The sequence below is a fragment of the Tinamus guttatus genome, unplaced genomic scaffold (assembly GCF_059628265.1).
Source record: "Tinamus guttatus ecotype Peru unplaced genomic scaffold, ASM5962826v1 Tinamus_guttatus_pri_ptg000439l, whole genome shotgun sequence".
Lineage (NCBI taxonomy): Eukaryota > Metazoa > Chordata > Aves > Tinamiformes > Tinamidae > Tinamus > Tinamus guttatus.
This window is the reverse complement of record NW_028288973.1, coordinates 1,218,620-1,326,324: the sequence shown is the minus strand read 5'-3', so window position 1 is coordinate 1,326,324 and position 107,705 is coordinate 1,218,620. Positions and strand designations below refer to the sequence as shown.

General features: G+C 46.1%; 4 protein-coding genes across 5 annotated transcripts; 1 reads left to right on the top strand and 3 right to left on the bottom strand.

The window, feature by feature from the left end:
- Positions 1-15,453: 15,453 nt before the first annotated feature.
- Positions 15,454-22,342, bottom strand: C1QTNF6 (C1q and TNF related 6). The gene is made up of 3 exons (XM_010224131.2): positions 22,247-22,342; positions 18,158-18,395; positions 15,454-16,522 (listed from the first exon to the last, which is right to left on the bottom strand). The coding sequence occupies exons 2-3, from the start codon at positions 18,387-18,389 to the stop codon at positions 15,975-15,977; spliced, it is 780 nt and encodes a 259-aa protein (XP_010222433.2). The 5' UTR covers positions 18,390-18,395; positions 22,247-22,342; the 3' UTR covers positions 15,454-15,974.
- Positions 22,343-30,474: 8,132 nt separating this feature from the next.
- Positions 30,475-35,277, bottom strand: SSTR3 (somatostatin receptor 3). Its single transcript, XM_088531847.1, has 2 exons — positions 34,819-35,277; positions 30,475-31,873 (listed from the first exon to the last, which is right to left on the bottom strand). Exon 2 carries the CDS (start codon positions 31,817-31,819, stop codon positions 30,614-30,616), a length of 1,206 nt encoding a protein of 401 aa, XP_088387973.1. The 5' UTR covers positions 31,820-31,873; positions 34,819-35,277; the 3' UTR covers positions 30,475-30,613.
- Positions 35,278-38,110: 2,833 nt separating this feature from the next.
- Positions 38,111-48,496, bottom strand: RAC2 (Rac family small GTPase 2). Of its 2 annotated transcripts, none has more exons than XM_010224133.2 (7): positions 48,300-48,496; positions 45,341-45,412; positions 43,517-43,634; positions 42,010-42,072; positions 40,570-40,729; positions 39,166-39,300; positions 38,111-38,375 (listed from the first exon to the last, which is right to left on the bottom strand). In XM_010224133.2, exons 1-6 carry the CDS (start codon positions 48,332-48,334, stop codon positions 39,170-39,172), a joined length of 579 nt encoding a protein of 192 aa, XP_010222435.1. In that variant the 5' UTR covers positions 48,335-48,496; the 3' UTR covers positions 38,111-38,375; positions 39,166-39,169. The 2 variants fall into 2 exon arrangements, with proteins under 2 accessions (XP_010222435.1, XP_088388029.1); XM_088531903.1 differs by lacking the exon at positions 38,111-38,375 and adding an exon at positions 38,384-38,565.
- Positions 48,497-55,089: 6,593 nt separating this feature from the next.
- Positions 55,090-73,045, top strand: CYTH4 (cytohesin 4). Its single transcript, XM_088531902.1, has 13 exons — positions 55,090-55,151; positions 60,922-61,004; positions 63,229-63,293; positions 63,492-63,558; positions 65,934-66,052; positions 66,374-66,454; positions 67,118-67,230; positions 67,803-67,951; positions 69,623-69,734; positions 70,196-70,272; positions 70,607-70,678; positions 71,863-72,017; positions 72,339-73,045. The coding sequence occupies exons 1-13, from the start codon at positions 55,133-55,135 to the stop codon at positions 72,409-72,411; spliced, it is 1,185 nt and encodes a 394-aa protein (XP_088388028.1). The 5' UTR covers positions 55,090-55,132; the 3' UTR covers positions 72,412-73,045.
- The last annotated feature ends 34,660 nt before the right edge of the window (positions 73,046-107,705 follow it).

The window sequence follows — 107,705 nt, the reverse complement described above, 5'->3', positions numbered from 1 at the left end:
AAGGGAAGTTTATCAGGTTCTGGAAAGCAAGTCTTTGCTATACCACAGAACTATACATGTTCATGCACAAGTTATGCACCATTCTTGACTAACAGACCCTGCATTGCCTCAGAAGGAGCCTTGCTTTTAGGTGTAGCAGAAAATTCAGGCTATAGTTAAGTAAGCCTGTAGCACCCCTCATCTGTCCTTGTCAAGCAGACTCCTTGTTCTGCCAAGCCTGTACAGCCCTGGTCCATGTAGGATGGACTGGGGTTTTGGGTTTCTCATCCATAAAAATCCAAGCTCCCCCTCCCACATCCCTCTAGGCATCCATGCCTTTCTTCTCTGCCCAAAGATTAAGAACCATCCTCACCTCTCAGCAAGTCTGCAGCACAGGCAGGGATGAGCGAAGCAAAACAGAGAGCTGCGAAACCCTTTTGGGACTGGCACAGGAGATGGAGTTAATGGTCTGGAATGAAGCATAATATAGATTCCAGTTATGATAAAAGACTGGGTTAAGTAGAAAAACAGGACGACAACACATTCTCAGACAAAAAAAGAGAGAGAAAGAAAGCAGCTGGGGTGGCTGTAAGATGTGGGGTATTATTTGAGAGGGCTGTGGAAAGACAGAGAGATAAATATACACTCAGCCCTCCCCAACGGCAAGAATCGGTTTGTCAGACCGAAACTCCTTCCAAGATGCTTTTCAGATGAGCCACCCACTGTGGGATACAGCTGGTATCACCCCCTTTACCTTCCAGCTCCAGGCACTGGCTGCCAGGTGGTCCGGATGAAGGGGGTCCCTGGGGACTGGGTCGCTGGGTTGGATGAAAGTAGGCGCTGGCTGTAAATCTATGAGGGAAAGTCAGGGAAGAGAGAGGGATGCAGGAAGGATCCTCGCTCAGTGCATGTCCACCTGTCTGCCAGTGCGGCTGGTGTGAGGAACAGGGCTTCCAGCCAAACAGTTCTGCAAGAGCAAAAGTCGGTGGAACGGTTTCTCTAGTTTATGCTCTATCTCTCTGTCTTCTCCCTCTCACCTTTGCACAGGAAGCTGCTGCTTGCTTGCCTTGTCAGACTGAGACGAGGCCCCGAAGTATCGAAAAGGCTAGTGAGGCCGAGAATAAAAAGCCCCAAACCACGTCCTATTTCCTGCTGGTAGAGCAATAGGTGCAGAAACAAGGGTGGAGGGATCAGGTGTTAGTTCGCAGTGCTCGATTATACTGGGGACCAGTATGGAACTGTTGCTGGGGAGCAGAAGAGAAAGAAAAGGAACTGTCCTCTCAGGACACTAACAAGAGCCCGAAACACCTGGACAGACCACCCCTATCATTCTCAAGGGGATGAGTGCTCACTCTGCATGCGCATACAGATCAATTTGAAACTGGATTGGAGTTAACCCCCAGTAGACATGTGGGCTGGTTTGTGAAAAATTATTCTAGTCATCGACCTAAGCAACTCCAGGATCAAACAAGCCTCACAACCATTGTCCCCATTTCACAGGACCCATCCCAGGTCAGATTTGGAGTGGAACAAGGACAGTGGCATGTGTGAGCATGCTTGAGGCATAACCTCATACCTGTGCATAATGTGACACCACAGGAGTCACCATCCTGAAGATTGTTGACCTAGCCAAACACAGCCTCAGACCACAGGAGGTGGAGGAGTCATCCCCTCTGACCTGAGCCTCTCATTCAGTTCAGCTAGGTGAGACTCCTCTGTAGTAGCTGCTGTGCTTGTTTTTACACAGCTTGTCCAACAGGCTAGAAGGTATGCAAAAGATACAGCCACCTTCTTCTGAAACTTCATATTCCTTCACGGCTATAGAGATGTAATCCCTCACAGGCTCTGTGGGAAATGCTGAATTTTAGAATATATTTTCATCACAGGAGGCATTTCCCCGAATAAACATTGTCCTCAACATCCAAGTCCAGACGTGCATACCAGTACAAATCCACAGCCTAATGGCTGCCCAGTTCACAAGTAGGTATGCACGCAACACCTCTCTTTTTCCACACACAGATCAAATTTTCTGAAGTGCAGCGTATCGCATTTCCTGTCTGGTTTGGGCTATATGAAGATAGCCTCTGTTGTGAGGCAAGAAGATGAGAATCTCCTTATATACACACATTGGTCACTGCATTCTGGGTTTCTCATCTCCTAGATCTCTGTCTCTCCTAGAGCTCCTAGAGGCTTAAGCTCAAGTCTAGTACCGGTTTTGCTGACCAAAAGTTGCCAGAGGTTAATCACAATTCTCCAGGCAGTTTCTTTTTGAGGACTTTATGAACTTAGAGGATGAGGCCTTTAACAACAAAAGGATGTTGGTTGGGGTATCAAAAATAGTACAGAAGGATAATGAGGTTTTACTCATAGGCAGTCCAGCCCATAAAGTGAATAGCAGAAGAGATCAGGCCTCAGAAAGAGAGTGTGTTGGATGAGAACAGGTATTCAAAAGCATGTGTGGAGAGACTTTTTAGAGGAGATTGCAGTAGTGTGTCCTTATGCCCAATCTGACAGACCATTGCAGTCCAGCCTTGCAGCACCAAGCGTACTCACTTAGCATTCACTTAAAATGGAAGCAGTCTGAAATGCAGCACCTCTCTCCTTTCCATTCCTCAAACCAGTAGTTTGAGGGATGTCACTTGGGTGGTCTTGCTAGCCAGCTGAAACTTCCTCCTGTAGCTAGTATCTGTGAGTGAAACTGGGGAATCTAGCCAGCCGATCTCTAGTGGAGTAGGGAGGAGGATGGGTCATATAATCTCTTGCTGTTTGCAGCTACCACAGTAGTTTCATTTTGGAAGTTGCCACTATGTTGGAGCTATAATGGCCTGCAAGCTTTGTAAAGGCAAAGGAGTGAGTCTCTTGGAGTCCAGAGCTTTGCTCACCATATATGCACCTGTTGAGGCCCATATGTGGACCTGCCGAGTCCAAAGAAGTGGCCTATAATCCTACATGCTAACTTACTGGCTGCCCACTGACCATCAAGAAATGTCTGGACTAAAAGAGGTTGTTCCTCATCCTCATGTTCCCACTGTTTTCACTGATTTGGGCAATCATACATTATTTTTTTCTAGGAGAAGGAAGGACCAGAAAAAAGAAAATCGAAAGCTTAAGAAGGTATTTAAATGGCTAACTGTAGATCCCCACTCTTCATCCTATGCCTGTCCTGGCAGAAAACATTGTTTTCCCTGAGTGCCTCTGAGGCAAACTGGCCAGAGTGTTGGGGACAGCTGTCAGGCTTTATGGCATGCACATGTGCTTAAAAGGTGGGAGCTGTGTGAAGGAAGTGTGTTGCAGAGGTCTGGGGTGGAGGTGGGAAAGGAAGGAAGTGTCTAAGGATGAGATATGTTCTGCTGATGTAACACCAGGAGCACTGATGGACATATTGTGTTACAGCTGCCTGTGTGGCAGTTGCTCCCACCTTTTTCTGAAACGTATTCCTGGCTTTGAGAGCCTTCCTACACCAAGTCCAGGCACAGAGATTTCCAGTACATATCAACAGGACCCAGCTCACCTTTCCCAGAGACTTTTAAGTCAGCTCAGCTTACTCTGTTGCAAAAGTTCTTGGCTGAAGCTATGAAGTGTTTTGTGAGTAACTTCTTGATATCACCGTCTGCACAGCTGTAATGCAGTGTTCATGTTAAGCATCATCTTCCCTGTTTGCCATTCAGACTAAGGCATCTGCACCTTCCTCCAAGCCAGGGATCACTTTAGGAAGTAAGAGCACAAAGCACCCATTTATTGTTCAGCTTATTGAGACCAGGAAACCCCACCAATTCCCCAATTTCTTTTTTTTTTCCCTTTTTTTCCTTTCTTTTTTATGTGTAAAAAATCATTGAGAATGGTTGTAAACCGAGGCAGTTGAAATACAGCATTAGTAAAACTTAACATGATATTGGTTCTTAGTTAATATGAGTTTCTGCTACAGTTGAAAACAAAGATTTGCCTCGCCTTGCAATTCACTGAAGGTTGGTTTCTTGTAGATATGTGTCTCTGTGATAGATTATGTGTTCTTTTGCCTAGTAAAGACTGATGTCACAGTATAGTCTTTGTAAGTGATGGTCCTAATGGAGAACCAGCTTTCCTTCTTCCACGCATCTTTTTCTAATAGCACTATGGGATGTATGTCTTTGCCAAGTGTAGCTAAGATGGGTCAACTTTTCCGAAACTAAGGGGAGGAGGGGCAACAGTTAGACCGACAGGCAAATACTCGCATGCTAAGACACAGGCTGCCTCACTTTAAGACTAATTTCCGTAGGAAACCAGGTTGAAAATACAACTTCATATCATAAAAAATAGTTTCTTACACATTCACAATACCATAGTTGTGTCCAGCTCCTAAGTGATACAGACCACAAACCACACTAGCTCTGTTTTAAGACATGACCTTTAGATATTGTTGCCCAGAAACTTGTATTGCTGAGAATGTGACACTTTTTAATCTCCTTTGCCTCTGCTTTATTAGGAATGGTGCCATTTGTAACTAACATAGCCAAGTCAAACCACAGTCAGCGATACATGCAAGATATTCTTGTGATTGCCTTCCTGTCCATATAATGGTGACCAAGACACGCAAACTCACTAGTGGGCTTTGTTGTTCAGTGTTCGAACAGCAGGTAGAAGTACGGCATTGGAGATTTGACAGGGATGCTGTTTGGGCTATATCAGCAGGTCAGAGGCCATGTAAATTTTTAAAACCTTCAAGCCTAGAACAGCTACTTCCTCATGGGCTGATCTTTTTTCTCCCTCTGCTTTCATTAGAGAAGACTAGCACTACTGAAACTTCTCATCTACAATTGCATGTCCTCTGAGAGTCTTCTGAATGGCAGAGGTGTAAAGGAGAACAGTTTCGCTAGATATGGAGAGAGTGAAGAAATTTTAAGTGCAAAACTAATGTGTGGTGTCAAAATATCCTGTAATTCATCAGATCATCATCTGTGGTCAGGCTAGACATAGTCCTTTTCTATTTCTCATCAGGGACTGAATCCTAAGATAATTTTGGCACTGTGGTTTACAAACTACCTGACTCATCAGGGATGAGTTAGGTGGGTCTCAGTAGATCCCTCTGGGAGTCTTATTCCCTTTGTGTCTGGAGGAGAGCAGTGGGAAGAGTAAAGAGCTTGCAGAATGTGAGGGAATGCAGGCAGCGCTGGCCCTAATGTCTGCCAAAGTTTGCTTCCTGAAAAGGTACATTCTGAAGATCTCTAGACAATCTTCAGGTTATTTTTGGTACTTTCCAAGTGATATTCTTTTAACTATAACCTTTACTTTGAATTTCCTGCCATTTATACACATGTGCTTCTCAAAGCTACAACGTTCTTCTACATCTGCTGTTATTTTCCCCTTAAATTGTGGTTCTACTCCGAAAAATATCTGGTAGAGCAGCCCTGCAGGCAATCACTGTTCATTGTAGCAGTGAGTGCTTTATTATATTTGTTCGTATTAGCAGTCAAAAGAGACTTTGTTTTGTATTGAACTAGCAAACTTTGCTTGACGTTAGTGAGTCAAGATGCAAGATCTTCCTTCTCTATACTCGCTAGGGATATTGTTGCTATAGACTAAACACTGCCCTCAGGTTAATCTCTGTTACCGGTTGTGTGGAGATGTATTTGAGCAGTGGAGCTTCAGCTCTGGAATCAGGTACCACCACAAGATAACCATACCAGGCAGCAAATGTTAAGACAGCACAGCAGGTGATACGGCAGTGTTTCTTCCCTCCCAAAATCTGTCAGTGAGTCTCCTGACATATCTTCCTGATAAAAGCAGAAAACATCAAATGCGTACAAAGGCACACAAAATGTTCAAAAGTAGGGATTCCCTAGTCCTGAACAAAAAGTAGAGGATAAAAGTAGTAGGCTGCTGAGGCATTTGAAGGTGCTCTCACCTGCAGCAAATCTGAGGCAACAGGTAGGAGGGGATGGAGGACGTGTTCACTGCCACTCCCTGCTGGTGGTGCTCACAGGCCCAGAGAAGTGGGAAACAAAAGTGGAATGGGAAGCATGCTCTGTTCAAGCAGCTTCACTCTTAGCCTGTGAGTGGGCTGACCTATTACTTTGCCACAAACATCATCTGCAATGATACTAGGGCTGCCTGTACCACACCATTTCCTAGAGAAACCCATCAAAGGCATCAAAGACCCCTCACTCTGGGCCCGGTCATCAGTAACCTTGGGCTCAGCAACCTGATGTGAGGCCCAGTACTTCTGTACTTGACTGAACACATGAACTCAGTGTGTGAGTCAGAGTATGTGTATGAGGCAGGGTGATGTGACAAATCATCTCTGTCAGCTGAACTGTGGTATCTATGTATGCAGATGGTCTTCGCCTGGCACACCTGCAATGGAAAACTCATCATGTGAACTGGAAAGAAGGTGATGTACCCGTGGGACTATTAACGTATTTACACAACTCTCACATCCTCTCTTCATTTCAATTCCAATGTCAGAGAAAGGAGTATAAAAGACATCTTCCCAACTTCAGGAAGAGAGTTTCACAGACCAGGGAACAGATCCTGCATCATATATGGATATCCACAGACAGGGGCATTAATAAATTAAGTATTCATATTAAATCACAGAATCATAGAATGCTTAAGGTTGGAAGGGACCTCTAGAGGTCATCTAGTCCAACCCCCCTGCTCAAGCAGGGACACCTAGAGCATGTGGCGCAGGGTGGCATCCAGGCAGGTTTTGAAGATCTCCAGAGAAGGAGACCCCACAGCCTCTCTGGGCAGCCTGTTCCAGTGCTCTGTCCCCCTCATTGTTAAAAAAAAATCCTGAAGTTCCTGTGGAACTTTTGGTGCTTCAGTTTGTGGCTATTACCTCTAGTTCTGTTGGTGGCCACCAGTGAAAAGAGACCAGCACCATCCTCCTCACCCCCTCCCTTGAGGTACTTATAGACACTGATCAGATCCCCTCTCAGCCTTCTCTTCTCCAGGCTGAACAGGCCCAGCTCCCTCAGCCTCTCCTCATAGGGCAGATGTTCCAGGCACCGGATCATCCTTGTGGCCCTGTGCTGGACTCTCTCCAGCAGCTCCACATCCCTCTTGTACTGTGGAGCCCTGAGCTGGACACAATGCTATATTTATAAATTAAATAATGTCCTCCTATCGTAAAAAATTGCCCATTCAAGTCTCTGAGGATTCCTCTGACCTTGAATGATGAGAAAATATGATCAGAATGCTTTGTGAACTTGCTCCCAGACCTGCACTGAAGAGGTGGTATCTGTGCAAGTGATTCAATCTGCAGAAAGGCCAGTATTGGATTCACAGACCAGTATTATTATTATACCAAATATGCATCGCAATAGGGCATTGAGCCAATATGCCTTTGTGGCCAAGAAGGCCAATGGGATCCTGGCCTGCATCAGGAGAAGTGTTGCCAGCAGGTCAAGGGAGGGGATCCTGCCCCTCTACTCAGCTCTGGTGAGGCCGTATCTGGAGTATTGGGTGCAGTTCTGGGCTCCCCAGGACAAGAGGGACGTGCAGCTTCTAGAGAGGGTCCAGCATAGAGCCACAGAGATGATTAAGGGACTGGAGCATCTATCTTATGAGGAAAAACTAAGCAAGCTAGAATTGTTTAGCCTGGAGAAAAGAAGATTGAGAGGAGATCTGATCAAAATGTACAAGTAGCTGAAGGGAAAATGTAGGGAGGATGGGGCCAAACTCTTCTCCGTGGTGGCCAGTAATAGGATAAGGTGTAATGTGTACAAGTTGAAACACAGGCATCTCCGTGTGAGGAAGAACTTCTTTACCATGAGGGTGAAAGAGACCTGGAACAGACTGCCCAGAGACGTGGAGTCTCCTTCTCTGGAAATCTTCAAAACCTGCCTGGATGCCACCCTGTGCCACGTGCTCTAGGTGTCCCTGCTTGAGCAGGGGGGTTGGACTAGATGATCTCTAGAGGTTCCTTCCAACCTCAACCATTCTGTGATTCTGTAATCAGCAAACATTCAAAAGGCTGACTTGCTATTCAGCACTAGTGACTGATCTTGTCCTTGGGGAAGATTATTACCTTGTTACATGGGCAATCTTGGAAATACAAAGCCCAGCCTTGTTTTGCATCTTGCCAGGGCTTGTATGCCTTTCTAACAATAAATAGAGATGCAACAGCCTTATATATAGTAAAAAGTGATTGACAAACCTAATACAAATCAGTGATGGCTTCCGGACCTACTAAATTAAGAAAAAATTTGGAAGTTTACTGTGCATTCAAAATTCTGTGAAGGTAAAGCAGAATTCTGCAAGGCGATTCTTGCGAATAAACCCTCAGATACTGTGATTAACTAGGTGTGTTTCCACGTTAATCACATTTCCTTTCTGGAGCAAAAGATCATTACAACAAACACTGCTCAGAAAACTGCCTTATTCTGCTCAGAAAACTCTGTGCTTCTTCTCTCTTCTCTTCATTTTTGTGTCTCAGCAGTTTTAGGAAGGGAGCTAATTAGATTGGTGATTTTGTTTTAAAATGTTTGATGATGATTTCTTTTGAAATGTTAGAATTCCCCATTGGCTATCAATTCCCTCAAAAAAAAAAAAAAAAAAAAAAAGGCAGGGATGTGGGGAGCAGTTCTCACTCTCCCTGAAACTCAGAAATGCAGTTACAGCCTTCAGTGCCAGCATTGGGCTGCAGGACTGTTTTAGTCAGGGTGCAGTGCCAAACAGTTGGGAACAGGATGTGGAGGAAGTTGGGGGAAACATCCCCTTGCTGCACCTGTCTAGACAGACATAATGGCACAGCTCAGTAGGAAAACACTGAGGTTGATCCACCTCCAGATTTGCTTCACCCCAGTGTTTACCCTGAAAACAGGCTAAGGCTGACACACATCCAGAGGCACCAGGGTCCCTTCCCTTAAGTGTGGTCTGTTTAGTGATAGCTTAATTCTAAGGGAAGCATTGTTGCTTTTAGGCTTTGAGGACAATAGTGTCAATACATTTCCCCAGTGCTGGTCTGATCCCCTTCCTTTCTCCGCCCTCCATCTGCTTTGCAGGCAGCAGGTTCTTTATCATGGGGCACAGCACTCACAGGTAATCTGGCTGAGAAAAGGGCTGCTGTTTTATTTTTTTTTTCCTCTATCCTTGGAAATGATGCTGGCAGTTTCGTGCAGTAACTTTCCCTCCTTCCTTTCCCTCACTCCCCTGCCCCCAGCCTCAGCCTCCATGAGGGCGGAGGAAGAGTGTGGGCGGTAGAAGGAGCCTGTGGTCCCCAGATGTGTGAATTACTGCTAAGAAGAAATAGCATGCCACGGTCAAACAGCAGAGCAGCTCAGCTTAAGAGAGGCATTGCTTTAGGCTTTCGTCACTGACCTTTTCCTCTCGCCCTTCTTAGTCCTCACCTGATTCCTCCCACTGTTTCCCCTGTGCTTGACACTGAGAGACCACTCTGCATAATAATGATTTACAATGGTGATTAGAACTGGCACTGTATTTTAAAGGGAGGAGGGTGGAAAACAAGCCCTACAGAAAATGGAAGGCAATGCTATTAGTTTCCCCAGAAGTCAGGTTGCCACCTTGCAGGACAAAAAAATCATGTGCTGACCCAATAAGCCACTGTCCTTGCCTGCCAATTGCAATGAAGACATAACTGTTCTGCCTTCACAAATGGCATGGTTATTGGCAGGGGAGAAGGAGGAAGTTTCACCTGAGCTCATGGGACTGCCTCAGACTCTGAAATATGGAGAATTCAAATCCTAAAAACATTGTACGACATATACAAGTACCTGAGGGGTGAATGTAGGGAGGAGGGGGCCAAACTCCTCTTGGTGATGGCCAGTGATAGGACAAAGGGTAATGGGTACAAATTGAAACACAGGCAGTTCCATCTCCATATGAGGAAGAACTTCTTTACCATGAGGGTGAAAGAGACTTGGAACAGGCTGCCCAGAGGTTGTGGACTCTCTTTCCCTGGAGATCTTCCAAACCCACCTGGATGCCACCCTGTGCCACGTGCTCTAGGTGTCCCTGCTTGAGCAGGGGGTTTGGACTAGATGATCTCTAGAGGTTCCTTCCAACCTCAACCATTCTGTGAAACTGTGATTCTGCGATTCTGTGATTCTGCGATTCTAAACCCTTACAGGGCCAAGCTTGAAATATGTTACAATAATAACAACAAGTGGAAGTCTTCTGAGAGTCAAACAACGATGCCAAGTACCACATGGAGAGAGAAGTGGGAGTCAGTGTGAAGTGAGGATGTGGGTGATATTCTGGAGTATGCGTGGAATGGCACATCTGTGGGCCCTTGGACCAAAAGATCTACTGAATTGCTGCATAAGGTTACAGGGGACATGGCTTTGTTGCCTGGGAAGTCTTTCTAATATTCTGTTCAATTCTACTTCTTTAGAAGTAGAATAAAGAACAGGTGGAAAAAAAATCAACAAATGAGAAAATGCCATAAGCGTAGAAATGTGAGTGAGGCCAAACAGAAGAATGGAATGAGCACTAGGCACCCGATGAAACATGCACCCATTTTTTTTTTTTCTAAGGAAGTCAAAGGAAGCCTCCTCTGCTGTCACTTTGCTCTCCCATTGCCATGGGGCCTTATGTAAAGGGGAATGGAGAAGGACTGAGCAATAGAAAATTCCTACACTGTTGCTTCTAAGGTAGTTTGCCTTAACCTTGCATGAAGACATTGGTATGGTAAACATCTGGAGTTCAGGCAGGACTTTAAAAATGCGTAGACAGAAAATGAAAAATATGCCTGCAGGATGCGTGTCAGTGAGACAGGCCTATTGCCCACTTCAATCTTGCTGGGGTGTTCCCTTCTTTGAGACATTGCCACTGCCCTCAGGAACAATCAGTGAGGCTTGGGCACGTTTCCCAGCTCAGAGAGACACTATTTGTATTGTCTGGGCTCCCTTACAGTCAAAGGTCCACAGCATTTTTAGGTTGATGCCTTGTTTCCTGAAGGTACAGATGCGAGTGGGTTAAGTACACACACAGCTGCCCCTCAGCCAAAGTTGGATTCCCAGCCTTCCCATGGTATATGAAGAGTCCCCTCCTTGTATTTTCTCTTCCTCCACTCATTTTAGTACTTACAAGAAGAGACTCAGAAGGGTATGAGAGTCTCCAAAAATTTCTTGGCCCTTTGTGAGTTAAGTGACACAGACTCAAGCAATGGTACTGGCCTGTGGGTTGAGAAGGTGTCAGAAGCCTTTAAACTTAATCTTCTGCCCTGCCACTCACTGTGGTATAACCGAGGAGGGAGAGATCGCAGAGGGCTGATGCGGAGCGGGGGTGGGTAAAGCACATCATGGTGCAAAGGAGCTGTATGTGTACAAAGGAGGTCTGCTGTTTCAGCCCCCCTTTACCCACCTCCTGATAACATCTTCAGAGCAAGCCAGGCTTGCAAAGGGCAACTGTTTCCGCTGGGAGGAAGGCGAGAGATGTCCATATGTGGTGGGTATATGTGTTTGCATGCGTGGGTGTGATAGCAGCACAGCTTTGAGCTGGTCTCTGAAACCTGGCACGGCCGAGCAAGTGTTCCTTTTCCCACAGTGGTCAGAGGAGGGCCAAGCAATCTTCACAGCCTGGTAACTGCATTCAGTAATGCATTCGTGCCCTCTTCTTTCAGGCAGCCATGGACAGGGTCTGCAACTAGCCCACTGGACCCAACACTGGCTCTCGCACAGTAGTAACATAGGGAACATCTCTAGAATAGTTACTGTAGTTACTCTAGAATAGCGTAACTAGGGTACCTTTAAGCTACTGATATAGTCTGGCTGCAATATTCTGGCTGGGGCTCTGCTTGCTGTGCTGCGCATTGCTGGCTGAAGTGCTATATCACGCTCCAGCCCTGCCTCTGGGTTATAAGCAAGGCAGACTGTTAAGGGAAGTACACTTCCTGGATTATATGGAAAGGCAGGAGGAAGAGCAAGCTGGAAAAGGAGAACGCACAATATCACAGAAATGAAGCCTCAGGAACAGTTCTCCTAGCAAAATATCCTATGACATGGGGCAGAACCCATATAGTAGCTGGACCTGAGCCCCCTCCCATGCCTGCCGCACATATAAGAAAGTCTGGCCAGGATTGAAGGAAATGAAGAGCCAGCTCCAGCCTCCCTGTGCCCCTGCCCTGCATAGCTCTGCATACTAGCATGCCTGTAGTTGCCTTTTTTGAAGACTGGCGTGACATTGGCCTTCTTCCAGTCCTCTGGCACCTCCCCTGTTCTCCAGGATATTTCAAAGATGATGGAGAGAGACTTAGCTATGGCATCTGCCAGCTCACACAGAACTCTGGGGTGCATCCCATCAGGGCCCATGGATTTGTGGGTATTGAGTTTCCTTAGGTGCTCTCTGACCCAATTTTCCTCTACCCAGGGCAGGTCTTCCTCTCCCCCGGCTTCTTCTCTTGTCCCTAGGACCTGTGACTCTAAAGGGCTGCGCTTGGTAAACACCAAAGCAAAGAAGGCATTCAGCAACTCTGCTTTTTTGTGTTTTTTTGTAACCAGGGTACCCACGCCGTTCACCAGTGGAGAACATTTCTATCTCCTTGCTTAGACAGAATAAAAAGCACGCAGAAGTTGGACTCAAGACCGCTGAGTTATCAGGTATTCTGGAATTTATGTACCCAGATATGTGTAGCCCTAGTTCTGGGCCTGACACAGGATCAAAGAGGGGTTGAGACAATGTGTTGAGACAATGTGTTTTTACTTTCTAACACTTAGAAATAGGTATCTGGTACCCATAAAAGCAAAGAAGAAGATGTTTGAAGATGAGTAAGACTCAGAATATTGACGCCATATACAGATCTGTTCCCTTGTTCTCTCATCAACTCCTCCACTTCAACAGGAGTGTTGGTTCACTGAGTGCAAATTCCAAGGATTTTCTGTGAAACCTAACTTTTTCTTCTTTGTCTTACAAGGAGACCTCCAGTGGGCCTCCTATTTGTCCTCAGGACTTTACCCACTCTCTTATCTTCCAAACAAACCTTGAGGTCTCCACTCCCCACTGACGATCAAGTCTTCCTATACTCCCAAATTTATGTGCATTCATTATTTCGTTTTACATCTGACCCAAACCCTAAGCCATTCCCATCACACAGAACTTTTCTAGGAAGTGTGTCCAGTTTAACTCCCTACTAAGTCTTCCTGGCTTTACCTCTTGATAGAGACGATAGGAATAACACACAGGAAAGACTCTCTTGTTACATTTACTAAGCATCCAATAGAAATATGCCATTTTTTTCACAAGATAAAGCATCTGGCCCCTCTCAAAAGGCGCTCAGTCTCACCCCAGCCTTCCTCAATGAAATTACTTGGAGTGTATTATAGTGTATTCTGTCTCCCTGATTTTTTTCGTAATTTTAAATAAATCTTTCCTCAATTTTCTTAAATCCTTCCCAGAAGGAAGGAGGGAAAAGTGAAAGTCAAAGTGCAAAACAAAGAAGAAAGGTTTAATAACATTGAAAATTACATATATATATATATATACACAAAAGTTTTTGGAGTTTGTTTTTGTCACATTGAAGCACCATTAATTCCACAGTACATTACAACTCAACCTACTACACCTTCCAGAAAGCACCCAAAACTCTTGAAAGCTGATTTAGCACCAAGGGATTGGCATCTTGTTTAGCACCAAGAAGCCTGTTAAAGATACCCTTTGGTCCCCCTGCCATCCTCTCCCATTCACATCAGGCACCATCTGGCTCATGGGAAGCACAAGCCACAGATTTTTCACTGACACTCAAAGAAAACATGGGAAAGGAGGAACAGAGAAGCTCGGGTTGATTATTCAGTGTTAGAAAGGCTTGCTTCTGTTCATGGAGACAAGGGGGCACTGCACACTGTAAATACATAATATCTGGGTTTGTAGCCTGCAGCTCAGGAAGAGATAAAAAATTTGGTCCTGAACACCACCTCCAGCATGTTGCTTCCTCTCTACTGCATGAAAATTGTCTCTGAGCAATTCTACATATGCAGTCTGCCAGTAGAGATGAAGAAACTCAGACCCCCTCTGTTCCTATGATCCTATCACCACATGGTTCACCAGGGAAGACCCCGTTCTGCCTCAGATGCACTTTGTATTTATACCCACAATCCAAATAAGAATGGTGATGAGGATCAGGGACACAAAGATTCTGAAACTCATTCCAGCCTGTACTACTTCCTTCGCAAAGCAGGCAGAATAAGAAATCAGCACAAGAGAGAAAATGACCTGCAATTCTCTCATTTTTAATATTTATCCTATATCCCTGTGCCTTTGCCATCCTGGGCAGAGCATACTTGACCTCATTTTGTAAAATGATTTGATGCATATTTCTGCTGAGAGAGTTCTGATAGTCCCAAGTACTATAGACAGGGACCATGGCTAATCATGAGACCACAGAAACTAGTCAGTCAGAAGACTTCATTATTAGTTATAGGCAGAGGAGAAATACAGTTTCTCCTGCTTGTCCTGTCCTGAGACTCAAAAAAGAGACAACCCTTAGCACTGTTGTTTGCAGCAGTATCAGAACATGTGGAAATAGGTTTTTTCAAAGTGCTGAGTCACTCATCTACTCCCCTCCAAGACTGAAGCAACCCCAAAGGAATATGAGTGAAAGCAGCATGAGAACTTTGCTATCAAATCTTACTACTACTGGCACTCATTCCAGCCAGGTCTCCAACCTGACAAGAACAGCAAGAATTTGTTTTAGCAACACACTTTTCCCAATTATTTTGATGAGGTTGCCAGAAAAGGGCATGGAAGATGTGACAGGGATGTTTATAATACTGGGGCAAGGTGCTGAAGTCTCACCTCTTTTCATGCTACCATTTTGCCCCTACCTGTTCTCCCTCACAGAGGAAAGGCGGTGTCAAACTTGTCCAGGTTTGAAAACTATAGTTAAACTGCAATAGGTCCTGAAACAGATGTCCTTCTATAGTGATGTAGAAGAACCACGTTCAGGAGGATTGATGTGATGGCATATAGGGGCCACAGTCCTGCTCAAATTCTCCCTTCACATCTGCAGGTGTTTGGGATAATTGCTGACATCACTGGAAAAGTATGGTTGCACTTCTGCCAAAGAAGAGAGCAGAATCAGGTGCACCACCTGTACTTAGGAAACGGATATGCTACTCTGCAGTGGGCTGCCTTCCCCAAGCTGGGAAAATGAAATTGAAACGTGCATTGGGAAGGTTTGTAAGGGTTCTCTCTCACTCTTTCATTCTGCACTCATGATCTTTAGAGATGATAAAGTGGCAGATTCTGCTGATTCAGTGGGCAGATGCCTCTGCAGGGTCTGGCTAAGGGTCTTGTCCCTTCTCTCTTCAAAAAGCTAGATCTGACACAGTAGAAGACTATTCTTCCAGGCCTCACAGTAGAAGACTATTCTACCAAGCCTAGACCTTATATCCAATCTAGGCTGGGGAAGGGCCACAAAACCCAGAATTCTGGGCTGTAACCTGGGGGCTCTGTGATGCAGAATGGTGTCTAAGACAAGTCAGTTGCATACTTTGGAAGGTCATCTCTCCTGTTTGGAAAGACGGTATATCTCTCTCACCAGTCCCACATTTTCTTCATGCTACAGGGGGCAACAGACTCCTGTCTGTTTACAGGCAAGAGAACTGACAGTAGAACCATGTTGCAGGCTGCAAAACTGACACATCCACAGGATAGAGAATCCAGGATATACCTAGGCAATGGAAACTTTCTAACCTTTTCTGAAGTAGTTCTCTGTGCATGAAATTCCAAAGAGGGACCATTCCTAGGAACAGCATTTATTTTTCCTCCTGCTCTAGGATCCCACGTGCCCAATAGAGCTTGTTGGCAGTTTATAGAACAAACCAACAAACTAGGTCGGGGTAATGAGGCAAGGGGTAAGGGACAGCAATGCACAGATACAGGCCTGGCTGCAAGAGAGAAGGGAGCATGAGGTGGTAGTCAATGTGGCAAGTCTCATGCTCGATGCCTGAGGCTTGACAGGCCCATTTCCAAGTGATTTGCAGTGACTGTGGGCAGTAAAGAGAGAGTGAGAGGAAGAAGAAAAAGCCCAAAGAGGCCCAGGCGGCAGCAAAGGGGAATTAGTCAAGGCTGGGTTTGATCAGGTACCCGCTGAAGGTGATGTACACATCAACATCATCACTGTAAATGGCGTTTTCCCGCTCCCGCTTGTAGAGCCGCACCCAGACCTCATCGTTTTCCTGCAGCTCCAGCATGAGACTCTGGCTCTGCATGATGCTGCGATCACTGGGCTGGGCATACAAGATGACTGCCTCTTCTTCATTGTGCATGATGTGCATATAGGTCTCCTTGAAGTTCCAGGTGTGGACATTGAGGCTGAAGTAGTAAAATCCTCCTACATAGCAGTAGAACTTGCCATTGAACATGTCAAAGTGGCTGTAGAGGTTGACGAAGACTGTGTCAAAGATCAAGACCTGGTAGCCCTCACTGCTATGCAGCGCTTTCTTGCGACCCACGGAGAATGCAGCATACTGATGCTTGCAGGGGTCCCCTGCTGTTCCCATCTGTCCTTTACTGCCTTTCTGTCCTTGGGCACCCCGCTCACCTCGTGGCCCTTCTTTGCCCCATTTTCCTGGCAGCCCAGGCTCTCCCCGGTCTCCTTTGTCTCCTACAAGAGAAAGCAGAGAACATATTCCCCATATAATATCAGAAGAAGTGGAAGTGGCAGTGAAACAGCACAACAGAGACAGAGAACTGCTCAAGGATGGGTCGATGCTAGAAGAAGGAATGCTTCTAAGAGTCACAATAACATTGGGTCTTATGGGAAGAAAGCCAGCAGAGCTCCGAGTATGATTATGGTCTCTTTTCTTGCTAACTTCCTGCTGAACACGATACGATGTTTTCAGAGGCACAAGGACCTTTCCCTATGTAATTCCACCTCAAAATGGAGCCCAAACTGCAAAACACTTTTGGAGATCCTGGGCTTTTCTCCTCTTCACATTTCCTTATGCCCACCCCAGTTCCTATCCTCCCACACACCTCTCCCATGACACAGTCATCCACTTAGTGGGAACACAGTTCTTGATGTAGGCTGGGGAAGGGGGAAAAGCACTGATGTCTATGGGAGAATACAGTAGAATTAGAGAATGACAGAGTGAGGTCAGAGGGAGAATACCCAAGCTAGACTTGGCAGATGGTGAAGTGCAGGTTAGAAGTTTGGTAGTGTGATAAATCCAGCACCATTTGGTCCCCTTGTATACGTAATGCTGCAAATCCACCTTGGGGTTGGTGCACTGGCTGTTATGTGTCTATACTATGGGCGGGTAGAGAGAGAATGGCAAAATAATGTATTTTGTGTGTGGAAAGCAGACAGGGGTCAGAACAGTCTCCAGCACAAGTGACAGCATCCCTAATTTGTGCTTGATTCCCCTTCTGCCCTCCTTCCCTTGTACAGCTTTGTAAAACTGCTGGTACAAAGCTCCCCCTGCAACACAACACCCTACTCTAGGCCTCCGTCTGCTCCTGTATGCACTTCTGACCTTTGATAAATTGCAGCTATTTCCAGGATGGCGTGAGAAAGGGGGAACATCTGCCCAGCCAGTCCAGAGGAACCACACAATGAGTGGTGTGGGATCCTGCTGGAAACAGACTTTGCCCACAGCAAAGGCAGACAGGATGGGGGAATTCAAAGGAGGAGCAAATCTAAAATAGGGAGCATTTCCCCTTGAGCTAAACCAGACACAGCAGGGTGGAACAAGCTGGGTGTCACTGCCAGTTAGCCTGGTAGTACATCCAAATATCTGCTGTCTCTTCTTGCTCCCTTCCCTGCCACAGCTGCATGTGACCTGTGGAGCCTGAGAAGGCTTCCCCGTAGTCATGCTTGGCACCACTTTCTTCCCTCCAAGCCTGCACACTTTGTATCTCAATACAGGTTACTCCTTCCCTTAGTCATTACAAGACAGACTGGAAGTCTGAGGTAAGGAAAGAGTCATGCCAGCCTGGCAAGAGACCTCCACTGCAACTTCTCTGCTAGCGGGGAGGAAGAACTGGTGGCAAACATCTTCCTGAGACACAGAGGTCACAGCAAAGATATGCACGCTTTTCCTCCTTCAGGCTACACTTGGTCATGGCACAAAATCACTGGGCCCTTGGCAAAGTATGTATTGATATACCCTTCAGGATAGAATCTGGCAGTCTGTCAGGTTAACTAGGATGTCAGTAACCCGGCTATTGCCTCCAGCACAGTGCCACTGATCCCTAAGTTCTGATTCTCTCACGCCCAGGGGCCAAGCTCAGCACTTACCCTTCAGGATGGTGATGTTGATATATGGACGGACTTCTGGCATTGGGTAGGGCAAGTGGTGGTGACTAGGAGAGAGTGGTGGGGCTTCTGCAGGGGATTCCAGTGGATCACAACAGCGCTTGCAAGCACCTGGATTTGGTTCTGTGAGGTTGGGCTCATCAGTGGGTGCCCCAAGCACAATAAGAGGGAGGACAAGGAAGGCCAGGGATATGTGCAGGCAAATTATTTCCATGGTGACCTGGGAAAATAGAAGGAATTACCAGAATGAGACATTACAAGAACAGAGGAGAGACTAACAAGGAAAAACATTTTTTGGCAGATGAAGTCCATGGTGGGATGAAAATGGCATTGGCTTGTGGACAACTCCCTCCCTTGTGGGGGGGAGCTGTGTGCTTCATTTCCCTCGAGTTTCAAAGTTGCACTCTGCTCAGCAACCGCACAGCCCAAGAGGGTGTTCCACACTCTTTAGTCTAGACCAATGGAGACTAAATGTCAACTCTGGAAGAAGGCTTAATCCTCAAAGCCTGCCACCAGGCAGACCACTGGAGCCACCTCGAGATTCAGGCCTCAGACTGGGACAGAAGAAGGAGAGCTGGCAAGCCATACAGCCCCTTTTAACAAAAATATTCCAATAGGTTGTTGAATCTGTGAGGAGGACTGTGAAAAACATATTGGGACCTTCAAACATTTCATATCAGTTCTTCATTGGAGTTAACACAATCCCTCCAAATCCCCTAGGGTCTGACCTCTCTGTAGAGAGCTCCTTTCTGCGGTGGGATAGAAAACTAACTTCAACCCTGTCATTCCCCCACAACCAAATCATTTCTCTCTCTATATTTCAGTCCCCCCACCTAGGGTGAGTTTCCCCTTTTCTTTCTGTCTCAGGAGGAGAAGCAATCTGCAGCACCTTCCTCAAAGGAACTGTCAAACAGTAGGTAATGCTGGGCCTTTGGAGAAAAAAACAGAGGGCAGCCGCTCTGCTGTGGAGGGGGAAGGAAGCTAAGAGCATAGCAGGCAGAACACAGCGAAGTATGTGTAGGAGAGACAGACACGTAAACAAGCCCAGAGCCCACCTCTCCCAGCCCCTACCCCCCGCTTCCCTCTGCCTGCACCCCCGTGCAACGTGGCAGCTCACCCTGGAGGCCGAGGGGCTCCCCTGTGTGCTCCCCAGCCCCTGCTCGCTGGCTCCCCTCCGCCTACAAAGCCGGCCCCCAGGCCCATGGCTTTAAGAGAGAGCTGACTCTTGGCACAGGATCTGCTGAGGGCTGGCTGGGTGCACAAGCTCAGCTTGGACCCGCTCCCTCCCCTCTCCTCTCCCTCCCTTCTCCTCCCTGGCTTTGGGCGCACTCCATTGAAAACGGCTTGGGTTTCAGCGCCTTTTAACTCTTTCCTAGGGAGTTCCCTTTCTTCATATATATTTAATCTTCCCTTTCCCTTCTGAACAGTCCAGCCCTGGGCAGCAAAATGCAGGCCGAACAGACTGCACTCTGTGCAAGAAGCAGGCAGGCAACATGGTTGTGCCTTAGACTGAACATCTCAGGACATGCAAGGTGGGGTGTAGGGGGCAGGAGACAGCATTTCTTTCGGGTGAACTGGGACACTGGCCTCACTGCTAGTTCCCTGTGTTGTGTCCCTTGCCTCTCATTTAGCTTGCTTTGTTCTCTTCCCATCAGTTACAGTCATTATCCCTAGACTTTTTCATCTTTCATTCACTTCTGCATAATTTCTTTTGTGTGTCCCCATGCCTTTTTTTTTTTCCCCCCTCTGGCCATGGTATTTCTAGCAGGCTTTCCCAGCAGATGGGAGACCCACCAGCTTTTCCCTTCTCTGTTTATCTTCCCTTCCTGGGCAGAGCTGCAACGCTTGCACTTTGGCAGGTTTCAAGCCCCGCTTACCTCCCTGGAGGAGTGTGCCTGGCCTGGAACTCAGCCCCGCTGCATGGAGTTGCCTTCCAGCAAAGCTGAGGCTCTAGAGCAAACTATGGCCATGGTCTTCATCCCAGCCTGCTGCCAAGCCAATCTACTTGTGCCATCAGGGTCAGGGATATATGGTGATGCTGGAATGTGAGAATAGATGGCATTTTGTATGGAAGAACAGGGTGGGGGGAACAAGGGGACATTCCTCACGCTGCAGAATCAAGTGGGAAGAGGGTTTGGGGAATATCATGCTGCAGCAAAACCTGACCTTGGGAACTTATACTCCTTGGGGGTGTATTTTTGTCTTCAGGAGGCAGAAGGGAGGCTGGGCTAGCAACAGAAGTGCCAACTCAGCACTATGTCTCCAGTATGTTCAAAAGGAACCTAGAGAAGGCTGTTAGATTCCTGAGGGGAGGAAGCGTTTTGTGTCTGCCTATGTGTGCTTGCATTTTTTTTTCCTTCTCCCTGCTTCCCAGAGTGGTTGGCGCTTGGCAGGACCCCAGCACCACTGGAGAACTGAGCGGAAAAGTCTGGGAAAATATGTGCTGTGAGCACATAGGGGAAGGGAGAAATGGGGGTTGGGAGGCCTGGAGATATTCTCAGGCTGCCTGTCAGCCTGCAGTTCAATGAACATGGAGTGAACATGCCTCCCAGCTGGAGCTCGGAGAGGCCCATGAAATTCACTGCAGCACACATCAGTTCCCAACGGGGCTCCAGCAGTGACACAGAGTGAAGCCCAAAGCAAGTCTCACATATCTGCCCTATACCTCAGTTTCCCTGTTTGGAAAATAAGAAGGAGGAATGGTTAGGGCAACACTTCCTGGTAACCTTTCCAGGTTACAGAAGTAGGTTTTCATGATCGATGTTATTATCTACTTCTGCCTGCTGCTGGTGAGAATTTCATCAGCTGTTAGTGCTATTGCCGCTGCCTACTAAATTACTTGGGGTGCAGAAAACTCAGAAACTCTCATACTGTCAACAGAGCTCATCTCTGCCCTGTAAAAGCTATTGCAGTGCCTCTTGTCTCTGAGACTATGGTTTATCTCCAAGCATCGCATTTCTTTTGTACCCACTTTCCAAAGCTCTGTGATGTATCTCTGGCTGCAACGATCTTTTTCTTTCGAAGGAGAATAGGCAGCAGGGAAGGCAGTTGTCAGCCCTGATCTTGAGGAGATGACAATCAAGCAAAATTTGTCGCCCAGTACTTCAATGGCCTTTGCCTTTTTCCCATCTGACTGTGACCACAAGCCAGAGTCAGGGCAGGACTTTGTACTAAATGCGTCATGCAAGCTGAACAAGGTTCCTCTGGGAACTAGAGTATGAAGACTTGTGCTTCTGGCATTGTCCATCTGGGCAACAGTTTACACCAATAAAGGCACTTTTGCAAGGGGAATATTGCTATGTTCCCTGAAGGGAATGAGCCATATCAGCCATGTTTTGCAGTGTACCACATTTGCAGGGTACTGCATTTGCAGGAGGCTTTGGCTTGTCTGGCCAACTGCTGGGGGACACAGGCTTTGAGTATGCTGTTCGGCTTCCCTGTGACTGCCACACTTCTAAGTATAACCCAAGCCTGGAGGCACCTTGTGTACTCAGCTTTCTCCTCTCTCTCTGATCACACAAACTCTGCCTTGGAGGCAGCCCAAGCAGCCAGGAGCCAGATCAGACTCCTGCAATCCCTGCTCAAAAGCAGCTACTTCCTCCTCCTATATTTCCTCCCCTTTCCTGCACGCCCTCACTCTCCACCCAAACATATGGGCAAAGCAGGGGGATAAAGCCTGGTTCCTCTCAGTGGCTCCTTGAATCCTATTACCCACATCTACCCCACACAGAGAAGGAAGGAAATTCCCTTGCTGTTTCCTCCCCTCCCGTCTGTATGTATACAGCTCCCCTTGCACCCATAGGGCCACCCTGATCTGCTATACATACTCACATACACCCCTAAAACACCCACAAGCTCGCCCTTCACAGCTCCTCCCCTAGCAAAGCCTGGGCACTTCCTCCCAAACAAAGATGTTGTCCACATCGAGAGGCAGGAAAACAGCCTCTTGTTTTTCGTTCCTGGCTGCTTGTCCTCTATTAGAGCTGCTTCTGCTTCCCCCCCTTTCCCACTCCTCTGTTCTGAAGCTCCCAGAGCAGTGCAAGCAGAAAGGAGAAATGGAGGGCCTCTTACCTCCGCACCCCTCCGGAGGGGTCCTGCGCTGAGTTACACGTATCCTCAGCTGCTCCTTGTTAGCACCACGGGGAGGGAGGGCTTGCGGGGCCCAGCTGACTATAGCCAGATGCTCGCCAAGTGCTGTTATGTAATTACTGTCTTTTCCATCCTGCTTTGGAGGCCTTTCTGAGTACCTCCCCCATGCTCTGGCCTGTGTCAGGCTTGGCTCTCACTCCCCTCCCTCCTGCTCCCCCGCATACTGGATCATGATTTGTTCAGCTCAACAGCTGATTCCTTCTGGAAGCAAAGTTCATGCTTTTGGCTACTGCCATTGCTACCCTTGAAAGGAGAGAGTGCACGAGTTGTCAAGTGTTCGGAGCTGGGAACAAACAGGCAGTATTCCTCTGGGCTCTCCTCTTCTCCATTACTGCCTGACCTTGGCTGGGTCCTGTTGACTTGCACTTCCTTAGTGTTCCCATATACAAATAGGAAGGAGAGTTGGAGCTGTTGAAAAATGGAAGTGAATGTTCATGCTTCTATGTTTTGGGATGCTCCAAACTTACCTGGTAAGAGCAGGAGTCCCTCTGCTATAACTGGTTTATATTCTAGCCAAATTGCAGATGGGGGTCGAGGAAAAAAATCTTTTCAAATCTGTTCTCTCCAAGGCCATCCACACATGAGCGTTGTGTCACAGACAATCCTTGCTACCCAGAGTGCCAGCACTATACAAAATTACTGAAGGGGCTGGTTAAGTCTGTGCCGTATACCTCTGAGAAAGCTCAGGCTTGTGCAAAGCCAGTGGAGTGGCTACATTTCACTCATAGCTTCCGCCCATGTGGGGCCTGGATGAACCAGGAACATCCAATTCCTTGGCTCTGTGAAGGCTGCCGCAGAATTTAAGGGTACTTCTGCCAACAGTGTTTTTTTGCTGCAGGCTATTCTGTCAGCCTTGCGGTCTGGAGCTTTTCACACAGAGATCAGGGCCTGGCAAAACTACCACATTTTTTTCTGTGCACTGCATAATGCCACGTGGCGGAGTGGCAGCCGTAAGAGCAGTTTACCCGTGCTCACAGCTAGGTCAAAGCTGTTGCTAGATCTGGTAGTCTCTAGCACTGAGTTAGTCCAAAATCTTACATGTCTGTTAGACACAGATGGGTTGTATTTCAGATGCTTCTGTCAGTTTGTGTGCTGCAGCTAAGGGTGTATTATGCAGACTGGCCCTTTCTCCGTACTTGTCTCCACTGGTGGGTAGCCTTCCTAGCTTCAGTCTTCCACCCACAACCCCTTACTCTTACGTTGTGAACCTGCGTGCGAGACCCCTCCCCATGCACCGAGGAAAGTATCCGCCAAAACTCTGACATGTGACTTCGAGTGCTACCCCTGCTGCAACCAGTGAGACCTAATTACCTTTTGAGCACCTAGGCCTAATATCTGGGTTTGGTAGGAGATATCAGATGATGTTACAGTATGTTTGAACCAGTTCTTAAGAATCACCTCCACCAGCCAATTCTGTTCCCTTCTCCTTCTGTTGCATTTCCTTAAACATCTGCCTTTATCTGAATATGTCTTCCTACTTCCACCCAATCTGATTTAGACCGGTGAGTTTCTATTCCTGTGTTGTCCCCTCCCAAACATCCTCCCATGCCCTGTCCTGGGAGCACATAGCTATTTTCAAGAGTATATCACTATTTGGGACATCTCAACTCTCACAAGGGCTGCTATGAAAGGTGGTCAGTGATTGGAACAAGAGCTTGAGCTTTCTCAGCAAACAAACAAGATCCCTACAGCAGGATAAAGGGAATCAGTATTTAACAGTTCACAGAAGCTCTTGGGCTAGTGATGAATAGGTCTAGCTAATGGATCCATTCTGGCAGCTGTGGGTCAGGGGGAGAGAAGTCCCACCATCGATTGGTAACACCATCCAGGGTCTGGTCCTAAACTCATTCAGCAGAGCACAGGACTGCCATGTTCTCTGTGCATTTGATCCAGCACAATCAAATGGGCATGTTCATCACTCTGGCCTAAGATTACAAAGCACAGGCATTTTTTTGACACTGGTGCAGCAAAGCTTGGTGCTTTCCACAACAGACCTCTTCTGAAAGTGGACCATGTTCATGTGGTAGTGATGATGCCTCTGAAAGCATAATAGTCTGGCTCTGCAGGGATTCTCCAGCTCCATGCATTTGCATGAATACATAGGATTTCAAAGAAGAGATAGCAGAGAGAGGGAAAAAGCTACAAAGGTCTGGCAATATTCCTTGTTCTTGCGGCCAGTAAACAGCCAGGTACTCTAGGTGACCCTGCTTGCGCAGGAGGGGCTGAACTAGATGATCTCTAGAGGTCCCTTCCAACCTCAACCATTATGCGATTCTGTGGGTGGAAGTATTGGGCCCATACATTCATGTACCTTTGATGCCAGACAGAGAAATGCCTCACACCCAGGGAATTCCAGGTGGAAAAACATATGTCTATATGCTCACGGGTTAGCTGCAGTGGGGCCTGCTCAGGATCTCTCCAGCTTTGCAGCTAGAGGTCTGGCAGCCCCCAGCTCCCTTGCATGTGCCTCCGGAGCAGGAGGAGCTTGCTCGCTGCCGGGACTGGCAGGAGGCAGATCCGGGGCTGCTGTCCCCGCGCTGCAGCGGCCACGGTGGGTGCCGAGTCCCCCCTGCAGGAAGATGAGCGCAGTGCACCCGGGCCCCGCGCAGCCTCCCCCGCGCGGGCTGCGGAGCGCGGGGCTGCGCCGGGCCCTGCGCGCGGCGCCGCTTGCAGCCCGGGGGTGCCCGGTGCTTGGGGCTCGCGTTGCAGGAGGCTCCCCGCTCCAGCACCACTGATCCCAGCGGATGGTACCTGTGGCTCGGTACAGGAAGTCAACTGGTTAGGGATAAGTTTTTACATCCCTCTCTGCAGCCCCCAGCCCCCCAGCTTCGCTGAAGCTCTGATTAAAGACCTCTAAAGGAAACGCCGATGGGGCATCATTTGAGATTTCTTTGTATACACTGTATGTGAGTCAAGGCATATAGATTCCCTTCCCACACATCCCTCTTTGTCATGCAAAGAAGGATGTGCTGCAAACGAAGCACATATCTTTAGCTGGCTGCATTGACGTGCTGGGTATGTGTGTGTGTCTGTGCATGACGTGCAAAGTATGAGGTCTGGGTGAGCTGGCTGTGTTCTGCGTGGCGTTTGCATATTTTATGCTTGGGAAGGCAAAGAACAGCAAGTTTCATGAGCAAATATTTGCATATTTTCCACTTGTTCAAGCAGATAAAGCATTTCAGTTCTCTGTTGCATCCTCAGGAGAGCCAGGAACATCTTTGGAAGGGTGTTTCCCTTTCTTGAATCTCCCCATCTCTTTTATTTACTGGCTTCCCTGCTTCAACAGCAGATTAACTGCTTCCTGCCCGCTTCTCGCACCTCCTTCTTCCACACCGCCATACGTAGCTGAAGCAGAATGTGGCCTGGACTATTTTTTGCCTGAAGTGAGCCGCTGTTTCCCTGCAGATTGCAGATACAGTTGCTCACTGATAATAGCTTCAAATGACATCAAATGTGGGCTGTGTTGGTAACAGCCTGAAAACACACTCTCTCCTCTGCCACTGCAGACTCTCCTGTATCACTTTTCCATGCCCTGCCAATTTCTTTCCAGAAGAGCTGAAGTGAAGGGTTAAACTGAATGGATCTGAAGCTGCCTGGTGCCATTGCTAGGCAGGCATGAATGGACGGGGGTGTACATACATGGTGGGTCTGAGCATGGAGAGAGTTGCTTGCAAGGTCACGTTGTTAGTTCCCTGTTTTAGCGCACGCCTTCAGCAGGGGGGAGGAACATGCTGTGTTGTTGCATACGTGCTTGGGCTGAGAGATAGCAGCATGTCTAGGCACACGTGTGTCTTTGTGGGTGGCCACATATGGTCTGATGCACGAGTAAATAAATTTAAATTAGAAGCATTCACGCACATGAAAATATATAGTCACATATACCCATACAAACACACATGCAGTCACATCAACACTCATGTGTAAGCATGGATATATATCACATGCATATGCCTTTCCATATTTGTTTTTATATACTCTGACATGTACATACAAAATATTTCAGCACCTGGCAGAATGGGCTCTCCATGTCTCTAATGACTATGATAAAACATTTGCACAGAGCTGCTGGAATCACTGCAGCCTTTTCTAGTCTTGCAGCTCTAATCTATACGTGACAAGAATAAAACCTTTTGTGCAACACAAGGCTTGATGGAGCCCTTATCTCTGTGTCTCTGCACCCAGGATAGAAAAATCCATTTCCACATGTGACTAGAACAAATCCCCTGAACACAGATAGAATTTCACTGCACATGGCCCCTGTGGCGCCTGGGTTTCCCAGAGTCAGCTACGCCGTTATTAGGAGGGGGAAAGGCGTCACAAAACAGTATTCAGATTAGTGCTATTATCACAGAAAAAAATGAAGAGCCCCAGGATGGAGACGGAGCTGAGGAGAAAGATGGAGGTCAGGGGTCAGTGAGGTAACATTCTTATTTCCAAATGTCTGTTTCTGTGAAAAACAGGTTTTTAATCAATGGTTATACTTTGCAAATTTGGTAGTATTCACTTTTTTCTCATCGTGTATTTCAGATTTTAAAAAAATCCCTTTTTCTTCTTTTTTTTTTTTTTTTTGTTTATCATGGAAAATTAGGCCTTAGAGTGGGGTGAAGAAGACATCAAAAGGTAGAATACTGTGGTAATTGTGACTCTTTTAAAACTGCTGTTTACACTAGACTCCAATTGTCCAAAATGTGTCCCCAGAATATGTTTTGTTTTCCCCATACTACACCCCTGCAGAGCTGCCTTTCTATTGGGCTCAGACTCTGTGTGCCAAAAAGATGTACAGGGTTTTGTCGGAGTACCTGCTCAGTGTTGGAATTCCAGTGCTTGAGCTTTTCAAAGATGCAGAAAAGTATTTTAGGAAGTCAGCCGATCTGTGGAGTTTCTTGGGTGGTGGCTTGCAGCAGATGGAGCTGCAAAGGCATGCGAAATGAAGCCTCAGCTTGATTCAGTGGTGAAGGAGAGCATCTCTGATAAATGTTGTTGGCAGTAGGAACTCCCTCACCTTCTCTGGGCAGCTGTACAGAACACTTAATGGAGATGGAAACCTTTTCTATATTTGCTTCCCACTCATGTGAGCCTCCTGCTGTAAAGTCCTCATCCCTTATCACAAACATTTTTCTGCACCTGGTTAATAGCCATCAATAACACTACATGGTTCTCCAGCTAATACCATCTTTTCTGTCTCCTCCTTTTTTTTTTTTTTTTTCCTCTCTGTGCCAGTGATGCCCAGCACTCACCTCCTTCTGCTACAGACTACAAGAGGAGCAACACAGATGGCCACTTAAACTATTGTGTTATCTTGTTCACTTTTATAACTATCCATTTTTATTCTTTCTATTTTCTTTCTACTTTTCCTTGCCTCATATAGACGCAGAAGTTCTGGCAATTTATTTTCATTCTACTGGGATTTCTTTATCGGTCTTCCTGCTGTTTAATGCTGCAGGAGCTCCCCATGCAATAAAAGAGGCCTTTTTGGTCCAACAGTCTGTCTGTGCCATTTCTATGAATAGTTTGTCTGCTTTCCCAATGGGGCCCACAGTGGGGGGATTTTGTGTGTGGGTGGATGATAGAGGAGACACAAAAAGTTAGGAAAGCGTAGAAACCGATTACCAGGCACTCAAAGTTTTCTTTTCCCCATGAGGTGAGCTTGCACTTTTGGGTATGTGCCTGCCCACAAGCTCAGGAGAGCAAGTGCACTTTACAAGAAGAGGTGAGCAGTGGTTGAGTGGTAGCATTAGTAGCTCAGCATTGACTCCTGAAGCTAAGCCTTTAGGTATGGATGGCTTGACACCATCTCCTAGGCTCAGAAAAGAAAGCAGAGTTTGGAGAAGCCATAGGAAAGTATGCTGTCTGTCAGGGAAGTGGTGGCTGCTCCTATGATTGACAGCATGGCTGAGCTTCTTCAGCTCTGTCATGTTTTTACAGTCCTTTCCTGTCTTCCCTCTGGTCTGTGTTGTGGTCATGTTTCCTAACTGGTGCTCTGCTGAGCTCCTTTCTTGCATTCAGGTCCTTTGGTGCCCCTGCTGCCTGCCAGGCCCTTGTTCCTTCTCGTATATTCTTGGGGTGATCTCAGCTTTTGCTTCTTTGTGAGATGGTTCTGTGCACTTTGTTCTCAACTTCTCTAGCTCATACTGCTTCCTGGCCTATGGCCTTTGTCCCCTGTCCCAGCACACTAGACCCTCATGCTATCCATTCATACTTTATGACTTCTTTGAAATGACCTGTGAGAAACCTTTCTACCACCCAGCCAGCTCTTGTCATTGACTCCCCACTGGCCGTGTCCTCACCTCCTCCATCTCCTCCTCTCAGGGAGGCCTTTTTCCTTCTGATGGGTCCCTCACTCCTCTTTCCCATTTCTCTATATTACTTATATAAAAAAAAAAAGGAAGCGTCCGGATATCACCAAGAGCTCTGGCATGAGAGTCTTCTTTGTGGCTGTAACTTAGCAACAGCGTTTGTGGAGAAGTTAAAGGTATGGGGAGAGACATTTAGCAGATCCTGCAGAAATGTAGCCAAAGTGGATGGACCGACCTTCATCCCACACGTTTGTGCATCATTGCTCCTGTAGCCTGAACACTCTAGCAGGCCCACCCACCACTTGTATCCACCAGCTGATGCACACAGGCAGACACACACACCAACACACATCCTCTCATACTCTTATACAACCAACTACATGCACAACAACCAACTACATGCACACACACTTTCATACATACTTGCATACCTCCACAGACAAATCTACTTTTAAAGATCCTACAATTAGATAAAAACATCATCATTTGTCTTCATATATGCTCATATAAATTCATATATCCCCTTATGTACATTTCTACACATCCCACAGCCACACTCACACTCTCTCATACACACACTAACTTACATACATGAAGATTAATATCAGTGCTCAGTCCACCTCCTACCACCCCCACAGCACTGACTCCTCAATCTCAGAGCCTTTTCAGCCCTTCTCAAGGTCAAATAAATTCCTGGCACCTCAGGAGAAAACACCCCATGTGCCTGCATTTGGGCACATCTAATGCTTGTGCCCATAGAACATGCAATTGTCCTGTACGAGTTCTTTCTCCCTGCTAAGAAACTGACTTTCAAGGTTTACATAGCTAGTCTTGTGCTCTCATGTGGACAGATACACATATATTAGGGATCACAGACTGGAATCCAGGGATTAAATTTTCACTATACAGCCCTCTTTATATACATGCAGATATATCATTTCTTCTCCATCCTGAGCCAAATATGCAACCATTCCCTTCAAGACAAATCAGTTCATAGTATCAACATGATTCCCTCACACATAGTCCTCACACAATGGAGAAAAACAAACCTCCAAGTACTGATACTTGCCTTGATCTCCTGCACTAGCCAAGGAGCCCTCCAGAGATAAATATGTCTCACAGACATTTAGATGCTAGCGTATATTCTCAGGAGACCCAAATCTATAGCATTCTTTCTCCCCTAAACACAGAGTGGTCCTGCCCTGTTGGTCTTTAAGTCCAAGGCTTTTTGTTTATTTAGAGTGAAACTTAAGGAAATAAAAGGGGAAAGAGCATTTCTTGTAGGAAACCCTGCTGCCGACCCATGCCTCATTGGCTTCTTTTCCACCCTGGTGCAGAGGCACCAAGAAAGCTCCGAGAAGTACAGAGTTCAGGAAATAAATGTTCCATTTGCTCCCCCAGATAAGTCTTATCAGTCTGCCCAGGGGTTATAAAAATAATAGAACCAAAAAGGAATCTTTGAGTGGTCAGAGTAGTCTCCAGGCAGGTCTAGTGCTGATGGGAAAGCTGTCCGCAAATCAGAGCTAGAGAAAGGTCAGCCATTCATGCTTCTGTTTGGTATGTCTTAGCTGCAGAGATTTTTCATTCCTGGTCTTCCTTCAGGGAAATAATAGCACTGGGATATCCATTCTAAATCTTCAGTAGATGTGGTTATATGTTTCATATGCCACTTTGAAGACATCCTTGAGATGCCACAGTCAGATGATAGTTGATTCCCTTCACAGTTGGGCAATCCAATGACGGATCATAGTGCTGCCCTTCCTCTTTTTATATTGTCAATGTCCTTAACTTCTCCAGGTGTCACTCAGACCCAGGAGTCCTTTCCAAAGTTAGATGATACAATATTTTGACCTTTCCACAGGCTGCTGGAGTCCTCCTCATCTTCAAGCAGTCTTGGCCTTTAGTGCCTCCCTTGTAGCAACCTCTAGCATCTGCATCAAGTTGGAGCAACACTGGCTAAAAGGGATCCCATGTCCCAGCCTCTTTCTTTTTATCATAAATAACTGACATGCAACCTGCTGCTCTTCTCGCAGCCCACAGGCTCCTCAGGGAGTGGTTTTTGATCATTACTTCCCCCCGCCCCACTGCTGAGAGGGTGTTCCTGCCTGTCATTTCCATTTTGGGTGATCTTGCTGATCTCCCCCTCTTCCTCCTCATCATCAGTCTTCTCTGGGGGCCTTGCTGGCATGTCTTGGCTCTGTACTCGTCGGGATGGCCTGAGGATTGCTCTCCGGAACCCCTGCTTGAAGCGGTAGGAGAGAAAGCCGTAGATGATGGGGTTAGCACAGCTGTTGGCATACGGCAGCACCACCACAAGAAAGTAAACGCCAAAGAGGGATGGCTCTTCTGGCAGTGGGCAGACCACATTGATGATGTTGAGGACGTAGAAGGGGAGCCAGCAGAGGACGAAGACCGCCACAACAGTCACCACCATGCGGGTCACTCTGCGTTCTGAGAGCTTGTGCTTGGAGGATAGAGCCCTCACTCGCCTGCCGGAAGAACGGACCTTCACAACGATGAGCAGGTAACAGAGACAAATCACCAACAGTGGCCCAAAGAAGCCCAGGGTGGCAGTGTAGACAATGAAACCAGCTCTCCATACCGAGGCAGGCTCTGGCCACTGGATGTGGCATGTACTCATACCTAAGGGGACATCTGAGAAGACCACCACAGGCAGCACCACCACAGATGACAGCACCCATACAGTTGCACTCACAACCTTGGCCACCTTTGCTGTCCGCCATTTGGAAGACTTCCCTGGGTGGACTACAGCCAGGTAGCGGTCAACACTCATCACCGTCAGGCAGAAGATGCTGGTGAACTGGTTGATGGCATCCACGGCCATCACTAGGCGACACATGAAGGACCCAAAGGGCCAGTAGGACAGGGCATTTTGTGCAGCCAAGAAGGGTAGGCCCAACATGAAGAGTTCATCAGCTAGGGCCAAGTTCAAGATGTAGACGTTTGTCACCGACTCACTCACAGAGTGCCGCAGGACCACATAAATGACCAGAGAATTCCCAGCCAGCCCCACCACACAGACAATGAGATAAACCAGGGGGATGAGGACACCGCTGACAACCACACCAGGGCTGGCAGTGGTGGAGCTGTTGGTGCTGGCAAAGCCTGCCCAGCTGCCAGAGGCATTCCTCTCTTCTGACGCTGCAGGGGTGGGCAGGCTGAAAGCAGAAGTGTCCATAGCAGAAACAGAGAAGAGGGAGGGGGCAGTCTCTTTGCAGGATCAGTTAGAAGTCTGGAGGTGAGAGGAGAAGAGAGCTAATTATACTGGGGATATAGCAGTTGAACAAACCACAAATAAAATTACAGTGTTAATGGTTAACGATATGGACAGGCATGGGAAGTCAAGGGAGGTTTGTGGGTGTTTTTAGGCACTGGAACATTTTGGGGTAATATTGGTGCTATCCTGTCATAGGAGGCACAATGGACATGGAGGGATAAACAGGGACATGGCTCAATGAACAATCAGCCGATTCTCTCCCCAAAGGAAAGATTCCCTGGGCAAAGAGCCACAGGCTAGTCATAGGAATGGTAAATTTCTTATTTTCTGCTATTGTCTCTAACATGGAGGAAATAGTCCCTATGCACCTGTTTCTAATTTATGAGGGATGGTTGCATCACAAACAAAAAGAGGGAAGAGTATAGAATGACAAAGTATCAATCCAGCTTTTGGTCTCAAATTCACTAACTATCTTCTTGCTTGCTGAAGCTTTGAACTGACTGGGTTACTGTGTGTTTGCTCCTCCACCAGGAAGAATGAAAATACCCCTTTTCTCATTTCGAGCCAGAAGCTAGATTCTGCACCTGAGCTGGAGAGGAGATAGTTTGTGTTGGGCCAATCTGAGACTAAAGGAAGACCCAGATTGTTTTGGATCACCCAAGAGGAACTAGTTCAAATCTCCCTCATTTTGTCTTTCTTTCTTGAATTCCCTCTCTCCTTCTGCACCCTGCAACACACTGCTAATGGAAGAGGCTCTGCCTGCCTCAGCTGTTCACAACATCAAAACACTATCCCAGCCCTCCTAATCTGAGATGCCAGATTGCCCGTCACATCAAGCTTTGGCATGGAAACAGCACACAGATTACTCAGACAGAGCTTTGAACAAACAAGCCCTCCACTCTCCACCAGCTTTTGGCTGACACTAGCTTGGAAGCTGCAGGGAGCAAGAGGACAGATAGGGAGGAAGCACATGCCATTTGTCTTTTGTCATGGCATTGGGCATGTGACTAACACAGCCCCACACATAGTCAAGCCTGGAGACAAGCTGGTATGCTTTATGCAGGGAGATATATGTGATACTATCAGAATTACCAGAAACCTGGTAAAGCTTGCTGGAGGAGTGAACTGGTAAATTATCTTCATGAGAATGGAGGTGACTTGGATGGAGGAGCAGAGGGACCCTGAGCGTCATCTGTACCCATCCGAGAAGAGCTCTGAAGCTTTTTTGGCCCTGAAATAAGAGTTAGGGATCTCAGAGGAAAGGGCTCCCGATATTAACATTTTTCAAGAAGGCAGAAACATTCCAGAAACTTTTCTCCCAGACAGGATTCTCCACAGCGTTCCAACTTCATTCACATAGCTTTTATTCTTTTATGTTGATGCCATTTCAACTTCTGGAAACCTCAGGGGAATCCTGAGTTTTGAATGCATTGCTAGTATATCAGGTAAGTAAAACTGACAGTCTTCACAAAGGTACCAAATCATATGGTGACAAAACCTAATCTGATAGGCTAATGGAACATCTGGACAACCATGTCTGAACTTCATTCTTCCCTCATTCCTATAGACGAGTGCATGAAATACTTAGTACTTTCCTGCTATACTTAAATGATACTTGAAGGAATGGAATTATTTAGGTTCTCTTATTAAGGTTCTCCATGTTTGCATGTGCCACAGGGTCTCAGTGGAGGCCCATCTCTTGCGGTCCTGCAGCACTGGGCTGTTTCACACATTGTCAGTGTGGACAGGATAGAAAGTGGTTTCATCATCTCCATTTCTAACTTTCAGGATATTCCTCCTTATTCTTTTTTCCAATGCTTTTCTAATGACACGTGTGCCTGTTGGCCATTGTTGGAGGAAAGAGAAGGGGCAATGCTGGCCGTGGACAAAGTGTCCTGGGAAGGTTGTCAGAGAAGAGAGCAGTGTATTCACAAGAAGTTGGTCCTCTAAATTATGGGGTTGTAATGAGGGATCCCTGTGGGCATTTCTCCTGTAGGAATTTCCAAAAAGACTTCTAGATACAGAGCTGTACAGACATTAAATATGATGGGGACACTTCTAATGGAGCTGTAGAGTATATTGGGATGTGTCTGGGGTCCGGACTGCAAAGCTGATTGCTTAGGCTGTGGTTTTGAAATACATCTAACTTCATGGTTCATAAAACACTACCAGAAATGCTAAGGCATGCAACATAAAGCACTGATTCATTACAAACAGCTGTGATGGAGAAACTTGTTCCTTAAGAAGGCATAGGCAGTCTGTGCCCTTCTAACTTTTATCAAGTACCCTCTACAGCTTAGATTCCATATCAGACACAGTCTAGATGGACAGAACACCCACTTGACATCAGAGCCTGATCCAGGTCAGGTCTACCTTCCTGGATGCTTTGGCAGTGCCTACATGTGGTGAGAATTGATGGGAAACTTTGGCCTCAAACTGAAAGTGTATCAGCAGCTGTTTGGAGTCAGCCATGACTAATATGGAGAATACCTGGTGGAAGAGGCTTGGGATCCCCAGACAGGTGCTGCCAGAACATAGTTGGTCCATACAACTAGAAGGCAGGGGGTCGGAGAGGGCAGGCAGTGAGTAGATGCTGCCATTCTTCTTAATGAAAATAAAATCTTATTTCTATATTTTTTTCTGCATAGAATGAGAGGAGATGGGGGGGTGGTACAAGCTGAGGCTATATCTGCTTATAAAACAGGAATAGAAGCTGGGAGGGACCACTGAGTTCAGTAACTTGCAACATTTGCCACCCTCCCCTTCCTTTCAACTTGTTCCACAGTCCCATTATAGCTCAGCTCTTTCCCTGCCCCATTGCAGGGCTGAACTCTGTGCTGGCAAAGTGGGAAGGGGGGGATGGCAGTCTTTCTTCTCTGGGACTACAGAGTCAACTTCTGCATGGACTCATGCCCGCGGGAGCCATCTGGGAAGGGTAGGCAGAGCCGCCTGGTACTTACGTGTCGTTGGGATGTACATTTTCCTCTGCTTCACCAGGAGAATCCAAGTCATATTTTTCCCCTTCCCCTTTGTTAAAAGCAATTGAGAAAAGCAATCCCAGGAGGGAGCCAGTCCCAAAATGTACTATATCAGAGATGCAAGTCTTTCTTCCTGGACCTGCCCATTGCCCCTCTTTTACTGATGTGGGACGTCTCCTCCTCAGCCCTGTGCCCCACTGCTGCGCCCGCTGATGGGCAGCCGACTGTGCTTGCGTCCTTCCAGGGATGTGATGCCCCTGACGCTGGTGGCTTGACAGACCTCAAACTCCCCACGCTCCCCTTGCCATCTGCTGGAGGGGGGGCTTGTCTGCCAGGGTTAGATAGATGGAGTGGAATGTCAGCTACTCCAGAAAGGATCCCGGTAGCCAATCGGTGCCACGCACAGAAACACCAGCAGGAGAATGAGAATGAGAGGATGAATGATAGGGCAAGAGAACAGTGAGAAGGAGGGGGAGCAACTGGGATGCAGAGAAAGAGAGAGAGAGGAGAGAAGCAAGGAAGGAGAGGGGGAGAGTAGAGCTGGGGGTGGCAGACAATGGGAGTGACAGATGGAGAGATAGGGAGTGCGGTAAGAAGAGAAAGGAACCAGGCAGAGTGGAGCTGAGAGAGAAGAGAAAGGAGAGAGATGCAGAGAGCAGCTGTGTGTTGGGAGAGTGGTGTGGCAGGATGGGGTAGATCGACTCAGCTCTCTTAGGTAGGGGGGATGTGGCAATGCAAAGCGTTCTGCTAATGCCCACAGGCACTTCACAGCGGGAGGGACTCCAGCCCCAAGGATCTTGCAGACTGCACTAGTGCCCCTCGGGGCTGCAGGGACACAGCAAAGATACCCAGGAAAGGTGTGAGGGGAGGCAGGTGGTACAATGAGCACACAAATCCTTCTCCCTTGTGCTTTGAACCGCAAGCACTTCCAGATGGACAGGGCTGAAGGCAGATGGGAATATAGGGAGCTGCCTGTCTCGGTTGTCTCCCTTCCCTGTCTCCATGCAGAATCACATGTGTTTTTCACTTTCACTAGGAAAAAATACAGCCACCTCAAACCCTGCCACCAGACCTCATCTCTGCTCCAAGGTATGGACCCAGAGGAAATGGAGCCAGGAGAGAAATCAAGCTTTTTTGTGTGAGTACTTTCCCCAGGCAGGAGATTAGGATTTTCCCATCCCATCTGCTGCACAAGGTATTTCCCTTTCCTCTCCACCCCCTTCCCTGCAGTCAGCAGCAGTAACTCCTTGTGCTGTAGTCACCCAGCTCGTGCCACTTGCCACTGTATTTGAACTCCTAGGACAAATTTTAGCCTTGACAGAACCAGGGAGTATCTCTGCAAACAAAACATAGCTGGGATTACAACTGTGCTTCCAAACCTGCTTGAGCAATTTTATGTTCAGACAGGGCTGCTCAAAAGAACAGTTGAAGTCAGTACAGGGTTACAGGATTACAAAACTGTCAGGATAGCTTTAACCTAGGTTGTAGCCAAGATGATGCCTGAAGACATGCTGGAGGAACAGGGAAAGAATGGTGTGGGCAGCACCCAGTGGCTATCTGTGTCATGGCAGAGGCAAGTATCCATGGCAGCATGCAGAGAACCCGTGGCTTATTTCCTAGAAGAAACAGAGCCATGCAACATGAGAGGTTCGCCAGGCTAATCACCACTTTGAGAACTTGTTGGCAGAAGCACAGAGTTACACCATCTCAACTTCAAGGTCTCCAACTTGCTTGCTCAATAGTGAGAGTTCTGCCCTCCCCGCTACCTCCCCCCCCCCTTTTTTTTTTTGCCTCAAACAGCTTCAGCAAAGGTTCTGCAAGCTGCTTAAACTGTGTTGGAAGGAGAGCTCAGCATGAGCCTTACCACGAGTAGGCAGATATACATATTACGTTTCACATATACAGCAAGTCTCCTCTCTGTCTGCATTGCTGTGTGGGATAGGTGACAGGGCAGAAAAAAACACTGAGAAGATCAAAACCAGGACTTGGTAACTGGAGAGGAAACAAGAACCTTTTAGGAATTCAGTGTTTTGAATGATATTTAGGATGTATATGAGTGGCTAGGTCCCAGGCTCAAGGGTTTTGTTCCCTTGGTCTTTCATAGATATGCGTGTGTACCTGGGAGTGTGTTGCTGTTCCACTGGAGTTGTGCTGACGTTATTTATGTTACCTTTGGATAGGGCTTTGGCACACTGTCTAGCAGCTTATGCGCAATGCAGGTACTTGTGGAACTCACTGCCACAGGATGTTTTCCAGAGTTGTTACAGAGATACCAGGACATAATGTTTCATATCACTGAAACGAACTGCCTTACTCAGATCCAACCATGAACTTGCCGAAATTTCCCTGGCAGCAGAGTCATTCAGGGGTTTCACTGGAATGCTGAAGCTACCTGTGCAACTGCTTGATGCATTTGAAGCAGTACTGCATTGAGGAATTGTAAACCTGCTCAATTCTACAGTTTCTCAGTGCTCTCCTAGGACTGCAGGATTTTGCAGTGCCAATCATTTCACCCTGACCCCTCCTCCCACCCACAAACAGTGGCAGCAGCAGCTACCCTATAACACTTCTTACTCTCAAAGCCCTGCAATGCATCAGTAAAGCAGGTGCTCATAGCTGCCAGATCTATAGTACCTCTGGGACCACTCTCTTCAGCTTAATTTTAGTGCCTTGGAGACAATTTATCTGGACTGGTGACTCATTCCTTTCTCTAATTTTTTTTTTCTGCCCTCCCCCTTCCTTTTCTCGCTCTGCCTGTGCCTGGCAGTGTGCGTGAGTGTGGGTACTGATATGACTACTTATGACGTGAGCTTAGGAGAGTTAATGCAGAACTATTTTGGTAAAAGGGTGTCCCCAGCAAACTGCAGGGCCAGTCCCACAAAGTCAAGTCTCCTCCTAAAGCCTGTAGAGGTGAGAAAGGCTTGCTAGGCTCTGTCAGATCAGGCTTGAGGGTAGAAAACTTTTTCCTTTGAACACACAGAGGCTGAGAAATGAAAGGGTAGAAGCTGAGGCATGATAAACCTGCTGCCTTTGCCTGGCATGCTACTTGCTTCTTGCTGAGCCACAGCAGAGAACTTGGCAACTCTATGCATAAAAGAAGCCACATCTCTTCACCCCATACTGGCTGGGGCTGCCCTGTACGAAGCTCAGCATGGTGCTGATTGGCATGTCGCTTCCAAGGAGGGGTAAACATGGGAAGTGCCTTGGACTCTTCAGCCGTCCTGTTGCTCACTGAGTCATGGCTGTGTCCCCGAGGTGCAATAACACACACATGGCAGGAATGTACAGTCTGTTTATTGGGTTTTGGTTGCTGTATTGTAATCTAGGGCATCTGTGAGGGAGGGGAAGAGTGACCGGGCTGGGGTGAGTGTGCGGAAGTTGTGCAAATGGACAAACTGGTGCTACAGACCTACAACAGTCTTTCAAGCCAGCAGAAGTAAAAAGCGCAGTGGCTGCCACAAGGTACTGAGCTCCGGGATGCTGGAGCCATCTCTCTCCTGTGTGTCGGGCAGAGCCTGGCATCGGGACAGGGCCGGGATCTGTAGCCAAAACAACGACAGGCCTCATGAAAGCAGCTCAGCCTTTTTCCTGCTCTCCCTCCCTCTGTCCTCATGGTGGGGGAAGGATGAAAGGGTCTGGATCCTGGGTAGAAAGCTCCCTCTCTTCTCTCTCTTCGGGCTATGACCAGCTTTGACTCTTGTCCTGAAGTCCCTCTCCTTCCTCTGCTGCCTTGAGTTGAAGAGGAAGAACAGGAGGGGAAAATATGAGAAGGAATCTGGAGGCGGGCAAGGCAGCAGCTGCCTGCTGATGAACTGTGATACAAGAGACCTCTTGAGGTGAGCAGGAACTGGTAAAGAGGAAGGGCTGTCTGGCCTGTCATTTATGGTTCCTATAAATAAGTTTTTTTTTTTCTCTTTCTTTTCTTTTTTTCTTTTTTTTTCCCCTATGGGCAAAGGCTGTTGCTTTGCACATCTCACAGCAGGTCAACCCCAGGGCAGCTTGGATGCTGTTCCCTCTGTGGCAGAAGGTGACAGACAGCCCTTCTCTGTGAGAGCAGAAGTGGAAAATCCTGTACCTCCCCATGCTAGGAGATGGTGTCAAGCCTCTACATGGGAAGGCAGTAAGGAGGGGCAGGCAGACAGCGGGCTGTGTGCTCTATAATACCAAGTCTGGTCTTCTGCCTGCGCAGGACTACTGTCACTCCCTCACTTTCTCAGGCCCCCAGGCACAGCAGGCCATAGGAACAAAATGGTCCTGAACCCTGGTCTGGGTTCAGATGGACTAGAAAAGACTGGTAGTATCATGCTCAGGAATCCCTTTCGCCCTTACCTTCCTAGAGGAGGCTGCAGATTCGTTTCTTCGGCCGGGTGGGCTGTGGACAGAGAACTGCTCGGATGGCCTCGTCAAACACTGTTTTGAGGCCACGCTGCGTCAATGCCGAGCACTCAAGATACTTCACAGAGTCTGTTAGGAGGAAGGCAGATACTGTAATGATGAGGAGGGGAATGGGAGGGAGGGGCAGGGTGGGTATCCAGGATTTTGTTGTGAAGGGTCCTTATTCTGAAGTGAATCATACAAGAGTAATATAACAAAGCAAGGACAAACAGAAAGAGATGCATGTGTCTGTATCACTGGTACTTTTCCGGCTCACATTGCATCACAGTCCCAACCCACCCCCTCACAGCACCAATTTTACAAATGGAGTCCTGAGGCACACACACACCCCTAAACGCCAAATGAGTCTCATCTTGATAGGTCTTGTTCTCAAGCTTTGAGTGTCGTTCAGATCACTTGGCATCAAGGACATCTGGAAACATCTTAAATCATGTGGCCCTTCCCTTTTAGGGCTCTGGACCTCTGTGTTCTCAGAGACCCTGCGCTGGACAGCAAGGCACCCAGCTCTTACATGATTCCAGTAAACACAATTCAGGTGCCAAAATCCAGCAAGCATGACCTCACTCAGGCAGTCTTGACCTCAGAGTAAAAGTTTACTAGCTGTACAAGACCAGGAACTGCTTTTTCTCTGCCCAGAATCATCACATGAGGCTGTCTATGTTATGCTGACTGGCCACCTTCCCCTCCAAACTCCTGGTTGAAGCCTTCTCTCTCTTAGGCTGGATGTTTCTCTGCTGTCTCTGTGTGATGTATCTCACAGAAGAGGTTACCTCGCACAGGCATTTGAGCATGATGGAGGTGATGCCCAGAGATGAATGCTCAGGTGAGACACATGCTAAGGGCTGCATGTATAAACCCATTTACCAGAGGCAGGACAGGAAGCCGCAGTTGCAGCTCTTCCTGAGAGATGTTAGAAAACTTACTCTTCCGCCTGTTTCCGGATGTGGAGGAGAGGCCTCTGCCCACAAAGCAGCTGTGGCTTTCATAGCAAAATACTGGCCCCGATAGAGGCAGAAGAGAAAAAAGGGAGGGGAGTGTGCAAGTGTAGACGTGTGGGCGGGGTTGGGGAGGATGGGAAGGAAAGAGATGTTTGTTGTGCAGAAAGCAGGGGCCTAAAGCACTGAGGTTCTCTCAAGGAATGGATCTCCTTCCTGACCCTTGTGAAGTGTGTTTTGTTCCACAGCCCTTAATATGACTATCAGTCTCCCTTAGAGATCTGTTCATGGTCTTTGGCCACCATGAGATGCCTGCAAGGAGGCCTTACTAGGCTGTGGAGAAGCCACTATCTTCTGCTTCTTTCTTTTCAGCAGATTCAAGATGTTACCTCCAAGCACGTACCAATTTCCTTGGCTAGGGCAAGGCCCTGAGGATATGTAATGGGGGATAGCTTCTTTTCTTTCAGCTTCTCAATGGTGTCCTTATCATCACGAAGATCCAGCTTTGTGCCCACCAGAATGATGGGAGTGCTGGGGCAGTGATGCCGCACTTCAGGGAACCACTAATGAGAGAACCAAAAGGCAAAGATGTAAGAAGAAATCAAATATATGCATTAGGGAAACAAAGAAGCACCCTGAAAGAAAGTCAATAACATGTCTAACATCATTTCCTTCCACACACCCCGTTCATACAGTGTTGAGTACTGTAACCTGTCTGAGACCAGCCCCTGTTACAGGGTCCACAGAGGCAAAATCTTCGACTTGGAGCTCAAAGCATGAATTTAATCCCCTCAGAAGTTGAAATATCAGAATAGTGGAGTGGTGAGAGGAGAAGGGGGAGCCACAGCTGAGCACTCTCTATTAAACAAGAGCATAAGCTGCATTCCATCCTTTATGGCTCCTCCAAAGCCAAGAAGGAACCTGAAAGCTGTAGAAAGGAAACACTATGTTGTTTTCCTCTCTGTCCATCTCTTCATTTCCCTCACTTCCCAGCTAAAGGCAGCGTGCCTGCTTATCATCTCCTATAGATTTGCCTGAAAGTAAGAGCTGTGCTATGACTGGCTTGTCTGAAAGACATCCTCAAAATACAAGTGTGTGGTTTATCTTGAAGTATCTTAGCCAGATGAACACTACCTCTTTAATAGGGCTGGCCATCTCCTTTGGGATGAGAAAATAAATTTGTAAGAGGCTAATATTTTAGTTTCCTCTGATTGACACAAAATTACCTCATTGGGTCTAGACAGCCCAATAGAATCATAGAATCATAGAACCATAGAATGCTTAAGGTTGGAAGGGACCTCTAGAGGTCATCTAGTCCAACCCTCCTGCATACGCAGGGTCACCTAGAGCACGTGGCACAGGGCTGCGTCCAAGCGGGTTTTGAAGATCTCCAGAGAAGGAGACTCCACAACCTCTCTGGGCAACCTGTTCCAGTGCTCTGTCACCCTCACTGTTAAAAAAAAAATTCCTTAAGTTCATGTGGAACTTTTGGTGCTTCAGTTTGTGGCCATTACCTCTAGTTCTGTCGGTGGCCACCAGTGAAAAGAGGCCAGCACCATCCTCCTCACTGCCTCCCTTGAGGTACTTATATACACTGATCAGATCCCCTCTCAGCCTTCTCTTCTCCAGGCTGAACAGGCCCAGCTCCCTCAGCCTCTCCTCATAGGGCAGATGTTCCAGGCCCCTGATCATCCTTGTGGCCCTGCGCTGGACTCTCTCCAGCAGCTCCACATCACTCTTGTACAATAGCAGTATCCACGCTCAGTCACTCTCTTTGAAAGACCAACATCAATCTCCCACATACCCTCCATAGCCCCTCATTGACCAGGATGCTTGATCTCACCTTAGCACGGACATTTTCATAAGATGCTGGACTGACAAGAGAGAAGCAGATCAGGAACACATCCTGTAGAACACAGACACAATGTGGAGTTAGGGTGAGACCCTGGGATTACATGACAGAAGGTCATGCAAGGAAAGGGGAGACCAGAACAGGGGAGTTGGTGGGGGGCAGTATCCTCCCTCAGCAGCAAGGACAGCCATTCTGGGGAAAGCTGTCCCTCACAAACAACACAATCCTGACTGCTGATAACTGCCTCTAGAAGAAAGAAGGATATTTGTTGTCCTGACTCATGGTAACCATAGCCACCCCTATCAGAAGAGCCAAACTGTTAACTGTGAGGATGGGGTTTTTGTGGTAGGCACACTCATCCTCATGGGAAATGGTCTGACAGTGCCCTGTTCATTTCTCACAGAGCACCAAAGAGATATCAGGACAAAATAATTTTGCCTGCTCTTGATACAAGACTAAGCTCAACCCAAAAAGTACACATGCAAGATAGAAATAAGGCATATTTAAGTGCACATAGGCACTTCTGTGCACTCCATGAAAACAAAATAAAACAAAACAAAATCAGATATTCATGATAATATGTTTTTCATACATCTTTCACTATCTAAAACAAGACTGTCAGGCCCAATTTTCCCATTTCCATACTTCTGCTACTACTTCGGTGACTACCAAAGATGCGAACTTCCTCCACCTATCCTTGGCACTTGTCTGGGTAGACATAAGCACGTGATGGAGGAATATGCTTGTCCACCCTGACTGCAGAAGGATCCGGGACAAGTAACTTTTATCAGGTGGCCAATTTCAACGTGACTAAAAGTAGCTGAAAAAGATACTGCCCTCAATTCCTAGACCTTTTGTTTGAAATCGCAAACTTCAGACAAATGTTAGAGGCAGCAGGGCCTTTTTGAGATTGACAAGAGACTACTTGGAGCAACATACTCAAGAAAAATTGACCCTGAAGCCCAGAAACCACTTTGTCAACATGGTGAACTCTGAGGAGGAGCATCCACTTGTTCTGTTAGAGGGCTGGGCTTAATTGAGGCATCAGCAAATCAAATACGTTATCTACACAGTATATCTCTTTTAAACGGCAAAAGCCAAAACAGTTCAGAATCCCAAACAGGGTTCACAGAACCACCTGTGTCAGATTCTGTATCCCATAGGCTACCTTATAAGAACAGTTTTTTGTTTGTTTGTGATAACACAGATTCCATGAGCCAATTTAAATCATTGTGAGCTGGGCACATAAATATCTTTGAGGATCTCAATTTTCTTGTGAGGTGATACCAATAATGAAATTTACATGAAGGCTCCAAAACACTCCTTTTATTTATAGAGCTTTTAGGTACTTGTATATCCACAGAAGTATCCTCATGAGAGGGCAGAGAGAGAAGAGAATAGTCCTGCCACCACTGTATGGTAATTGTTGGTTCTGCAGCAGGAAAAGGAGGCATATCTGAGGGGACCCCAGGAAAGAGAGGCATAGAGTGTGACCCACCGTCTGTGGGTAAGAGAGGGGCCTCAACCGGTCATAATCTTCTTGTCCAGCAGTATCCCATAGCCCCAGATTTACAGGCTTGCTGTCAACCATCACGTTGGCGGAATAGTTATCAAACCTGAAATGAAGAGACATAGGCTGTGGCTCAAAAGGGGGAAAAAGAAGCCTGCAAGAATTTGGCACTATAGGGTGAGCTGAGCAATCCCATTAGGTGGACACCAGAGCAAAGGGTAGCAATTTGACTTCTCAGCTCACCTGGCAGATGCTAGTTGCCTGTAAACCTTTACATTAGGGACTTTTCATTCAGCATCACCTACTTTGTATCACCCAGTTGTTCTGGGCAGGTGCCTGGTTGTAGCTCTACCTTCTCCATCTTGCATGTAGATTCTAAAATTCTTCATTTTTTTTTCTACTTCCCTTCCAATACGCTTCCCATGACTGTTCCAGCTCTAATCAAACCTTTGCTCTTTCTCTTGTGCTCTAGAAACTTCCTTCTTTAAAAGTTACACACTATGTCTCTGTAGCTCCCCCAGAGCCCTGCACTTCACCTCCTGGAATTGAGTCCAATATGCTAAGGTTGCCCTTAATCCCTCTTACTCTTTGAAAATACAGCCTGAAACATTGAGAATGGCAGTCCAAACTGCATTTCTTCAAGAAAAGACATCTTGAAAAACAGCTATTCAATCAACTGAGTTGTTGTTCCTTCACAGGGCTCCTAGAAAGTTCTCTTTCTTGCCCATTTGGTATAATTTTTTAACAGCTTTCAGACTAAGGAAACCACTCATAGGGAACCAATGCAAAGACCTTGTAAATGTATTCATATGCTGCCCTCTTTGTCAGAGAAGCCATGCTGCACAAGAGAACAAAAGGCCCTCCCTTTCCACCAGACACAAGTCTCAGTCATGAAGAGAAATGGTGTGCAGCACACAAAAGGCATGTCCACATGGCTACATGCCAGGAAGGAATGATACCCTGGCACAAGCAAGCTTGTGAATGGAGATGGATTCCTGCTGCTTCAAATTTGCTGCAAATGGTCTGGAAAAAAAGTGATGCTCTGAGGTTTTTTGAACCTCTGCTTTCCAAAAGGCCTGAACCTGGGCTGACAGTCTGATACCCTGTGTTTAGCAGCTTTTCCTACCTTAGGAGAATGGCTGGTTCTGCAATGAGTATGCATATCCCATACTTCAGTGGAGCATGAATATGTGTGGTATGTCTCCCCCCACACTGTGGAGAGACAATTCCTCTGACTCAGTCTAAGGCAATCCTAAATTTGTTCCTTATTCCGGCAGGCTGCAGATCTGCCTCAGCCTCACACATGGAGCTGCTGGATTACAAATAGTTTCTACTCCAGTTCTTAGCTGAATCTTGCTTCCAGGACTCCAGGCAGCTTTGGTGGCCGTACTCTTATCACCAGGATTTTCTGTGCCTGCTCCAATGACAACAAATGCCTTGGGGCATAGAGGGAAGTGGGGACCCTTGGCCCCTAAGTCTAGTCACCTAATCTTTGCTTAGGTTTGGCATTGTCCTTATAGCCTGGTTCCTAGTTGTTTTGTCTAGCAGGATCTCATCTACTACCTGCAAACACAGCAGGCAGCAAGACCCTTAGTATACCCCAAATGTCCCATTTATACCAGGGCTTAATAGGGCCAGTGAACAGTGAATGATAGATCAGAAATATAGAGATACCTGTGCTAGCTTGGCAGTCCTTCCTCTGCTGGCATGGAAACTGACCCTACTGATGCTACCTTCAGTGCAGAACAGGAGTTGATGCACCCGCTTTGCTTGCCTCCCACCCACCCCAGGCCCTGGATATATATCACTCACACGGTGGGGATGTATTCTCCCGGGAAGGCATTGGTGGTATAGCTGATAAGGAGACAAGTTTTCCCCACAGCTCTGAAAGGTAAAAATAGATAAATAAATAAATAAATAAATAAAGGCAAGAGTCATTCTAGTGTAAGCAGTCTTGCTAGCATGAAATGGGTTTGGGGGAAAACTTTCATACCTCAAGCTAGCAATAGGAGGAGACCAGTGGAAGCAGAGAAAAGTGTGCATAACCACAAAGTAGAATAGCATTAGGAGCAAAGACATGAAGTCTGACAGAACTGTTGTCTTTCAGCATGAAGGCTTGTTTTGACAGTCTGGTACAGAGATCACTCCACTAAAATGCATCCACTCTGAGGTGAAGGTGAGAGTTCATTTTCCAGTATGTGCACAGTGCTGTATGCTCACAGCCAGGATAGATGTTTTCATTTTGTACAAGAGTGTCAGAACAAAGCATCCCAAGCAGTTATAGCTTCTGAACACAGACAGTCATGCCTACTCCTGCAGATACTGTGGCTGAGATCACCTCTTGCTGACTTGCCATGACACTTGCCAGTCTGGGCTGTTTACATGACCTGCGAGCTGCTGCAAGCTGCAATGTCACCCACAGAGAGATGTGTAGGCAGCCAGCAAGCTGCCTCTGCTCATGGCCAACTAAAGATGCTTTTGGAGTTTCTGAGGAAGTAACTGATGCTTCTTCTTGTCTCAGCCTCCTCCACCCCCATGTTACAGTAGGATGGAGTGCAAAGAGTCAGGATAACAACACAGCCCAGACTGGATGAGGGCACTGGTGTGAGGGAGCTGGGAAGGGAAGAGGCAGCTGTGTCCTGGGCACAGGAAAACCTATAGTGAAGAGAAATGGAAGAGAAACTAGGAGAAGGTAAAGCATCCAGGACAAGTGTGGAAAAGATAATCCTTTTGCAATATGCTCAGCAGTCATTTCTCAGGTCTGTGTGGACTGGGAAAGTCTGTACTTTTGTTTCCCTGTGTGTAAAGTGGAGGTGTCAAGAGCAAACTGCCTCCTCAGCCTTTGACCAAAGTTGCAGAGCCCAAGGAGAGGCCTTTCCTCCAGCCAGAAGCTCCCACTGTTGGGAGCACTTTCACTTGCCATGGAGACCTGCTCTGAAAATCCCAGTGATACCTGCAAAGTCTGCTGTGCAAGAGCTGCAGTCCCGTCTTTTGGCAGGCCCCTGGCATGCTCCAAAGGCATCTTTGCCCTGGTCATAAGCACCTGCCTCAGCTGCTGCACTTCTGAGCAGCTCAGGAGGAAATAGCACCTTCAGTGTGCTCTGATGCTAGTTTCTTCCTCCTGTCACCTCTTTCTCTGATACCGATGCCTCTCGGTCAACTCTTTTTCGCCAGCACTCCTGCTTCCCTCTCATCATGGAGGCATTGAGGGAAAGATATGGGAGCTGTGTGCTTCCTGAAGCTCAAGCGGCAGGGGGAGGTGGACAGATCAGGAGATTTATGGCAGAGAGAGGGCATTATTCATGGAAAGAGATATGATTCTGAATTAGTGCAGCTGAACTGAGAGGAGCACAAAGGGTCAATGAAGGAGTGAGGGTTATAGAAAAATTTTTGAGGAATGAGTGCTTTGGACAGCTGCAGGTTCTTGGGACTGAGCTCAGGGAGTGTTATAATGCAAGTGAAGTGTGATGGAGAAGAGTACGGGATCAGAATTTCTGTAGGGGAGCGTGAGGGGCTTAGTGAAGCAATGGCAAAGGTCCTCTGGTAGGAAGGAAGATCTGGTAGGGCCGGTAGACAGACTAGGAGATAAAGGGGGGATGAACCAAGAGCAAGTTATGGAACTTGAAGCTTTGGTGCAATGTGTGAGGGAGGACTGTGGAGTTAGCAGGTTACTGGGAGAAAGTCCCATGGATCTAGTCATCTGCTGTAGTTTCCAACCTGCAAGGGACTTTTCTAAGAGGTAACAATGTTCAGTTGAGGTTCACTGCCCTTCCTTGTCCCACCTCCTCCCTTCCCCCAACCACTTGCCGCAGCCCTTGAGAATATGTCTAAGATATATTGCTATATTTGTAGGCTTCTTCCTCCCCAGGCCAGTTTTGAAGGAGGAAGTGACTGTGGGGAGCAGGGCCACTGCAAATGTCTCCTCATCTGCTACCTGGTAGCTGCCCCGGATAACAGTTCCTAGCTGGAAAATTAATTAACATGCTCTATGCCAAATACCCCACACAACTTGTGGACTCTCCTCTGCCCCACCTATCCACTCATCTCACAGGGCAGGGAAAGCAGAGGTCCAATCCCCTTGCAGTACTGCCTCACTTACTGACAGCGTAGACTGTCCCATTTCCAGCAAAAATGGGACACGGGCAGTGACAACGCAGTGCTGCACAGGCAAGGTTGTGCTATCTCCCATGACCAGTGGTATATACCTGTACTCATCTCAGGGGAAACAGCCCCTCCTCCTTGCGCCCACAGAAACCCCTTGCCAGACAGTCACCCCCATACCCTAACACAGGGTTAACGTGTTGAGGAGGCCTGAACACAGATACTGGAGGATATCTCATCAGGGCCATAGTGCCATGTCCTACTTCAGTCAGCCCCAGTGAGCAGATGGCTTTCATGGGGCCATGCACCTGCAAGAGAGCTCATGCACCTCCTAAGTTTTAAACTCGATTCCTGCCTCAAGGCCGAATTTGGCAGCAATAATACTACCTCCTGTGTGTTGACCAGATCTGCCAGGCTTCTAAACGATTATTCTACTTTCTATGCCCCTTTTAAAGATGCCCTTCAAAATGCCTCTATTCCGCCCTCTCCCAGCCTTTTCAGAGGCAGTAGGTTCCTTGCCCTGATACAGGAAGAGGGAGCAAGAAAGGGAACACAGTTTGCGAGAAGTCAGAAGCAAAGCTGTTGCAGTTTCACCAAGCAACGACCTTCTTTCTTCACTCGTCATCATCCCTCCCTACCCACATTCACAGAAAAAGAGTGGGATACATACCCATCTCCTACCACAACACATTTGATGGCTTGCATGTCTCTGGACCTGTGGCTGTTGATAGCACCTGGAGCAAAGGAAAGTCAGGCCAAGGCAAAGAGCAGCGATACACAGGCAAATATGAATATCAAATCTTGAGCTGAAGTGAGCGGCAGGTTGCAGGGAGGGAGGAAGTGGAAGAAGGAACTTTACTCAGTCACCCTCTGGTCCCTCCTCCTATCGCACTGCAGCTCCGCAGCCAAGGCCGTTAGCTGGAGGCGGAGTGTGCATGGTTTGTGGTTTGGAAGATTATTGCTGTAATTTTTTCTCTCTGCGTGTCTCAATACTTGCTGCCCCCCAACCATCCCAATGAACAGCTGGGGGCACCAAACTGCTTTTACATGATTGGAGAGGAGTGAGAAACTGGAGGGGTGGATATGCCCTACCAGCCTTTGTCATCCAAACTTTGAAGCAGGTGAAAACAGGCAAGCAAATCTGAGGTGGGAGCAAGAGGTGAAATGTGGTGTAACAAAGATTTTTTCAGGCCTTCCTGGTGCTCCTAAGGGCCAGTGATGATTGCCACAAGGAGTAATGTTTTCTTTGAAGGCTGAACAAAGGACTTAAGCAAACTCTGGAAAGCAGCAGCCACTTCAAGGCTGCTCCATCCCTCCTCTCCCTTGGTGCTAAAGTTCTATTTTACTTCTCCGTTTGCACAGGTAGCTAGTGGAAAGAAGTAATATAGAAGAAGAGACAAGTAGCAGAATGATCATAGGAGGCTCTGCTCCTTCCTTCCCTTCCTTAGCCCTCCTGAAATTAAGGGTATGTGCTATTTCTTTTTCCTCCTACCTTGCAATGCTAATCCTGGAAAAAGGTATATATGTGCATTTCTGTTTTGCTCCCCGCTGTTGTGCTCCCACCTGAACTGGTGGGTGGACAGGTGGGGATGCACATCAGTGGAGAACAGACATTGAGACATAGGGTTAATTAGAATTCCAGGCTTTGTTAGGTGGCCAGTGAGACCAAGAACAGTGAGTTTTTATCTGGAGTGTTCTCAAAGGCAAGGAGCTTTGAGGGAATGTGCTTTTTCTTCCAAAGGTTGGTGACCTTTATGCTTCAGCAGCCATGTGAAGCTGCTGTAGACTGACCTGCTCAGAAGAAGAGCTCTCCCATCCATCACTCAGTGTTGGCCATAACCCAGAAATATTTGACACTGGATCCTTTCCAAGTCTTATGGCTCTTTCAGAAGTGCAAAACAACCAACTGTACTAGGTGTTCCCTCTGTGGGTGGTAACAAAGAAGGGAGAAAGAAACCCACTGACTACTCTGCAAACATGAGGAAAGGGCTGTGGAAATGCAAGGAATAGAGGTCAGATAAGAACAGAGGGTAGAGAGGTTGTTATAAGGAGAGTAGCAGTAGGAGCTGTAAAGGACGGGAAGGTGCAGAATTATAGTATGACAGGAGATTGGGTCTAGCCAGAAAGAAGGTAGGTGTATTTGATTTCAGAGAATGTTACTGGTGGATGGGAAAGCATTTCTATTCTGCATCAGACTAAGAATGCTCAAATCAAGCACCACTGGTAGAGCTGGCAGTGTGCTATACCTAACCCAGCAAGGGCCAAAATGTGTCTGCAGGCCATGGGAAGAGGATTATAACTGTACTGCAAAGCCAGAAAGCTGTAAAGTGCTTGGCAGTTTGTTAGCACAAGAGCACTGTTAGCTGCAGTTCTGGGTTCTGAAAGCAATCCACCTGCCCAAAATGTCTGGAGAGTTCTGGCTCTCCAAACATCTCCACATCTCAGCTAGAAAACTTTGGGATATATGATGGAAATGTATTCCCTAGGAAACTGTAGACATTCAGTGCTCTCAGTTGCAGGATTCTGAAGGCCCTTGGAGCTGAGGCTGGTGGAGTCCTAGGGACTGGGAGAGCGCTGACTCCCTGGGACATGATCAAGCAGACGGGGACAGGCAAGCAGGAAACTAATCCTTTTCTGCACGTTTTGAAACTGTATTAGGAATCATTTTTTTATGGAAGAATGTTTCCATTTCCATTAGATCTTTTCTCTGAAAATTTCCAATAGGCCCTAGGTAGAAAAGTTACAGGGAGAAACAGAGATAGCAGAAAAGAGAGCAGACACCTGGAGTGGGAAGACAGAAAAGTGCTAGAGAGGGCTGGATAATGCAGTGAGTGGATCTGGGACAGAGCACAAGTCATGAAAAAAGGAGACAAGCAATGAGATTTAAGCTAAGAAGAGACTGGACAGAAAACTGCCAGTGGCATGATAAGACCTGGTTTCAGGAAAGAACAAGGACCACTGACCTACTGACTGCAAGTGTATGTTTCTGCCCTTGCGGTCTGGCATGTGGGTCTCTGGGATCAGCAGTGTAGGAACAAGTGGGGAAGCTAAATGAGGATGATAATCAAATGATCATGGAGGAGTGACTGCTGTTGAGGTGTGCCCAGGTAAGGCCCATTTCTAAGAATCAGCAGTCCTGTATGACAACAATGAGCTGTGAAATTCCTGGATAAATTACCTTTGGAAGATAAAATCCTCCTACTGCTACTGACAGTCAGTTCTCTTACAAGTCAGAGGTCTGTGCTGTGAATTTATAAACTTCTCTCATCTGCCAGTGTCCCTGAAGAGACACAGAAGCCCCTTGTGCAAGAGTTTTCCTTCCATTGTATTTAAATTACTAAACAATGGAAAATTATATTCAAATAGCACAGGCTGCTAAAGGAAGGAAACTGCAGGCTGGTAATCTGTAAAAAGTGTATACAGATCTGTTGCTGCTTTGATCTGCTCTCTTATCACTAAGAGGTGCTCTTGACATAGGTTCCCTCCTGCATATGCAGTAGAGTTGAGATCTGGGATTTCTTGTTCCCTTTCCTGAATTTAAAGAAGATGCTAATATTTGAAAGAGTTGCTTAGTGAAACAGTTCTGCTCTGAGAAATTTCCCAGGCCACTGGCAATGTCATCTCTGAGGCACTGTGACCCATGAGTCACTGATCTGCAGAGCACCCGTGTGGAAAGGAAGGCAAGGGAGGAGGTGCATGCCAGATGCAGCATGCAGCTCCAAAGCACAGAAGAATCTGAGTCATCGCAATGATCCCCATTTTTCTCGGGTGTTCTGCTCACTCATGGAAGAGAGGAAAAAGCTGGGGGTGGGTCTGTGAGTTCGCAGCCCAAAATAAGAGAGCAGGAGCAGAGCAATAGGCATGTGCTGCTTCAGCACAGAAGAAGGGTCAGGGGAATTCTTTTTATTATTATTATTTTTGAGGTGGGGAGAACATGAGGTTAATTTCTTTGCACAGGGCATGGCCACAGAGGTAGTTCCATTACTACATCAGTCCCTGGGCCTGACAGAAGCTACTTTAACCTATTATTCAAACAATTCTGTGTGACCCTGAGACCTTTGCTATATGTGTTAGCCCTCCACTAGGGTGGAGTATTGCAGTTCAGCCACGCTGGCTGTAAACTGCCCCCTTCTGCTTTTGAGACTTCTCACTTCCCTATTCGTTCAGCTTTCTACCATCTGCCTCCTGCTTTTAGTTCTTGCTTTGCTTCTTCTCTTCTCCAAAATTCCCACACCTTCCTTTTGCTGCCACCCTTTCCTCTCGCTGCAGTGTTTTTTCGCTGAGAGCCACGCTGACTAGAAAAGCCTGGCCTTGAATTCGGGACTGAAATCATAACTAAAATGGATGTGATGCAGTCCAGGGCATGATGTCCTACAGTCTCTGTTAGACAAGCTGTGGAGTTGCTTCATTCAGAGTCTTATTTCTAATATTGGCTGTACTAGGTACTCCTCTGACCTAAATTTTCACTCTCAGTCAAAGCCCAGAAAATTGAAGTTTTCAAGCTTCCTGTATCTCCTCAGCCCCCTTGAAATATAGTAACAACAAACTACCTGCATTTTCCATATACACAGTATCATTTTCCTGGAGAAATGCAACTCAGCTTGCAAATGATATTTAATTAACCCTGGATCTACTTCGTCCATGAGCTTCTCTGGAGAACAACCCTATTGCAGTCAGGGCTGGTCCACCCCTGATCCATTGCATCATGGAGGCTCTCCTATCTTCACTGCACAGCTGCTCTCGATCTTGCCCTCTGAGGGCAAAAGAACTGGTCCACTGGCATCTTCCTGTCTGTAGCACTGACGAGGAATCACCCCCTCCTGCTCTTCTCCATGAATTGCCTGGGTAAGCAGAAGACCATGGCACAGCCCTTTGACCATCCAGGTATCCATGATTCATGCTTGCATTTTCCTCACTTGTGAAGTTGCTCCTAGAATCCTAAAATACTTTTTCTTTTTTTGTTGTTTGGCTTTATATTTTCTCTATATTTCTGCAAGTCCCTGGTGACTCCAGTATCAGTTTCCATTCTTACATTTCTTTTTATTTTTTTTCTTCTGTGGCTTTTTATAATCCCGGTCTTCCTGCTCTTAAAAAAAAAAAAACAACCTAACAACTCCAATTCCTTGAGGTAGTAAAAGCACCTGGCAATAGAAAATTCCTGCTCTATGCTCTGCACTAGTATCTTTACTCACTGCCTGCATTTTCTTATCCTGAACTCTTGCTGTAGCAACCAGAGTTCATGTTGTTTCTCACAGTGGACAAGGATTATTTTATTATAATTGTTACACAAAAAAGTGTTACTGTGTGTGTTCTCGTGCTGTTTTAAGTTGCATGGCAGCCTGAACTCCCAAAGGAGTTACAGAATTTGTACAAACCTGTGCTTTGTTTCTCTGAGAAAAGTTGTTAGAATACAGTCGACATGTTCAGCCCAGAGGGATTTTGTCATTGGCTCATCATCTTCTTTCTCTTCCGGTATTTATCCTCTTGAAGTTAGTAGAAATATTTATATTTCCTTCCAGTTTAGGAGATCGAGCAAGTATGGAATAGTATAATGGGTAGGAGCCTTGCTTTATTTTTTGTTGGAATGACTGAGAGAACTTCTGTGGTATACAGAGGCATCCATTTTGTTGCTTGCAAGGCACTATGATTCAACCTGCCCACAAACACATATATAAAAGCCCAACTAAGCTGCCTGTATGTGCAATGTACCCTTAAGGCAGGCACATTCAGGGTTTTCAAGGAAGAACCTTAGGTTTATGTGTCTGTTTGACATCAGCTGCAACACCGATAAAACATTTTTGTGGAAAATGCAATGATGGCAGGATCTGAGGTGGAGCTATGCCCAGCTCCAGTACCATAACTGGAGCACTGGGTTGGACTTGTGAGACAGTGAATTCCTCTCCCGATGCGGTTCAAAACTGCAAGACAGAGACTGAGTTGCGAGGGGAATACTCTTGGCAAGTTGTGACCCAAAGACAGGCTTCTGATAAACTTCATGGACAGATGGACATGGTTTAGCAGGCATGGTGGTGATGGGTTTACAAATGGACTTGATGATCTTGAAGGTCTTTTCCAACCATAATGTTCCATGGCTCTATGCTGAAGGTCAGGGCAGATATAGCATAATCAAATGAATGAGTATGGAGGTTTGAAATTACAATTTCCATTAATAAAGCTCTCTTCTTCTTCCTTTCCCCCCTCTGGGCCCCTACGCCCCATCCTGCCAAGTAAGGTTCCAGCTTCTCTAAATTTATTGGCCCTGACCATGAAAAGCAAGTAGGGAATGTCTGTCACTGCCTCTTTGTAAATATCACAGGTTATTTATGATCCTGCCTACAGTAGCCTGTTAGCATCCATTCTGGATTTCTATCAGTCTTTGGCACAATGCCTTTAAGGCTGGTATATCTCCCTGTTTCCATTGGGAGTTCATTAGAGTGCTTGTCCCTCTCAATAACAACAATGAACCTTGAGCATAACCTTGGGTAACAGGAAATGCAAAAGTAAGGAAACTGAGAAGGGAGGTAAAATTCTGTGTTTGGCTTTTTCTATCAAGTTAAGTGAACCTAGAGCAATAGATCTTGCCCAGGGTGATCAGGCAAATCCTACTTTTCACCTCACACCTTTTAAAGTGCATTTTTTTTTTTGCTTAATAAGAATGCGAGAATGTGAGTGTAGCAACAGCTGGGGCAGTTCAAGTTGTGACTTGGGACATATAGGTAAGTTTCTATGCTGTATGGAAAGGAGCTGTCCCTCAATAGCCTCCGCCCCACCTGAATCTGAGAGAGGACTTCTTTCCTCCTCCATTTGCTGCAGCCTCATGTACAATGGTTCCCAAGAAAAAGGTTTGTTATGGGAAGATGGGAGCAGACTTGGAGTACAAGTCACTCAGTGGGTAGTGAAGGAACAAAAGAAGAAAAAAAAAAAGACCCTCTTATCCACTTGCCTCAATCAACCACCCTCAAATTTTTGAGCACTTATCTTCCTACAAACTGCTGCAGAATTAAAACAGGAAGAATATTTCTATTAAAATGAAACTACTTCCCAAATAAGACTTCCTATTTTTTTCTTTCTGAATCAGGGACTTCCTTTTTTCCCCCCTCTTATCAAAGTATCTCAGACAAAATCCCAAAGCACTGGTAGTTTCTCACTGTCCATTTCAGTCTTCTAAAGCACACACGGTCCCCCTCTTCCCCCCCAAAAAAAAAAAAAAAAAAAGAAGCACTGCTGGCAATGGAAATGCATTTGTGGGTTTGCTTTTCAGAAGTAGTCAAAGAGCCTCTGTTAGCTCCTAGCAGAATGCACATACAGTTTCCTTCACTATGTGAGATCATGCGATGTGGTCGAGGGACAGGGGAGGAAGGGCGGAGCCACAGGGCAACCCGCCCCTCCAACACAGCTGCGATTTTGGTCACTGGCTACAAGACGCCTCAGTTCTGTGGAACTGAGCAAGCAGAAGGCAAGGAGGAACAGCAACTGCGTGGAAAACACACTGGGCTCTTCAGGATGGACTTTTGTCCTGCTGGTAAGACATGATGATCTTCTGTCTTGTTTGCTGTTAAGGTTGTTCACCCAGTTGGACGGGGCATAGTTCACCACTAAATCCCAGCAGACAGAGTGGACACTGGGGCTGATGGCAGGTGGAGCCTAATGGTAGAGGATTGCTGGTGGTACAACTAATTGCTTGTCAGACACACGTAGTAAGCATCGTTTTCTTTTCACTTTTCTACCCTGAGCAAGTTCCCTTCACATCAGGAGAAAATTTCTTACAGATCTGAATGGGCCTTTGCGCTAAAATTCTCTGTTGCTACGATTCCCTGTGCTGGTGATTTTGAGCTGGTCTGTAGAATTGAGGGCTATCGGGTATACGTGTCACACACAAGGTCTGGCTTTTTTTTTCATGCAACTCTCGCATGATTTCCAAGTTCCTCAGAGTTGTTTCTCTATAGTCCCAAGAGCTGTTTTGCCTTTGCAGAACATCTTACACAGCTGAGTTTCCCAGTGATGCAGGCTTACAAGGCTTTTGGTTTTAGCATCCTCTCTTGATTATCCCCATCTTAAGATAAATAACTATTTTAGAGTTCTAGCACTTCCAAGTGACCAAGTGCAGGTGGGTCTGCCTGGTCCTAAAATAATCTCAAAAAGCAGGTGTGGGTAGAGGAGATGAGCCACATCTGAGGAACTGAGAGAGATCTCAGTTTTTATTTCCTACTTTAGCAGGTGGTAGATAAAGTGATTGGGATTCAGCAGACCAAGGGATACTACTGGACAGACTGTTTCTAGCCTCCTTCTGGCTGAAGAAGCTCTACGTATGTGTATGTACGAGGAAAGGCAATGGAAAGCAAAAGCAGAAAGGATACAGGCTTATCAGGAGCAAGAAAGAGAAGGGTTCATTTTGCAAGGACACTGAGTTTCAATCCTAGCAAGCCTCCGTGTATAGGATGTGGGGTACAGGGTGAAGCAGTGCCCTGTTCCAGCAACAGTTCTCCATTTTTCAGCTCCTAGCTGCATAGCGAAGGAACAGGCCACATCAAATCCCATACCAGGCTGGCCTGTCATGGAAATTAGTGGGACCTGTGGGAGCTGAGCTCCTGCCAGAATCTGGCTGTGCATATTGGTGAAGGTAGGTGACTTCACAACACAACTATTATTTACTGCCTGAAAGCAACAGTAAAGAAAGCTGCTGCAGGACGAACTAAAGTGGGGTTGAAGGGGGTATCTCTTGTTCTACTACCAGTAAGGAGTTTATTTTAAGGTCTGTTTTCCACAAAAACTGGGGCTGTCAGAATAAATGACTGACGGTCATTCAGTTGAATTATGTGTTACTGAGTTAATTATGCATTTAAAATTATGTATCTTAGTGGTGCAAAGGGAGCCTGCTCAGGGGTAGTGCGGGCTTGCTCAGCTCTAGACAGAGGCAACAGGCAAAGCCTGAAGAGATATGCTAATTTTGACCACTGTTGTTGTTCAATCTCAATCTGTCACTTTGCAGTCTCATTGGGAAGTAGGCTTGTTTGATGTTGCCTCACTTTGGCAGCCAAGACTCCCCACAGATGAAGGTTTCCAGTGGACTCTGGAGCCCTGGATGGGTTTCAAGTTGCTCGGTTGTGACATGATGTGTCTGAAGGACATGGGTGCATATACTCCTTGTGCTTTTCCTGGAAACCTACCTAGACAAGCAATGCCTCTCTGTTCCTGTCTGGTACTTACCTGCTCTGTCGGGGTGCAGTAGAGCTCAGTGTCTGTGGGGAGGCCCTTCAGTGGACTTCCTCTCTCAACTTCCTTCAGGACTCTTGCATGACTGCCTGGGTAGGGCCACAAAGCCAGTATGACAAGTCACTGAGCTGGGCATTGGGGTGGGCGAGCAAGCCTGTACTGCTGTACCACATGCTGGGATGTGGGGCTGACAGTCCCAGGCTAAAGTGTCTGTAGATTGTCATGTGGGATAAGGGACCAACAGCCAACATAAGTTCTTCTTCCTATTTTTCCCTGCATAGCAGGAAAGAGTAATTTCTACTTGTGTGAGGTCCCTACTGAATATCGTCTAGAATAAACAGACAGAAAACTGTGAAGTGGCTACAAGTCATAAACAGATGGGGGTGGAGGAAACTGAGTATCTGGTAGGTCCTTGCTCTGGTACCTGGCTGGGTGGGTAACCTCTGTACTAATGATGACCTAACGAGAGGTCCTATAGTCCAATTCGAAAAAGAGAAGGAATTTCACATGAAATTCTTCCATGGCACAGGCAAAGGTGCCCAAAAAACTGTTCTGCTTATATATTGTCATGGGTGGAGGTGCCTAAAGTCTTCTATGGCCAAAACAGTAAATACTATTTACTGGCCATCTGAACCTCTGCTGTTACACTGCAGGTGTGCACATGGATGCACATGGATGATCTATAACAGTGCTGCAGACAGTCATTCTTGATAACCCTCCACTGCTGATTCTACAGTCCATCCTTCCAGTTCTCCTGTGAGTACTGCCCATTTAGCCTCTATTCTCTACAAGCAACCTTCTCATTTTTATAATTTCCTTGGAACTGAAGGCCTCACTTTGCACCTGGATAGCTCTCCACAGACCACTGCAAGTATGTAGTATGTGTATTACTCTTGGCTGGCCACATGAGCACCCAGACTTTTGGATAACTCCATCCTGCTCTCCAGATCAGGGGGCTGAAGGGCCAGCACAACTGGAACTGAAGTCTCTGTTCTGTTTTGAGATCCAATAGTAAAAATACAAGACTGGGTGATTCTTGAGCAAGTGGCACATCTTTCTATCTCTGTCTGTCCTGAGTGGGGAAAAACAATCTCTAGACCAGGTGTGAGTCCCACAAGTGCAGTGCTCACATGCTTCTCCATATTCTCTGTGAATTAGGTTATAAGAAGCCACAAGTCCAATTCAGAGAGGATAATAGCCAGAATCACAACACACTGCTTATGTGTAGTATTCTTCAGAGTTGCGTATGACTGTCAGCATCCCCTCGAAGCCTGTGAGTGTTGATGGGGTGCTCTTCAACATTGAGTAAAATTTCCTCCTGTGCAGAGAATCCTGATATGGGCTATACATCATCTGTGTCCTGATTTGACCCTGAAAGGAAGTGGAACGTGGTGGTATGGAGGACTTTGAGGGTGCTACCTTTCCCCCTTCCCACCCGCTGTGTAAGGACAAATTCCCTCTGCCATTCCAAGAGTTTGGAGTGAGTCGGGTTGATGCTTCACTGAGAATCTCCTCCTGCTGAATCAGGTTATTCTGAAAATGAAAAAGGAAGAAAAGGCAAAGCAGTTTGCTCTCATTATCTCATCTGCTACTTGCCCACATCCCTCTGCTGCTTTCTGTGACTTTCTATGGACAGTTCCCCAAACGAGACTTTGGTGTTCACTTCCCCTAACTGTAGACCCCAGTGAATGCAGTAACATTGACAAATAGCCTCAAAATAGCCTGGAGCAATGCCTGAGCATCAGGCCTTCTGTTGGAGAAGCAGAGTAACATGCAAGAATGGAACTCAGAGTTATTTTCCAAGGCAGCTAGGTATTTAAGGCGGTTAGGCCACTTATAAAACCTCATAAGGAATCTCCCTGCACCTTTGGGTACTTAAATTGCTCTGAAAATTTGATCAATGCATTTTCTTTCCTTTCTACTTAACCCGTTCCTTTTTTTTTTTTTTAATGTCCTTTGATTCCCTTCCCTATGTTCCTCTATTCACATGCTTTGTCTCCCCTCCCCTATGTTCCTCATCCTGGTAAGTTGGACAGGTAAATCACTTGGGGCTTTCAGATGTTCAGGAAGAAGCAGGACTGAGATATTAACACTCTTGGGGGTGGAGGGGTCATGTGGGTGAGAAAATGTCCTCTGGGAGCCTTGTGTCTCTTTGAGATGTCTGAAGCTGCTTCAGTAGACACAGAGCAACCAAAGCAAAGCAAACAATCATTGACTTTTCTGATGAAGCAGGGGAAGGAAAGGTTCCTCAGATAAATCCTACTGCAGCACTTTTGTGGAAACAAGTACAAGCCATGGAGTATTTAATAGCAGTTTAACAATGAATGGCTCCAGTAATTCCACAATTATCAGACCTCAGGGAGTGATGGACATAAACCTGGAGAGACTGAGAGGTTGGCCTCATCTCCTGCAGACTCCAGAACTGGGGGTGACATAAAAGTAAAAGACACAGGTTTTCTTGAACACTGCTCACAGGCCATGGTGACATTCAAGGGGAAGTCAGCAACCTGTCTAACAAGCAACGAAGTCACTGCATGTGTTTTGTTTATTCATTTTTCATTTCTAGCCCACAGATTTGACTGTTGCAAGCTGCTGAATGTCACAGGTTTTCCTCCCTTCTTGACCAGTCAGCCTCTTTCAGCTCTTCAGGCGGGATCATTGCAGACCTAGAAGGGGATAGGAATCCTTCCCAGCCCAAAATCCCAACACTTACTTGCCCAGAGCTTTCTCAACAGAGGTGTGGCAGCCCTGCCCTGGGGTTTGATGCAGTGTTTGAAAACATTCATAGGAGAGTCTGGAGAGGCTGCACTCTTAAAAGCATGCTAGCATAGAGTTAGCACATAGAAGCCCAACCAGCCAGGACTTCGGAAAGATTAGGATAAGGGAAGACAGAGCACTCAGCTGTAGTAGAAATGGCAGGAAAGAAACATTAACTCCAGGGTGAATGCTTTTGTCCTCCTTCCACTTGTCTGTCATGACTAACTCCTTCCTCTCTTCCCACTCATATTTATAGCAGTTGTTTTACATGTGAGATCCACGCTAAGAGAATTTCCAAGGCAGCTTGCACCACTTCCCTTTTTTCCAGGAAGATGGGAGGCCCAGGGGAGTTTAGCTAATGAAATAGTGCAGCAGCATGTCCAATGACCTGACCTGACTTGCTGGGGAAGCTTTGTCTTTTGGTGTTTGGGTACAGCAAGACCCTGACTGTAAGTTCTGCAGCGAGCTCCCAGAGGCTCCAATACTCCTGGCCTCCGATTTTTCCTGGGGCAAACCATCTGCTTTGCCTTTCTGTGGCTGCAGCCTCCTCTCTTCTTGCTGAAGATGCTGCACTCCCGCTGGATTATATTTAGTAGCTGTGCTGTCACCCCGATTCTTTAAGGTCTTTTATGAATCATTCTGTGGTCTCCTTGGCTGCTGTGTGTTTGACTTCCTGCACATTACAAGGAAGCCTGCTAGTATTTCTGTACTGTCTGTAGTCCACAGTGGGGGAGGAGAGCAGAACAACAGCCTCCCACAGACACTCCTTCTTCAGCAATGCTTTCATCCCCCCAGATCTTGATCTCAGACTTGAAAAATCCTGAATCCCTCATAAGCCATTTCTATCCCTAACTGCGATAGATCAATAAATTAAGCCAGTGGCTCTTCATGGGAGGTTAGATTTAGATGGAGTATTTAGGTCACCGATTTCCTGTGCCACAACCCTTGTATTAAGGGTGACTGACATAAAAACCACTGAAGAGCATCTGATGAGACCTCTTCACTGTGGTCGCAATGCGTGAATTTGGTTGACTAGGCAGGGTAGGTTGCTGCAGAGTTAGATCAGAGGGCTATTAGCAGAGAGGCTGTCAGCCAGGAGGGGCATGGTGGCCTGTGCTGCTGGCTTTAGACCAAGGATCATTTGCAGGACAATTTTGAGGTGCGACAGCTGCAAGAGCAGAGGAGGCTGGAACATGGGTACAAGAGGTACTGTGGCAGGATCCTAGGAAAAGGAGAGGATGAGCATGGTGATGCTGAGGCAACTTGGCTTGTCATATGCTGGCCTCAGTATCATTCTCAAAGGCATCTCTTTTTTCTTCCAGAGTCATCTGACTTGAGTGAGGCTGAAGAAGCTGAAATAGAGACAATAAGGCAGCACAGAGAGGAGCTTTTAGAGGACATTAAGGTAAGGACCATTTGTTCCCCGTCTCTGCTCAGCCTTCTCAAAAATGTTTTCGCCATGGACTCTCTTCACCTAACAGTACAGTCCTGTACAGGTGATATTTGTTTTGGCATGATCTAGCTTGACTTCTGAGGTTCAGGCTGCCCCAGTATGTGTGTCACCAGTGCTCATCCAATTTGTGGAACTCTGCTGCAGTAGTCACAGCTATAGTAATGGGGCATTTATAAAAGGCTTCTCAACTCATTAGCAGGGATGAGCTAGGAACCCATATTAAGCAATGTTCACTAAGTCATACTAGAAGAGATCTGGCTCAGCATTTATGATTATCCTAATTATTCACTACCCAATAATGACGTTTTCCTAATTACTTCCTGCATCCCTCACATTTTTTCAAACTTTTATTTGCTTTGTGGTTCTCTAACAAGTCCTCTGTGAAGGATCTTGTCTCTTTAGAAAGGTGCATTGGCAGGACTATCCACACACGTTTCCATGGTTGAATTTGGTTTTCTTCTTTGCTTTTAGCAGAGCTATGGATTTATTCTACCGATACCCCAAAAGTCTGTAAGTGAAACAGAATCACCCAGTAATACCAAATGACATGTATGCATGCCACTGTATAGTTTTTATATTGCTTTACATCACCATAGCATGTTGGCCTTCCAACTAAGAGAGCTTATTGAACTGAATCATTGGACCTACAGTGATATTCTGACAGCATAGAGATGTTCAGATGCCTGGTGAATGGGTGCAGTATTTCCTTGCATAGGACAAAATATTGAGCCAAATCACTATTGCTTCTCAGGCTTCCAGACATAACATCTTTGCTGCAAAATCATAATGGTGTCTTATCCATTCTTGCAAAATAGACTGTGATTGTTAATTATTCAGTTTCCAGCGTGAACAGTGGGCAGTGTAGGAAGCAGTATATGTGATTAGGAAAACTACTTGTTTTCACTTGGTGCAGCAAGAGAAAAAATGCTAGACTACACAGAAACGTATCCTAAACCCGAAAGCCATAGATCCATTGCTCAGTGGAGAAGGATGAGTTTAGGTGAAAGAATATCTAGTACTACAGAAATTTTGCCAGAGTGGATTTCTTCAGAGATCATCTAGCAATATCCTTTAACATATAGATCAGGAGGGGTGGCTTGGGGGATGGAGGAGTGGGAGAAAGGGAGAGAGGGAGGAAAATATGTGTAAACTTGCCCATTAAATTGACAAAGGACAGTAATAAGGAAAATAACAAAATTATGATAATCATTTGTAATTTAGGAGCTATGATCTTGGCTTTGTTGCATTTGTGCACTACCAAAACTTACTAAGGAACATCCCCAGTTCTGGCAGTCTCCTGAAGCAAGACAGAAAGAAAGCAGGAAGCAAATCAAGATTCAGTTGTTCTTTTAAATGGTAGAATGTCAGAGAATTTCCTGAATACAGTTCCTATATCTAGGTACATACTGTGACTACATTCTCAATCCTTGTTGAGGTAATGTCTGGGATGTAATATCTGGGATATATATTGAGTAATTCCTGGAAAAGACCTGTGATGCACTCTGGCTCCTAGACAGGGATTCAGAACTGCAGGATGGAAACAAGGAGATCACAGTGATCTTGGTAACCCAGAGAATTCAACCAGGAGGGCCACAGGTTATCATGGACTTAAAGGAAGATGAATACTATAGTTAAGACTCAAACTCGGGCAGTGATTTCTTTTCCTTCTCCCCCTTTTTCACTACTTAAAGGCAGAGATCCACTCACTGGCATTTGATTTATAGGGTGTTAAAAACACCGCATTTTATAACTTGAGCACTTCAAGTCCATTTCGGCCTGTCAGTTAGTGGTTTCAAAAGCCATAAGAAAATGGGTATGATGGAAGGATGTGACATCTTTTGAGGAGCTGAAATAACACTGGGCTGAGTGCTCTCACTCTTCCATGCTGAATAAGCATGACTTTCTAGTCCTGGATGGCAATAGGTCTGAGACCTCCTTTTTGCTTCTTTCACTCATTTCTTTCATCTGGAACCCACTTTGGATAGACAGGGTCATTTCAGAATAGTACTCATTTAATAGAAATCTTTAGCTGGTCCTTGATCCATAGAGCAAGGAGTTTAGCTGACCTGTATCACCAGGGCTTCTCCCTCAGCTGAGGATAGAAGTAAGATCTGCCCTGTGTGTGTGTCCTGCCTTTTCCTCCATCTCTCTTATGTCTCTGCTCTTTCTCCTGCAGAAGCTGAAAGAAGAGATTGCTGAAGTGTTTGCAGAGATAGAGCGCTTCCAAAATGCAGAGGAGAGGTGAGAGGTAGACCTAATCCCTGGGGAATACACCAGGCAAATGGGATAAGAGCATAATGAGACTTGGATCACATCAAGATCTGGAAAATCAAGCCAGGAATGCTGTCTTTCCTCAGATTTCTCTTTACTCCTGGACAGTAAGAAACCTGTCTAAATCTGAGTTTCCTACTCAGATTTCTTCCTCCTTTTTGTCTGCAGCAAATTATCACAGAAGGATAAACTTCTGTCCCTAGGCCGGAAGAAGTTCAACATGGATCCTGCAAAGGTAGGATTTTCTCATTCCAGCTATGAGTGGAAAGCTAAGGAGAAGAGCTTCTGTTGTCTGCTAGTCTATTTGCAGCTACACATGCCAAAGGAGCTAGAGCAGGGAATCACAGGGCTCGTTTCACTAAGACTGGTTAATAGCACCCTCCTTCCTTTACCTGAATGAGATCTTCTGGCAAGATGGAGCTTTGTTGCCTCCCCTCAACATGTGCCCATAGGACATCCCATCAAATGCAATCCAAAACTGAGCAGATATAAAGAGAGTATGTTTTAACTGCACCAGTGTGTCAAGAGAAACAAATATGTGTCAGCGTAGCCCTTCTTGTGTATGTGACGCTTAGAACTGCCCATGGAATAATGGAGGAGGATGAGATAAGGAAAAGGTGAGGTCTGAGGTGTGTTAGGTTCCTCAGATCGTTCCTCAAAAGAAGAGGTCAAATAGCTGCTGTTGTTTTGGAGGCAAGTGGTATCACTTGGACTGTGGAGTGAATCTAGACTTTCCACTTCCTCAGACTCTGACCAGTGGCCTCCAGATTCCATAGCCTTCATTGCTTGGCAGAAGAATCTAAAGTCAGCATGATTAAGTAGAGAAGATTAAGTAGAGATGATTAAGTAGAGGAAGAAAAACAGTTTTCTCTTCCTTCCTGCTCACTGGTGGACCATCTTTCTGAACCATGGAAAACCACAAGCTGAAACTGAACCATTGTTCACCATCTGCTAACCACAACTAGTGTCTTGAAGGCTGCTGCTCTGTAACAACTTTTTATGCCTCCTCTCCTGCCTTGCTGAGACCCTCAAGCTGACTGCCCCAGTGTCCTGGAGCAGGTAGCCATTGCAGGTAGAGAGCATGACAGTCCCCTGGCTGCTATCCCTTTGCCAGTGGTAGCCTTCTTAGAGCACCCACATCAGTATTTCAGCCCACATAAGAATTTACTTCCTTTTTGTCTCAGTCTGAACTTAGTTTGAAGCCCCGGGGTTGTCTCTCTCTCTCTCTCAATCTCTGTGGCATTGTGCAATGCTGTGCAGAAATATCTGAACTAATTCTGACTCCAAAAAAGTCTAGCTATTTAGCTCAATGTTCATCTGCCAGGCTGAAATGTCACATTAAGTGCCTATATTGTTTTTACTTTAGAGTAAACCTAGTCAGATCTCTCTGTTTCTTGGCTCACTTTGCAGTACTTGCCTGGTGTTATGATACAAGAAGCTTTATTTGTCCCTTTCTATTAAAGATACATTTCATCCCTGTAATTCTGTTACTTTAAATGAGCTATTATCCACAAGACCACAGGGCAAGTTCCTGAGGTGAGGGAAGGTAAGAATTAGGAATAATGCTGAACAAATCTTTTGGGAGAAACACATTTTTCTGGAAAACAGAGTGCATCAGCACTGCAATGTTCTGCAAAATTAAATTGATCTTTCTGAAATTCCATCTGTGGAAAAATAAAGAAAAATACTGCGAGAAAAATCTACAAAACATTTCAATTTCTTCTCTTGAAACTGCTTTTCTTTGGGGCATTTTAGAAATTTATATATATATATATATCTTACATAGTAAAGTGAATTGATTCAGTGAAGTAGAACATTCTGATGGATCTAATACAATTTTCATTCTTTCATTGCATTTTGTGTGGATAATTGCACCATGGTCTGGATATCTGCAGTAATTTCAAATATTGTTATGAATCTGAATGAAGCTTCAGCTTTCCTTGAGTTTGAAAATGCAGGAATTCTCTCTAAAATAGAATGCTGATTGTTTGCGCAACGCAACTCAGATTTTCTGTAATCCTTGAAAGGTGTCCTTACTTGGTGGGGAATATAGAGTTGAACACAATGCAGACTTTTTTGTTGCATGGCTTAAAGGGAAGTTTTGGGGACAAAATAAATTCTCAAGCCAGTTTCTTGTTTGAATACCTTTTTTATTGTATCATTTTATTTTCTAATTAACTTTTTTTCTTTAAATCAAAACAATCATCTGGAAAAAAATGACATCTGGGAATAAAACAAACTTTTTGATTAAAAATGTTCATAGAAAATGAAATGTTTGTGTAGTCAAAATGTTGTTTTGACTTTGCTTTAAATCTCTGTGTGTGTGTGTGTGTGTGTTTTAACCTACACAGAGCTTTTTGTTTGATTTTCCAGGCCAGTGAAACATGTTTATACAAGTGTAGAGACAAACTGGGAGTAGGACTGACTCATAGCAGATAGATGACAAAGGACAGAGCAAGATGGGAGTGTAGTTGTGTGATCCCATGGAGGGACTGGGGAGTAACAGAGGACACAACACTATCAAAGTCAAGGAAGGCCAGGATGTTAGGATCTTTCTTTTTTCTAGCTCCAGAACTGTCTTACTTTGCTGTCTTACTTTTCTTCCCACAGGGGATCCAGTACCTCATAGAACACCAACTGTTGTCTTCAAACCTTGAGGATATCGCCAAATTCCTCCATAAGGGTGAAGGCCTGAACAAGACAGCTATTGGGGATTATCTGGGTGGGAGGTGAGCAATCCAGGCAAGCTGAGAGGTCCTTTCAAAGCTCTGTCCTGCCTGTCCCCTCTCAGTCACCATTTTAGATGAGTAGTCAGGTGCCAAAATTGAATGTGGTCTCAAACTGCAGTGTAATATGTGGCCACATGCATCAAGATCATCCCTGTGAGTGTGGCTATAGCTGAAGAATAGTACTCATGTGGCGTGGCTTCTTGTGGGGCAGAGGCAAAGGAGGGGCCAGGATAGAGCCAAGTGCATGTCACCTTGCCAAGTGACATCTACACTTAGCAAGTCAAAAACTCCTCTCTCACCTTTCCTTCGTGTTCTTTTCAGGGATCCCACAAACATTCAGATCCTCCAAGCCTTTGTGGCGTGTCACCAGTTTGCCAACCTCAACCTGGTCCAGGCACTGAGGTGAGTGTGCAAATGCAGGAAGGATTAGGTAGAACAGAGTCTTGTTAAGCCACTTAGGCCACGGGGAAGGTTGTGAGACCTGGGCTTCCCCCTGATCTGTGAGGTATGTTGACATGTTTCCCTGGTGAGTCTTCTTTGTGGCCTGTTGACTGGGTTTGTCATATGCAGAGAAACGGGGAAAGCAATGCAGGTCACTGTGACTTGGATGGATGAGGAGACAGTAGCAACTTTTTTTTCTTTAAAAAAAAAAAAAAAAAAAAACAGGAAACATACCAGTCATACTGTGACAGCTCCCATTACATTAGCGACAATGTGACTATGTCTTAGGACAAACCATTCTCTAGGGCAGCCTCCTAGCAAGACTCTTTCTCTTGAGGTCGCTGATTCCTAGCAGAGCACCTTGCTGGGCACTCATTAGGAAGTGATGGTTTGTCCCATTTTTTTTACTTCTGTTACCTCCTATAGCTGATGTTTGAGTGCAGGTAATTTCCAGAGAGAGAGGAGCTGAGCTCCTGCTTCATACAAGCACACTGCATTGTCTTCCCTCTGAGGTGGGATGACTCTTCTTGTTTTCATGGTGTCCTAGGGGCTAGGGACAGAGGGAAAGGATAAATGGCTCTTGGGCACAGTCTGAATAGGTCTCTGGCATGACATTCCCAACAGACAATTCCTGTGGAGCTTCCGGCTGCCTGGAGAAGCTCAGAAGATTGACCGAATGATGGAGGCATTTGCCAACTGGTACTGCAAGTGTAACCCAGGAGTATTCCAATCCACAGGTAATTATAAGGAGAAAAAGTCCTGTGAAGATGAACTCCACTGTTTGCTGGAGAGAGGAGCCTTCTTTTCCCAGACATAAAAAAACATAAGGCACCACTTGGGAATGTGGAGGTTGCTCTTTGTATTCTCTTAAGTCAAAGGATTTAGTGCATTTTCTATGAAGTTTTTCAATAGGCTGAGGGTCTCCAATCCTTCTTTTGTTATTATGTTCCAACCTACCACAAAAGGTAATGCAAGCCACGTGTACCTCATCATAGTGGGGTACAAAACCCTGTCAGCACTAGCACAGACACATGCCAACTCATAGAAATACATCTGTTGGCCACTCATTATATGACCAGAGTTATCCAGTTTGCCCCATCAAAGAAGAGCCTCTGTCATAGTAGAACAAATCTCATCTAGCCCTGTCTGTCTCTCTTACTCCTAGCAAAGGGGATAACTCCCATTGCCTCCTATAGCTGAGAGGGAGAGACTGTTCTGTGACTGAAACCCATGCCATCTATTAGGCTCTGGATAGACTTGCTCACTAAAGCAACACTCCACCCATACTGGTTCTTTTCATCCTTGCCAGATACCTGCTATATACTTTCCTTCTCCATCATCATGCTTAACACCAGCTTGCACAACCCCAACGTGAAAGACAAACCCCCCTTTGAGAGGTTTGTATCCATCAACCGAGGTATTGCTGAAGGAGGAGACCTGCCAGAAGAGCTCTTAAGGGTAAGAAGGGCTCTGACTTCCCATTTTCTCATCAGCTCCTCTCTCCTCTATGGCTTGGGAGCCACTGATGGCCAAAAGTCCATCATTCCCAGTGCAATACAGTTGCCTCCCATGAAAGGGGAAGGGCTGCTCCAAAAAAGAGGGCAGTATGTGCTAAAGTTGAGCTGGAAGACATAGAAATTGCTTTGGATAGGGACAACACATAAATAGGTGAAGACAGGGAGTGGGAGGGATAGGCCTGGAGACAGACATGCAGGGAATGGCAGCGTGGGTTTAAGCAAACTTAAGATTAAAAATAAATCAATGACAATAATGAAAAAGATAAGAGACACAAAGCCAGACAGATATCCTGTGGGGATAATGTAAAGCCAACCTGTCAAAGCAGTCTGTGAGCAGGGTGGAGAGTGCAACAAAACCTGTCTGGGAGAAGGCTGAGGGCTAGGCTGTGGGTGCCTGGTGGTGTTGTGTAGGTATGAGGCGGGTTTACACACTAGTCAGTGACTGCTGTGAGTTTTAAAGAGAGACTAGCATCCTGGAGCCCCATCTCTGAATGATTTTTCTCCAGCATGTTTGTGTGAATGGGCAGCTGTGTATATTTGGGGTAGCTGGGCACCTGGCATTTCTGGGCATCTTTGAAAGTCCTAGCCTTTGGGTCAGGGACTGTCTCTCTTATACCAGGACATATGTCCATGGGATCAGAACCAATGAGCCCCAAAAGAATATCAGGGTCTCTTCCAGCACCTATAAAGCTCTCACCAGGTCCATGGTGTATTCGATATCAAAAGATAAAGATACAGAAGGGGAGACAGAGGCAGGAGCAGCAGTTGTTAACAGACCCGGAATAACCATTTTCTCAAGGGCTTAGCAGTCAGAGTGCCTGCCTTCTGAGGCACGGTAGAAGTGGGCAACCTCCCTGACTGTACTTAGCCTCACCCAATGAGCCTGCAAGCAATAACTTGTGCCTTGTGTCAAGGAGGCTGCTAGCACCCCACACTTGAGTTTGTTGAACAGCATCCCCTCAGGTAAAAGGCTTTAGATTTTTCTCTAGTGTGTTATTTCTCTTAGGCAGTTTAAGGGAATTTGCAAGTGCCTGTATTCTTAATTTTATTCATGACTTGGAGGTTGTGCAGTAAATAATAGCAAATGCAAATTATGCAAGTGTCATCTCTGTGTCACTTTAAAGCTACTAACTTGCCTTGCTGCCACTCTCCTGTTATGAATTTCACACATTGTGTCCCTCTGTGGAAATGTCTACATTCTGTGAAATGCATGTCCTTGAGGCCATGTGGATCTGTGTGTGAGTGTGTGCAGGCATGTTCTCAACAGAGCACTTGATTACTGCATGGCACTCAGAGCCCAAAGACAGGTCTGCAGTCACTGTCACCTTCTTCCTCCCTTGCCCACTTCCGTAGGGGGCACCCACAGTGGCACTTGTGTGCTAGGGTCAGGTACTGCATCAGGTCTTGAAGTGGACATGCACTTCTGTGCCTGTGGGTTTCTGAAATGTGATTGTTTCAAGAAAGAATGCGAAGGGGGAAAAAAAAAAGGCGGGGGGGGGGAGGAACTGTATGGTTGCAGGCATGCAGGTTGTGTATAAGCTTTGTCAGAAATGTATCTTCTTTTCTCTTTCTCTCCCTCCCCTCCCTCTTACCTAAAAACACTTCGGGGTAGAGTCTGTTTGAGAGCATAAAGAATGAGCCATTCTCCATACCAGAAGATGATGGGAATGATCTCACACATACCTTCTTCAACCCTAGCCGCGAGGGCTGGCTCCTGAAACTAGGTAAGTGGAGGGATTCTTATAACTCATCTGAATTCCCTCCCTGTATGCTCCCTTGGCAGCTCCCCCACCCTCATCGGCACTGCCTCCTATCACAAATCTTCCCTAAGAAATCCCAAACCCATTCAGACAGCAGCATTCCCACCTTCTTCCTTCCCGTTGGCTGCAATGGGATGAGGCTGACACCTGCTGTTGAAACCAAACACTTGCTCTTTCCCGCCAGTCCGGCTCCTGTACACTCTGTTTGCTAGCAAAGGGACCCAGAAAGACCTCCCTCCCATCTCCCCATCCACAGCACGACTGACTAATTCTGTGTGTGTCCAACATGTGGCATCCCATGTAGTAGGCACTGCAATGGTCTCCTCGGGGCTGATCTAGTGGGAGGATGGAGAGAGTGTGTGAATTTGTGGGAGAAGGATGGCAAGAGTGTGGGACTAATGGTTTTTGAACCTCACTGCCTTTAGGAGGACGTGTGAAAACCTGGAAACGCCGTTGGTTCATTCTGACCGATAACTGCCTGTACTACTTCGAATATACCACGGTAAGGGCTTAAGTCCAGGCTGAGAAACTGCATCCTGAGTGGTTACAAACTTCTGAGAGGATTGGGAGGTGCGGAGGGTATGGGATAATTCTTCCTTTCAACCCTGCATTCCCAGACTGAGTTCAGCCCTCATTTCTCTTTCAAGTCAGCTCCAGTCCTGACCATGATGGAAGCTGACACGGAAGCTTTTGTTGTGATTTCTTATTAGTCCCCACTGTAACTATCAGTGGTACATGTTCCTCAGGCACATGTGCCTGGAAAAACAGAGTGGCTGTAAATCATTACATACGGGTGGGGAGTGTGTTGGGTGTTAATTCGAGTTTCTTGTTTTCAGGACAAAGAGCCTTTAGGCATTGTCCCCCTGGAGAACCTATCAGTCCGGAAGGTGGATGACCCTAAAAAGCCAGTAAGCCTCCATTGCTTGGTACTTTGATGAGAGCAGTCCCTCAGCTGGGTCAGTGGGAAGAGAGAGAATTCACTGGGCTCCCCCCTGTTGTCCTCACTCTGCAGACTTCTCTTGGGCAACACCTCTTGCCCTACAGTGCCTTGTAGGACTGAGCGCACACCTTGTCACAGGACACCAAGCAACCTCTCTATTCTTAACATTCTGCTTTAGTGCTGGGGAGAGGCACTGGGGGCAGTAGTTCAAGGAAAAACATCGTCTGTTTGTCTTCAAGACACAACCTCTGACAAAAATTGATTCTCATTCCCCCCGCCTGTACTATTGAGTCTAGAGAGGGGCACTCAAAAACTCTGACGTGGCAGGTAGGAGGAAAAGAGCAATTTCTCAAGCCTGTTCTTTCCATGCTTCTCAGAGGGAAGGTACCATGCCAAACAGTCCTGTCCTCCCTCTAAACAAGATTGTATTTTACTGGTGCTGCACTAGTGTGAGATCAGAGCCATTTCCACTCTCACGCAGTTCCTCACTGGCAGCCATTTTGATTTCTCCCTTGACTAGCTGCGCTGTGTGCATGTGCGTGTGTGCACAGAGGAGCAGAGACGAGTGCACAAAACTGTATTTTACACATGCTGCACCAGGAATTATGGGTTTGATTTCCCTCATCATGACTCTCCATAGTGAGCTACAACATGCGTAGACTAGACAGTGCTGCAGTGTTAGGAAACATTCCTGGGAAGTGGCACTCTCTGTACATTTCCTATAGATATTAACTCCTCTAATGTGGCATTTCTCCAGAAGACTTGCTTTCCTGTCTGTGTACTGTCAGGCAGCAGAGTACATGTTGCATTATATAAAAGGGAAAGAGTTGTTCACATGTGAAGCAGGGGGATCAAGGTGTTCTTGGGTAACTGCTGATGCTCTCTCTCTCTCTCTCTCCATAAAGCCTGTTTTAATGCCTAGTCCTTCACAGGAGGGGTGTGTTTATCTGAGAGGGATGGTCTGGAGATGTAACATATAGGGAGATTCTTGGGGTGAGGAAGATAAGATTTTGTTGTGTTTCAAAGACAGGGAGATTCTCTTCCCTGATCCATGGCTGAAGGCATCAGTTCTTCCTTACATGTCTCTCCTCTCCACCCACCTCTCTTCCCTCCCCACCACCTTATTGCTCCATTTTATTTTTTTCTTGACAGAATTGCTTTGAGCTCTTCAATCCCAATTGTAAGGGGCAGAAGATCAAAGCCTGCAAAACAGATGGTGATGGGAAGGTTGTTGAGGGCAAGCATCAGTCCTACAAGATCTCAGCAGCTACACCAGAAGAACGCGATGAGTGGATTGAGGCAATACGGTGAGAAGACCGAATTTGCAGACTGTCGGTTTTCTTTGTCCAGCCCTTGACGCAGCTTATTTGGCCAGCAGGAAATGGAGCCTGGAAAAGGGAGTGGAAAGAAGTGTTCACAGCCTAACAGCTGCGTTGCACCTTGGAGTGCACCAAACCAAGGAGTTTCAAGGCCCCTTCTGGAGAATCTGTAGCCACAACTAAATTATTTGCTATAGGTCTGCAGATCTCCACTCCTTCTTTCCTGTGAGTGGTGTCACTGTGCAGGGAAGGTTTCCTTTGCTCTTCTCCTGCACTAAATCTCTTGTTCTCATCTCCTCCTATTTTCAGGACCAGCATCACACAGGATCCTTTCTATGATCTTGTCTCAGCCCGTAAGAAGAAGATTGCCAACAAAAACTGAGCCCTGACCTGCAGGAACATGCAATTGTTGAGTATCTTTCTTCCCATGCTGGGCTCTACCAGTGAAGAAATTTGGGAGTATTGGTGCCCTCCACCTCCACTTGGCAGGAAGATGACTGATCTTTCCTTCTGAAACAGAAGGTAGAGGAACAGGGTGCACTCCATTGGGGACTGTCAGAGCTGTTGACATGGCTTTTTCCATGTCCTAAGATACACTTAACTGAAAGAGATGGCCTTTGGATTCTCCCATACACCTACCAGGCATGTAGGACAGGATCTGAGGGAGACAAGAATGTGTCCAGAACATCTCTATCCCCCATTCATCCTCTCCAGACATGAAACCAAGACTCGGCATTGTTCTGTGAGGAACCATGCAGATGCTTTCTGGACATGGTTCAGTCAGTTGCAGAATAAGAAAAGTCATAGTAGTTTCTCTTCTATGAATTGATGGGCACTTATGGTGGTGAAAGGATATTGATATTTAAGAGAGGCAGTGAAATTGGAGGTTAAAAGAAGATAAGAAGACCTCTGTTCATAGGAGACCCTGACCTGCAGCTGCAAAGAGGGCTGCAATTCAGAAAGGCCTCTTCTCTGTGGCAGGGGAAATAAAAGATGGAGGAAGCAATAAAGAGAAACTATGTGTAAAGTGTCTGCAGACCAGAGAGGCAGCTCTGTGTCTCTATGTCTCTGTGTTTTGGTGCTCAGAGGCCAGTATAGGTCCGCCTAGGGAAGAACACCAGACTCCACTTTTCCTTCTGGCTTCCAAACAAAGATTGTTTCCTTGCACCACTTAAGAGGGCTGGACTCAGTCTGGTAGGCCTGCAAGCAGAAGTAAAGAAAGTTTGGTGGCGCATAAACACCATACATCCACAGCCCCCCACCCCCTTGCCCCACATCTTCATGCTCTAGTTTCCCCTGAAGCCTGTTGTGTTTTTGTTGTTGTTCTTGTTGTTGTTCTTGTTGTTTTGCATTTTTTTCTACTCACTTGTTTAAGGAAAAAAATAAAATTGCCCCCCAGAAGTCCAGACTTCAGGGTAGGATGATCTTTTACGTAATAAAAGCAGAGGATATAAGTGTGCCATGTTCCTGTGCCTAGCAAAGCTGCCTGAGCACTACTGCAGCTCTGCACTGCACCTAGATACAGGCAGGCTGAGGGCATGTGACAAGCAGGCAGCTGTTGGATGGTGAGGGATGAGGTTAAAATTAATGAGCAGGAGGAAAAGTGGGGCGTACTGGTATTTCTGAGTGGGGAACAGCCTGGGGGCAAGTGCTAGAGGACTGCTAAAGAGGACTGCATGTGCAGGCTTGGTTTAAAAGACTTGATAAACCAGTGCTATCTAATGTGATGCCTTCCCAGACTCTTCTAGTAAGTGCCGGTGCTGTCTCAGTCTCTACTTTTTTTCCTTCCTGAAGGGGGCTCTATTTACCAGGAAATCTGCAGCACGACCAGCACAGCCTGATTATCGATTTTAGTTATTTTTGCCCAAGCCATCGGAATGTTGAATTAATTTCAAGAGGCAAGGAGTGTATCTCAGAGTTGAAACACGTGCTTACCCCAGAGAAGGAATGTGAAGGTTTTACTCAAGCCTGCAAACTGTCTCCTGCATTGAATCTCCTTGTAGCTGATGTAATAGGGATTGAGTTTTCTGCTTACTGCTCTGGAGCACGTGTGCTCACGTAGGCATGCACCCTTGCTTTGAGTTCAGTGAAGGGAAGCATGGTCATGTCCAGAGGTGGGGGAAGAAGTCAGGATTTGGCCCCTCATCTTGGCAACTTCTCCAATATATATGTGAAATATAAATAGACACTTGACTGGAATGATAAAAAGATGCCCTAGAGCATATGATCTGATGAGAAAAGTCTATTCTAGTGCCTTAGTGCCAACAGCCATCAGATGTAGCCTGGAGTATCTCTTCTACCCACAGTCTCATCTGGGGTGAGAGAATTCAGGCTATCCTCTTCCTAGAATTTACCTGGATTATTCCTTTGAGAGCAGATTCTATCCAGATTCCTGCCAGAATCCTTAGAATCCTCTTAAGGCTCCTATGTCCCCTTTCTTCCCTCCTTCCTCCAGATACTCACACACTGTAAAGCAGAATTACTCCTAGCAGGAGGAGGGACAAAGCAGTGCAAGGAGTCAGGCAATTGTTCATTTCCATCCATTAAACTAACTGAAATAGACAGGTAGAGATGGTTTCCTCTCTCTTAGAGGCTGAGGCAGGGAAAGAGACATGATGTTTGAATTTCCATTTCCTTTCCTTGGCTTCAGCACAGAAGATTCATCTCCAGACCCTTTACTGCACTTGCTCTCCCATACCAGGAACACCACGGCACCTAATGTTGCCCACCAGCAATACAAACACACTTAACACTTCCTGAATGCTGTTCCTGGTCACATGGCCACTGAATGCAATGTGGGTATATGAGGGAGGAGCAAAACAGCATAATCTAACTGGAGTGTCTCAAACTAGGTCTGTAAAACTTGAACATACACTCATATCAGTATGCTTTGACAGGCATGCTTGCAGCCCTCACACTTATGACAGGAGTGACTCACATAACTAGAATGGCACCACTAGGCAAAGTGTTCACAATCACATGTTCCCTTTGCTGAGGGCAGCTGTGGTGCCACACACAAAAATGCATACACAAAACACTCACAGAGCCCTCCAGGTACTAAATTTGACAGATTTTTCTCTGGTATGGATGTGCTCTTCTTTCTCTTCAGGCAACAGGGATCACACTGACATACACTCAGAAGACTAACACTCGGCCCAACCAAGGACTCCTGCACACAACTAGTAATTTATTTTCATAATAAATGTCCGTCTATTTTCATTAAAGGGTTGGGAAGAGGACGCCACAGATTTGTGGAATACAGCACATCACTGTGTTTCATTTCTCCCATCCCCTGTTTATCAGCTCCTTTTTGGAAATCTAATGCATTTTAAAAAGGCTTGCTTGAAATTATTTACAAGTGACGGGGATGGAAGAGCTGGGAGGACAGCCAGCAGTCTAACTCAGTTAAGCTTAGGTGTCTAGTAAATGGTGAAGAGAGTTTGTAAGGTGAAAGATGGAAAGTGTAGCAGACTGGCTGGACTGAATTCTGGGTTCAGAGCAGGTCCAAGGGCATGAGTTGAACCTGTCTCTATCCAAAAGGTGAATGGCAGCTGCCAAAAGCCCACTGTGATGAACCTTCTTAGCAAATGAATCGAATGAATAGAAAATATCTATGGGAAGACAAGTCTCTCTGAGGAACCTGGCCAGTGGCAGTGGTCAGTGGGAGAGTGAGAGCACCCGTTTGTCACACTGTCCAGGCCTAGTAGGCCTGAAACTGCTCAGCTGCATATTGTACACCCTTTGTTTAGAAGAAGCAAACAGCTCTTTTCTGCTATCTAAAGCAGAGAATGATGAAAAGGAGTGGCAGACTTTCATCTCCCCTGATGACTGTTGTGCCATGTGAGTCCTCACAGCTCACCCCTCTGCAGTACTGGAAGGACTGTGACCAAGAGAGATTAGCAGCTTGCACCTTCATCAAATCCAGCAGAAGAAAAGGTTATTACACAGAGACTCAGAGGTATGGGAGCCAGACTTCATATCTTCTAGGTCTGTGCTTTATAGGGAGAGAAGCACAGCCTGGATGTATTTCAGCTGCTTTGAATGGTGCAGGCAGATTCTAGGGAGGCTAAAGGAGCACTTACTCCCACCAGTGGCCAGACAGCAACTAGTTAACAGAGAGTGGGGGACCTTTTGCTGCACTTCTTCCCTCTTAACGTTTTCTTTGAGCGTTTTTCATGGCAAGCACACAGCTAAAGGCACCCATGACCCCTCTGCTTGCCTCATTCTGGCTCACTTCTCCTGTCTGCATCCTGACAGAGGACCAGTGTGAGGGAGTTGGGCAAAGCCCTGGAAGATAAGAGTCGAGGGCTGCATACGATTTCTAGGAGTACCACTGCTATCATATCTCCAGTGACTCTGCTTTAAGGGTCTGTGACAGGAATGTGCTGCAGTTTCATTTTGCCATGCCATTTCCAATCTGGCTGCCTCCCTGTGATGAAGATGAATGTGACCTGTCCTCCGCTATTGCGCTCTTGGGTGTGTAAGCCTGTACACAGATGATATTTTGTTCCTGAAGACTGATGCTGTCAGGTTAACATGCAGGGAGGCATGTATGGTGGGCAGAGGGAACACCTGGAAGGGGTTGGGGCAGGCTGGGGTGGGATAGACTGGCTCCTGTGTGGACTAGTCCTGCCTCATGGAGCCTGTGCTCTTGGTAAGTTAGCCCTGTACTTGGGCACAGTTGGCCCCTCATCTTGGCGACTTCTCTTATATATATGTGAAATATAAATAGACCCTTGACTGGACTGATAAAAGATGCCCTAGAGTATATGATCTGATGAGAAAAGTCTACACAGACTTGGGCACAGTTGAATAAGGACTGTTAAGAGACTATGTTAAGAGACATTATGAGGTAAGGCATTTAACAGTCCTCTCTTCCTGACCTAAAGATGCTTATATGGGAGAGACTTATCCTGCTGCCCCTTTTCCTGCAGTGGGTAGAAGCCAGGTTCTTGGAACTGGCTGAAGAGGTGGTAGTTTGGAATGCAATTAATGTCTTTATTTTTGATATATTAACAAACTTAACCCATGACTGAGTTTGAGCTTCCTAGGCTTTTTCATGCTCTCTAATTTATCTTCTTTTGCAGTGGGAGAGAGGAAATTAAAGGGAGAGAATCACAAAATCCTGCAGCTGCTTTGAAAAGTCAAGTAATAAGCTGCAGGGGGGACAAGAGGAGGAAGAAAGGAGGAATGTTTTCAAGCTTGACATTTACCCCTTCCTGCAACCTGGCATAAAGTGGAAGAAAGCTAGTATTTTGTTTCTTCAAGAAAGATCACTTTTTGGACTTACCATCATCCTTAGAGGTCCGATCCTCCTGTTATCTTTGTCCATATTTATGTTCCTTTCTAGAACTGCTCCATTTTCTGCCTTAACTTCTTCCCTGCCCTAAACGTTTTGTACCACATCTTTCTCTGGCTTTTCTTTCTCATAGTCCTTCCTGTCCACTGTGTTTCCCCCTTTGGCTCAGTTCTCTCTACAAATTTCCCACTGTCCTCTCACCTTCACCAAATCTCCCTCTTTCTTTCTCCTGATAAGCAATACTGCATTTCCTTCTCTCCGTGCTCCACAGATAGGCTCCACTCTGGGAGCTCACAGTCTGTCTTGGCAGAGCTCTGGGAAACCCCCTTTTATCAGTTGAAAGTGAGTAGCTAAAACTGAGCCAATCTCTCCAGCTCCTGCTGATCACCTGCAGCTTGAGTTTCTGCTGGAGGCTGTGTCAACAACATGTTATTACCTAAATAAAAGATACACTGTCCTCTCCGGGAAAGAAGAGACACAGATAATAGTGATTGTCTGTTTCCTGCCTGCATTCTGACTGGGAAAAACACCCCAAGTCCTAACAGAGCTTCCCTCAATGAGGAGAGGAGGACGGAGAGAGCTCTATACAGTGAAGGCCGCATTTTCACCTTCCTTCTAGGTGGTATTCTGTAATTTCAGTGGGGTGTAAGAGAAGGTCCTTTACATTTGCACCACACATATCTTCCTCCCTTGTCATTGTGCTTGGCCCTGAATCTGTACAGGTCTGAAAAAAATACAAAAATTTGAGCCAGTAATAGACTCAGAATAAATATAAAGATGTCAGGGAAGGGAAGAGAAGGTAGAGCTGGCAAGGCTGCAATTATTGTGGTAGTGGAAAAGTCTTCTGTTGTGCAAGAATCTGGCACTGGTTTTCCTTGTAGCAGCCCTTGCCTTTCCCCACCAGCTTTACCACTCTGCTCTGGAGTTGTGATTTCAGTATCCAGGACCTAATGTGCTGCTTGGCCTTCTCTCCAGGGGGCATTCAGCAGGAGACCCTATGTTTCACACACAAAGAGCACACAGGGACTTCAGGAAAGGCTGTGGAAAAAGGCAGGGAGGAGCAAGCAGCTCAGAGTCATGTGCCAGGGAGAATAGTGGCACTATACTGTTCCGGCTGCTCCTAAATCTCTGATATACACAGCTCAACCTGGCATGGCCTGATCCGCACAGAGTGCTGCCTCTTTTCTGAAGCGATTAAAAGTCATGTAGTAGTATGCAACACACGCACTTGGTTTTCCATCACAGCACCTACTTATACCCTTTTACCACTTGACCACATCTCTTCTGTCCCCAGGCTAAAACAAAATATCAGTGACTTTCTCACGCATAAAACTAGACTTAATCAAAAAAATCACAAGATTGTAAAAAACGAAATGCTTCTGGGCTTTTTATTGGCACCCTGTTTGAATATCCAAAATATTCAAGGATCATTTGGTTATATTTTGAAGCTCTCCCTCTGGATTAGAGAAAGAAACTTGCTTCCCTCCTTCCTTTATTATTTGGTATAAGAGTTGAAATTATCTTTTGATCCCTTGACACAAGGTGCTGGCACTTTAAAGAAGGCATTAAATGTCATGATGCTTGGGTCAAAATGGTAAGAATCTCTATATCTTCCCTGCACTCCATCAGACATCTCTATTGTTGCTGTATGGCATGATCTTAATACATCCTCTCCCAAATATTTGCCCTCCTGTGTCCCTCAGCACATGTCCAAACCACAACTCTGTAACAAATTCAGCCCTCAGTTCTTTGCAATCACACACAGAAGAATTTTATTATTTTTAAGAAGGCTAATATTTAAAATATTTCTCCACAGAGTAAGGTATAGAGTCTCTTCCTTGCTTTACCACAGACTCCCCCAATGATGCATCTTCATGTTTGTTTCCCAGTAAAAGAAGGGAATGTACAGGGATCTTCTAGAAAAATAAGCACTTATAAAGCCTTGCATGGAAAATACTCAGTGTGATGCTAAAAGATCCCAAATCATTCAGTCCAATTAGGAGAAACCAGGCCTGTTACTTCCATGTCAAATCTTTCTACTTGTACAGCCTTCAACTCACCTTCCTCCTGGAAAGCTTCTTGTGCCATAGCTGTGGGATTCTACCTACCTACACTGTTTCACTCTGGCTAGCTCTTTGCCTCCTGGAACCAGTCTTGCTGGCTCGAGTAGCCAACACTGAGAGCTGTAGGCAAAACCATGGGATTGTGGTAACACGAGCAATACCACTGGGGTTTTGCTGTGGAGGAGGGAGAGAAGGCGGCCTTTCTCCTCTAGGCAGGTTTTGGAGCTGCTGGATGTTTTTTCTTCCCTACCCAAAGCAGAGTCAGGCTACTGCTGTGAGCTGGGAATTGCTAAGAGACTGAAAAATCTGTTGGTATGAATTTCAGAGATGCTTGGCAGGGGCAGCTGGAGCAATGAAGGGTTCAGTGTATTAAACTCACCATAGTAAAACCATAATAGGATTTTGCATGGTGCTGTGACCAGAATACACAAACAAGCTCATCATCTTGCTCATCATGCATGCTTTCGATATCTCCTTTGCCATCCAGTCCCTTTCCCCACAACTGCATGCATGCCCCATGCCCCAGTCCCCAGTGCTAAGGCTTTGAAAGAATGTCTGTATGTACAGGGAGAAGGGGACATTTTCCCCTTCAAGCCCACTCAGAACATCTATTTGCTTCTTCCTCTGTTCATTTAGGAATATGATAACTATCATTTATAGGTGGGATCATAGTGGTGGTGAAGAGGAAAGGGAGGAATTGTTAGAGCCAGTGAAGGAGGAAAGGAACAAAAGGGCAGGGAGACCCCTAGTCCAGCCCTAGCTAAATGAGGCAGCTTACTAAGGTCCTGCTCTCTCCCTTTCCCCTCTCTCTGCACCTTCTCACCCAGAAGATCATGTATTGCGGCTGCGAGACAGAAGGGCAGTGCTCCACTCCTCCCACTTAGGCAGTTCCCCTGAGTGCTGCAGGAGTTTGCAATCTGTGTGACCCATTTGCATGGAACTGGTGAATGGTTCTGACTGCACCAGGCACTTCCTACGTATATGCTCTGCCCTAAAATTCCCTCCTGGCTATTGGTGAGGCCTGAACTTTGCACCAGGGAGCACATATAAAGAGGGCCTGAGATTCCTTTGTACCAAGGAGACAGTAGGTGGTGGCAAGGTGGGCTTTTACAATGTTGGAGAAGCTTAAGTAGTGAACCTGTTCTTGCTTTCCTGCCATAGTGTGTTGTCAACCAGGATTTTTTCATCCCAGGCTCGGCAGCAGTCTCTGTTCCACAGATCAGATGCTGGAGTGGAGCTCAATGATTGGGGAACCTGCTTAGACTTGGACTACTGGTCTGCTACGAGTCCAGAATGACAAGGAGGAGTACAGACAAGATGCACACTGAAGAAAGTGTCCATGAAAAAGAACAAATAATGGGAAATGCAAGAAAGGAAGCAGACAGATTCACAGAGGGAGGTATCAGGGCAGCAGGTGTTCACCTTTACTTAGAGGTGTTGCTGTGGACTCCTCCTTTTCCTGGTCTGCTCAAAGTTTATTGGCCACTCAGCATAGCATAGGCAATGATACAGGAGGAGATTTGCTAGCCATCTAGAGAGGTTCTGATTGCCAGGAGCAACTAGAGCCCTGAAGCCACTTCAAAAACATTCTTAAAAGCATAAAGGATTTTTAAAAAGGGACTCTTGAGTACCTGTTCTGAGTCTCAAGACTTAACCTTAATTAGAAGAGGATGAATGGTAATTGCAGAAAGCTGAGCCTCAGGCCTTCCTCGCTCGGGCTAGTTAGTTCATCCCTACCTTCATATTTCCTCTGTAAAATGGGACTATAGTGGAATAACCCTTTTTATTCTCCATGGTTTTCTACTGAATTACAAAATCTTTTAGGGGTAGGGCAGTGGCTACAGCTGCACAGCACCTAACACAATGACACTTATTTTTGTTGGGACTACTGAAAGGTACCCTGATACATATAACTAAGGGAGGACTGCAGATTCAAGGATATCTCAAACAAGCAATTGAAATCTGAATTACTGTAGGGAGAGCCTAGTTCCTATCTATGTGTATTTCCCTTCCTAACTACCCCTTGATTTTGCTTTATCCTGAAGTTTTGCCTCTTTTCATGATTTCCCTCCCTCTTTTCATGATTTCTCTTTATCTTTCCTGAGCGCATCAGTGGGATGGCATCTGGCTGTTGCCTGGCTGACACACTTCCCCATTCACTGTAGTGAAGAGGTAGGCAGGGAATGCTTATGAGAGGGAATCGTCAACCTGCCTCTGGGCAGGTTATCTTTCATTCAGATGTCTCCCTCAGAAGCCTATCTGACCCCATGGTTTGACCACCTTGGCAGACAGTAAGAAGTAGCTTCCCTCCCTTTCCAGTTCCCTCACCTCAAAGTATAAGCCTGAGAGAAAGGGAAAGGGATATGAGTCAGTGAGGGAAGATAATTCCAGATAATCCTTCCAGAAGATACTCCTTCCAGCCCTGAGGAAACCAGGAAGCTACTTGAGGGTTTGCTCTTCAGCTGTGAGTCAGCCTGCACTTGAAACCACATCGTCTGGGGCACTGATAACTTGACTGGTCAGAACAGCAAGGATATCTGTCTCCAGCACTGGCAGTGTGGCAGCCAGGCACTCGGGAGAAGGATGGATCAAATCATACCACAGTCAGGGAAAAGTTGGGAGAGAGATGGAATCCAGCTATGGCTTCTAAGCAGCAAAGGAAAAAAATCAGTTGAGTCTTTTCTTTGGTACCCTGGGGGCTGCTACCTTGGTTTGGATAGAGGGAGGTGGATCCTGTGTCATTGTGGACAGTAGAGTGTTGGGCACTGTACTTACCCCTCCTTGAGTCTTTCCTCCCAGCACCCAAACCAGACACAAGATGTCATCATTGTTGTACCAAAAAGTCCCCACCAGAGATGGAAGGGGAGGGCAGGGAAGAAACTGGCGATGGGTTTATTGCTCCACTTCTCCTTAAAAGCTCCTTTCCTCCCCTTCCTCTTTTCCGTACCGTGTATGCTGTTGTATCCCATCTGCCCAGTGAGGAGAGGCAGGTGAAGCCTTTGCTTCCACCTCCTCTCCACATAGTGTCTTCAAGGGCCTTGGAATGGCAACAACTCATTTCCCATTTCGCCTTACCAGAGAGCTGAGATGTAAGTTACACTCAACGAAGGTTAGTACCGCCACCTTCCCAACTCCTTCCCTTTTATGGATGGACATGTCTCTATTCGTTCATCTGAAGGGTACCTGGTACACTGAGCATAGAGGAGAACAGCAGATCTGAGTGACTGTATGGAGCTCCTCAGATAGAAGAAAAAACATGCTGTTAGCAGTCCCCACTGAGTTGTCATAATGCAATGGGGAATCACAAGAGAGATCTCCCTGACGGGAGGAAGGGACCACCCCATATCCAGCATGTATAGTCCACTAGCACTAATTTCTTTCCGGCTCTGGGCTTTGTATGCCTGATGAGATGGATCAAGAGCGGTTCGATTTTGCTAAGTCTTGATGCTGACACTTTTAATATCCATTAGCAATGCTACTCTGCCAGAGAGCATTAGCTGAGATACACGGAGTGCTCCCTAGGTCCCCTTCCTACCATTCCTGCTTCTGTTCCCCCTCATCCTCCAACCAACCTGGCTACTGTTTCTGCTACTGACAGCATTGCTTAGCTCAGGTTTTCTTCAAGCCTTCTCTTTGACAAATCTATCACTGCCATCTTTTACTAAGATCCTTTCCAAAGGCTTTTGTCTCCAAGGGAAAACACCCTACTCGTGCTCAGGCACTTAGCAAAAGACAGAGCAAAATGGCCTTTGGAAAGGCTCGTCAGTCTGCGTAAAGCTGGATGCTACCCTTCCAAGGGAAGACAGTAGTACCTTTCCAGAGCTGAAGAAGTGCAAAAGGGCTCCTGGAAGTCCTCTGTGAGTGTGGTGTTCAAAAGATTATGTTATGCACAGATAATTCACTGGCTTGTGCCTCCAACGAATAAGCACATACAAAACACTATTTATTAAGAGTAGGGAAAAAAGTGAAATACAGATTCTGGCATTCTATCTTTGATGCATTGCCAAGGTCAGCAAGATCCTTTGCCAGTATTTGTTTCTGAGGTGCTTTGGGAATGCATTGTGTAACCACTGTGAAAGGAACTGGAACATCCTTCCAGTAGTTTGGGCTGCTGACCATTCAAAAGGCAGAACGGTTGTCTTTTTTTCTGCAGGGCATGAACAGAGGTAAAGAATGTGGATAGGATTTTTGTCTGGATGCCTGTTGACAAAGACAGAACATGGAGCTGGATCTCTATGCACTGGACAAGCTGCCATAGAATCTTCAAGCTAATTGTCAAATGCAGCTGGTCTGAAAAACCTTAGCGGGTGAAAGACCCCAGTGCACTACAGGAAACTCCTAATAGAAAGTATCTCAGAACAGAATATACTTCCCCATTGGTGTCTCATTCAAAGCCCATTACAACGGTGCCTGCAGGCTTCCTATTTCACTCAACCCTAGCCCTAGCCCTAAAAGTCTAGTCAGGACAGTGGTAGACACCAACATATGTGACCAAACCAAAAATATGCCCCACAAGAATCAAATTGGGACACTGCACACACTACTCTGATTGCCTCATACCACCTCTAGGCTTTCTCATTCTCTCAACCTTACCCCTAACTCTAACACTAAAAGTCTCATCAGGATGGTGGTGGGCAACAGACCAGCATAGGTGGCCAAAACTAAAAATGCCTCACAGGAACCATATCGGGGCACTGCTCACCTCACACTGGCCCCCTCATTCTACTTTCACTACGAGGGAACCTCTAGGCATTTTCCTTCTCTCATCCCTAACCCTATCCCTAAAAGCTTTGTCAGGATGCTGGTGGGACAGATATCAGCCTATGTGCCCAAAATAAAAAATGCCTCACAGGAACCATTTTGGGGCACCACACACTTCACACTGGCTGTCTCATTCCACTTGGACAACAAGGGAACCTCAAGGCTTTCTCTCAACCCTAAATCCTAAATTCTTTTCAGGACTGTGTTGGTCCAGATTCTATCATGTGTGGCCTAGAAGAGAAACTCCTCACAGGGAACCTCTCTTCCTCTGGCTGCCTCATTCCACCCTTGCAGCAGTGGTGTCTCTAGGCTTCCTGGAGGGCTGAAGGGGCTTATTAGCAGCAGCTAAGGGAGCTGGGATTATTTCGTCCACAGAAGAGGAGGCTCAGGGGTGACCTTTTCACTCTCTCCAACTACCTGAAAGGAGGTAGTAGTGAGGCGGGGGTCCATCTCTTCCTCAAAATAACTACCAACAGGGCAAGAGGAAATGACCTCAAGTTGCACCAGTGGAGCTTCAGATAAGATATTAGGAAATATTTCTACATGGAAAGAGTAGTCAAGCATTGGAAGAGTCTGCCCAGGGAAGTGATGGAGTCACTGTCCCTGGCAGTGTTTAAGAAACATGTAGATGAGGCATTTAGGGACATGGTTTAGCAGGCATGGTGTTGAAGCCTTAAGGATGGACTCAATGGTCTTGAATGTCTTTTCCAACCATAATGATTCTCTGATTCTCTGATTTCTTTCCCCCCTAACTCTAATCTTAAAAGGTTTTCTAGGCCCATATTGCGTTTTTAGTCCACTATGTGTAGTCCCAACGAGAAACTTCTCACAGGAACCATCTCTGGGCAGTAAACACCTTCCTCTGGTGGCCCCTATCCACACTCACAACAATGACACTTCTTTTCTTTCTCTTTCTATAATCCCTGGCCTAACATGAACCTGAGCACTAACCGTAAAAGTTTAACTTTGCCCCTTATGGGTGGAAGATCCAAGGTTTGCCCATTTAAGGACTCCCTCACAGGAACCATTCCTTGGCACTGCACATTATCCCTTGGCATCCTTGCTCTACACCAACACCATCAACACCTCTAGAGTTTCTTTTATTTTTTTTCTTTGTCATTGTTTTTACAACCTGAATGCAACTGAAAGTATAATTTCAGCTTTTTTTTGTCCCTTTCTCTCTCCTCTTTTCAAGCAAACAGTATTCTTTCAAGTACATATTTCTTTGTCTTCTTGTGTTTGCTAGCCTTTTCCAGCCCCTCCCTTCCTGCATGTTTTTGACTTTCTCTAGCTCTTTTCTAGAATCTCTTCCTTTATTTAATTTTTTAACATCAAAATGCTGCATCAGAGCTGAGCATGGGAACTTAAGGTTTATAATGGCCGAGTTTCACATATAAGTTTTTTATAGTCTCGGATATTTAAGTCGTCCTCATTGCCATGTTACTCTCATCTTGGTTCCTCAGGGACAGCTGTGAAAATAGCCTGAATGTCTGTTTTATATCACCACATCACCTTGGCCATGGTATATCTCATAAGGTTATATACAATTCTTTCTTTTTGAGGAATGGGATTGCATTTTCAAGATAATCAGTTTTGTAGTTTAGTCAGTAAAAATATTCCTAGGAGAGGACAGACATACTTTTAATTTCTTCTATGAGAGAAATACTCTAGAATAGGTTCCTCATAAGAGTGCAGATAGGGATTAGGCCTGTACTCAAATAAAATTTTATATATCCTTCCACAAGAGAATCAAGTATTCATATAATTCTAACTAATAGGAAGCCAAGTCTGGCACATGCATAATGATATGTTTGTGTAACTATATCATCTGTGCCCTTCACAGACAGAGGAAAGAACACCTGCCCTCGTACAGCAAGTCCATGCTGTTTGGAGTCAGGCCTAGTTCAGCTTCTTGAACAAGGTCTCTAAATGCATTCATTATAAGAGAAACTGTTAACAGTTGTAAGTCATACAGACAGCCAGTGCTGACATCCAGTTTACAAAAATTATTGACCACATATTTGTTAACAGAGGAACAAGAAATCAATGTAAGTGCTTAATGATACTGTGCCAATAATGAGTGGATGAATTGTACTCACACATGGCATATAAAGGTAGTTCAAATTTTCCTGCTAATGGTAAGTCTCTGAGGTGAAGACACAACCATAAGTCTCTGTTTTGTCAATCTGGTAAAGGGGTGGAGGGAGAGGGTCTATTCTGCTATTTGCCCATCATCAAGCTTTTTTTTCTGCTCTAATCAGCTAAATGAAGTTTAATCCTATGGTGTCTCCATTATCTCCCATCACCATGCTATTCAGGCAACAAGTAGCAAAGTCCCTGTAATCTCCTTTTCTGACGATGAATATAGTCAATTCCCCTGAATGTACTGGAATGTGCCCTCCTCCAGGTAAGAGTATGTCCAAGAACAAAATGAAGGATCGAGTCTGCAGTACTGATAGATGGTAGGTAGAATGAGGTGAACTTTTGCCTGTCTGTTCCGTCTTCCTGTTTGGTTCCTGGTGCTAGGAAAACTAGAGTCACTTTCTGGATCTGGACCTTAAACGCTACAGTGAGGGAATGACAGAGAGAGTGAATGAATGAATGAATGAATGAATGAATGAATGAATGAATGAATGAATGAATGAAGCAGCTCTGAATTAATCTCCAGTTTAACTGCATACTCCTTTTGTCCCCAGGAAGTAATAGACAGCACCTCAATGCTGACCTGTAAGCTCTACTTGTTGCTATTCCAGGCAACCCAAGGTTGACTGGCTGGATTTGAAGCAATGGCCAACAGAAACACAAACCAGAAAAGCTGAGTAACATGCCTCCTCATGAGAGCTTCTCTTTTCCCAGCCACCCTGTCTACTTTGCAACTTCAAACTCATCCAAGGAATGAGTATTTTTTTCTAATGACTGAAATAAGACAGCTAAGACGCAGGTCTTCAAATTAGGAATCCAAGACTTGATTGCAGCTCTTACCATGTTTTTCCATTTCCCCCCATTTCTTCCCAACAGAAAATAAATTGCTTCAATAAATTGTATCTTTAATCTGCATAGGGCAGTGGCAGACTGGGCTCTCCTTTTAATATGCTCTATGGTGAGATAATCAACCTCTTCCTCTAGTCACATGGAGCAAATTAATAGATTTTGAACAATTCCATTACTTGATGATTTCTCCTATTATTAATACAAATTGCTTGCATTCTCTTTCAATTTCAGCATTTTTATTTTCTAATAAATCCCAATCAGATTCTCTCAGACACAACCTAAACATTGAGGGATTTCTATTTAAAAAGTACTCATGAAATGCACATGCCTTGCCTCCCTCAATTACTCATGGCTTTTCTTCTTCAGCATTCTCTCACTTACCTCTTCTTCTCTCAGCAGATCCTACTTATTTTCTGCCCCAACTGTCTTCTCCTAAATCTAATTTTATGTCCGCATCTCAGGTGATCAAGTCAATAAGATTTCCCATTAATGGTATTGATTTCTACTCTCTGCTATTATTTTGCCCACATTCCCAAAAGTGACACAGCTCACAACTGGCGTAGATGCCCTCTACAGGGCCTCTTTTTTCTCTTGTGAAAACATAAAAATGAGAAACTCTGTTAACCTTTAAGCAAGGGTTGCATCTGTCCTACTGCCAACTCTGTTTTCAGTCACATCAGCTGCAATCCTATGTCCAGTTGTTCATGATGCAACTGTGTGAAGGTATCTCAACCCTGAAGGATTTTAAGCGGTTATTCACAGGGATAGAACCTCTGGGAGGTATAGAGACCATGCCTAGTTGTAGCAAGGACAGCAGGGGATTCTGTTCCTTTTGTTCCTTTTTTTGGTTTTGATTGTGCCCAGTTGCATTCTCTTCTTCATGAACTCTTAAGCCAACACACATTAGCTCTGATGAATATTCACTTACATTTTTGGAGTGACCAAAACTAACTAACCACTACACAAGATTGTTCAGCCTTTAATAGACATTTCATTTATTTCTTCATTGTCTTTCCAACAGCACAAGGAAGTCCACATTCAAATGATGCAGGGAGGAACTGTGTGATGCCACAACATCTCATCCATGAACTAAGTACCCTAAGGGTAGTGGATAGAGAGGAAGCATTGTCACCCTGTTTTAATGCTGGAGGATAGATGAGCTCTGGAGTCTGTTACAGAACTAAATTCAGATCACCCATGCTTCTTTAATCAGAAGATTTACTTTACTTTTTTTTTTTTTTTTTTTTTGTGGAAAGTTCCTGAGTCACACAAATAAAGATCATTGAAGTATTGAAGTGCTTGTGTGAAAGTTTTGGGAAGATGCACCAAAGACATGATGACACAATGAAAAAAATGTTAGAATTGCCCTCCAGGGAAAGATCAAAGATCCAGGATGCAATCCTCTGAAGAAATGCTTAAAAGGTGAAGCAACGCCTAGTTAGAGGACACCAGTCATTGTGCAAAGTAACACTGACTCTCTTATTGCTCCTGTTCAAGCGCATTCCCTAAATGATGCAGCTTGGTATAGACAGAAAAAGCATTCAGCTCACACTTTAATGCAGCTGCTTCTGGGGTGGAACCTGACAGCCTATTTGCTTCTACAATGCAGCAGCATGTCTGCATGACAATATGGAAGAATGAAGATTCCCAGAGACCTGTGATTCAACACACAAGTTGCCTGCGCTGCCAGCTAGAAATGGGCTGAAGCCCCATTCTCAAGTCCCAGCCCTGCCTGTTATTTGATGCAGTCATAGCACATCTTAGCATTCAGTACATAGCACAGTACAGCTTAGCGTGCAGAATCCATCACAGCAGTCGAACAAGACCAGGCATGGTGGGGCACACTTCATATAATAATAGTCATCTCCCAGTACAGTACATGGATGTTCTTAGCACTGGGGTGACTACCCACCAGGCTCAGATGATTTTCTCGTCAGATGATTAGAGATTACAGCGTTCTCTGTGGTAAAGTCTTAGTCCTAGGCCTGAGGAAAGATCTCTGCTTGCTGCATCGCCCATCCAAAGCACAATCTTTATGTATATGGCCAGTGCATTTGGCACTGGAAGCTAATTAGAAACTTAATCTTTTCCTCAGGGAGGCCTGAGTCCATGATGCTGTTGTACGCTGGTGATCCTAGGAGACAAGGACACAGATAGGCCATAGGTTTCTTCCTACAAGCCCATCTTTTATCCTACTGTGGCCTCCGGAGATGTAGGATGGGTGAAGTTGGCAGCTGCTGTGGCAACCCACCTTGGCTGGTGAGGAGTGAGAAAGGAGTGGGGGTAGGGATTGGAAGGGGTTGACTACCTACATACATTCCCCACGAGCATCTCCACACCTCCCTGACACACACAAAGACACATACCTTTACACTTACCTGCTGGTAGGTGTGTAATATATGCATATTCACTGGCCAGCCCTGCACACATACATTGCCCTGTATCTTAACAACTGTGCAGATGTGGCCCTTTGTTTCAATGCAAATCCCACCTTGTGCCTGTTATCCGAGCTTCCAACACATACACACATACCCTTCAAAAAAGAGAAAAGCACAGCCCAGCCACTGCCAGCCTTGCCCTCCGACACATATGTGTGCATACATTATCACAGCCCACTTTCCTCCTCCCGCTCAAGTAAATTTGCTCAAAGCAACTGGCTTCCCTAGTATACACACATCTTCTCCTCCACTCCAGTCCGCCCTCCTCCCATGCCAGCCAGCGCCAGCCACCCACGCACACACACAGGATGCAGACATAGAACGACAGCAGAGTCCTCAGTGAGCTGCTGGAGCAGAACAGATGGCGTAGCAAGCAAAAAAACAGTCATTCGCTGATACAAGTTTCTTCCTCGATGTTGTTTGTTTTCAGAATGCATTCACTGCCGGAATAAAATCCAGGCAAGATGGGCTGATATAAACACCCTAGTCTTATTCCCATGAAGTGTGAAGTCCCACCTGCTTTTTGCACCTTTTTTTTTTTTTCACAGATCTCGACTAACTCTTCTTGTGGCACTCTCTCCCAGCATCCCCCATTTCCCCATTTGCTACAGCTTCCAGTCCTCTTGCCTTACAGGTTAATTTCATGCTCCCTTGTAAACAATACCCCACAGCTTGCCTGTTTTGTGTCCCCAGCTGGCTGACACTCTCCACACTTCACAATGGCCTTTTTTTTTCTGCCTCAGACATGCAGCTAAGCCAAAAAAGCACTCTGACTTCTGTCTTGTGCTGGAGTCACACCCCTGAAGAGCATTTGCTAAAGGCTTGAGAAAACTGCTTATTGTATGGGATGCTGCTAACGGTGTGGCTGTAGACACTGTATCGCTAATGGTAGCTTGTTCTGTTAATAGGAAGGTTTGAGGAAGTGGGAGTCAGTTGCAGCTGCCTCTCCCCTGTGATGAATTCCTGCCCAAGAGCTGGGCTGGCAGTTAAAGGGAGATTCATATGACTGAGGGAAAATGTGCCACAGGTAGCAAGGAAGATGTCACATGCTTTTGATGCCCTGCATCACAGCTAGGTAGGAACTGTATTTATTCCCCAGCATCCAGATTAATCATTAAAGGGGTCTCTACTCAGGTTCTCTGCCAAACACCTCCTGAGATGTTAACCCTCAGGAGTTATCTGCCCGCTGTAAGGCAGCAAGGCGGAGGAAGGAGGGTATTTCTTCTGCCTGCCATGCATTATCAACTCAGCATTCCTGTCTTATCATCCTCCATTCCAAAAGCTCCAGGCTCATGATAAGTGCATCCCCAAAAGCAAGAGAAGGCATTGACTCCCTCTAGTGATGTATGTGGGTTAGGGCCTTATAGACCCACTTCCCCACACCTGTATCAAAACAGAACATTGCAGGTTCAAGATGCAGGGTTCAGACTTCCCTGCTGGTTCAAACCAGGCTGTTTATGCAAGCAAGCCAATTAACAGTTCATATGTTCATTCTCACGTTGACACATAACGATGCCTCCTCCTGGGAAAACTCACTGTATGCATGGCGTGGGAGGGGAGGAAGCCCCAGGAAGACAAACAGCTGGCTCCAGTGTGGTAGGAGCAGAGAGGAGCTGAGTTAGGATGGGGTTGCTCTATGCCTTCTGGGCAAATTGGGTCAGACACTGCCTTCCCCCTCCAAATGGGCATCTCTTTCCTTGCAATGTTTTTTTTGTTTTCAGTGAGGGAAATGCACATTTCTGTTTCATCTCTGAGGACAGGCCGAAAGTGCCTGAATACAGCCAATTAAAAGCTAGGAAGTGCACAAGCAGCTTTTGTATTTCTAGCAGTAGATGTGGTAGCACCCTCCCCTCACGCTATCTCTCCCTGCTTCCCTTCTCAGAAAGAAAATAAAACATAAAAAATAAAAGCTTCTGCAAGACGAAAAAGAATTTTTGAAAAAAAACAGTTACATGAAAAGGCAATTGACAATGCAGCTAGTGTGAGGAGAAGCAGGGAGATGGGTAGGGACGACAGGGAGCAAACAGGAGTGGAAAGGCAAAGGGTTGTGTCAATATTTCATAAAAAGGAAGTGATCATGTGGTCTGGAGGTTGGTTTGTTCAGCCTCCAGCCAGGTTGTTCAGCCAGGCCAGGACAGTGATGGAGGGGAGGGTGTCAAAGCACAAATTTCTTTGTGACAAAACATGGCCCAGTCAGGCAGACCGTATGATGAGACAGGAAGCTATGAGAGAAAGGGAAAGAAGGACTGGAACGAGAAATAGATCTTTTCTGGGAGATCAGGGGAACCAAAGAGCACAAAGGAAACAAGATAGGATTTCCTAGGTTTTGTCCTGTAAGTTGAACACACCACAGATAGACTGTGTTTGTTTATTGCCAACCTCTGTCGAGTGTCCCAGGTTACCTCCTCTGTGAGACCCAATTGTCCTTCTTCAAAAGCTGCATCTAGACCGTGCTGCAAATTCAAGTTGCAGCACGTCCTGGTGTCTTCATCATGCACCTGCACAGCCAGGGAGACTTGGCTGTAGCACACCATAGCTCCCTACCCACTTGCATAGTCTCACAGATGGACTCAATACAAGGGTGGAGAGCAGAGACCACAGCTAAGTGGTGTCCTGTGGTTCTGCAGCTGAAATTTAGCCTAGACACTCTGCCAGGGTGGGAGCGCCAGCCTTGCCACCACCATGAAATTGTGAGCAGTTGTGCTATGTGGCATAGCAACAACTGTGAAGTCCCAGGGAGTTACAGATTCGTTATACGATAATGTATCTGGGTCAAAACACGGCAGGCGAGGGGAACTGACAGGAGAGGGAGAGCTGAAATTTTTCCTCATAGACTGCCTCCCCTGTGAGCAAGGACCATCACTCAGGGCCAGGCAGGCTGTGATTGTGAGTGGCTGTTGGACCAATCTGCAACTTTGGTCAGCAATGGAGAGAGGCACTGCCTTTGCCCTGGCATGACTGTCCTTGCACCAGGCGCAGTGGTAGCTCTTTCCTTTGGTTGCAGCCATCCTTGGATGTCTGCATGGAGGGGAGACCACAGCCCAATGTGAGTCACTGCCAGCTCTGCCATACATTGCCATGAGATGTCAGGACAACTACAGGCAATAAAACTGCACAGTAACATATAGGTTTAGCCCTGGTGCCAAGACAGCTAGAAGAAAGGTAGAAAAGCAGCTCCATTTTGTGTGTTATGAAAAAGTCCAAGCAAATTTCAGCTTTTTGTATCCATACAGGGGAACTTTTCTGTCCATCAGCTTCTCAGTCTTTCAGCTGACATGCTTAGGGTCCCCTCTCACTCTTTACAGTTCCAGCATCTCTAGTCATATTTCCAGAAGGGGATTGACCCTTCTCTCAATTTTCCTGCTGCTTCTTTCACCCAAAACACTGACAATGCAGGGGCTGTTTCTCCATATCAGCTAATCCTTTCCAGCAATGGTACAAGCTATGCATATTTGCAGAGGAGGGGGAGGCCAGAGCTAAGCTCTAATTGACATTAGCATCCAACCACAGAGCTGAGCAGGACCTAATTAACGTGCAGAGATGCTGTTCATGGCAGATAGTGTCACAACAGGACATAAGCAAGGAGGCAAAGAGACCAAGAGGAACAAGAGGAGAGAGACAAGTGGAAGAGCTATGTCAAGGGAAGAAGGGGCAGGGGAAAGAAGACAGGAGAAAAAGGCATCATCTATCACCTTACAGGTGCTGCCTCCACCTGACTTTTCCTAAAAAATTGCAGCAGCTTTTTGTTTTTCACCTGATTGGTGAGAAGTAACAGTTCTTCTTGTAATGTTGATAACATTTCAGGGCAAAGAATGGCATCCAGGCCCTATGAGGGATGATGGGAGATAGGAAAGAAGAGAAAGGGGAGCATTCATGGGTGACAGGAGATTTTCACATGAAAAGGGCCAAACTGGCATGTTTTATATAGCTGAGCAACTAGGCAACAAAATCATGATGGGGAAGGGGTAAGGCAGCATTAGACATCAAAGAACGAGCTATATGTACAGCTTCTAAATGAGAGGGCTGGGGAAGACACTCCATTATATGCCTATGCATGCCTATTCGGTGTGGGGGCATGCACACAGTTTTGTGCCTCCATGCCATGTGGGGCTATACGAACTGATCGTTCAGTGCCCTTGTGCTCAGGCTCTGCATGTGTGTGTGTGTGAGTATATGTGACTATGCACACACATTTGGTGCACCCAGTTGCTCACTAAGAGTCTGTGGGAGTCTGAGTGGCAGCTTGGATCTGTGCCTGCAAGGTGCTGGGCCAGGCTGTCGTTGCATAGCCATGCAGCTAAGTGCGTGTGTGGGCAAACATGCACTGCTTCCCTTTTGTACCAGCTGAGTGCCCATGGAGCTGCAGGGCGTACAATGTCCGGACAGCAGCTCTGTGCTCAGGGATGCTGTGAGTGATACAGGCTGGCTGTGGCTGTTCTCAGCAGCTCAGGAGAAGGCTCGTAACTTGCATGGACAGCCAGGGCTGGGGGCAGCTGGCAAGGGGCTGGAAGTCGATCCACTGTGACAGCCCCTCTGCCAGGGGTAGTTGGGGGCTTTCCCTTTCCTTGTTTTCACTGCACACTGGTTACCTAGTGTGAGGCTAGCAGGGCCACTGCTGCATCTGATGAAATGGGAGTCTAAGGGGGCAGGCACAGAGTGCATCAAGCAGAGGAGCATCAGGAAAGCAAAGCACTCGAGAGCTGCACTTCCTAGTTCATGAGCTACTGATAGACACTCCTCTCATGCATGTTTCCTATCCAGTGCCTCCTTTTCCATTCTGTCCTTCATTCCTCCTCCCTCAACCACCTCCTTCTTACCTTTTCCCAAATGTCACAAGTCTGTGACACTGAGCACTCAATCAGGATATTACCAACACAAGACCTTCTAGGGATAGTCCCATTGGGTATCTTTTAACAGATAAATCTGAGAAAGGACTAAAGCTATACCTTACTGTTGCCACACTGTTCTGCATCCCTCACCATTGCCACACTAGAAGCCCAGAGTTAGGGTGGTTGGCAGTTACCACAGAAAGCTGTTTAGTCTCTGCTTCCCTTAAGGTTCCTGACATCACTGCTGAGTCTTATGCTGCAAATAAGGAGGGAAACAGTAATAGCAATGAGCCTACTATGGAGATCCAAAGGGACGTCTCAGCATAAAGCCCATCCCTGTGGCTAGACAGCAGGGAGGATGGCCTGAAAGTAAACATGAAAGATAATAATCTGGATTATTTTTTAAAACCAGACTGAGTCTACTTTGAATCTTTCTATCTCCTGCATTCCCCACACTGATTCTTCTTTGCAGCCTCCGTCTTTTCCTTCAGTCCAGGAATGTTGCTGTCCTTCTCCTATATCGCCAGACAGTTGGAAGGGCCAGTGAGGACCCAACATTTTAGCTCCATGAAATCCAGGAAGAAAGAAAAACAGTAGAATGTCTGTCTTGGCAGAGAAAGCAACTTTGTCGCCCACCACCACATAAATCTTATGCCTGTCAGACTTTTCAGTGCTGTAGTCACTTGAAACAATAGAATTCTATGGGGTTAAACTGCTGAATGGCACCAAAGGAGGTGACAATCTATCTAAAGCAGTGAAAGGGAGATTCTGCCTTCTCTCTTTCACACTCTGCTCCCTCACTAATGCAGCCTCTTTTCTTTAATCAGAAAGTAAGTCTTCTCCAAGTTCCTGCCTGATTTAAAGACTTTCTTCAGGGGGACCCAGAAGCAACAATGCCTGTCTCAGAAATTCTTCAGTCAGGAAAGGACAAAAGGACAGAAGGGACTGGGAAGGTTAGAGCGTGCATATGTGAAGGGTAGTGCTTCCCCAGCAGTCAGCTGAGCCAACAATGGCATATCATGTTTTTTGAGAAGGTCAAGGCCAAGCCAGTCTTAGTCAGAGTTCTCAGAAAAGGCCATCTCCAAAATGACTGAAGAGAAATACCAAAAGAATAACCCTCTCTCCTCCTCCACAAGAGAGGAATGTACTCCTGGGGCAGCATAGTAGAGACCATGGGAGACATTCCAGGGAAGCCTTCTGGCCTTGCTGAGGCCAGTATGGGAGGTCATATTGCTGTGGTCTGCTCTTAGTCAGAGCCTAACGTTGGCTTCTTAGCTTCCTCCCTTCTCAGTTTGTTTTGCTGATGTCAGGGTGAATTAATTTCTGAAGGCGTCCACCTGGCTTGGCATTGTTTCTTCTTCCATGGTAATCTGAGTGGTAACAGTGGCACATCATACAATCCTCTGAAAATCCATGTTCCATTTCCATTCTGGGATTAAACAACTCAGCGACTTCCCTGACTCTACCCTGTTACCTCTGTCTGCGCAGCACCAAGTTTGGAATCTCTGAGTTGCATCAATCCCACTGCTATTTTGCCCCTCTTTCTTCTCTTCCTTTCCCTACTGTCCCCAGCCTCAATCTCCTGCTCTGCCACTGCTCCTCAGTGGCTAACCTTACTCCTTTAGCCTTCATTTCCATTTTTTTCATATTCCCTTCCCGGGCACTATATTTTTCCCAGTTTTTCCCAGGCAGTGTTTGCAGACATGATCTTCTTGGGAGTGCCCCAATCATGGGGTCAACATAACTTCCTCCTCCAGATCTGAACCCAAGAGGATCGGAAGAACACTGTGATTACAGCCAGGACAGTCATAAACTGAGGGCTGAGCCAAAGTAATCCCACTAAAGGGCTACTAAACTAGCTAAATCCTGTGTGGCTGGTCACACCTTTGGGACTGTTGAGGTTTTTCAAGGAGCAGGTGTAAGTTCCCTTGCACAAGAGTAGTCTTGGAGCATGAGAGCATAAGAATTTTACACAGAGGTTTGGGAGCCCGGATCATTAACTGTATACCTTTTGACTTAATGGTTGTTCACCAGGTTTGGGATCCGTCCTTACTTGGCCCCCAATGTTCAGTGCCTTGCTTCACTTGCTCCACGTACACTGCAATGTGTGGTATCTCTATATCCTTCAAAGTTGGTGCTTCCTCTTCCCCCTCAGCTATGTGTAATCAACTCCATGCTCATATGCACAGCTTGATTCACTCTTCTTTATTACAAGGCTCTGCCTGCCTGTTCCATTCCCCACTAATTCTGATAAAGAGGGAACCAGAATGGATCGTACCCCTTTTCAAAGCTAAGATCATTTTCCCCAACAAGAACAGGAACATTTGGCTTTCATCTCTCTTCGCTATCTCCTTCTCCTCTCTTTTTCTGAATATTTTTTTTTCTTCTAATGAGGGCAACATCTGCTTCCCATATTCATTAGAATTCCTGAGCAACTTTCCCCAGTGAATGCAACAGGAACTCAGCAAAGGAGTGGAAGGACAGGTAGCAACCACTGGAGGACGGCAGACAAATCCAGAAAGTGAGCCACAGCGATGGGTCTCTTGTCTACAGATGGGAGCTGGACTGGGAGAGAAGCTGTTAATAGAAGATATGTGCAAAACTCAAAAGTTCCCCTGGCCCCCAGTCTCTGGATGCTCAGGATCTAATGCTCAGATTGTTGTACCAGCCCTTCACAGGTTATTTCATAGCCTGTGAATTTCAAGAGTTCATGGGAGCATAGTCCTGCGTAGCCTAGTTTATCTGGGGGAGACATAAATTTGGTTAAAATGGCACATTTGCATTTCTCAGAGTTTTCTAGTGGGTTCTCTGCTCCTCCAATTACCCAGCCAGTCATAGGAAGGAATGCCCCATGTCTCAGATTGTAGCTGAGCAAGATAGGCTTTTAGGGAGGAGATGTGAACAGGAGATGCAGGAGGAGGTCAGTCCGCCTGTCAGTATCTTCTAAGAGTCTGGACTAGGACCTGTTCACTGAGATGAAAGGTCAAAGGCTGTGTGTTTGTGAAAGCAGTCCCTGGTGCCAGAGAACCCATAATAAGCTTTGCTCTGAAGCAGAATCCTCATCTTTTTTGCTGTGCAGAATTGGATGCACAAGCTGCATGGCTAAACCTGGTGACTGTGCTAATTGAGAGCACAGGGAGAGGGGAGACACATCAGGGAAAGATGGGTTGACTAAGGGTGCAGAAGACAGACAGCAGTATAGGGAGAAATGGGAGGACCGTGCGAGAAGAAGAGGCAGAGGAAAGGGTAAGAAGCTGAAGAGAAGGAGGGGATGAGGGAAGCAGAGCATCAGAGAGGTTCAGTGGGCACACGTCAGAGCTGCTGGGACTCAGGGACGGTGTTGCAGGCAAGGCTGAAATTTAAATGGAAATTCTCACTGAGCTGGATCAACGCCATATCAGTGAACGAAAAAAAAAGAAAAAGGCTGAAGGAGCAAATAAAAACAAGACAGCCAGGGCAGTCTGTTTAACATTTTCCTTTAGTGTCATTGTCCCAGTCCACTCCTTGAGTGAATGATGATTTGAGGCCTAGGCTGTCAGTGAAGGAGAATGGGAGAGAGACCACTAAGTCTGTTACAAGTAGACTGATGAAGAGAATGAATGATGACATGCAGCCATTTACTGAGCTTCTCTCTCTACTTTCCTCCTATCCTACTTCCCCTTTTCCCTCTAATCACTGTCTGGACAGCTCTGGTAACTATGGCAATCAGCTAGCACTCTTTTACCTACTACCCCTACCACCAGCTCTGTCTCTTACAGGGTCTCTTTTGTGGTACTGGCATTTTTCAGTTCGAGTCCAGGGGCCCATCAAATATGTCATCAGCCCGTAGAGCCCCAGGTGCTAATACACATATTATTCCTTAATAATGTAATTACTTCTTCCTCTGTCTGGTCCCGCAGGGCTGGAAAAGCCTGGCCAATTTCTGTGCAAGCAAAGATCATGTTCTTTAAAAGAACCAGGCAGCACCTATCAAGCAGCTGTGGTCAATAGGATGGGGAAATAGGAGAGCTAAGTGCATGATCTCTTAAGTCAAGAGAACTGTGGTCTGCTTTGCAGGATGGTCAGACCTCTAACTCTCCAGCTTTTCCCCTCATGGTTTGTCCATGTCTGGATTTCATCTCATTCTGCTTTCTCCTCACTCAAATGCCCTGTCTAGCCACACTTTCACATACCCATCAGCCAAAGTCTCACCATCATCTCTGGACCCTATTAAATCTACCTTCATCTACTTCCTTTAGCCTTGATGCCTTGTCCTCCCAATCCCCTCTTTATATTTCCTTCTTCTCCCACCTCTCTGTACACCAAATTTCATGGCAGAGACTTGGAAAAATCAAGGTGGAGCAGTGCAGATTAGCTCGAAGTTCTGCCACTACTTATTACTTGTTTTTACCTGCTGCTTATTTTCTCGTGTCCCAGGAGGAAAACTCCCTTCAGAGCATCAGAGAATGTGTTTTCAGATAGAAATATAAATAAGAGTACAGATGATGGTATGGCATTGCAGCCCGCAGGTTGGAGACTCCAGCTACTGGGCAGTCCAGAAGAAAAAGACAGAGGGATGGATCCGTGGCTTCTTTTGATCTGGGTCTATCGTCATCTCCTAATACCACAATCCTGACCATTTCTACCCATGAACAAGAATATGGTGAACTTCTGTCCTTGAAAGCCGTGAAGCCTAAAAGCAAAAGGGAGGCCACTGTGGAAGAAACAAGAGTGTTTGCCTGAAGCAGTTTATTCCCAGTGAGAAACTTGAGGCTTTCCAGTGAGTCTACATGGGCAACATGTACAGAAAAGCAAGCACAAGTACATCCATACCACTGAAGGTCCTGCAGAATGCCATCAGCATGGATCCTCCGTCCACCTCTGAAAGGTAGAAGGTCTAGACCCTTGACAGAAGGTCTAGATGGTCTCTTTGTCATTGTCATGACACTGCCATTGTGATCACCACCATGCTATGAGACAAAGCCCTTTCCTTGTGCTAGGCTGTGCATCCTGCTTTGCCTGAACACTGCTGGCTCAGTTACTGCAAGGTTGAAGGAGGGATCATGCTACATACAGCAGTTCCCTTAGAAAGAGAGGGCATGTGCTTTGTGGGAAGGTAAACATGCCAGGGTAAATTCTTCGGACACAAACTGGACTTGCTTACTGTGCACATCACACCAGTGATAAGAGGTTTCTAGAGCTCTGTGGAATGGATTTCACATGCACTGCAACACCTCAGCAGGCCCATAGTCTCACAGTCTGCATGCAGTAGGACACATCCAAATGCTTTTTTCAACACGGTACACCACCAGCACCTAGGTCTCTGCTTAAGTACACTGTGGGTGTATAGAGCTAACAACATCGATAAAAACATGCTCTGCATCAAGCAGGTTCGACAAATCTCTGCATATCTCTGCCACTACACCTTTGCCCCACAGCTTAAATGTCAAACCCCAGTTTTTCCTTGGGAGCCTGGGAGCCAGCTTCCACTTTGCTCACTTGAGTCAAAACTGCATCCTTGAAAAAGTTTTTCCATCTGTCCCAAATCTGCTCATCATTCTTATCCCTCTCTCCCAAACTCCCATCCTGAGAACTGAAACAAGAACATCTCCCCACCCTGCTCAGCACCCTCCCACCACTTACCCTGACTGCTACCGTTCCTCATCGACATCATAGCCATTTCTGTGTCTTTGGTGATGTTGATGTTTGTTTCTCTCTTGATTTTTCACAAGTGATTATCAGAGTCAGAAACTGTCACCCACACAATGAAAAGAAAATGAACCTTCAATCAATCACAGATGCTGTTCTACCTGCTGAGAGAAGGAGACGGATAGGCCAGAAAAGGGAAAATCAAGGAAAAGGGGGTCTCATGAAACAGAGGGAAGAGATCATGAACAAGTGAGAAAGAATGAAGACAGGTTCCCCCAGAAAGAATGGCAGGTGAAGAGACAAAGATGGAGAAACTAAATGGGAAAAGTGTACAAACCCAACAGGGTAAAATATTATGAAAAATTGAGTCACACTGTGGCAAAGAAGAAACCCTCAGCCTCCCTGCCACCCCACCTCCCATAGGAGCCAAAACTATTACTCCCATCTTCTTTGCCTCCCAGTAGGATTGGTCCCTTGTTTGACTTTGCAAAGTGATTCTATCTGTCCTTGAGTCCACAAAGGGGTAAACACTAGTCTGGCTCTTCAGCAGTGCCCCAGCCTTGATACAGCCCTAACAAATGCTTCCTCATACAGGTGAATGCAGTTATTCACATTTCTCAGATGGGAAGATGGTTATCACATCTTCCCATCGCATCTTAGTCATCACTTAGCAGAAATAAACATATTTAGTGCTTAATCTTCCATCATCAGTCAAGTCCTCCTTTGTCCCTCTATCTGCTGCTCTGCCCTGAGTCTCCTCAATTTTCTCTCCATTTCAGTTAATAATCTATCCAGCCAAGCAGAGCCCTCCAGAGAGGGGCCAGCAACTCCCTGCTCCATGATTTGATGCCTCTTTAAGGACAGCCACTTCCATCTCTCCTTCCCTGCAACTTCACTCCCCTCCTCCAAAAAGCAGCTATGGACATTGTAGTTTTGTAGTCTTCTCCCACCACTATCTACTACCCTTCCTTCCCAAGGATATTGCCGGGTCTAGTGATTTGCTTCAGGTTCTGCAATGGATGTTCTCCTTTGAAAACTCAATTTCTGGTGTCAGAGGAGGAAAGGATAACTCTGAGCTCTCAAGAATTATATACATGTGCATGTACCAGAGGTATCCTGACAGTAAGGAGCAGCCAGGAGAGGCCTGAAGGTTGGCTTGGTTTGGTGAGCCATGAGGCAGCACAGTGAACACCTTCAGACCTGGGTTTGTCAGAGAGAAATCATGGTGCCATTGGAAAAAAGAAAGTGTTTTAAGGATCCACTGTAGAGCTCTAGTCCAATTCCCCACTCACAGCAAAACTAATCTCCAATATAGGTGATTTTGTTCAGGGCCTTGTCCAGTTGGGTTTTGAAAACTCCATGGTTGGAGACTGCACATCCACCCTGAATTCGTGTTCTATTATTTGACTGTCTCCATGGTGAAAAGGGTTTTCCTTAGCTCCAGGCAAAACTTTCATTCTTGACACTTATGACAGTTGATCTTGTTCTTTCACTGTGCACTTCTGATAGGAATCTAGCCCTGCCTTCACTCCTCATTATATAGTTGAAAACAATGAGATCCCCTGAGCTTTCTCTTCTTCAAGCAGAACACATCCAGTTCTCTTCATCTCTCCCTGTATGTCATGTGCTCCAGCCTCCTGACCATCTTGGTGTTCCACCACTGGATTCTCTAGACTACTACATCAATGTCTTTATTGCACTGGAGAACCCAAAGCAAAATATGGAAATGAAAAACTGCCAAACAGAGAAGAAACAGGGAAATTATCACTTATCTTGACAGGTTGGCTATGCTTCTGTTCACATAGCAAAGTGTTTGATTGGTTTTCCCTTTGTCTCAACAACATTGTGTTTATTCATGTTTAATTGATCTGCCAGGACCTCAGGTTCTTTTCTGTGTAGTTGCTATCTAATTACTCTCCCCACTGTACTGTTGCATGGGGCAAGATTTTTCTTTTCCTCTAGTCAATCTTCACAAAGTCCCTTTTGGTCCATTCCTCCAGTCTGTTGAATTCCCTCTGAATAGCAACTTTGCCTTCCAAAGTAGAGGCTTGGAGATACAATAAAAGGACCATCCCCAGGCCCACTTCAGGGACTTGCAGAGAAGTTGACAATGACCTGTAACAGCACTGAGGAGTCAGGTACCAGTAATACTCCTTGACAGGACAGAGACTTTTGCCTCCTCTTGCTCTCTCTCCTGAGACTGATCCTTCTGCAGATTTATTTTTCAGAGCAGGCTAAGAAGAAGCTAGCTCAGGAAAAGGCTGTGGAGCTAGTCCCCCAGAAGGACTTTTTTTTTCTTCTCACTTCCCTGGAGTAAGAGTCTTGGAAGGAATCTACTCATTCATTGTGCTGCCTTGGCATAACAACTACCTGAAAGGCCTCCAGCACACACGTGCTCAGAGGTGCTGGACTGTAAAGTCACACACACACCTTTGATGGGAAGGCAGGATGGAATCCATGAAGACACTGTCCATGTGTGATGGGGTGAGTGAAGATGCTGCATGATTAATGATTGCTGTGAAGCCTGCTTTAGCTTATGGATAAGGATGCAGGATCTGACTCGATTTTAGAAAAGCCTTGCTACAGACTGATCAAAATGTCCTTGAATCAGGTGGATTTAGCTCCTGTCTGTCTTTAAGATAGCTCCAGGACACAATTAACCTCCTGTCTGCAGCAATAGCAACCATCACCTAGACATAGGCATATACCAAAACAAAGAGATATATAGGAGAAGAGCTGTGTATGAGAGAGGACTAAAGCAAACACTGAAATTGTAGTCCAATAAAAGGAAGACATGACAGACAGCAAGTCAAGAAGCACTGAAAATAGCCTGAAGAAAGTTCTTTGGATAGTACATTAACTAATATGGTTTTGGAGCTCTGAGGAAAGAAATTACCTCCTAATGTTTGACTTAGTAGAGAATAGCTTTGTATCTCCTTGGAAAACATGTGGTATCCCCAGAGAACTTCCCAAATCCATCATTCATTTGTCTTCTTAATGGAAAACATTATACAGAAGCCTGAACTTCAGCCACAACTTTACTCAGAACAATTCAAGGCAGTTTGTGCCCATAAGCCTGGAACAAGGATTCTCTAATGCAAATCTCCTTATCCTGCAGTACTTTTGCCTCTAGTGGGTTATCAGATGCATCCAAATGAGGAGATAGGAGCTGCCAATGATGACACCTGCCATTATCACCATGTGCTGCTGCTTTTGCCATGCAAAGCCCAACATTCAAAAAAAGTTGGGATCCGTTCTGGTGTCCTGTATATCTTAGGTCATCTAGTTTTCCTCATATTTGCTAATGAAGGCCATACTTGGTTCATCTAAACCTGCTTACATTACTAATTACCAAACTACAACATGTACTGCTTACAGGATCCGGAGAAATAGCAGTGAGGGTGATGGAGCACTGGAACAGGCTGCCCAGAGAGGTTGTGGAGTCTCCTTCTCTGAAGATCTTCAAAACCCGCTTGGACGCAGTCCTGTGCCACGTGCTCTAGGTGACCCTGTGTGTGCAGGGAGGTTGGACTAGATGATCTCTAGAGGTCCCTTCCAACCTTAAGTATTCTATGATTCTATGAATATCAATGTGGCAGCGCTGCTCAAGGGTTTTTAAACCTCCATCCTGGAGCATAAAGAGAATTTATTACATTTAGTCCTTACACTTAGTTCTCTCCTCATCTGCTCTTGTCCTCTTTCACTACCTCATCCACCCTGTCTGTATATTTTTCCTGTACTTTCTTGTCTCCCCAGCACTTAGCTAGCCCCAAATCAGAGGTAAGGAGTCTGAAAAACTTTGCTCTCTCTCCCTCTTGCCCACAGCAGTGTGTGTGCATGATGGGTCAACAGCAGCTAGCAAGATGACACAGAACTGCCTGCACATCCATCCTGGTCTTTGGCTAAGCAGAGGGAAGAGGGAAAACAAGGTGACGATACTATTCAGAGAGGATGTGAAGGAACTCACCTGGGCCCTTGCCATTTCTCTTTACACTGACTTACCCATCCTCCACCTCCTGCTTCACTAAAGCCAGAGGGATTTTTTCCCTGTTGACTTCTGTGGCAGTGGAAGTCAGTCAGTAATTAGGAGCCAGTATGACGAAGCACTGAGTAGCCTCAAACTGCTAGATCCAGGCATCTAGGGGCAGAGGAAACGGTGCCTGCCCAAGGATCAGTTTCATTAAGATGAGGAACATCAAACAGCTCTCCCTGGACTGACATCCGTCTGTCAAAGTAGCCTGTAAAGAAAGGCAGAGCTGACAGAGGCCCCAAGGAAAATCTCATTAGAACAGTTTTAAAGGGACTAGCCTCTCCCTCCCATCAGGGATCTCTCATGCCTGTCTGTTCATTGTCTCTGTTCTCAGCAGCTGATGGGGATGGACAGGTCATACTGATGGAGGTCACGGGCATGGGAAATGTGACCAAGGAGGAGGCACTGGACAGAGGGAGATGCAGTGCAGCACAGTGCCAGAGAGCAAGTGCTCAATGGGAACATTCAAGGCATGACTCGCAACTAGGCTCTGAGGAGAGGGAGCTACTGTGAAGACAGGTTACTGCAACAAGCACCCCAATGCTGTTCACTCAGGCAGTGCTGGGCTGGCTGCCCAAGGTGAGCATGGACTGGTGTGAGAGTAACACCTCTCCTCCTCATGCGCACATATAGAATCATAGAATCATAGAATGCTTAGGGTTGGAAGGGACCTCTAGAGATCATCTAGTCCAACCCCCTTGCACACACAGGGTCACCTGAAGCACGTGGCACAGGACTGCGTCCAAGCAGGTTTTGAAGATCTCCAGAGAAGGAGACTCCACAACCTCTCTGGGCAGCCTGTTCCAGTGCTCTGTCACCCTCACTGTTAAAAAAATTTTCCTTAAGTTCCTGTGGAACTTTTGGTGCTTCAGTTTGTGGCCATTACCTCTAGTTCTGTCTGTGGCCACCACTGAAAAGAGGCCAGCACCATCCTCTGCACTCCCTCCCTTGAGGTATTTATATACACTGATCAGATCCCCTCTCAGCCTTCTCTTCTCCAGGCTGAACAGGCCCAGCTCCCTCAGCCTCTCCTCATAGGGCAGATGTTCCAGGCCCCTGATCATCCTTGTAGCCCTGCGCTGGACTCTCTCCAGCAGCTCCACATCCCTCTTATACTGTGGGGCCCAGAACTGGACACAATACTCCAGATGCAGCCTCACCAGGGCTGAGTAGAGGGGCAGGATCACCTCCCTTGACCTGCTGCAGAGCTGAATGCAGAGATCTTGCTTTTTGTTCATAGGATGTGGATATAAATTCACTCCAGTAGCATGTGTGCATATACCTAGAGGTTTATCAAGACCTCAGCTCATTTGAATTATCTAGCAGCCCAGCGTGACAGGTAGGGAAATTATTCCCTTTCCTGGGAGATGCAATAAGGAAGGATTGCTTTGCATGCATGCATGCAACATGCATGTTTGAATGGAAGAGGTATAACCCCAGGGACATGTGTCTTTCTGGGTCTGAGCCACAGCCACATGGATTCAACATAGATCACTGATTTTCATGAGGTTTAAAATCAAGCATTTATGTAGATAACCATGCCTCTCTCCTGAGGGACTCTTGCTGGTAACTGCATTCGGATGCTTGCCCGGCAGTAAAATGGGAATGCACTCAAATTCATCAGCTAGCTCTGATTTAGTTATCACAAGTGCTCATTAATGCCTGCAGGGACATGCTACTTATTAGGAGTGGTCAGTTGGGCATTGCACTGTATTCAAGTGGTCCACCAGTCTTTAGCCTCTGCAACTGACCTTGCATTTGACTGCTTCCCAAGTTGATGACATCATTTGGTGTCTTTAGAGGCTCACATGAGTGATATCATTGCCTTTTCTTAAGCTGCTGCTCCCAGCCTCTTGGTGTAATTTGAAAGTTTGATATTGTCTTTCTCTTCCCAAGAAAGCTCATGCCTATGGTCTGTCTTTGCAGTCATCCTTAGGGCCACCACACCTGACCACATCCTGTTTTTCTAAAGCAAGTGTGAAGGACTTAAAGCCCAAGAACTGGATTATGAACTGAAATTGCTCATGAGCCAGGGACACATCACAGAAACAAAGCACCCTCAGAAGAGCTGCATTTGGGCAATGCAGGTGATGCACTAATGCAGACCAGTGTCACTGCATATGTCATCACCATCTCAAAGACACAGATCAAAAATTGTGTTCTCAGCAAGCAGTGAAAAACACAATAATAATAATAATCAAAATAAATAACAGTGCTCCTAGGACTCTCAGAATCTCTGTGAGGAGCACTGAAAGTCACTCGCCTTGTGTTATTGCTGTGTAGTGCTAAGTATATGTGACCAGCTAAAGATGTTGGAAAGAACTGTTCTGTCCCCAGGAAAGAACAGGCTCATCAGCTCTGCACCAGGACTTTGCAGTGATGACATCACTCAAGCTTTGAAGAGCTCAGCCAGATGATGTCACATGGTGCCTCTGAAACTCTGCAGTGCTGATGTCTTCCCTGGTTTTAAGGGCTTGCACAGATGATGTCAGTCAAGGAGTGAGTCAGATGCCCAAACACTGGTGTTCAGTGCAAGGTCACCCACTTGTCTTCAAATTCTCCAGAAGATTATGTGTACCTAATCGATCCTATGTAGTATTTACCATTCATGAGCACCAAAAATGGCCCTGGAGACCAAAATCTCACCCTTTAGTTTGCTGAGAGTCTGCAGAATTTATGCCATCCCCCCATCTTGAGCATATTCTTGGGATGCGGATGCCATTCCTCTAGCTTTTCCTGTCTTTGGAGGACAGCAGAGGGCTTTTCCTAGCACCTGATTTGTTCTGCTGTCCCTCCAGCTGGCAGAGAGCTAACGTGCATTTTACAGTGCATGAGTGCTTATGTTTCCCTTAGTCTTGCAGGACTTAGAAAGGGTCCATCTCCGAGTACTGTCCAAAAATAGCTAGTCTCCTAGCACCAGGATTGAATCCCTAACCCTCCATGGACTTTCTCCCAGTGGAGAAAGGGATCTGCGCAGTGCCCCAGACATGACCTCTGTCTATCAGTTTTATTCCTTCCAGGTTCTTGGAAACTTCTATCCTTGCTTCAAACATAATGAGGGAAGCACTGGGCTGGGAAGGTGAATGCAGCTGTCAGCATGCCACTAATACACCCCACAGATTTATCTCCAATCTTTTCCCATAGAGTACCATTGAGTATTCCAAGGGAAACAGTCCCTACATTCAGAGGCATGAGGACCAATACTTCCTTCTTTCCATCTCACCATCCTCCTCTGCTTTCTTCCTGCTCTTCTAACAAAGGGCCTGGGATGTCTCACATGACAGGAGCTTTTTCTGCTAGCCATAGAAAATAGAAGACATTTCCTAAGCTTGTGTGGAACAGATATCTGAATTTAGCAAAGAAAGGCTGGCCTTCAGCATCCTGAGCACCATGCACAATAATTCCCAGATCCAGCACTGTCTGCAGTGCAGCTTGTCTTGGGAAAATATGATAGGCCTAATTAATGGCAGGTGATCCCCTCTGCAGAGGCATCGAGAGGGGTAATTCGGGGAAGGGACATGATGTTCCCATCTCCCTAATACTGAGAATCTGTGGTGAGAAACGATGCCCAGCTGCAGGACATGGCCTATCCAGGTGGTGGTGTGGACTTGGTGGAGATAGAGGACAAGCAGCGAAA

Coding starts and splice junctions, on each gene's coding strand:
- C1QTNF6 (XM_010224131.2), bottom strand. CDS start 18,389: ATGGAAATAATTTGCCTGCACATATCCCTGGCCTTCCTTGTCCTCCCT. Junction 16,523..18,157: donor CAACATCACCATCCTGAAGG/GTAAGTGCTGAG, acceptor TTTCTCTTGTAG/GAGACAAAGGAGACCGGGGA.
- SSTR3 (XM_088531847.1), bottom strand. CDS start 31,819: ATGGACACTTCTGCTTTCAGCCTGCCCACCCCTGCAGCGTCAGAAGAG.
- RAC2 (XM_010224133.2), bottom strand. CDS start 48,334: ATGCAAGCCATCAAATGTGTTGTGGTAGGAGATGG. Junction 45,413..48,299: donor TGTGTTGTGGTAGGAGATGG/GTATGTATCCCA, acceptor TTTACCTTTCAG/AGCTGTGGGGAAAACTTGTC. Junction 43,635..45,340: donor GGAGAATACATCCCCACCGT/GTGAGTGATATA, acceptor TCTTCATTTCAG/GTTTGATAACTATTCCGCCA.
- CYTH4 (XM_088531902.1), top strand. Junction 66,455..67,117: donor AACCTGGTCCAGGCACTGAG/GTGAGTGTGCAA, acceptor CATTCCCAACAG/ACAATTCCTGTGGAGCTTCC. Junction 67,231..67,802: donor AGGAGTATTCCAATCCACAG/GTAATTATAAGG, acceptor CATCCTTGCCAG/ATACCTGCTATATACTTTCC.